The sequence below is a fragment of the Pan paniscus genome, chromosome 3, assembly GCF_029289425.2.
Source record: "Pan paniscus chromosome 3, NHGRI_mPanPan1-v2.0_pri, whole genome shotgun sequence".
Taxonomy (NCBI): Eukaryota; Metazoa; Chordata; class Mammalia; order Primates; family Hominidae; genus Pan; species Pan paniscus.
This window is the reverse complement of record NC_073252.2, coordinates 150052684-150196862: the sequence shown is the minus strand read 5'-3', so window position 1 is coordinate 150196862 and position 144179 is coordinate 150052684. Positions and strand designations below refer to the sequence as shown.

Sequence of the window (144179 nt, the reverse complement as noted above, 5' to 3'; positions counted from 1 at the left end):
TGGGGGGGAGAGGATAGTAGAGGGAGAGTTAAATCCTCATCTACCATAATTAGAAGTTATTAATGTCTAAAATGAAAAAATAAGGTGCACATATTATATAAAGATGGGACATATATATATGTATATATCAGAAGAGTTAGCTAAAAGTTAAAAATATTTGCCTCTATGGTTGGGGGGAAAGTGGAGGGTTATAGCATTTTTATATACTTTGAGTATTTGCATTACTTTGCTAGAAATATATTTTTTAAAGCAAGTTCCCCCAACACCCTCTGCAAAAAAAAAATCAGTATGGCAGATTTCAGAAATAGTGACCTTTCTTTACCCATGCCAGTAGAATCCATCAACAAGAATGATCTATCTAGTCAGTCTCATGTCACAAAGAGGGCCTGAGGGGTGCTCTTCCTGGAGGAGTTCTATAGCTAGATAGAGGCTAGGATGGAATCCATGTGTGGGCAAATTACCTCAGTTCTCTGGTCTCTTGTTTCATCTGTAAAACAGGCACAATAATAGTCCTAACCTCATCAGGCTGCTGAAGACTGAACAGATGATGTAGGTAATGTGCTTAGCATAGTCTCTGGCTCATGAGTTCTTAATAAAAAGTACTTGATAATATCACTGTTAGCAGCATTCATCAGTCTCAAGGTGGAAACCATCATATATTAAGATCTGGAACTAGCAGAATCCAGAGCTTTTGACTTCAGGTTCTGATTTGAGCATGTGCAGATGGATAAACTGAGCTGTAACCCCATGCATCTTATATCAAGAGGACCAGCCACTTGGCGATCCTCAAGGATATAAGTGCCCTCTCCCCTCCCCAACCTGTTTTCCCATCACCTCCTCCTAACTTTCATTGGGGTTTATTTCCAGATTCTCCCACCAGGTATCTTAAGTGTTTTCTCCACGTGGAAATGCTTTTCAGTAAAATGAAAATGACTGAACTTTTTATAAAGTGAAGTTCAGAGTATCCCTTCTGGGACTCTATTTTTTCCCTTGAAATTCTAGATCAAAATTTCAAAAAGGCCAGAGTGGGGTCCATAGAATAGCAGAAGCAATGAGTTGGAAGGACTTCTGTGCACCTCTATTAGTCCCACTGCATGGAATCCTTAGGATGAGTTCATAATTCCCATGATGACCAAAGGTCTTTCATACCTGGAAGTGTGCAGTGTGAATTGGTCTGGGTGTACATTGGTCCGCAGCCCAGCTGTGACAGGGTGTGCCATCACTGTGAGTTACTCCTGACTTTCCAAATCTGCCCAAGACAGTCAGAGACATTGCCCATGAAATCATCTGCCCTGGCTGCTCTCTCTAAAGGCCTAGAGCCAGTGAGAGCCTCAGAGGCCCACCCACAGGCATGGCAGTCAGCCTGGGGGGCTCCCTGTGTCAGCTCAGCTCTCCAGGCTAAGTCCTAAGGTCTAAATGACAGACTGCTGCCACCTGATCCTTCTGAACACATCCTGTTTTGCCAGAAAGCCCCCAAACCACAGACATTCCATGTCTCTGCACTTGGTGGTTTGTGGTGTTTGAATCCCATAGCCACGGGCTATTCATTTGTATATGTTTCACTGTGGCTTTCCGCTTGGTGACCTAGACTCTTACCCAGCAAGATTCCTTAAGGTTTCAAAGCAGCTAGAGAGACCACTAGCAAGTTTCTCTTTGTTAAGGGCTTTTTAACCATTCCTTCTTAACTGAAGTTGCCTGTTGGTTGAAGTGGGCAGCTTCTTAATTTTCTGAATTCGTCAGTGATGATTGCTAAGATGTCTCTGCAAATATTTTTAGGTATGTGTGAATAAATCAGGCCTAGTATCACTACCCTCAGTGAATTTTTTTTTTTAAATTAAAGCAGCCCTTAGAGGCTTAAGGTCTAATTTAATTGAATAACTAGGTGTCATAATGAGGGACTCCAATGAAAGAATGAAAGAATCTCTGAAGTGTTGATTGGCTGTTTCTGGAACTTGGCCCAAGTTCCTACTACAGATGTACCATCTCCACTTTTCTCAGAATTCAAGTTTCCTGGTTGGTGAGTACAATTCTTTAAAACTCATAGGAGAGGGATCCCGGTACTATATTCCTCAAAGCCTCCCCACCCCAGACTAATACACACACACACACACACACACACACACACACACGTTCTCCACCTGCAGGACCTGAGTCTACACAACCCCCCAGTGTTTCTGTTTATTTCTGCTCAGCTAAGGAGTCATTGCAATGGGGAAAATAAATTAGAACCAAATTAGACTGAGATTCAGAGTCCAGGAAGCATGGCTGCCTATGAAACATTACTGGTTGTTTTATGTATTCACTGCCTGGGGGGGTGAGGTTGGGGGAAAGCCAGATATGTGGCTAATCACTGCACAGAATGGAAATCTGGAAAGAGGTCCAAATCTGATAACATATATAGTATCTTCCCTCCAGTTGTGTCCACCTCGAAGAAAAAAAAATTACAGAATATTCTCAATCTGTTAAAAATATCTTACTTCACTCTTTTCCCTTGCTTACCCTGGAGAAATCCAAATTAGAAAACTTCCTATTTAAGATAATCAACAGAGGAGAACAACAGATCAACTTGGGCTAATATCAGTAGCAGGGAAGACCAATTAACAAATTCATGAATTGTGCTGTTTACACTTCTATTCCTAAGGTTAATTATGCGATCAAGTAATAGCTTTTGCCTTGATTAGAGGGCCCTTAGGAAATAAAAGTGTGTTTCCTCTTTACAAGTATGTTTGCATTTCAGTCCTGCAATGATAGCACAGGAACTGGGCTCAGCAAACATCGCCTGTGCACACAGCTGTAGTCAAAGCAGAAGGTCTTAATTTAAATAGCCTCAAGACTCAACGTGTAAACAGAAGCATCATCCATAAAAGTGCTAACAGGCACGTATACATTTTTCTCTCTCTCTGCTTTGGACTACTTATAGTGTCAATTCTTTGCAGAAGTTTATTTTCCCATTATTCCCTATTGTAAAGAATCAGTAAAATTAGCTCCTGGGGCTATAGGTATAGAAGAAAGAAACATCACCCACATTTCAGGGAGCATTCTCCACAAGGCTGTTCCAGCTTCCTGTTAATAATGGCAGCTCACATTTTTGAGGTGCTATCCCATGGCAAGGGACCTCACATGAATAAATTCTGTAATCCTCACAATAAGCCTATGAGGGAAATATTGTTATCATCCTCTCCTTTTCAGGCGAGAAAACAGAGGCACAGAAAGGTTATGTAAATCACCCAAGTCCATAGCAGCTAGCTAAGCCAGGGTTTGAACCCAGGCATTCTGGCTCCAGGGCTCCAGTGTGGACACATTTAACCACCATGTGCTGTTGCTCCTCTCTTTAGGGCCCTGACTTAAATGTGCAGTGTTAGAAAAAAGTGAATTATTTCACCCAAATGAAGAAGCAACACATTGTGCCATTTTAAATTCTCAAGTGAAGTGCAAAAGTTTCCTTGTCCGTTTACAATCCACTTCTGAGTAATCTGACCCAACGTCATCAGAGAGAAAATGGCTTCCTTGGGGAGTGCTGAAAGCATTAGAGAGATGTGACCAGAGATCTCCGTCACACTGATTCCTCCCTTGCCTTGCCAGGAGCACTGGGCCAGCCTACATTGGTTACTCAGCGCTTGTTGAGGTTGGGTTCTCCTATGGCAACACAGTGATGCCCAGCTGGACCCAAACCTTGATTGACAATGGTGGTAAATTAAGAGATGGCTTATTGGCTTTAACAAGGACTACCCACAGAATATTCTGGATTAAGAGCAATGAACCAATTCATTTCATGTCTTCCTTTTCACAAGAGCACCTACTGAAAAATGCAGGAGCGATGTGCAGGGGTTGTATTCTCAGGCTTTGGAATCAAATGGAACGGAATCAAATTCAGACTCTGCCGTTTACAGCTCGTTGACCTCAGGTACATTACTTCCTGTTTTTGCACATCGGTGGCCTCATCTGTAAGAGTACTACCTCAGACACCATAATGAAGAAGAACTCAGACTATCCAGGTACAGAGCTTCATTCTTACTACTCAGAGTGTGTTGCATTGTCCTGCGGCAGCAGCACCCTCACCAGAGAGCTGCTTGGAAATGCAGGCTCTTGGGTCCTGTTCCAGACCTGCTGAACCAGAATCTGTACATTCACCCTCCGGTGCTGATCTGAATGGTCCTTCATCTCAAATACTGAAATTTGAGAAGTCATGGCAAGTGAAGCACATAATGGCCGTTAATTGTAATGATATATATTGAAATTATCTGCCATCAAAGTAAGCTCAGCATCACCATTCCAGGAGTGAAGTGTTAAAGGAAAGAGACCTTGGAAATGAGAGGCAAGGTCCAGGTTGGAAACCCCCTCCCTGCTTCTCCAGCTCCTCAGTTTCTAAATTCTCAGAGATAAAGGGAAAACACCTGCAGAAAGTAACTAAGCCTTTTTGGAGAAACTCTTGGGAAGACCAAAGTCAGGGAAACAAACAGCTATACAATTCATGGTTTTTGCATCAGGCAATGATAGAAACCAGCAATTCATGCCTTGTACCTGAACTAGGAAAGCCTTTTCTTTTCTTTTCTTTTTTTAAAGCACAACCCAAGTCTCCTGCCAGATCATGGCTTTTAATTTAAGTGTACAGTTGCTGCTCAAAAGTGATTCACAAGCCTTTAAAGAGCCACTCTCCTTTAGAAGTCTGTTTAGAATGCAGAGGGTTTGAAGATTAGTGTTGGGAGTGAGAGCATTTGACTGCCTAAGTGTTCAATCTCCCAGGTACTTAGATATTTCTCAGCAAGAACTGATGTTCATTAAACTGTAAGCAAATTAGAGTTCAAGCCAAAGATATAAAGGAAGACATAATTAGTGTACGGGAGTCATCCACCATCGTAAGCCTTCTCTTAGGTGAGAAGTCTTCAGAATTAGTTCCCTGCACAAAAGAAAATTATACAGCTGCTTTATGCAGGCTGCCGATGCTATGTTTTATTGCACGCAATTTACAATGAAATGAAGCAGAAGTCTGCAAGACTGCATTAAAGCTTTAATTTTCCTTTTGGGTTTTACCTCCATTTTATCTTTAGAAGAACCCAGAATGGTTTGATAAATAGAGTATTTTGCCAGTCAATAAATTAAAAAGCTATTTTTACCAAGTGGACGCTGAATTGCTACTGCACATGACAGAAGCTTCCTGGGATTTCAGAGGGTGGGAGGGCACACCATTCTTCAGCAGAATTGATTTGTGGAAAAAATATTGCTCCCTGTTCCCCAAATCCAACTACCTGAAGAAATGTGGTTCTCAGTGACTTCTGACACACTCTGGTGGCTGTCTTATTACAGGGTCTGGGTTTCAGGCAAAACTTTTGGGAATCAGATAAAGGAACTGGACTCCCATAAGACAATAAATCTCATCAGACATATTGTAGACTGACCCTCCAGCCCCAACAGGAGCTTTGTAAGGAATGAAATACCAATGCTCCCCCATCCCACCCTGTAAACGATTATTTTCAACTGAGCTAGAAAACCTGAGAGAGCTGGTTTGAGTCTGTGGAACTGTCACGTGCCACATTCTGTGCCACCTCCAACTATCCATCCCCAGGATTTGCCAGTTAAAAGGCAGGATGGCTGGCGGCGGTGGCTCACACCTGTTATCTCAGCACCTTGGGAGGCTGAGGCAGGTGGATAACTTAAGTCCAGGAGCTCGAGACCAGCCTGGGCAACAAGATGAAACCCTGTCTGTACAAAAAATACAAAAAATTAGCCGGGCGTAGTGGCTTGCACCTGCAGTCCCAGCTACTCAAGGGGCCGAGATGGGAGGATCACTGAGCCCAGGAAGTGGAGGTTGCAGTGAGTCTTGATTGCCCCACTGCATTCCAGCCTGGGTGATAGAACGAGACCCTGTCTCAAAAAAATAAATAAAAAGAAAGGTGGGAGTGAACTTGGAAAGAGGTTGGGAAAGCCCTTCCTTGAATCTGGATCTGGAAGGTGGTTGTAGAGCTCCGCCTGGCATTTGCCCTAGGACTCCACTTCTCTCACTCTGCAGAGCAGGGGAAGGCCCCAGGGTCTGGTCTGAAGGGGGAGGTTTTGGAAGCCATCATTGGCTGAACAGACCCCTGAAAGAGTAGCTGCAGTATGGAGGCTCCTGGAGGGTCCAAGAGAGGAAACTGCAAGCTGGCTGGGAGTTGGGGCTCGGCAGGCTGACCACATTTAGGCTGCCCTCGGCCTGCAGCCTTGAGGTCCAACTTTATGGGAAAGGTGCTAGGCAGCTGACCTGGCTGGAAACACCGTTTTGAAACTAAAATGGTGTTCCATTTGCACCATCAGTAGTAATAATGGCCACCTCTCAGCAAGCCAGTTTTTGATACTACAGCAAGCCTGAGAAATGGGTGAGTTTTATCTCTAATTTACCAATGAGCAAAAGAGGCTGAATGTGTGTCTGTCATTTGACTCGTCAAACAGATGGTGGTGGAGATTGGAGATTGGCCTCTACCCGGGAAACTAAAGCTGGCCCTCCTCTTTGTCCAGTTCCAGGAAGTTCTGGAAGTTGGGGAATATGTAAGATACAAGAAGAAACTTGTGACATGATTTCTGAGGAAGGGAGTAGAATGTTCAGAGAAATGGGAGGAAATAGGGATTCAGGAAAGCAGGGGAAATTTTTAAAAGAAGGATCCCAAGAAGGAGGGTTAGGAATGGAAGGAAGCTCACGGTCATCTCGAGTTCTGGGCAGTGAGGAGTGAGGCTCTCTGTGTGCACTCCCACCTTATTTGAGTCAAGAACCTCAAAAACATTCCTGGAGCCTCATGTGTGGGAACTGTAGCCGAGAAGGAATCTGAAGGGACATAGCACAAACCACTCCAGAGTCACCTGAAGATGTGGAAATTCTTCCATCACATAACATGGTGCAGTGAGGTGACCACTGGCCTGGTGACAAAACTCCAGCTGCAGCCTGAGACCCACCCCATTCCCCTGCCCGGAGGATAGGTGGGGATGCTCCCAGGGGCCTCTCTCACAAAGAAGGAGGGAGCAGTCCCGCTGCCAGGCTCGGTCTACATGACTCCATGTTCCAAGGGGGATCTGGTGGTGCCCCCTGGTCTTTGGAATAGGGAGGAGATGGGGTACCCAAGTGGGAAGATGTGATGTAGGGCCCGGTCACACAACGTAGTTCTGTTGATTTTGCAACTATCATCCACCCAGTGGCCTTCTTTCTAAAAGCACCAGTAGGTGTATTTTGTTTATTCCTTTGTTTTGTAAGACATACATTTTAGTTAAAACTTAATTTTCTCACTCTCTAAGACACCTGGCACCAAGACTTTGGAATTACTTGTTGAAAAATTGATTGGGGGGCAGGGAACAGAGTAAAATAGAGAAAGAGAGAAAACTAAAAGAAAAATCATTTCTCCCAGCACTACAAATGAATCACTAAAAAAAAACCCTAACTCCCAAAGCAGCAGTATGTCTACTGTTTTGCCTGGGAACAGAATCACCTGGCACGCACGAGCTGTTTCCTGAGCTTGGTCTGTCAATGCATGGCCTCATCATTAATTAACATTTCCGAAAGGCCCTTCTTGCACGGCAGATGAGGGAGCTCAATTTGCTGTCCTGAGGACGGGCGGGGAGCTGACTCATAACATTTTGTAAAAGAAACTGGTCTTGCTGCCCTGGTGCAGGGACAGAGGCTATGGGAGTAAATGAAGCAGAATCAGAAGAATCAAGAGAAGCTGCAAACAGAGGCAAGGCCCTGCCAGGCCCGGACCCCTCCCTGTGGACCACGAGGAGGTGCTGAGGGGGAGCTGCAACCCAAGGGTTCCTCAAGAGGACTGTCAGGCTCTGTGGCAATGGAAACAGGCCAAGAGGGGCCTTGCATACAGAGACACCAAACGTTCTCAGATTTCCAGGACTGACCTGACTGCCTTCTATTCTTTTCAAGAAAAATGTATTGGCATTTCTGCTCTAACATCACATATACATTGCTAAAAACTCTGAGTTCTACAAAATGGCATGCTAAAAAATAATAGGGCTTATGGGAAAAATAGAGTTGGGGCAGTCCATAAAAACCAATGGAACTTGGTAACCAAAGCACTCGCAAACAACAATCACAACCTTAATAAAATATGAGCCTGGTTACATTTCTCCTGACGTTTCCACTGGGCATCATCAGCAGTGAATTCCTGGCAGCCTTAAAGCCTCTTGCTTCTTCCTGAACATAGGGTCTGGAGGGCATTCACTTCCACGAGAGAGAAGTTTCTTCAAAGTACAAAGTCTCAAAGTCTCATTCAGGGTGTAGGCTTCCTCATTAACGTTTTTAACTTTGGGGGATATATAATCAAGCTCCTGGATCTAATTCTAGTTTATAAGAAATATGGGAGATAGATGAACATCTTAAATCACACCATGAAGATACAATTAGCCAAATCCAGTGTAAACCTGATTTCACCACCTCAACTATAAAAATGCCTTTTTTAACAGTCAGCCAAGATTAAGCAATGACTTATCATAGGTGATATTTAGGAATTAGCGTTTATTTTGTGAGATGTGATAGTGACATTGCAGTTTTTATAGTTACATGTTTTAAAAATCTTTGTTAGAGATAAAAATAAAAACAGATGATGTGAATATACCAAAAAAATTTTAGCAGTTGTTAGACCTAAGGGACTGGAATGTGAGATTTCTTTATACTATTTTCTTTACTTTTATGTAAAATTGAAATGTTTTGTAATATTTTTAAAAAGGCTCTTATCTTGTACTGCCAGAAAGTAAGGAAGGTCTAAAAATAAATAAAAATGTTTAAAAAGCCAAACAAACACCCTCTCCCCACCAGTTGTGGGGTATGTCAACTGGAAGAGCTCCCAATGGCCAAAGCTGGAACAATTTGAGCAAAAAAATAATAATAATAAAATAAGATAGAATTATATTATAACTGAAAGTATAAAATAAATATCCTTAAGCTCATACTGACATAGACAAATGAGCGGAATGGGACAGAAGAGACAAATCTCCCAAACAGAAGAATTCCAAATAATTGATGTAGATACTCCATCTTGTAAGGTGGAGCCTGTCTCGCCACTCCTTAAGTGTGGGCTGCATACAGGGACTTCTGTCCAAAGGCTGGAGCATGGAAAAGATGGGGAAAATGAGTAACTCTGTAAGTGAAGAAGCCAGACAAACACTACCTCAGCCCAGTGATCAAAGTCAGCATCAACAGTGATAATTCATATTGATAATATGTGCCCCGGATATGTGATTAAAATGTCATTTTACCTCTGTGATCTTCGTCTGAAAATCCTTTAAGCCCAGTCTAATTATGAGAAAAGCATCAGACAAATCCCAACAGAGGGTTTCTACAAAACGCCTGACCAGTGCTCCCCAAAGCTGCCAAGGACATCAGAAACAAGGAAAGTCTGGGAAACTGGCACAGCCAAGAGGAGCCCAAGGAAACGTAATAACAGAATGTAATGTGGGGTCCTAGGACAGAAAAGAGATACTGATTTTTTTTAAGCCTAAGGAAATCTGCATAAAGTATAAACATTAGATAACAATAATGTATCAAGCCTGGGCAATATAGTGAGACCCCGTCTCTACAAAAAAAACATTTAAACATTAGCTGAGCATGGTGATGCATGTCTGTAATCCCAGCTACTTGGGAGGCTGAGGTAGGAGGATGGTTTGAGCCCGGGAGGTGGAGGTTCCAGTGAGCCGAGATCATGCCACTGCACTCCAGCCTGAGCAACAGAGCGAGACTCTGTCTCGAATAAATAATAATGTATCAATATTGGGTCATTAATTGTGTCTAATGTACTATACAAATGTCAGTTGTTACTAATAGCAGAAACTGGGTACAGGGTATGTGGGAACTATCTTCACAAATTTTCTGTAAATCTAAATTTACAGAAAAATTTTCTCGAAATCTAAAATTGTTCTAAACCATACTTTAACAAAAAAATAGGAGCAGATGGATTAGCAAGATATAATCGTCCCCGGACCCAATTATCTTTTGATTTTTAAAAATGTCCTGGAACACTATGGCAGTTAAAGGAATCCAGTCTGGTAGACCAGTGGAGCAGGCTGTGGCCAGCTGAGGCAGGATGGGGCTCAGGGACCCCCCGCCCTCCCACCTCATTCATTTTTATTAACTCCCAGCCCTTCCCACTTTTCTAACCTCTGCCCTTCTAGAAATGCCCTCAGATTACTTTCACATGCTTTTGCACCTGACTTCCTTGTTTGGTACTGTGTTTAATAACAGCTTTATTGAGATATAATTTAGGTACCCAAAAGTTTACCCTTTCAAATGTACAATTCAGTTGTTTTTAGTATATTTATAGACTTGCAAAACCATCACCACTGTCTAACTTTAGAACATTTTCGTTACCCAAAAAAGGAATCTCAAACTTGTTAGCAATCACTAACCCATGCCCCCAGCAACTACTAATATGTTTTCTGCCTCTATCACTTCGATGGTTTTGGACATTTCATATACATGGACTCATACAATGTGTGATCTTTTGTGACTGGCCTCTTTCACTTAATACAGTTTTCAAGGTCCATTCATGTCATTGCTTGTATCAGTATTCCATTCTTTTTTAAATTTTTAAAAAATATTTCTTTAAATTTTTTTTTTTTTTGAGACAGGGTCTCACTCTCACCGAGGCTGAAGTGCAGTGGCACAATCACAGGTAACTGCAGCCTCAACCTCCTTGGCTCAAGTGATCCTCCCACCTCAGGTGCCCTCCCCTCCACCGCAGTAGCTGGGACTACAGGCCCACCCTACCACACCCAGCTATTTTTGTTTGTTTGTTTTTGGTAGAGACATTCACTATGTTGCCCAGGCTAGTCTCAAGCTCCTGGACTCAAAACAATCCTCCTGCCTTGACCTCCCAAAGTGCTGAGATTATAGGCAGAAGCCACCAGGCTGGGCCCATTCCTTTTTTTTTTTTAATTGTTGAATACTTACATTGTATGTTTATGCCACATTTTATTTATTCATTCAATCGCTGATGGATATTTGGGTTGTTTTCACCTTTAGGCTACTATAAATAATGCTGCTATGAATATTCATGTATGAGTTTTGTGTAGACATATGTTTTCATTTCTCTTGGGTATATACCTAGGAGTGGAATTGCTGGGTCATATGATAACATTATATTTAACCTTTTGAGGAGCTGCTAAACTGTTCTTCAAAGGAGCTGCACAATTTTATAGTCCCATGAGGAATGTAGGAGGGTTCCAGTTTCTTCATATCCTCACCAACATATATTATTGTCTTCTTTTATTTTAGTACATCCTAGTGGATGTGAAGTCAGGTATCTCACTGTGATTTTCATTTGCATTTCCTCAGTGACTACTGATGTTGAGCACGTTTTCATATGCTTATTGGCTATTTGTCTATCTTCTTTATAGAAATATATATTCAAATCTTCTGCCTATTTTTAAATTATCTTTTTTATTGTTGAGCTGCAAGAGTTCTTTACATGTTACGTGGGAGAAATTCAAATATTTTCTCCCATACTCTGGGTGGCCTTTTCCCTTGTTTAATGGTGTCCTTTGAAGCACAAAAGTTTTTAAATTAGATAAGGTCCAATTTATCTTTGTTGTTGTTGTTGTTTTGTCTTGTTCCTTTTTGTTGTTGTATCTAAGAAACCCATGACCCTAGTTCTATGAAGATTTATACTTATGTTTTATTCTAAAAGAGTTCTATAGTTTTAGCTCTTACATTTAGGTGTGTGATTCACTTTGAGTTAATAATGGTATGAGGGTCCAACTTCATTCTTTTGCTTGTGGATATCCAGTAGTCCCGGCAGCATCTGTTGAAGAGGATGATTTTTTTCCCTTGTTGAATTACCTTGTCACCCTTGTTGACAATTAACTGATCATAAATGTAAGGGATTACTTCTACTTTCTTATTTTCTAATAGCTATTTTTTTTCTTATTACCAAAGAAATATTTGTTCATTGCAGAACTTTTGGAAAATATGACAAAGAACAAAGGAGAATATATTAAAACATGCTATAATCTCATCATCTGGAACAAACCAGGTTTTTGGAGCTATCATTTTGAAATATGTTTCCTGGTAAATAAAAAACCTGGGGCAGAGAGTGGAGGTGTTTTGATGGTCTGTATATCCTAACAGTGGCAAATGTGGTTCTGATGGGCAGCCAGAGTTGAGAACCACACTGAGAAAGGCTGTGGTGAGCCATGCAGGTGTGCTCAGGGGAGCTCCAGGGATGAAGGTTGTGCAAGCATCCTAGAGAGTGAGTTGACCCAGGACAGCATCTCAGCAGCCTAACAGTTGGGAGAGTCAGGGTGCCTGGGGTTGGCTGATTTCCTTGAGCTCCCCTGCCGTACCCTATGGCTCCTGCTCTGGGACCCACCACACCCAGGATTCAGCCTTCCTCCGTCTATGCCACTACTGCTTGTGCTTCTTTGTTTCAGTTTTTTCCTAATGTTTCTCTTTTTCTTACTCTCAAATTCACAGCCCTCCGAGAGTAGGTCTGATTGGGTCAGTGATTCACAATCTCCAACATGGAGCAACTTGGAGTCCTCAATACAGGTCACTGGAAGTGACCATATAATTTATCATTCAAATTGGGGCCCTTCTGAGAGTGAATGTAGGGGCTAATGGTGATGAAACTGGAGCAGCAGGGATAAAGTAGGACTGTCCCAGGCAGATTGGGATAAATGGTCACCCTATCTACAGGTCACTGATCTTCCTGAGGTTCATTCCAGCATTCTTCAGTGTGCTCTGTGTGAAATCCTACATATTCAGCCCCGCTCTTCCTACCTCTTTCTTGATCATGCATATTGTAAAAGTATAATAGGTATATATTAACATATTGAAGGCTCTGAGAAAGAAATAAGTGACTGTTTAACCTTTTTCATACTTATGTGACTATTGTGTCTTTTCTTTTTGTAATATGTGTTTCCTTTGCCCTGTGGATTCCTTCTCCCACCTCTCATAACCTTCAGTGCTAGCCAATTAGTGCATCCCCTGCCAATTAAGTGATTGGTTCAGGGATGGTCACATGATAGAATTTGGACAAATGAAGGCATTACTCCCAGAACTTGCGTAAAAGCTACCAAACCTTTTTTCTTTCCTTCTCTGGAAGATGTGAGGTAAAGATGGAATTACCACAGCCATTATGTGAAAATGAGCCTAAATATGCCATCAACTCCCAGGAGGGCAGAAGAGAAATCCTCTGCATCCTGCCTGATCCTAAGGGAATAAGTAAATGAGGGACAACTCCAGTGGCTTTCTAGCAGAGATTTAAAAACCCCTGTCAATGACCAACTCAGATATCATTCGTAAAGAAAGACAGGGGAGACAAATAACTTCCCAAAAGAAACCAGGTCCGTGGTGACATTGTGGAACTATTGGATGGTTTCCCAGCTGAATCCAGCCCTGCCTTTGGGTTATTAGCCAATTTAATACTGTTTGTTCCTAAGCCTGTTTGGTTTGGATTTTCTTTCATTTGCAATTAAAAAAAAAAAAAGCTACTTTGGGGAAAGCTGATTTTGTTCTATACTTCTTGAGCACAGACCAAGGTATTGGGGGAAGAGGCAGGTGTCACATGTCACAAAAGCAAGTGGCTATTGATGAATACTGAGGAGAGAGTTGTGGTCACAGCAGGCTGGGTGTACTCTTCAGTATTTTATTTGACAGTAAAGCACAAATACTTCGAACATCATCAAATCTACTTCTGCTACATGATTTATAATTACTGCATAGTATTCTATTGTATGTATTTATTATTCACTTAATCAACTGCCCTATTTTTGTTCTCTTTAGAACAAAATATAAATTTAATATTATTTAATATAAATGATGCTTTGATGAACATCTTGTGCATAACTAATTGTTCATGGACATCTCTGATTACTTCCTTATGACTGGTTAATCAAAGTGGAATTGCTAGGTCAACTGGTGTGACATGGTCTTAAAGCTCTATGTACCCATTGTTAAATTGCCCTCCAGGAATGTTGCATCAGTTTACACTCACAAGACAGGGCCAGGAGAGAATATATGCCAGGGGCTCCGTGTGGGATTATTCCAACACCTTTGCCAATTGATAGAAAATGAGATCTCCTTGTTTTAATGTGCTCTCTTATTATTATTAATTGGCCATCTTGGGTTTTTATAGGTTTTTTTCTCATCCAAGAATCTAAGAAGAGTCCATAAAGAAGGCTGACAACAAATGAATGGAGAAAACACAAGCCCCAAAGCCTGCAGCACAGCCAGGGACCCTCTGTGAGCTGAGTCTGTGAGTTAGGTAAGAGCATCTCCCAGAGATCTGGAGATAGGCCTGGGACTCAGAAGAGAAAAGGGCAGGCACAAAGGAAGGTGAGACTTTACAAGATCCATCAGCATCACATGTAGTAACTCCATACAGAGTCATGCAGAAGAAAGAAGAAGAGAGAGAGAGAGAGAGAGAGAGAAAGAAAGAAAAGAAAAAGAAACTCAGATCATTTTCAGAGGAGAAGATGCCAGCCAGGGCTTTTTGCAGCAAAGTCATTAAAACTCTTTGCTCCATTTCAAAGGTGTTCCTGGGGGAAGGTGAGGGCCTCACAGACTGGGGACAGGGGAGCACTGGGGGACAGAGGGTCCTTGCCTCTTGGGAGGCCACAAAGGGGCCACCTCTGATCCACAACACCCCTGCCTTTGCTAAACTTAAAACTTGGTGCCTTCCTCTATTTCTCTCTTGGGTTAAAGGCCATTTCTTATTTCTGAAGTAAAAGTAGAACTTTTGTCATTTTTTCTCAGAGCAACACATCCCCCAGGAACCAGCCAACACCCATTTTTCCTGGATTTCTCTGCCCTGGCACGCAGAACCTCTCCTTCTATTTGAACCTCTTGTTGTCATCACTGTTTGCCTGTGGGTTTGGTCTCCTGCGCACATACCATATCCCCAAGGCAATGGGACTGAAGACTGATTTTTTTTTTTTTTTTGAGATGGAGTCTCACTCTGTCGCCCAGGCTGGAGTGCAGTGGCGCAATCTCGGCTCACTGCAAGCTCCGCCTCCCGGGTTCACGCCATTCTCCTGCCTCAGCCTCCCGAGTAGCTGGGACTACAGGCGCCCGCTACCACGCCCGGCTAATTTTTTGTATTTTTAGTAGAGACGGGGCTGAAGACTGATTTTTAAAACACGTTTTGTTTTTTGTTTTTTTTTTCTGACTACAAAAGATATACAAGAGCAAAGAATAAATGAAGATTGTACATAATCCTACCGTCAGAGATAACTACTATTAACATGACCTCTACATATCTGATAGTTTTACTTGACATAGATAAATATGTAATCTTTTCAAAATGTAACTTCTAAAGGAATCTTCTTCCTGGGGCCTCCCCCTCCCTATCCTTGACCCATTTGCTCCAAATAAAATGCATGTCACAGACTAATGAGCTTATTGGAAAAAGAGAAAGCAACATGACTGCTTTAGAAATTCTCTGTGATACACATGAAGGAAATTACTACCTTAACATGCATTTCAAAGGTTTTCTTTTGTATAAATATGACCTGTCAGATGGCCCCTGCTTCCTAAGCTTCCAGGAGGTTATTGTGGAAGAGATTCTTTTCTCTTTTTGACAATCATAAATGGGAAATAATATTCAAGCTGGGTGGTCTCAGAGGCCAAGCAATTGGTGGGATAATGAGATACAAACAGGAACAGATAATAAGGCAGGGGAGGTACAAGTTCTCTCCTTGTGGGAAGCCAGCAGGGAGGTTTCCTGGGAGACTCAGGGTCCACCAACCTCCAGGACCCCAGAGCAAGTGTCTCTTGAAGACCCAGAACAAGCTTGCAGACCAGATGCAGCACTTGTTCTGGCACCTTCTTTGACACCAGCTGCCCCTGGCACTTGGGTGAGGGAGGTGCCTTCAAGATAGATGGGGCATCCCAAGTATAGAGGCTGATAAAGAACTGCTGTAGCCCAGGGCTGCCAACTTCCTGGCCCCATTTGTCTCAAAGCATCCTACTAACAGGCATTTCCTCCTTAGTAAGATGAGCTCTGCCATCTAACTCTGTCATTTGAGGCCCGAGAATCTTTTGGGTGAATCCTGGAACTACAGACTGGCTCATCTAATTTGATGAGATTTCTTTTAAAAATAATTAAAAAGTTACCCAGGCATGGTGGCTCACACCTGTGGTCCCAACTACTGGGGAGGCTGAGGCAGGAGGAGCACTTGAGGCTGGAAGTTCCAGGCTGCAGTGAGCTATGACTGTGCCACCTCACTCCAGCCTGGCCAACAGATCGAGACTCTGTCTCAAAAAAACAAAACAAAACAAAAGCATAAAGGTAGTTTTTACTTAAATACTTAACCCATCCTTTAGCCTTCTTTGGGAATACTTTAGACCAGTGATTCTCAAAGTATGGTCTCTGATTATCAGCAGCAACCTGTCAGAAATGCAAACTATGCCTTACCCCCAGACCTACTGAATCCAAAAATCAGAAAATGCTGGGTAGGCCCAGCAGTCTGCAATTCTGACTCACCTAAAATTTGAGAACCATTGTTTAGGGAAGGAAAAAGAAAAGAAATATGTGTGTGTGTGTGTGTGTGTGTGAGTCTATGCACACATTTATATACTGTATACACACACTCGTAGATGTGACTTAGGTGGCTGTGCAAACACAAGGCATTCTATTATAACAGAAATTCCTTTTGGGAAGACTTAGAGAAAGACTTTGCCAACACCTCTGTCCCCAAGGTCCCAAGTGCACAATCCGAACACCATGACAAGGGCAAGTGGCAGTTTCCATAGGTTTGTCTTTGGAAAATGAACTCCTTCTGCTGGCCCTTGCTTCTATTCCCCTTTCCCGGTTCCCCACCCTGCACTCTCCCCTTTCCATTTTCTTTTCTTGCCCCTGAATATTCCCTTCATGACTGAAAAATGCCTCCTTTCAGGGACCAGCTGTCTTCTCCATGAAGCCTGCCCTGATTCTCCCCAGGGGGAAGGCTGGCCCCCTTTTCCAAACTCCCACTACATTTTGTCCAAACGGTGTTGGAAGCCACTGGGACTCCCTAAGAACAATATCCAAGTTGAAGACACCTTTGCCACCCCCGCCAGTGGACATGGAAGGAGTGCCACACACACCCGCCCTGAATGCAGAAGCAGCAGGTAAGGATGCACAGCAAAGCAGATAGGGGAGGGCTTGAGGGAGGAGAAGGAAAAGTCACGGAAATGAATCAGCATCTAAATGGTGATGTGATGGACCAAGACAAATTGGCCCCTAGTTTCCAGTTTAAAGATGGATTATCACATTAATGTTAAATTCTACTTAAATGAGACTATTTCTTCACAGTGGGCATTCAATGAAATACCCCTGTGGAACAGAATATTAGGAGAAAAGAACAAAGGCTCAATAAAGATGGGAATAGCTAAAGGTAAAACCAACTGTATCCATAAAAAAATACATCTTTTAAGCTTTATTTCCCTGGTCTCAAAGACATCTCTATTTTTCTTTTTGCAACCAGTACCAATTGCTCCTTTGTGTGATTAACAATGAGCTCTTTAATTTTCTACCACTTGACCATGCTCCATTCAGCAAGGTTCATCCTTATTTCCCCAGCCTTCTCTGACAATTTCACCTTTCATGCCAGGAATGTAATTGCTGAAAGGCAACCTCTGAATCCTGGGAATTTGGAACAGCCTTCATTATTCTAGCCTCCGCCTCACCTCCCTGTTTTGTATCAATCCACTGAACTTGGTTCAATGCCAGAACATCCAAAGCATCTTACATAGACTGTTGGTGGGAGGTGAGACGTCAGACAACCAATTCCCTCCTCATTCTACAGACGTCAGAACTATCTCAGCCTCTTGCAGCTACCATTGATCCCTAGGTCTGTGAAAACAGCACATTCAAATTTTAGTGGTTGCCTCCACCGGAGCAAGTAGAGATTAGAATCAGCTGTGGTTCTAGATGCCCAGGCATCTAGATGGGAACACAGACCTGCGGTCCATGAGAGCAGAAGTGGGAAGCCAGACTGACTTGGGTGGGTTCCCCACCCTAGCATTTGAGGCATTGACTTGTAGCATCACCTCCCCAAGGCTCAGTGTCCCTCGCCTATAAAATGAGGGACTAAACGAGAAATCAAAAGACTACTTGGCAGAGTGTCTAGAATAGAGTAAGTGCTCAATAAAAGATATTAACTAATAATTATAATAGTAGTAGACTTCCATGTGGTGACTAGCCAGCCAAGCTGACATTCGGCCTGGGGTCCCTGGGACCTGTTGTTGTTGTTGCTGTTCTTTGTTTGATTTTTACCAGTCACTTCTCTCTAACCTGCTCCGATCAGGCAGAGCTGAAGCTGTGCATGAACACAGCTAGCCAGCTGAGGGGCCATCCCATCATCTCCTCCCAGTCCATTTCAGGAGGCTCGACTCTTCTGCTGTATCAGCTGTACATCACCTCATGTAGATCGCCCTGAGGGCCTGACTCCCTTGCTTGTAACAACTTGAGAACAGGACCGGTTTCATTTAGTCCTAAATCCTCCTTCTCAATAAATCTTTGCTGAATGAATGAATGAGTGAGCAAAAACTACCTCTGCTCCAGCGCCAGTTGTATCTCTATATCCAGTCTAATTCTTTGCTTGATCAACACTTGGTCTGACTTGTCACTGGTCCCTTGGGCTGCTAGTTCCTCCTGGGACAGGGGCTCCTCAGCTTTCCACCTGGACCCTTGTCAGGAACAGTGGAAGCCTAGGCAGAGAGGGCTGGGTCTTAGTAAGAGCAGAAGATCAATAAACTTCCTCTGCTAAGGAAAAAATTCCCATAATGGGATAAGGCTGCACCATTTAGGACAGTAACCCAGGGCCTTTCTTTTTCAAATCTAGCTTCGCACAGAAGCAATAACTTTTATTTGAACATCCTTTGATTTTAAACATTATCAATCAATATACATTTAAGAGCACCAGATATGTGTTTAGCATTTTACTACATGCTGAGGGTAAGAAAGAAGGGCTGTATTGTTCTGAATATAAAGTAGGTTTTCTTTAATATTATACAGTAAAACATGCATTTCTGCTATTTGCTTTACTGGTGATCCCAGCTTTTTTATGCATGAAGTCTGCATGCATAAAAAAGCTGGGATCACCAGTAAGGCAAATAGCAGCATGCAGACTTCATCTCCAGGAAGGGAGGAGGAGGGTCAAAGGATATTGGGGTGGGAGGATGTAATAACAGCACTTATTATTTCACTCATTGTTAGTAACATTTTCATAGCAATTCAAGTCAATAAACATACAATAGCGCTTTGGTAAGAAATAAACATATAGGTACAAATTAAATATAAAAAAACCTAAACTTAAACTGTCATCAATTAATGTTTAACTCTGGTGTCTTTTTCATTTTAAGAAAAATGTTTTCCTCTTTCCATGTTGATTGGGCCAAGATCCAGAACTTTCAACTTCCCACTGTGTTAGTTGATGCATGGAACAGAGAGGCTGGGAGGCTACTCACAGGATGGTTGGGAAGGTTGCAGATGGGAATTAAAAAACAAAAACAAAACAGGACTTCCCAAGCACAGCCATATAGCTGGGTCTTGCAGAGATTAGAATGGAGTCCCGGAAATGAAAGGATCCAGCACAGCTCTTGGGACTGGGCTCTCATTGCCCCCATTAGCAGGAGTTTGTTGATTCTCTGCCATTACTGAGACAGGCCTCATTCTGCCTCAGCCTCTGTTGTTCCTGCCTTTCCATTAGCCCCTCATCCTCTAGTCAAAGTATTGTTCCCACACCTCGTGGATTTTGTCTTCTGTTTACACAAAATTCATCTTCTCTCATGTGAGTTTTCTCTGCTTCTAGTTCTATTAGCCAACTCATGAATTTTCTCCACCCACCCTTCAGTTCAATCCTTAGAAAGAGAGAATACAATTTTAGCAGCTGGTCACCATTGTCTCTGTTGGAGATGAGTTTTGCTCCTTGCCTACTCAGAGGTCACAGGCAGACATATGGATCAGCTGTCCTCAGGCCAGTGCCCACTCAGCCACTAGGATGCAGGCAGAAGACAATACATCCACCTCATGCATCTCCCTAAGCACGGCACCATGATCCCCATGTTACCTATATTTGACCTTCTAGCAAAATTATATCAATCCACTGAAGTTAGTTCAGTGCAGCCTTTGTCCTGCTGCCGGGGACTGTGTGCTCCATCAGGGCAAGGCATGAGTCTTTTTTTAAATCACACCTGTAACCTCAGTACATAACACAAAGGTAGTTTTTTCTCAAAGTTATTGGAATATTTTTCTGAATGTTGAATGCCACTGGAATGTTTTCTCCCTGCACTTCTTTGCCTGGCTAAGTCCTACTCAGTCAAGGCTTGTTTCAAGAGATTAATTTCCGTGATGTCTCCATCATTCTAGATTATTTAATCATTCTCTGTAATCCTAAAGCATCCCATGTGTACATCAGTCACATCATTTGTGCTTTCTACTGTAGTTGTTTATTTAATCACTGTAGAGGACGATGGTCATTTCTAGCAGCCCTAAATCTCTTAAACAGCGTCTCCATATTCTTATAGTTTCCCATGGTTTACATCTCAAATTCCCATCACACCACACCTGCAGTTCCCAGCCTCTTGTGCTAGGATGCAGATATTGATTTATATTCTGCAAGTCAGATATGTTCATGCAGGACTTGGATTCATATCTAAGTTTCATGGGAAAAGAGGCAGGATACGGGCCTTCATTCTGCTGGCTTGGATGATGGCAGATGTGATGTGGTTATGAAGCCAACAGTAGTGGTGGTAGCTTCCTGATTCAGAGGTTCCTGTCTGTGGGAAAGACAACTTATCTTTTGGGCAAGCTATTTTGGTGGAGTCCTGGAAGCTCAGCATAGAGTCTGTTTCTTCCCAATGGTTTTTTGAGATATTTATAAACCTTAATTAATCCCTTTCAGTTTAAACTAGCTAGAGTGGATTATGTTGTCCACAATCCAGAACCTTGACCAATACTGGCTTCTTTCCTATCAGTCTGAACATGAAGGCAGGAATCGTGCCCTATTTGTCTTTGTATCTCTAGTACTTAGAACCATGTGTGGCACATAGTCGGTTCTCAATAAATGTTTATAGGTGGTATAGATCATAGTCATGTGCCAAGTGACAAAGTTTTGGTAAACAATGGACTGGATATATGAAGGTAGCCCCATAAGATTATAATGGACCTGAAAAATTCCTATTGCCTAGTGACATTGTAGCTGTTGTAACATCCTAGTGCAATGCAGTACCTTTTCAATGTTTGGATATATTTAAATACACAAATACCACTGTGTTACAATTGCCTACAGTATTCAGTACAGTGACATGCTGTACAAATTTATAGCCATGGAGGCTATCCCATATAGCCTAGGTGTGTAGTAGGCTCTACCATCTAGGTTTGCGTAAGTACGTTCTGTGATGTCCACACAATGATGACATTACCTATTGACACATTTCTCAGAGCTCATCCCTATCATTAAGTGATGCCTGGCTGTAGTGTGTTAGTCATGTATGTTTGCTGAACTATGTATAACTCCTAACTAGCTAGTAGTTTTGTTGAATACAAACTGTTCTTGTGAGAAATCTAAAATATGTTTCCTACACAATTATTATCCATTTTAGCAACTGTGCTGGGCACAGTGCACATCAAGTTTAATAAGATACAATCCTCATTCCTCCCTCAAACCAATGGGGGTGATGAATCATTTTACTATTTAAATATGATTTGTAACTCATCTTTGGAGTGGGAAAGAAAGCAAGATGGTATTTGGCCATCCTAAGACAAGGTTGACTGAATCCTAAAAACACTGTGGTATTTCAAAAATACTCCCCATTTAACCAGAGTCAACTCTTGATTATTGGTACTGATGGCGAAGAAAACAGCTTTGACCATCTTAAAGAAGCTAATCAGCCAGATAACATTTCTATGGAATTTTGGAACATTTTTTCTGAATGTGGCAGAATCTTATGTTCTGGGAATTTATTTCAAACAACATGATGAAGCAGAACTGGAAAGACTTGACTCGGGTGAATCTGGGAATCCATCCAGTTTCCCAAGCCTGCCCCTCTGTTCAAATCTTTCCGTTAACAGTCTTAATGCTGGGAATAGACTCTTCATCCATCGGATTAATGTAAAGCATCACCCAGAGCAGAGCTGCCCTTACTGAAATCTTTCTTAAAGTTGGAAATATCATTAAGTATTTCATTTCCACGGGGCTTCCCTGTTGGGACACAGGATTTATATAAAATCAGAGCAATATGCAGTTGAGGTAACAATGAAGGAAAGAGAAAAATAGCAAATTGAAAGCAGAAAAGATATAGCCTAACCTGCTGACAAACCTTGGACAGTTTTTATCTATTTTCTCTGTGCCTTGTAAAAAAAAAAATACTTTTCTTTAGCTCTCCTGGAATCCCAAGTTTCTTCAAATCATAGCCTTTCTTGGCATTCACTTCTTGCCAGGCACTGGGCTAAAAGCTTTCCCTGTGTTTCTCATTTAATCCTCACTCTAACCCTCTCTGGTGTGTATTGTAATCCCAGTGTTACAGACGAGAAAACCGCTCAGAGGCAGTAAGGAAGAAAATGAGCATAAGGCCATGTAGGCAAGGATTCAAACTCTAGTTTGAACTGTGTTCTCACTACTGTTACACAGCTGTCCACATTACCAAGAAACATACAAGTAACTTCCAGAAACTTCATCTTGTTCTTTTCAGTACTTTGAGGTACTCAAAATTTTTTGCACCCTTTCTCTACTTCAAAATTAAGCTCCTTCTGGCCAAGCATGGTGGCACACGCCTAACTCCAAGCACGTTAGAGGCTAAGGTGAGTGGATCATTTGAGCCCAGGAGTTAGAGACCAGCCTGGGCAACATGGTGAGACTCTGTCTCTACCAAAAAAAAAAAAAAAAAAAAAAAAAAAAGTAGGTTCCTTCTGATAGTTTTCAATGGCTAAGTCCCAAAGTGTAAAAGTCTACCCATTATATTTTTACTCCAATATCACTTTCCTAAGCTCATTCCTTAATAGAAAATCACATTCTGCCTCCCTATGGCTGGTCTTGTGCTGTCTGTGTGGCTTCTAGAACATGACCTTAGGAATCTGCAATAGTGGTATCTTGTGTGTATGTGCCTTTTTGTTTGCAAAAGGATCATGAATCTATTACCTATTACCTATTTGAAGTGTTTACCACAAAGCTATGAAATAGGTATTAGTATTGTATTTTACACATAAGTAAATAATGTGTATTTTACATATTAGTTTTGTATTTTACACATAAGAAAATCATGGTAAGCCATGCACGGTGATGACACAGCTGTCAGTGGCAGAGCTTTGGGCCCTGTACATGGATGCCACTGCTGCCGTGGCACCAGCAGCTCCATTCAAGAGAAGAGCCCTGCTGAAGTGATAGACTGTTGAAACAGGGCTCAGAAAGCTCAACCGTAATTTCCCACAAAAGCATACATCTTCAAAACAGGCCACAATTAAGTTTCCAGTGGCAGAAGTGTTCCTTACAGTGGGTTTCAAAGTCACAATAGCAGCCAAATGGTAGCTCTTTTGAGCACATGGAAGAACAAAGCATAATTTCACAATTTAGACCTCACTTTTTACATTTTTCAAGCAGCTTCCTGGGAGGATCTGGGCATTTTGGGGTGACCGGTACTAACACATTCTGGCCCTTTATGGCCTCCTTGAGCTGTGGGGACAGTCTTCACAGGCTGGGGGACACTTCTTCTCCCTCCTTGGCTAAATGCTCCATAACTTCCCACTCTCTGTAAATGGCAGATGACAAAACTCTCAAGGAAGCTTCTCATGGCTATATTTGTCTGTTATCAAGGGAAATTAAAATACCCGCATTTACATACTCTGGAGTTTGAGGCTTCATTTGCATATTTTATTGATCCCACACTCACATAGTTTTCTGTTCAATGGGGAAAATGCATCATTCTGTCGGCACTTACCTGCATAACCATGTGAACACTCAGGCCGGCTGGAAACCCCTGGGAGGAAAAATAACATTGCAAAACTCTGAGAATATTGTTCATTTTATAGCTTTCTCTACAGCCTTCATAGTTACTAGATTCAAAATTTGCCCAGTAAAATAAGTCTTACAATCATAAACATTCAGCAATGAAGAGTCCCTCTGCACAATTTTTTTTTTTTTTTTTTTTTTTCAGATCTGAAAATTCTCTCACAAGCGTGGGAAACCTATCCCAAGGCAAGGGCAAGGAAGAGAAAGTTTATTCTATTTTCTTGGGCTTATTGCCTGACTTTAATTTTAAGGTAGACAGTTACTGAACAGGGCTTAAGTGGCTAGGGAGAAAAAATATATATGCATGCACACACAGACCTCCCCCCACATACATATGTGTGTATGCCTCTCTATGTACTTATTTTCACTTAAACTGTTGGGAAGAGGAGAACTACCACTTTCCTTTGCTTACCCTGTCTAGAATTGGGAATTCCCTTCTTGAGTAAGTCAGGACTTGAAGACTCTTAGGAATAAGTGAGAGGAAACCCAATTCCGACTAGTTTAAGCAGGAATTTTTTAAAAAATGAGAATTCTTTAGTTCACTTAGCTGGAAAGTCCAAAAGGAGTGAAGCATCAGGCATGGCTGGATCCAGGGGATCATGCAATGTTATCAAGGTGTGGTGTTCTTCCTCCATTTCTTAGTGTTGATTGCATTTTTCAGCCAGATTTTCTTTATCTGCTGGTCTCCAGCATTCAAGGTTGTAATTTACCAGTTTGGCAGCACCAGTGGAAAGAGAGCATCTTTATCAATCGCTTCAGTGAAATGTCTTGGGTTGGTTCTTATGGGACCAGCTTAGTTCATGTGTCCATCTCTGAACCAGTGACTGTGGCCAGGAAGATGGAATGTGTTGCAAGGCCAAGTGTGAGCCAGGGGAGGTGCCCACCCTTAAAGCTCAGAATGTGGTCAACCCCACTTGCACACACGTCCTGAAAATGGGAGAGGGATGCTTTCCCAAAACAAAATACAAGTTCTGCCCCCAGAAGGGGGAGTTATGCTGGGTAGGCCAAACCTACAAATGTTCACTAAATTTACAACTCCTCAGGATAGATTTAAAGACATTTTTGTTTTTTCTGATCTAGTCCCATCGGTCTCCATGAACTCATTTTTCAAAGACAGGGATCTTAGTGAGAGGAGAGATATCAGTCTTACTTCCCCAGTTAAATAGTCCTAGTCCTTTACTTGGACTAGGTGGAGTAGATTGGATTATTATTAAAAAATATTTGCTGTGTGATAAAATTGCATAGAACTAAATGCACACATACACACAAAGGAGTGTGTGTAAAACCTGACATCTGAATTGGGTTGCTGGAATTTCCTGGTTGCGATATTGTTCTATCATCATGCAAGATGTTACCATTGGGGAAAACTGAGTGAAGGGTATGTAGGATCTCTTTGTATTATTTTTTACAGTGCAGGCAGTCTATAACTAACTCAAAAATAAAAGCCAAAAAGAAATGTGTTACTTTTTCCTGGGGAAAATTCATATTTCTCAACTTCATTAATCCATTTATGGAGACTTAGCCGTGTGACTTGCTTTAGCCAATAAAATGTGAGTCACAACCCTGCTAAGCAGAAGCCTTAGAGCGAGGTCGTGGTTCACCGTGCTCTGATTTCCCTCTGCCTTGATGATTGGCATCATTCCAGACAAGGTAGCTCAGTGGGTCAGCCTGGGTCATGAAGAAGAGCACAATTAGCCCTCGATGAACATGAGGTGTCAGCAAGAAAGCAATCTTTTTCACTATGAGCCTAGAGATGAGGGTTATTTTTTTCTGCAGCATAACCTAGCCCCGTGCTTCTCAGATTCTGTAGCTTGCTTAGAATCGTCTGGAAAGCGTGTTAAGGCACAGATTTCTGAGCCCTGCACCAGAGATTCTGATTCAGCACTTTTGAGGTAGGACCTGAGAATCTGCATTTCAAACAAGCTTCCGAGTTATACTGATTTGCCCATCTGAGGACCACAGTTTGAGTATCACTGACCTCCTTGACTGTTACACCTTTGATTCTCCAGTGAACCTTCCCTTGAACTTTCCAAGTTGTTCATGTCCCTGCTATCACAGAGTCCAGAACTGAGCCTAGAACAGTGCTTAGCACATGACACTCAATGAATTTGTTTAATAAATGGCCCAGTGCTCTTGACAGAACCTGATCTGCCAGTTCAAATGAAGCAATTATCTTTCTAGCCTTAAAATCCCAGTGAAATGATTGTGCTCTTTAAAAAGTATGTTTATTGTTTTCCTGATTAGAAAATACATAAATGTTTGTTATAGAAAATTTTATTTTCAAACACAAAGATAAAAACCAATCCATAATCCAACTACCCAAAGAAGGATACTATTAAAATTTTGGCCATATTTTTCATGTTTTTGGTATTTATAGTTATCATATGATACATAATTTTTGAGTTGCTTTATTAACAGTATGTTGTGCATATGTTCCCATGTCATAAAATAGCATTCTGCAGCTTCCTTTTTCATGGCTGCACAGTGTCAAGCTAAGAGGTAATGCATGTTGCCCAGAGTTTTGTGAGCTGCATACATCAGTAGCCCATGTTCAGTCCATGGTTCATTCAGATCTCTTGCTTCCCTTAACTTGTAACTGCTCTTATCCAATCATTTCCTATCTGTGTTTGTAGAGTTCACCCCAAGGATTTCACCAAGCACTAGTGTTCCTTGTTTTGCTTGTTTTTGATGCCTAAAGAGCCAACAAGTGACTAACAGACTGTTGTTCATGGATTGTCTAGAGTCAGCCTTCTAATAGCACCCAAAGGGCTCCTCATGCTGGTGCAACCCCGCTGCCACTGCTCCTGAGCCTATGTTCCCTTCTCTCCACCATGCACCTTCTGACATCATGACTCACTGGAGAACCAGGCCAGGATCCCAACCACCCCGTGTCTCAGTGGGCCTGGGCGGGAGCCCTGTGCTGCCAGGAGGAGCAGAGATAACATTGATTGTCCAGAAGCTCTACGATGGAGACAGGTTGTCATTGGAAGTCCAACAAGAGACAGAGGCAAGTGAGCTTTATGGAGCACCTACTGTGTGCCAGGCCCCATGCAACGGGCTTCTGTGGAGGCCTGCCCCTGCCATCTTCACAACCCTCAGGTGAGCCAGCTTTAGCTTTACATTTTATAGATGAAAAAACTGAGAGTTGATGAGACTAAGATACTATTTGTGAGACCAAAAGAAAGAGGAAAATCTCATTTAATCTCCAGGGTTTGTTAAATTAGGCAAAGACAAGAAGGAACTTTTATGTGAGGACAGACTGAAGTCCTGGCATTTTCCAGCTCAGAAAGTCTGAGAAAGGATATGCTCAAGAACTATCACATGAAGGAAGAGCTCCTGCTTGACCGTGAGCTGGGCCGTCAAATCCCACATCCTCATGGGGACTCGATGCAGCCTGGATAGCAGGGTGGTAAGACTCTCTGCTTCCTGAGCACAGGGTCTACCCTCCTCTTGTGAACTCTGTGTCCTTCACCAAGTCATTGAACCTCCATCTGCTTCCTCACCTGTTTAAGAAAGGATGATCGTAATAGGACCCACATCATAGGGTTTTGTTAAGGGCTAAAAGAAAAATATGTAAAGCACCTTGCCGAGTGCCTGGTACTACAGTAAGGATTTGATAAATATTAGCTGTTACAGTAATTAGGAGTCATATTTTATACCCTACAAGAGGCATTTGTAGATCAAAAGAAATCTCACATTACAGGGTGGGAAGTAAACTCACTAAACATAGCCCCAAGGGTGGCACAAACGGAAAATATAAATAGAATAAAAAAGGATTAGATCACGAATGGGTAACCTTTCCTCTACCATAAGCCAGTGACACACAGGGGCAAAAAGAAAATCCATTTCTGGCCCCATGTAACTCAAAGAAGCCATTATAGGCTGTGAAGGGAATTCAATTAGTCACTGGTTGCCATGCCAATGCAAACATCACCCTTCCACCTACTCTACCATCAACACATTTGAATAAGTAACAATGATAATAGCATGCACTAAAAATGCTATTTTTAAAAAAGTTACATGTACTTCTTTCGAAAGTCTGGTTTTCAGAAATAATTGCTATAGTCCAGATGAGAATTCACATGGAATCCCTAAAATGGGTTGAGTATCATCAGAGAAGAGACATCTGTAGATTATTAAGGGACTCTTAGGGTTTGGAGTTGATTTTCTTGTGGGGGAGTGGAAATTTTTTCAACATTCCAAGCTTGATGAAGCAACCCTTCATGGTGTCAGAAATTGAGTTCAGACAGTCCCTTGCTCAGCACTGCTCTCCTCACACCCTGAAGCCTGACCTGGATCCCTGGTTTCATTATGCCTTCTTCAAGCTTTGCTTGAGTATCTACAATTTGGCAATGTGTACCTAAAACTTAAAAAAATACTTTGATCTAAGAATTTACTTAAAAAAATACTTTGACCTCAGAATCAATCCTAAGAAAACCAATACTGATATACAGAATTTATAGGAGCAAAAATAAAAGTAAAGAACAGAAATAACCAAAATGTCCAAATTAAATTGTTATACATCCATATGCTAGAATATGATGAGCTATTAAAAATGAGGCTGTCATAAAAATGAATGAGATCATGTCCTTTGCAGGCACATGGATGGACCTGGAAGCCGTTATCCTCAGCAAACTAACGCAGGAACAGAAAACCAAACACGGCATCTTCTCACTTACAAGTGGGAGCTGAACAATGAGAATACATGGACACAGGGAGAGGAAAAACACACACTGGGGCCTGCAGGTGCAGGGGGAGGGAGAGCATCAGGAAAATTAGCTAATGCATGCTGGCTTAATACCTAAGTGATGGGTTAATAGGTACAGCAAACCACCATAGCACACGTCTACCTATGTAACAAACTTGCATATCCTACACATGTGTCATGGAACTTAAAATTAAATTAAAAAATAAGAGATGGAAAAAAATGAGGCTGTCAAAGAACATTTCATGATGTGGGAAAATATTGTATATTCTGTTAAGTGAAGCATGCAGATTACAGAACAGAGGATTTGGTAAAAATCCAAATTTGATGTATGCAATTTTATGCAAATATATGCATAGGAAAAACTAGTAGTGTGTTACTCTAAAATGTTAATAATGGTTATTTCTGGATGGTAGGATTACAGGTGGCTTTTGTTTTTCTTTTGTGCCTTTCCATATCTTCAAAAAACACTTCTTATGATGATTGTATATCTATTCTAGTAATAAGAAAAAAAGTCGATAAATGTGATTGAGAGAGAACGGAGGCCTCTGTGTCTGACCCGCCAGAGGGAAGGGCTTTGCGGAGGGCTGCACTTGGGCCTTCTGTGGCCAGGCCCGCTCTTTGCCCTGAGCACCAGCAGCTATGTCTGGGGGGTCAGCCAGGATGACTACATTCAAGTCTGAGGTGACCTGGGCTCTCAGAGGACTTGTGTGCTCCTGGAAGAAGCATTTCACACTCCCTGAGCTTGGCGCTGCCCACCCCACTATTAATAGTGTTTCAATGTCTCCAATGGGTCTGCACATTCTGGTCCTAGAGGTGACCTCAGATGCTGCCCAAATAGCCCGCTGGTTTTCTAATGGAGGCTTGAGGGGGAGGTCATTATTGGGCTTGTGGATGTCCTAGTTAAGCTTTTCTGACCAAATGAACTCCCATCATCACCTTGCCTTTCCTCTCACAACTCCCATCTCATCTTCCACCCCCAGGAACATCACAAGAAAGGGAATTAGAGAAGTTGTACCCCAAGGGGCACAATGCTGATCGTTGTGTAGGAGATGACTGTGTCAATGAAGAGAGTCCACCTCAGAGAAGGACATTTCCCCTTCTGCAGTATTTCTCCAAGTTCAGCCTTTCAACTATTTGCCCCAGACTTCCCGGCATGAAAATGCAGATCCCTGGGCCCCGCCCTAGGCCTAACAAAAGCAAAATCTCTGGGAGTGGACTCTAAAACTGGAGAGCCACTTCCCCACGAACTGGGAAAGGCAAAGAAAGACTGCCCATGTGTTTGGACTATGCAGCATGCAGAGGGTCACCTCTGAACTGAACCGCTCCACTTTAGTGCCCTCGAATCTAAACCAAACTCTGCCATTTGTTGAGTGTCTCCTGTGTGCTAGACACACCCCAATTGCTTTATAGTCTTTATCACAAATCAGCCTCATGATCATCACCCTCCCAGGAAGTTTTTAGCTACTTCAGGAAACTGAGAGTAAGGCATTTCCTTAGAACTCACGTAAGAGTCCTTTCAGATAAACTTGGTGACTGTCAATTATCTCCTGTTCCCTTTCTCCTCTGGCTTTCTCTCTTCTCTCCCTCCCACACCTAAATTTAATTGACTTTCCTTGACCCCGACAGATAAAAGGGGTCTCTGAGAAGAGACTCCCGAGGTGCCCCACGCTGCTGGCCCTGCAGGTCCTGTCTCCTAGGTGCCTTCGCTAAGTGTTTCTCTCAGAGCTCTCACAAGTCAGAGGTCCCATAGTGCATGGCACAGCATGGATTCAGCACAGGGTGGGCTTGCCCTCTACCTGGGCCCTGTGGGAGGGGAGCCCCCAGGCTGCCAAGGCTCTATCTTGCTGCCCGCTTTCAGAACTTACTCCCTCTTACCACCACAACTAACTAGGCTGCCTATGTCAGAGATGGCTGGTGCCCCCTCCCCAATTGACTGCCTAGCAAAGATGATATATTCTGAGCTCCCTTGAAGCTAGGCTTAGTCCTGTGGGTAAATTCTGGCCACAGGAATGGAAATGATGCATGCGATTTCAGGGCCATGCCTTTCTTCTCTTCTGCTCCTGTGGTGTGGATGTGGTGGTGAGCCCTGTGGACCATGGGGGCAAAGTCCGCATCCTAAGAATGACAGAACAACAAGATGGAAGGAGCCTAGAGCCCTGGCGACTTTGCAGAGGAGGGCTGCAGGCAGTGTAGACTTTGGCAGGAGAGAAACAAACGTGGATCTGGTTGAAGCCAACTGTGGATTTGGGGTCTCCTTGTTGGAATAAGTCACACTGATACCTGAACAAGTGCACTGAGCCTATTAAAACTCTCTCCCAGGAACCTGGAATTACTACTCTGGAGCTCACTGTGGGGGACCAAAAGTTGTTACCACAGTCAGAGACCTGGCCAGCCCAGATAGAAACCCGAGGAAGCAGGGGAAGCTCTTGGTGGAAAGATGAGTGTGAAGTGTGTGGTGAGAAAGATGCAGAGAAGGGACAGCAGGCAGAGGGTGGCTGTCACCATTTTCAATGCCATTCCGGCCCCAGCATGGTTCCTGTAGGGCCTAGATGTGTATCTTGCTGTTGCATGTCATAAATTGCCCTCTGTTCTTTATATTTGAGTTACTGTGACTGAGTTTTTCTTTCTGGCAACCAGGTAAGTTGCAATTAAAATAAAGTGCCCTTTATGACTATATTATATATTATATTACTATGTATTATTGTTATGTCACTATAAACTATATTATTATAGTTCTTTGGGTTTCAGATGTACATTTTTCTCTACATTTAATATTTCTGAAAATGGGATGATGCACTTTTTTTTTTTTGAAGACAGAGTCTCACTCTGTCACCCATGTGGGAGTGCGGTAGCATGATCACAGCTCACTGCAGCCTCCACCTCTTAGGGTCAAGCAATCCTCCTGTCTCAGCCTCCCAAGTAGCTGGGACTACAGGCACAAGTCAGCAATGCTCTGCTAAATTTTTAATTTTTTGTAGAGACAGGGTCTCATTATGTTGCCCACAGTGATCTTGAACTCCTGGCCTCCAGGGATCCTCCTACCTCGGCCTACCAAAGTGCTGGGATTACAGTTTGTGAGCCACCACACCCAACTGGATGCACTTTTTATCTCACTTGTTACCATTTATGTTTAATGTGGTAAATTTTTCCCCCGTCTCTCTCACAACTGTTAGTGAATTCAGGTTCTGTCTTAAGATCAACTTCCCCCATGGATATGGAAGCTCCCTGAGGGAAGGGTCACAACAGTGCTGGGCCCAGTAAATACGTAGTAGGATGAATGACCATCAGCCACAGGCATCATGGAATTAGGAAATTATCCACACATGGTGGGGCCCACCCCCTCACCATCGCCTATCCCACCTGCTCTGGGCATGGTGATGACGGTGGTGCTGGCCAAGGCAGCCCTGCCTGGCAGTGCATTGCTCCGGGCTCCATGACTCCAGTGAGAACAAGGCACCAAACCCTTTGGAAATGTGGACACTTGACTCATTTCAGAGTTTATGGTCAAGGGCACTTGCCTCATATTAGGTGCTGAACACAGGCCAGCCAACGTGCTGAGCTTTTTACAGGCTCCTTCTTCAACAAATGTGGATATGAAATAAATCAGATCCAGTAAAAGCTGACACGTCTGAGTGAGGGATGCGGGCTGAGATGGAGACAAGTACCCGTGCTAAAGATTGTTCTGGCAGGGGCTGAGCCTAGGGCTGGGGCTGCTACCCTGGTCCTGTGTGTCCTTCCCCAGCTTGGCTGCAGTTGGAGGCGATGCCCCAGGGGACACTGTCAAGGTCTGGGTGCAGTGGTGAGCATGGGCCTGGGGGGCTGTGTCCTTAGGGAGCTCCCAACTGTGAAGAAAAGCACCTGTCCTCAGCCTGTGCTCTCAGGCCTGAGAGCTCCAGGTCACCTAACCCTGCAAGGGAACTTCTAGTGACGCCAGATTTGGGCTGGCCTTAGGTGACCTGGGGAGGGGAAGGGGGACTGAACTGTTTTCCTGCCATATGCAGGATAATCAGAAGCCAGTGCAGGGCCTGCCCATACCCTCCGAAGAGACCCATCCTCCTGCCCAGGGCGTATCAGATGGGGGCTAGAAGAGGCCTTCTCAGGCTCACCCCCACGCTGGAGCTAAGGTGGCACTGACAGGGCCAGGGAAGGGCAGTCAGAGGGAAGGGAGGAGGCCCGGGGTGGGCAGCACAGAAGAAGCCTCAGGCATCAGCTGCACTGGCTTTTGCCTGGAAGTGGAGGATGAGTGGAGGCACTGGGATTTAGTCATCAGGAGGCCATGGGTGACCGTCAGGAAGGCATTTTTGGGGAGTGGCAAGGGGAGCCCAGATGCGGGGCTGGGAACTTTCCCTGGCAGGAGAAACATTTCCTCAAGAATTGGAAAGAGCTTTGGCCTGAGGAATTCTGGGACAAGCTGGTGTCACCCGAGTGGTGTCACCTGGAGACCCTCCCAAGCCCTGTCATGGGGAGGTTTGCAGCCTGCAGCAGGATTGGGGTGTTGGGGTTTCCCAAGCTGCCCTTAGAGCTGGCCAGGCAGGTTTGCAGAATAATTACAAGGGCCCGATGTGGAGAGTGTTTGCATATGATTTGCATATGATTTGCACATGAATAGCCTGAGCTTTCTGTTCCCAGGCAGTTTTCAAGTTAAATATTAATTGTTGCTGCCCTTAGGGTTTTCATTTCTTGATTCTGCCTTCTCTGTTTCTTCTCACCCACTTGCTGTCAGTGACTCAGATCTCTGCATGGCGGGGGAAGGGAGGGAGATGCCAGGGTGGGAGGCAGGGGCTGGGTGTACAAGGAAGGGAAAGAACGCAGAGGCGGAGCTGGCAGGTGTTGGGGAGATCAGATACCTACTCCATACAAAAGCAATAAGCATGCAAAGCAACAGACCAGCCAGCGCTGCTACAGAAACTTCCCGGAACTCTCCCAGCCCCAGGCAAGGTCCTGTCTTTCTTAGTGATGTGGAGAGCTGTGGTCTCTTGGCCCTACCCTAGGCCAGAAGGACAGTGCCATCTACTTCCTGTCAGCCTGCTTTCCAGGCTCACATGGTTCCATCTCCCCTGTCACCAGAGGTCCTGGCCACAGGCAGCATGTAGGTAGGGCAAGGACAAACTGTCCTGGCTAGAGCTGTGCAGTGCAGCAGTTAGCTCACAGGCTCTATGGCCAGCTGTGCCTGGATTTGGATCTTGGCTGTGTGTTCTAACTGTGAAGCTTTGGCAACTGACTTACCATTCAAGGGCCTCAGTTTCCTCTTCTGTAAAACAGAGCTACCAGTAGTGCCTGCCTCATGTTGGTGTTGTGGAGATGAAGCCAGCTAGTGTGTGTGAAGTACTTAGCCTTGGGCTTTCCTGGCATGTAGACTGTGCTCAATGCAACGGAGCTGTAGATAGTCCTATCCCAGGAGTGGGCTGCCTGGTCTCAGCTTTGCACAGTGCCAGGCGCCCCTCACCAGCATTTGATCATCCAGCTTCAGCTTGAACATTTCCTGAGGCAAAGGTTCTCTAGCTCTGTTCTCCTGAGGGTTGTTTGCGACACACACATTATAACTATGGTAAAGGGCCTTTGAGAAGGGAACTCAGAGCCTTTCCAGACAGCAACTTCTGTTCTTCACCGACTCTCATTAGGAGGAAGGACTTCCTTGGGCCGCCTCTGAGCTCCACCCTTGCCAATGGACTCAAATCTGTCCTCTGGGGTAGGAAAGCCTGAAACCCCCTCTTCTCTCTGAGAGCTTGTCAAAGATTTCAGGATGGCGCTCCTTTCCTGGGTCTCTTCTTCCCAAGCTGTTTAGACCAAACAACTTGCTCTATCCCCAAAACGTGATGGGTTCCTCAGAGTGCTCTTTGCTGAGCCACTGATAGGGAAGAGGATTCCCCCTTGAGGTTCTCTACCTTGGCCCTGGCTGGGTCCAGAGTCCTCCTGAGGGCGTGAATAACAGCTTAATGTTGATGACAGCTACCTCTTGTTGCGTGTGCTGGGCACTGTGCTAAGTGCTGAAATGCAGACTCTCTTTCCATCTTCACGCTCTGAGAGGAAGGGTTATGACCATTACCCCCATTTCCTAGCTGTGGGAACTGAGGCTTAGAGGGGCTAAGGAATTTTCCCCAGATAGCTCAACTGTTATGCTGGGAGACAAAGTGTGATCCAGACCACCGGCAGCTGCCTGCTGCGGGGCCACCTCTCTATGAGGATTTCCCCCCCAACCAGGTTGTCTTTTATTTTTCTTCTGTAGGAAGTGAATGGGCTTGACATATGAATCCTAGAATCTGCCTGTCTCGGTATCTGCACTGTGAGCACTATTTGGGTGTGTGCTTAATAATGCAGCCAGTAATGGTCTTTATTTCTTTTGGCTTTCCTTGTCAATATGATGCCTTGAATTTTTCCTGGGTCTCCTGTATCCGTAGGGATGCCCACGCCAATCTCTCTTTTCTACTGCAGTTACCTCACCCCACCACCCGCACCCCAGCCCCACTCCCAGGTGTCTCAGTGCCTCTGAGACAAGAGCACCATTTTCTCCTCACCCACAAGCTCCAAAACACATTTCTCCTCATTCCATATTATCCTCATGCAACCTGCCCACACCTGCTCTCCCTTAGGCCTGCCCTGGGCTGAGTACTTTCAGCAGCCCAGAGGCTGGGTCCCTGACTTCCCAGAGAAATGCAATTTCTGGATGGGCTCTCTGAGTTAGATGGTCTATGAGTTTCCCCATGACAAAGAACCAAGGCCCTACGAGAGATGATAGAGAGCCAGTTCTAATGGCCATGACCTTATCCAAATGTATTCAGCAGAAAAGTCCAGAAATCTCTCTGCAAAACTCAGCCTTGCACCAATATGCCTAGGGAGGGGAAATATGATTAGGAAATTGGTTAACAAAGTTGTGATTTTTTTTTCATATTCCCAAGGAAACAGCTCTAGAGGAGGGTTCTTGCACAGAACTTCAGGAGCCTGTGAAGCATTAAAAAACCTGGCCAGTTCTCACTGTATTGGGAATAGCAAATTAATGGCAGAGTATTGGAAATACCATGTGAATGACTGGATCTTTATTTTGTGAATCCAAGAGAGAGCACCTGGAAAGAGGAGAGGAGATCACTTCTATGTTTTCTTGTTTGCCTGGACAGGGCGTAGCTACTGGATAGCATGGTTGTTCACTGGAGAGGTTAGAAACTCAAAAAACACCCGTTCAAGTGCTGGCATTCCATCAAGAAGAATCCAGGAGCTGCCTGGGAATGGTGGTGACCTGTTCCAGTTCCATCTATCTCTTCTCCCGACCTTAACTTCCTCCCTGTGGTCATCAGTCTTTGAAAAACAAAGATGACGACCTACATCTCTAGTTTTCAAACTTAAAAGTATGGGCCCTTCTCTTCAAATGAAATATTTTATGAAAGTCTAAAGTATAAAACAAATCAAAGGGAAGCTGCTTTGGTGAAGACAATGTGTTCTCTGCCAGTGATTCTCTTAGAGCCCTAGGAAATCCGATGGGCAAGTTCAGGATCCACTTCTGACCTGATCTCTAGATGCCCATCCGCTCCAGGGGAACCAGAGGAGACTCTGGTCCTTGGAACTTGGACTCGGTAAGACCATTCGAGGCCCTGGAATGGTGGCTGCTGGGCTTTGTTGGTAGAATTCTTGAGCACCGCACTTGGTGGTCTCTTTTCCTTGCTTTTTTTTCTTACCTTTTCTCCTCTTTCCTGTTCTTTCTTTTCCTTCTCCTCCTGTCATTTGGAGACAGAGCACTGCCCCACTGGTGGTTTTCATTGTGGATCCTAAAAGCTGCTGCTGAGTCCCAATCTAGAAAGCTCCCCCAGGCCTATTGAGAGGACACAGAGAATTCTCCAGTGACACCCCCAGCCAGTGGCCCTTGCTAACTGAAGAAAGGTCATGATCGGGTCCACTGTTGGGAGCAAGTGGGGAGGGGTTGCCAAAATAGGCCATTATTTCGTGGATTTATAACCTCCTGCACCTGAGGTACAGTGTCAATGTTGCTGGGAGCGACGTCTTTTAATGTCCTGGGTCATTAAAACCCAATAATCTCTTTGAAATGGCTTAACTGCTTCCTGCAAGAGATAAAGTAAATAAAACTGCCATCTCTGTGTCCGCTGTCACTGTATTGATGCAGCATTTCTTTTCTTTTTTTAATAACTGCATTCATTTTATTTGAGGCCAATGCATTTATGCCATACTGGTGGTTTATAAATTTGGTAATTAAATCCTGTTATCTTGACACTAAGCACAGAATAAGAAGCAGTTGTGATGCTTCCGAGAGGAAAAACACTGTGAGGGGAGAAAAGAAGATTTGTTTTGCATTTTTAAAAAAATAATTTTCATGGAATCTTGTTTTAGTATTAGAATGTTGACAGATGCCTGACTAACAGAGAGATGCTTCTGTGGGGAAGGATCTAAGGAAATCTGTGAAATCACTCTTCATGTTGTTGTACATCGTAGCAGAATAGAAAGTTTGTGGGATGACATTTGTCATCCCACAAGAGATAGATGGAACTGGACATTTGTCATCCCACAAACATTGAATTTTATCTATGCTCTATGGCTTACTAGCTGTGTGACCTCAGGCAAGTCCCTTACCTCCTCTATCTGTCAGGGTGCTTTGGGCTGCAAATAAGAAAAATCTCCTAGGCCGGGCAGTATGGTTCATGCCTGTAATCCCACCACTTTGGGTGGCTGAGGCAGGCAGATTGTTGAGCCCAGGAGTTTGAGATCAGCCTGGACAACATGGTGAAACCCCGTCTCTACAAAAAATACAAACACTAGCTGGGTGTGGTGGCATGTGCCTGTAGTTTCAGCTGCTTAGGAGCCTGAGGCAAGAGGATCGCTTGAGCCCGAGAGGTGGAGGCTGCAGTGAACCATGATTGCAGCATTGCACTTCGGCCTGGATGACAGAGCAAGAACCTGACTCAAAAAAAAAAAAAAAAAAGAAAAGAAAAAAGAAAAAAGAAAGAAGTAAAGAAAAATAAAAATTTCAACTCAGAGTGATCAAATAATTAAAGACAATGTTTTATATGCTGTATTAAGAAGTTCTGATTTAAGGTAACTCCGGGATGTTGCAGCATGAGTGAGAATGATGGAGGATGTGCAATGCTAATTCTATCTGCAGTGGCTGCTTCTTCCCTAGTTTACCTAAGAGGTAAACACATCTCACCTAGGCAAGGTCTAACTTGTCTTGGAGATGACACAGTCTTAACTTGGATGAAGGAACAGTATTGCCCCTATTAGGAAAGCTTTGTTCTTGCCCTTTTCCTAACATTAGCCCCTGACATTATTGTGCTAAGAAGCATTTGGCTTTTCCTTGAATCTCCTATTGTGTTACATTACAAGAGTCACACATTGACAATCAAATGGCTCTCTCAATGGTACCCAGGAGGGATGGCACCCACTTGGATTATATTCTTTTGGATTCTCCTGATGAAAAAAGAAGGGGGAGGCTTCCAGCTTATTCATAACATGTGCTTTGCTTTTGGTTTGTGAGTGAATTATTCCATGAAAGGTATAAGGGTGAACAAGGGCCTGCTTACCACATTATGGAACACCAGAACTCGTGGGTAACACATGAGGTTTCACTGAGGTGCACTTAGGATAAATGGAAGGAAATGCCACATCATTCAGCAAAAAATAAACTTTTCAAATTCTTGCCCCAAGGGGCAGAAAAAATTAAAATTATAAATCACCTTCAAAAAGATTATGTTTGCATATAGTTATGATTTTTTTTAACCTGGAAAACCCAAAGGAATTAACTAAAAAGCAATTAGAATTAATAAAGTCATTTCATACAAAATCCAGGTAAAATAAAGCATTACAAAAGTCAATAATATCCCTGTATACTTGGATTATTCAGTTAGGAAAAATATAAGAGACAAACAAGCAAAAGTGTCAGGCCTGGCACTGCCTTTGTTCTCCTACCTATTACTCAGATGAAACTGGAGACACTGTGTCCTCAGAAAGGGCTTCCACCCACAGACTTCTTGGACTGCTGAGGGCCCCTCAGGGTATGTTTTCCAGAGAAGCCCATACTTAACTTGTTCGTTGGAATGACAAATTACTGCTTAAGTTTGTATCTTCCCTATTAACCTGAAGGCAAAGACAGAAGGCATATTTCTCATGACTACTAAATTCCTTGTTGAATGAATTAAATAATTAACAGAGCATTATCTAGAAAAACCTCTCTCTAGAGAAATGTGTGTGCCCTATATGAAGAAAAAGTACAGACTTTTTTTTTTTTTTTTTTTTTGAGACGGAGTCTTGCTCTGTCGCCCAGGCTGGAGTGCAGTGGCGCGATCTCAGCTCACTGCAAGCTCCGCCTCCCGGGTTCACGCCATTCTCCTGCGTCAGCCTCCCGAGTAGCTGGGACTACAGGCACCCGCCACTACGCCCGGCTGATTTTTTATATTTTTAGTAGAGACGGGGTTTCACTGTTTTAGCCAGGATGGTCTCGATCTCCTGACCTCGTGATCCGCCCGCCTCAGCCTCCCAAAGTGCTGGGATTACAGGCGTGAGCCACCGTGCTGGGCCAAAAATTACAGACTTTATAAGGGAAAAGAAAACCTGAGGAGGAGTGGCCAGGCACCTTGCCCTTAGATCAGACAACTGGGTGTTGAAAAGTTGTTCATTCTGCCCAGATTGATGTATAGACTTGATGCCATGGCAACTAAACTCCTTACAGAAATATTGGGGAAGATATTATAAAATGATTCTGGAAGGAAAAGACCATAAAATAAAATTCTGGGAAACTAAACTGTAAGCTTCCTATGGGTAGGGCATCTTTTTTCCCTTTAGCTCTAAGTAGGCTCTCACACACAGCTCTGTGTAGCATAGAAACCCCTGCCCATGCCTGCTGTCGCCAAGGGGCAGGCCCTCAAGGGTGGTAGAAAAAAACAAGCAGGAAGTCCCAGGGCAAACCAATCTCTGTTCTTACATTCCAGAAAGGAGTGAGAGCTCAATGTAGACAGGACCAGGTAAGTTCACGAATGCTGTTTTGGAGTTTGGCTCTCACATGGCTGCTGGGAAGGAACATACAGAGTCTGAGACCTGGACAGGAGGCAACTGGAGCCCGCAGAGTTCTGTGCAGGCCACTCGGTGCTCTCCCATGCCCTTCCCCTAAAGGGGGAAACTGGAGACACTGTGTCCTCAGAAAGGGCTTCCACCCACAGACTCCCTGGACTGCTGAGGGCCCCTCAGCACTTCTCTGACAGGGTCCTGGTTCCACTATTGTCTTGCCCCTGCTTATTATTATTTATTTATTTAGAGATGGAGTCTCACTCTGTTGCCAGGCTGGAGTGCAGTGGCGTGATCTCGGCTCAGTGCAACCTCAGCCTCCCAGGTTCAAGCAATTCTCCTGCCTCAGCTTCCCATGTAGCTGGGATTACAGGTGCACACCACCATGCCCGGCTAATTTTTGTATGTTTTTAAGTAGAGTCGGGGTTTCACCATGTAGCCAGGCTGGTCTCAAACTCCTGACCTTGTGATCCGCCCACTTCGGCCTCCCAAAGTGCTAGGATTACAGGTATGAGCCACTGCACCCAGCCCCCTGCGTATTATTTCCCTGATCATCGTCTCATTACAGAACATGCAGGGGCAACCTCTCCGGTAGGGGTGTTTCTGTGCCTCGGTTCTCTGGGATCTCTCCAGGAGGGGCTTGCTGACATCTGCAGCTCTTCCAGGCTTCTTGCCCAGCAGCATCTGTAAATCAAGCCCACTTCACTGTGACTGGGGACTCCCCATCTCCCTTCAGTGCATCTCACTCCTTTGGTTTAGCGGTGGTTTTCAGTACAACGAGTCAAGAAGAACAAAATCATAGGAAGCATTAGCAAATCAAGCATTTACATATCTCATACTTGAACCAAAACTCAAGCAATGACATTGTGCTCCTTCCCCTCAAACTTCATTAAATCAAATTCAACCTAACTGCCTATAAAAATACATCCATCATGTCACTTTACTTTGTCCCTGAAGTTGGGGCATGCATTGTAAGCTGTAATATTCCACTCTGTCCTTTCAAACATTTAAGCCTGCTAGAACTCTTTTAGTTATTAACTCCCTTAGTTACTCTGAAGCCCATCAGATAATTCCAGAGAATTTCCCACTGGACATGGAACCATAGATATTCCCACTGACTGCTGTTTTAGGTTTGATATTTTGGGTCAGGCCAGGAAAATAATTCACCCTTTCCCATTTTTGCATTCCGGTTTGAAATGGTTGATGACAACAGGAGACTGAGGTCAGGAGTTGCAGCAGAGCAAGAACCAGGTGGGGAATCTATGGCTCAGGAAGGAGAAGAGGGGAGTCCAGTGGCTTCTGAGGCAAAGGGGCCTAAGGCAGCCACTGAAACCAGGAGTGTGGATTCAGGAGGACAGTGCAGGGAGCAATGGGTGAGATACACCTGGGGAGTGGTCAGGAGCGGTTAGCCAGAGCTGGCATGTTGTCTGCTGCTACTTCGCATGCCCAACACAGGTAGGTTGCAGTGGGTCTGAAAAAGAAATAAACAAGAGCCTGGGGCTGAATTCCATGGAGCGTGGTTTTTCCTCCATCTGCACGTGGGAAGTTGAGCCTATGTGAGCTCCAGCCCTTGGGCTGAGAAGCCCATCCTCTCACCTTGTTCCTGCATCCTCCTTTCCCCAAGCTCTGGGGACTTCTGATACCCTTTGTGCTTAGCTTGAATGGACACCCCCCAACTGCTGCTTGCAGAGGACCATAGTCCCATTGTTCATGGAGAACCATCAGCATCTAGAAGTATTCACAGTGGGTTCTATATTGACTACCTTGGACATTGTGGGATCCTGAATTGTACTCCATGTAGGAGACTGCTGGTGTCTTCCTAAGAAAAAGCGATTTACCATCTGCCCTGGTTGGTTTCCGCCAGCCATTGCCCCGTGCCAGCCTCATCCTTGAGACCAGCTTGCCTCCTTTTCACCAGCGGAAGCTCTCGGACACTGCATGGCTGGGCTGTGCATTAGTCAATGACCAGGACTACTGAGAACAGGAGTTGGAGTCCTGGACTTGAGTTCCAGTGAAGCCATCTACTATCTGGGTGACTCTGAGCAAGGCATGTAGCCTCTCTGAGCTTGAGCTCTCCCATCTACAAAGATGGAACTTGTAATAACCTAACTCCCAGGGTTGCTGTGTGAGGATTAAATGAGGATTAAACAGAAGCCCATGTGAGAGCTCACTCAAATACCCGTGTGGAACAGACCTGGGGACATAGATCGGATTCTGCCTTCACACGCAGAGTCGCACTGTTCCCAGGCTCACCCTTGAGAGAGGAAACGACTGCATAACCATGCTGTATACACACCCACACACGGATTAAAAATATAGGCCAATATCTACTTGCCAAGGAAAGGACGAAGCTATTTTCATAAAAGAATATATTTAGACCTGACAGCATACCCCAGTATTCATTGAGCTGAACGGGCCTGGGTCTGACATCATAGCTTTCCCACCTTGGAAGGGCTTTGTGCTCAGCAGAGTTATGGTTTTGACAGGTGAGGGGAGGCAGCCTCCAGAAAGCCTTGTTAATTTCGGAGGTGAAATGGCAGGATTGACACTTACGGTGATTCCCCACAATAAGGCCATTGAAATAGTGTTTGTGCAGGGGGTGAATGGAAATGGGTTCTGATGTCTTCTGCACATGGTGTCAACAGCTCACATTAAATAACCATTTTGTGTCTGTCTCTCTGGGCTCATTTAGTAGCTTATTCTTCTCTAGTTATCAGGGCATGGCTCCTATTAATCTCAGGGAGAGAGAAAGGGAACTCGGCTTCCAAAGGGGAACTTTCCCCCTGGCATGAGCTTTATTTACATGGACTCCGTGTTGGCCAGAGAGTTTCCTAGGAATAAAAATTACTGGGAAGATGTTTGGGACATATTTTATTCCACATCCCTTGACCGTTTTTTGTTTTTTTGTTTTTTTGTTTTTAAGAGACAAGGTCTTGCTTTGTCACTCAGGCTAGAGTGCAGTGACTCAATCTCCACTGCTTGGTTCAAATGATCCTCCCACCTCAGCCTCCCAAATAGCTGGAACTATAGGCATGTGTTGCCACACCTGGCTAATTTTGAAATTTTTAGTAGGGACGGGGTCTCGCTATGTTTCCCAGACTGGTCTCAAACTCCTGGCTTCAAATGATCCTCCTTCCTTGCCCTCCCAAATCGCTGAGATTACTGGCATGAGCCACCATTCCTGGTCCTTCCCCCTGACTCTTAGTCTAACTGTGTCTAACACAGAATATTTGGAAGTGGACTTTATAAAAGGAGGATGGGAAAGCAGGAGTAGCCAAGAACCCATATCAAGCCTTTTTACAAGAAGAGGCAAACTTAACTGGATGTTTCTTGCAATGTGTTTTTTGTTTCTTCTATTTCTGGAAGGTGGTAAGTTTTCTACTTGATTTTAACCCTCTTGGCACTGATGGTTGGGCTGGATTAAGGACCACATTCAGAATTGAGCTCATTATCAGTTACTTGGCTTCTTTTCTTGTGAGTCAAGACTTGTCAGGAAGCTCAGAGATGTTGGACCAAGCCTATGGACTGTTGGGTCCACCCCCACTTTTCCATCATCTTTATTTACCTTTTAGGACCTCCAGTAGTAGCTTCATTCCCACCCATAGCACCTTCTCACTGCAGGGCCTTTAAGGAAAAATAGCATGCCGAGCTCAGGCTGTGGATAAAGAAGGGCAGAGCCCCCATCTTCAAAGTCATCATTCTCCAAACCTTTCTTGCAAAGCTCTGGGACCCACCCTCTAGAAGGATCTTGGATCTGCTCTCTTTTTCTTGCAGGAATTGAGGCAACGTTCTTGTAGGGGACATATCCTGAGACTTATCCGGGGCTTAGATTTGGTTGGAAGTGGGTGACCTGAAGCCACCGTTATGTTTTGGTGAGTGTGACTCAAATCTCTGTGCATATGGGTGTATGTCTTTATTTCCCTTAACTGAAAGCATTCACAAGCCATCCTGCTTTTTTTCTCCCTAGCTGCAAGCAATAAAAGTGAGGCACCCTTGCTTTTTAAAAACCTTTAAAGCCCTGCTCTGTCTACTGGATACTGCTAATTCCTGGGTCTCTGGATGAGTCTCACCTCTTTGTGGATCACTCAGAGCTTTGGTGCTTTGGGCTATAATCAGTCTTACTTTTCATCTTTCATCTCTTTTCTGCCGGTGACACATGGTGTTCCCTGCCAGTTTCCACTTCCTCTATCATCCATCTATCTCTATGTACCGGCCTATCTATATATATCTACCTGTCTGTCTATATATATCTCCATCTCTATGCTCACAGTTGACAAATGCTAGCGAGGCCCATAAGAAAGAGCCCCTCCAAGTTTAATCTATAGTAAATATGCTTCAGTGTCTACCTGAAATGACACATTATATTCTCCACCAGACCTCCTAAGGAGATTTTTATTAGATTTTCTAGCCTTCTGGGAAGAGATCAGGGAGAGGAGACAATGCCAGTTTCTGCAGAGCTTCTTCAGAGATGGTGGGTCCCTTTCTTTAAAAGGCTAAAACCTTCTTCAGTTTATTATTTATTGAACACTTTCTGGATGCTGGGCATCACACTGGGCACCAAAGGTGAAAAGCTCATAGCTCCTGACCTCCAGGGCAGCTAGTGGGTGAGGAATGAAACTGAAGACTTCGCAGGTTCCTGAACTTTGACTGTCTTGTTGCAAAATGGCCTAGGGAAAGAAGTCAGTAGAAGGCAGGCCACTTGGCATGAGTAATGCAATTGGGAGAAAAGAAAAAGTCTAGATGGGGATAGAGAAGGAAAAACAGACAAAATAGTGCTGGAAAATAGTAGCCATTTCTGGGCCATTCACTGTGCTCAGGGAATCTGTCTTTCTTGCTTATTGTTGTATTCCTAGGGTCTAGAACAGTGCCTGGAACATGTCTAGTGCCCAAATAATTATTTGTTGAATAAAATGATGAATCTCAGTGACTCACTTCCCTTTCCTTTCTGGCTAGGCCATTTGCTGAAAGGAATACCCTCATCCCCCCGCTCTGAGATAGGACAATGCCATTAGGCAGGTATATCTTGGGAATTTGCGCCATCTGTTTGGGGCCCCATGGAAAGGGTATACCAGATGGACCCCAGGTCTATTTTGGTCTTTACTTTGCATGTTTCTTGTTTTTTTGCATCCCATGCAGATGGATACTGTCAGGTTATTTATAGCAGAAGTTTGCACACAATAATAGAACAGTTGCTCTAATTCCAACGCCAATTGAATAACTTTGGTTTTGCATTCTTCAGAGGACCTGTAGCAAATCTAGTATTAAATAGCCGTGGTACCAAGGCTGTTCCCATATAGCATCAGCTGCTGCTGATTCTGATTGCCTTTCCCAAGACAATTCTCTCTCTTGTTTTGTTTGTTTGTTTGTTTTAGACCAAGTCTCACTCGGTCACCCAGGCTGGAGTGTGCAGTGGTGCGATCTCAGTTCACTGCAGCCTCTGCCTCCTGGGTTCAACTGATTCTCCTGCCTCAGTCCCCTGAGTAGCTGGGATTACAGGTGCCCACCACTGCACCTGGCTGATTTTTGTATTGTTAGTAGAGGCGGTGTTTCACCATGTTGGCCAGGCTTGTCTTGAACTCCTGGCCTCAAGTGATCCACTCGCCTCGGCCTCCCAAAGTGCTGGGATTACAGGTGTGAACCACCACACCTGGCCCTCTCTTTAACATGGGACACAGTGATTTTTGCTTGCATGCATTTCTTACAGGTTTTAGAAAAAGCCCACTAATAGATGAAAAAATTATAAATAAAATATAGTGCTGACAAATTTAATTCAATGGTATATTAAATAATTGATACACGTAGCCAAGAAGGCAAAGATGGTTCTTATGTACAAGGATGTGCATGATCTTAGGATTTATAATAGTAAATATTGAAAACAATCTATATGTTCAACAATAGGGGGCTGGTTTAGAAAATTATGGTACATTCATAGAATGTAATACCATTTAGCTATCAAAAAGTCTATTTCAGGGTAATATGTTGTAATATGAGAGAAAATGGTTATGATATACTAAATGAACACCTGCAGGTCATATTATACACAAACACACACACACGATATATGTATATCTCATATATATATATATATATATATATATATATATATATATATGATCTAATCTTATGAAACTATGAATTCCCAGGAAAAAAGAATGAGAGGGTATGGTGAGTAATTTCTCAATGGGCAGATCACGGGTGACTTTTATTTTCTCTTCCTACTTTTCTGTTTTTAACAGTATTTCTGCAATGAACAGTTATTACTTTTGTAGCCTGGAAAAAAAAATTCCGTAAGTGCTATTTTGAAGAACAGTGCCACTGGTTTCTTCCAGGGTTGGGGCTTTATATCTGAAGTTTGTATTAAAGACTAGCTCAGGACATTCACTATTAGGGACAACCAAAGGGAAAATATAAAGTGTGCAGTCATGGTCTTTAAAGCAGGCATTTAAAAGGTTGCTTTTTATCTAATCTCAAGAGGAAGAGATAAGTAGTGTCTTCTCTGCAGAGATTTGTTAATGCTGGTTTGTACATTATCCAGGCATCTCAGACTTGCCCTAAAGACCATCTATAAAGAACCAGCATGTGTAGATAGTACATGCATTTTCCATATCCATAAATTGTGCACGTTGTTTGAAGCCAGTCATCAGTCAATTTCCCCTGGAAACAAAGACCAACATGTGGAATAAACAGCAGAAAAGCTTTGGAGAGAGGAGGCTCTTGAGGAAGAGAACTTGTGCAACCTACTTTTGCTTGTATCTCGTGCTTTCCAGTGCCCTGTCTTGGAACTTAGTCCTGGATGAGGCATTCGTAGCAACCTCGTCACGCACAACCTCACGTGTAAATCTATCTTGGTTAAATATACGAGTTTTCTAAAGCCGGAGGGAGAAACAGTCTGACTCATCGCCACTGTTTTAACTTGAACAAACTATAATAGCTACACAGCGGGTTCCAATGATTAGCAGCAGTATTTATCTTTCCTAGTTTGCATCGACAGTGACACACTCACAGTTATCTGCCCAGATACAGCTTCTATAAAGCCAGCTGCGTCATGCACGTTATTTTTAACCGTAAGAAGAAGAGCCATAGCTAATGTAATCTATGATAGCTTTGTAATTAAAATGTCTTACATAATGAAGAAATCTAATAAATAAAGCACAGCAAGTATTATGTTGCAAAACAAACACATGCTTGGATAAAGGTTTTTGCCTTAAAATCTAGCTACTACTATATATCCTCAAAACTTGTCCCTGCCATTGAGAGATGAGTGACAGCCTTTGATATCCAGAAAATAAAATTAGGGAGATCCTTTCCAACATGGGACTTAGACAACTGATGGTGAGAAATACAGAACGTGATTTACTTGACAAGTAACTAGTAACCTGGGACAACCCCAAAAGATAAAAGGAAATGGACTAAAGAGTGAGCCTATCTTGATTCTGTGGTAGAGGTTGATAAATTTTTTTAAAATAATGACACATCAACGGCAAAAGCAAATATGCTCTGCTTAGCTCTTTAGAAGCAACCTCATCACCATTGCTAATTGTATCCTATCATTCTGTCACTGCAAATCTGAGGAAACTTTGGTGGCTGTTGTCCTTACATGTCCATTTGAAATTTGCTCCAGGGAAACCGAAGATGTTTTGTTTCCTCTTGTGTCTCTTATGCTATCATTGAAATAGCTGCTAGATGTGAAGACATATATATATATATCCTTTTAGTCCTATGAGACTTTCCACTTTCCAATGAAGAGAAAACCTTTCCCATCAAAAGAGAGAATGGGCCAGGCATGGTGGTGGCCCCTGTAGTCCCAGCTACTCATGAGGCTGAGGCAGGAAAATCACGGGAGTCCAGGAGGTCTGGGCTGTAGTGCGTTATGCAGATCAAGTGTCCACATTGAGTCAAGCATCAAACATGGTGACCTCCTGGGAGCAGGGCACCAGCATGTTGCCTAAGGAGGGGTGAACCAGTTAAGGTAAGAAACTGAGCAGGTCAAAACTCCTGTGCTGATCAGTGGTGGGATTGTGCCTATGAATAGCTACTACACTTCTGCCTGGGCAATATAGTAAGATTCCTCTCTGAGAGAGAGAGAGAGAGAGAGAGAGAGAGAGAATGGGAAATATAGTATTTGAGGTGGAAAGTCAAGTAGATAAGAAAATATCCAGGAATGCTCTGTATCACATTTTGGGTTGAAGAATTCCTATATCTGTTGTCCCTTTGAGCATGAGACTATTGTCAATGCCTTTGACTATTGGCAATGGGAAATGTATAGCCTGTGATGTCTCCATTGCAAGAGAATCTATGGGCTGCCCGGGACAGCTCTTGTAAATCAACAATTGGAAAATGGACTAGGTTAGCTCAGGATTTCCATTTTGGAGCTATTAGCGACTATTACAGCCTCCAACCATATGACTTCCACAATGCCAGATTAAACATTTATTGAATGAATATGTAAATCAATGAACTGTGTAATTGGAAAAATGAAGGAAAGCTTCGATGAGACCTGAGGCTACAAAATCCCTCTAAGTACCACTATCCACATTCTGTAAGTATTGACATGTAATATTATCATTAAAGTTCATAATGATTTCATTACAGTTGCATTATTATTTTATGTTAACATATGAATAACCTAGAGATATGCTTTTAATTTTAAGATAAATGTTTTTAAAAGTTTATCTTTCTATCATTTATTTTTAAGCTAATTGCATTTAGTTATAGAATATGGTCTGTGTATATACAGATTCTTTGAAATATGTTGAGACTTGTTTCTTGCCCTCTATTATGAGGTCAGTTTTACTCATATTTGCATGTTTCACTTATGTTCTACAATGAATTTCATACATATGGTTTTTGATTCTTCTTTTGGTTTTAGGGCTCTGTATGTGCCCATTAATCAAGCCGTGCTGTTAATTGTGTTGTCAAATCTTCTATATCTGTATTGATTTTTTGTCTGCTTGCTATATCAGTTTCACAGAGAAACTCCCACTATGTTTGTGGATTGGTCAGTTACTCCTTGTAATTCTACCAAATTTGATTTGTATATTTGATGCTATGTTACTAGTTTGGGCAAGAGTCAAGTGACCTCTTCCTAGTGAATTTAATATTTTTATCATTATTTAGTGACTTACTAATATTTAAAAAGCTTAAAGTTGATTTTATCTATATTAATATAACTATATATTATTTTGGGGGTTAATATTTCCATAATATGCTTTTTAAATAGGTGACTTTCAATCTTTCCACTTCTTATATTTTAGATGTCGCTTATAAATAGCGTATAGCTGGATGTTAAAAATAGAATTTGACAATCTCTAACTGTTAACTTTAATCCATTTACATTTATTGTGATTGTTCATGTATTTTAACTTATTTATACCATCTTGTGCTATTTACTTGACTTTTTAATACTTTTTTCTTTGTTTCTTGTCTTTTTGAGATTGAAATTTTTTTATATAATTATAGGGAAAAGTAATTTTCCCCATTACTTTTTGGAAAAGATAAACTCGATTTTCTTTTTTTTATTGGTTACCCTTTAAAGTTTAATTGTACTTAACAAAGCCTAAAGTTACTTAGTATCTCTACTCTTTTCATAAACTTTTAGCACATTTAAGTCTGACTACCCCTCCCATCTTATATGTTATTTTTGACTGCTTTAAAAAAAATCTCTAAAATTATGCATTGTTATTGTAACTTCCTACAAGTATTCATTTAGATTTAGCTGCATATTTGCCTATTCTTAGCTTACATTTCTTATTTTTTACTCCTCAACTTTATTAAGGTATAATTGACAAATACAAATTGTATATATTTAAGGTATGCAATGTGATGTTTTGATATATGTATAAATTGTGAAATGATTACCACAATCAAGCTAATTAACATTTTCCTCACCTCACATAGTTGCCTTTGTGTATGTGTGTGTGGGGAATACTTAAGATGAGTCTTAGCAAATTTCAAGTATATAATACATCCTTTTTAACTATGGTCACCATACAGTACATTAGGGCTCCAGAACTTTTTCGAGCTTTCTTGAAACTGCAGGTTTATCCTTTTGGTCACCTCTCCCCATTTCCCCCACCCTGTGGCCCCTGGTAACCATCCTTCTACTCTTTGTTTCTGTGATGTTGACTTTTTTAGATACCAAATATATGTGAGATTATACGATATTTATCTTTCTGTGTCTGGCTTAGCATTATGTCCTCCAGGTTCATCCATGTTGTCACAAATAGCAAGATTCTTTTCTTTTTTAAGGCTGAATAACATTCCTCTCTGTGTGTGTGTATCAATCACATCTTCTTTATCCATTTAGCTGGTGACAGACACATAGGTTTTTTTCCCATATTTTGGCTATTTTGAATAATATTGCCATAGACATGGGAGTGTAGCTATCCCAAGCAAAGCTGCTGAACTATATGGTAGTTATATATTTAATTTTTTGAGGAAGCTACATACTGTTTTCTGTAATGGCTGTACCAATATACATTATTACCAATGGTGTGGAAGGGTTTCTCCATATTGTCACAACAGCTGTTATCTTTTGATGTTTTAAAAGACATCCTAACAGGTGTGAGCTGATATCTCATGGTGGTATTTATTTGCATTTCCCTGATGATTAGTGATGTTAAGCTTCTTTTTATATATACCTGTTGGCCATTTGTATGTCTTCTTTAGAAAAGTGTCAATTCAGATCCTTTGTTCACTGTTAACCCAGTTATTTGTGTGTGTGTGTGTGTGTGTGTGTGTGTGTGTGTGTGTGTGTGTTTGGGGTTTTTTCTTTTCACTATTGAGTTGTATAGCTTCCTTATATATTTTGTATATTAACTTCTTTAATATATGGTTTACAAATATTTTCTTCTATTCCATAGATTGTGTTTTCAATTTGTCAATTGTTTTCTTTGTTGTGCAAAAACTTTTTAGTTTGGTGTAGTTCACTTCATTTATTTTTGCTTTTGTTGCCTATGCTTTTTTTGGTCATATCCAAAAATATCATTGCCAAGACAAATGCCATAAACATTTTTCCCTATATTTCATCCTGGGAGTTTTACAGTTTCAGATCTTACATTTAAGTCTTAGTCAATTTGGACTTTATTTGTATGTATGATGTAAGATAAGGATCCAACTATGGGTTTTTTTTTTGTTTTTTGTTTTGTTTTTGTTTTTGTTTTTTGTTTTTTTGCTATGTAGAAAGTTGGTTTTCCCAACACCACTTATTGAAGAGACCATCCTTTACCCATTGTGCATTATTGGTGCCTTTGTTGAAGATTAGTTGACTGTATATGGATGGGTTTATTTCTGGGCTTTCTGTTCTATTCCATTGGTCTATGTATCTGTTTTTATGCCAGTACCATACTGTTTTGATTACTATAACTTTGTAACATAATTTGGAATCAGGAAGTGTGATGCTTCCAGCTTTGTTCTTCTTGCTCAAGATTTTAACTATGTAGGGTTTTCTGTGGTTCCATACAAATTTTAGGATTGTTTTTTCTATTTCTGTGAAAAATGTCACTGGAATTTTAATAGGGACTGAATTGAATCTATAGATCAATTTGGGTAATATGGGCAATTTAATTTGACAATATTAATTTTTTCAATCCACGAACATGGATATTATTCCATTTACTATGTCTTCAATTTCTTTCATCAGTGTTTTATCATTTTCAGTGTACATGTCTTTAGCCTTCTTGGTTAAATTTATTTCTAAGTATTTTATTCTTTTTGATGCTTTGGCTTATTTTTCATCTTGCATCTTAGTTTTTCCCTCTGAGATAATTTTCCTTCTTCCAAAAGAATATTTTAAAAAATTCTCTTTATCATAGTTTGTTGGTGATAAACTCTTTCAGTTTTTGTATATCTGATGGAATTTGATATATCTTGGAGTGGAGTTGGCAGGATTTTCTGATGACTGGAACAGAGGAGGATAATGAGGGAAAGAGGGCAGCCAAGAGAGTGTATAACAGAGAACTAACCCACAACAGGCATATAAGAGTCATGGGTAACTCAATTATGAGTAATGAGAGGTAACGTGGCTAAGTATTACTCACCTACAGTCAGTGCTTGCCAACAGATGTGCAGGCTCAAGGATCAAATCCTGAGTCCTGAAGACCTTTATAAAAAATTCCAGGCATGTTCATTCATGCAGTAACTCTTACTTTGAACTTACTAAATGTACTATTCATTCATTTGTTTTTTATTTAATTTTTTTTATTTAAACATTTTAAACCATTGATTATGTGCTAGATATGTTAGGTGATGAGGATATGAGATTGAGCAAATCCTTATGTGGACTCTGCCCTTGGGGATCATACAGCCTGTGGGAGGGATAAATAGTAATCAAGTACTCAAACACACAAATGTAAATTTGTGACTGTGATAAGTGTGAAGAAAGACATCTGGTGCTCTGAGAACCTAGAAGGAAAGGTTTGACTGTTGGGGAGGTCCAGGTCCAGGTAGGCTTCTCTGAGGAAGAAAATTTTGAGCTGAGAGCTGAGGGATGAAGAAGAGTAAGACTAGGCAAAAAGTGGGGGAAAGAGCTTTCCAGGATGAGGATATGGCAGGTGCAAAGGCCCTGTGGCAGGGGGAGGGGCATGGGGAAGAGAGAAAAGGGCATCACTGTGGCTAGAGTAGACAGAGGAAGGAGAGGGGTGCAGGTGGAGTCTGGAATGATAAGATTGGGGCTGACTCAGCTCCTAATAGTCCATGGCAGGGGGATTTCCTTATCCGGGGAACAATGGGAATAACTGACAGGTTTTAGATGAAGGGTGGATCCAGGTCAGCTTTGCTGTGTTTTGGAGAGAAACAATACAAGCTTCCTAGCTTTTTCTCCTGCACTTGGCTGACTCAGAGGACTGTAGAGTGACTGACTTTTTCCAAACAGCAACTCTCCGCCTTTGTGGGAGTGAAGTCCGGGCATGTCCACTCAAGGAGCCCTGCTGGAGGTGCTCACAAAACCTTCAACACAGATGAAAACGAACGGTGGGAGGCCTTCTGGGACAGGCACTGGAACTGTGGGTTTCCTCCTCTGTGCTTTAAGCCAAACTCTCAGAAATGTGTTCTAAGTGCCTCCAGGAAGCAAAGGTATAATTAATTAAGAACAGCCGAAAAGGCCTCATAAACCTTTTGATCTCGTGCTGCTGGAGCCTCATCCTCCCAGGCAGGAATGAGAAGCTGCAGCAGGAGAGGGTGGGGCCGGGGCTGCTCAGCGCCTCTGCCTTCTGTGACCTTCTCTCCTGATGGGGCGTCCCCTCCACTCTATCCCCTCTGCCTCAGAGTCCTTGGAACCCTCAAGGGGGCCCAGGAGCCCCAGATGGGGCAAAGGAAGAGCAGTCAGTGAAATGCGGGAACAGGAAGGAAGGGCAGGCGGGGGCGGGCGGGGGGCGGGCGGGGGGCACCCTGTTGGGGGAGGGTCCGAGGAGATTTCCCGAGCTGGTTCTGGGCTTCACTCTGCATCTAACCAGCTGTGTGACCTCGGGCAGATGGCCTACCCTCTCTGCTGGCCTGTGTGTCCTCATCTGAAAATCAGAGATTTCCCAAGGGTGCCTACAGACCTGGGGATGTGGTTAGAGGTTGGGTGGCTGTGGGTAAAGATGGATTCAACTTCCTGGGGAGGATCAATCTTACTAGAAGATTTTTAGGAAACACTTATTTTTATATTAAAACAAATACTGACATTTTGACTCAGAATGCAAATTTTGCACTTAAAGAATATAATAAGCAATTTCAAAAAAATGGGTTAATGTTCTTTCCCCAACTGCTCAGGACACTTAAGTGGGAAGGTGGAACGCCACGGACTAGATGCACTCAAAGATGCCCTCCAGCTCCTTAGCATTGTGATTCTTTGGTTCTATAATGAAGATCAAGGAGAAGTAGGATTATGGAATTTGTGGACAATAAAAGGATTTAGGCAGCCCTTTTAGGTTTTAGGAAAGGATATTAATGTGGGTGGTGAGAAAATGGGGTTGGGGGGCATTCAGCTGTGCCCAGCATTCTCCCATGCTCTGCCTGTGAAACCTCCTGTTCCTCTCCCAGGAAAGCCCTTGTCCTTCCTGCCTACCTAGCTTGGCTTCTCCTTTGTGTCCCCTCCTAGGCAATGCTTTGTCACTTCCTTCTTCCTTCCTGCCCCAGCCTGCTAGAATGTTGACTTAGGCACTGCCTGCACTCCATCTTTCCATAGAATCCCGTGCATAGCTCAAATTTTGCACTCACTGATCTGTATTGTATTACTGTTTTCTTGCCTCATCGTGTTAATCTGCTTAATCCTTCATATTGTTCAGAGAATGTGAGCAATGTATTAGCATGGTGAACAAGCCCTTCATGACATTCCCTTGCCCACCTCCCCCACTTGGTGTCTCTGAACGCTGATGCTTGGTGTGGACTTTTGGCATGCCTGCTGACTCGCAGTTCCTCAAAAGTGGCATGCTGTCTCTAGTCTCTGTTCCCGTTTCCCAGAATGCTGTTTTCTGGAATACTGTTTTATCTTTGCTCACATGAAGAATTTCGCTTTATCTTTCAAGGCTCAGCTCAGTTGCCACCCCTGGGAGAAGCCTTTCCTGGCCTCTCATGCTTTCTTCATGTAGACTTCATGCTCCTCAGGAACACCTCGACATCAGCACCTGCCTCCCTTCTAAGGTCATATGTCTGTATGTCTTCCGAGGAGCTCATGGAAAACCATGAGTATGGGCCCTGTACATAGCACAGTGTAAGCCCACACCTGTGAATAGCAGCTGCATGAATAAATGCATAGATGAGAGAAAAGAAGAGGGGGAATTAAAATCACACTACACTTCCACAAATGCCCCCTCCCCCTCCACACTAGCACAAGCACAGAGGTGTCATTCTGGGTTCTCAAGGAGGTAAATAAAGCCCCACGTAGGCATGCACTAATTCATTTCATCATTCAGTCATCTTTTACTCACTGAATGGAACACCTACTACCCATTTATTAACTTATTCAAAACTACTTGCACTGTTGTAGCTGCTGAGAATTCAGCCTGAAAAAAACAGGCAAAGCCTCTGTCTTTAAGAACCTTATATTCTAGTGGGAAGAAACAGACAACAAAGGAAATATTTACTGCGTCAAATTTTGATCTATGTTTTGTGAAGGAAGAAAGAGCAAGGCCAGTGGTCAGATCGTGTAGTGCATTTTAGGTCATTGTAATGTGTTACTCTGCATGAGCAGAGGGGTGACTGACTTGATCTCATTTATAGTTTAAAAGGCTCACTGTGTCTGCTGTGTTGAGCACAGCTTCTGAGGGGGAAGCGGTGGAAGCAGGAGACCCGCAGGGAGGTGGCTTCCTCCGGAGGAGAGGGGATGGCATCTCACATCGGGGTGCTGGCAGTGAAGCCAGTGGAAAGTGGTAAGATTCTCAATATATTTGGAGGAACAGCCAACAGTCTTTGCTAATGGAGAGGATATAGGGTATATGAGAGAAAAAAAGACAAAGACGACTCCAAGGATTTTGTCCTGGATAACAGGGAGGATGCAGTGTCCATTCACTGACAGGGGCAGGACTCTGGGAGGGGCAGATCAGTGGGGAAGACCAGGAGTTGAGCTTGGACTATTCAGTTTGAGGTGCTCATTAGCCATGTACATGATAGTATGGAATAGGCAGTTGGAGATATAAGTATGGAGGTTAGTGGAAGAGGTCCAAGCTGGGGATGAGAGTCTGGTGTCACTTACATGCTGGTGTGTGAGAAGGCCTTGAGACTGCTGGAAGCCACCTAGGGAGTGGTGACACAGAAGAGAAGCCACGTCCTGAGCCTTATGGCACTCCAATGGCAGGATGATGGGGAAGTAAGGAGGAACCAGCAAAGAAGACTGAGAAGCAGCAGCCAGTGATGTCGCAGAAGAAGAGAGGTCATAAGCAGGGACTGGAAAGAAGAGAAATGCCAGGATGAAGTAGGAGGGGCCCTGACAGGTATCAATAAATAAAAAGTAAAAGTAAAAGGTAAAATCACGGGGACTTGAAGTTTATGACAACTTTCTAGGAAGCTTTTCTATTTGTTTTAGGCCTATTTAGTACAATTAGCAGAGACAGCTGAGATTTTTAAAAATTTATTTTTACTCATAGAGGAAAAGAGGAAGAGAGGAATATAAAATTTATTTTTACTACTATTTATTTTACTATTTGACCATTTTTACTGCTATTTTCACTCACTCAAATATGGTTCCCCAAATAAAGTCTTTGCAGCAAAAAGAAAACTCACTTCAAAAGTATCATTCCAGGAATGTCAAATTGCCCAGAAAACCATCAGTTTGTGTATGCTGGCCAGAGGAGATCAAAGACGATCTAACAGAAGCTCCAGGGATGGTAAACAACTACCTTCAAGATTTTTTAAATGACTAAACACTGTCCAGATTTGTTATAGAAAGTGTTTGAGGTTGTGCTAGGGCCTAGCTCTCCAGAGTTCACCTCTTCTCTCTGAAGCTTCCTCCTGCTCTGGGTGGGTGAGACTTCCTGCTGGAAGTTGCCTGGGTTCTGGCCACAGACCAAAGCCTTTCTCTAAGATTGAGTCAAGTGGCACTTCCTGTCAATACTCAATCTGTCTGCAAACTGCACGCAATGTCAATGCTCAATTCGAGCTCATCTAGACCAGCACTGTCCAATACATATCATGTTGTGTATCCTGTCCAAATATACAGCTAGTGGCAAATGCAAGCCACATATGTAATTTAAAATTTCCAGTAGCCACATTTTAAAAAGTAAAAGATGATACAGGGTACAGGAGGGAGAAATTAGAATTATTTTTATTATTATTGCTTCTCGGCCTTTTGGCTAAGATCAATTGTAGAATTATTTTTATTAGAAGGTACTCACACCACCTGTGAAGTGATATAGTGCTATTTGAAAATGGATTTGGATTAGTTGTAAATGTATATTGCAAATTCTAGGCAACCATTAAAAAAAGTAAAAAATAAAAAGGTAAAAAGGAAAAAGTAAAAAGAACCACTAAAAAAGGAGAGAAAATGGAATCATATAAAATGTTCAACTTAAATGAAAAAAAGGCAGAAAAGATTGGAAGGCAAAAATAAGAAAAAAAAAACTAAGGGCAACAAATAGAAAACAGTAACAAATATGGAACATATTAACCCAACTATATCAATAATCACTTTGAATGTCAACCATCTAAATAAACCAATTAAAGGACAGAGATGGTCAGAGTCAATCAAAAAACAAGACCCAACAATATATTGTCTACAAAAAGCCCACTTTAAATATAAAGACAAATCAGTTAAAAATAAATGGATGGAGAAAAATATATCATGTTACCACTAATCAAAAGAGCATAAATAGCTATGCTCATTTCAGACAGAGCACACTTCAAAGTAAGAAAAGTTATCAGGGATAAAGAAGGGCAATGATAAAGAGGCCAACTCTCCAGGAAGATAAAATAATCTTTAATGTATATGTAACAGAGTGTCAAGCTACCTGAAGCAAAAACAGAGAGTGACAAGGAGGTATTGCTGACTCCACTACCATAATTGGAGACTTCAATATCCCTCTATCGGAAATGGACAGATCGATATAGTTTAACTCAGCAACACCATCAATCAATTGAATATAATTGGCATGTATCTATCTCATCAAACAATAGCAGAATGCACATTCTTCTCAAGTTCACATGGAACATTCACCACGATAAACCACATTCTGGGCTGTAAAACACACCTTAACAAATCAATAGAGAATAGAAATCACGTAATATCTGCTCACAGACCACAATGAAATTAAACTAGATATTAGAAAGATAGCTGAAAAATTCCAAAATATATGAAGATTAATCAACACACTTCTAAAGAATATGAGTTAAATCTCAAGAGAAATTGTAAAATATTTTGAACTAAATGAAAATAAAAACACAACTTATCAAAATTTGTGGGATACAGCAAAAGCAATGCTTAGAGGGAAATGTGTAACATTGAATGCATATATTAGAAAACAAGAAAGATCTAAAATCAATCATCTAAGTTTCCACTTTCAGAAACCAGAAAAAGAAGAGAAAATTAAATTTGAAGTAAGCAGAAAAAAAATCAAACAAACAAGAATTAGACCAGAAATCAATGAAATTTAAATCAACAGAGAAAAATCAAGAAAACCAGTTGCTGATTTTTGAAAAGATGAATAAAATCAGTAAACCTCTAGCCAGGCTAACTGAGGAAAAAAAGAGAAAGGACACAAATTGCTAGTATCAGAAATGAAAGAGGGGACACTTAAAGGATAATAAAGAAATATATGAACAACTCTATGCACATGATTTGATAATCTAGATGAAATGTACCAATTCCTTGAAAGGAACAAACTGCCAAAACTCACATAAGAAGAAATTGCCAATCTGAATAGGCCTATATCTATTAAAAAGATTGAATTAATAATTAATAATAGAATAGAAAGCACCAGGCCCAGATGGGTTAACTGGTGAATTCTACCAAACATTTAAGAACTTAATGCTAAACGACGAGTTAATGGGTGCAGCACACCAACATGGCACATGTATACATATGTAACAAACCTGCACGTTGTGCACATGTACCCTAAAACTTAAAGTATAATAATAATAAAATTAAAAAAGAAAGAAAAAAAGAAAAAAAAAAGAAAGACATTATACCAATTCTTCACAATATCTTTCAGAAAATAGAAGTAGAGGGAATACTTTCTAACTGATTCTATGAAGCCAGAATCACCCTAACACTGAGAAAGACACGACACAGAAAGAAAATTACAGATCAATATCTCTCATGAACATAGATGCAAAAATCCCCACAAAATATTAGCATATCAAATCCAATAATGTATAAAAAGAATTATACATCACAACCAAGTGGGATTCGTCCCAGGAATGTAAGGCTGGTCCAACACTGGAAAATCAATCACTATAATCCATCACATCAACAGGTTGAAAAATAGAAAGCACATAATCATCTTAGTAGATGCAGAAAAAGCATATGACAAAATCCAACATCCATTCATGATGAAAATTCTCAGTAAACGGGGAATAGAGAGGGACTTCCTCTACTTGATAAATAGTAGATTTAAAAGATAGTCTTTTTCACAAATGGTGTTGGAACAACAGGACATTCACATTTAAAAAACTGAATCCAAGCACACACCTAAAACCCTTCACAAAAATTAATACAAAATGGATCACAGGTCTAAATGTAAAGTACAAAACTATAAAACTCCTAGAAGAAGATAAAATAGGAAAAAACCTAGATGACCTTGTGCATGGCAATTACTTTTTTGATACAATATAACACTAAAAGTAAGATTCATGAAACAAATAATTCATAAGCTGGACTGTATTAAAATGAAAAACCTCTGTGAAAAACTTCATTGTGAAACACAATACCAAGAGAATGAGAAGACAAGCTACATACTGGGGGAAAACATTTGCAAAAAATATTATCTGATAAAGGACTGTTGCCCAAAATATACAAATTATATTAAAACTTAACAACAAGAAAACAAACAATGCTGTTAAACCATTGACTAAAGACTTTAACAGACACCTCACCAAAGAAGATATACAGATGGCAAATAAGCTTATAAAAAGATGATCCACACCATGTGTCATCAGGGAATTGCAAATTAAAGCAACAGTGAGGTAGCTAATAGGTAGCCTATTAGAATGGCCAAAATCCAGAACACTGACAACACCAAAGGCCCGTGAGAATATGGAGCAACAGGAACTCTCATTCCTTGCTGATGGGAATGCAAAATGGTACAGCCTCTTTGGAAGATAGTTTGGCAGTTTCTTATAAAACTAAACATGCTCTCATAATACCATTCAGCAATCATGTTCCTTGGGATTTACCTAAAAAAGTTGAAAACTTGTGTTCACACAAAAACCTGCACACAGATGTTTGTAGCAGCTTTATTTATTGCCCAAACATGGAAGGAACCAAGATAGGCTTTGATAGGGAATGGATAAATAAACTGTAGTACATCCATAAATGGAACATTATTCAGCACTAATAAGAAACGAGTTATCAAGGAGCCAGCATGGTGGTTTGCACCTGTAATCCTAGTTACTTGGGAGGCTGAGGCAGGTGGATCGCTGGAGCCCGGAGTCTGAGGATGCAGTGAGTTGTGATCATGCCATTGCACTCCAGGCTGGGTGACAGAGCAAGACCCCGTCTCTAAAACAAAAAAGAAGTTATCAAGCCATCAAAAGGCATGGAGGAACCTTAGATGATGCATATTACTCGGTGAAAGAAGTCAATCTGAAAAGTCTACATACTGAATGAGTCCAACTATATGGTATTCTGAAAAAGGCAAAAAACTGTGAAGACAGTAAAAAGATCAGTGGTAGCCAGGGGTTGAGAGAGGGAGAGGGATGGATAAGCAGAGCACAGAGGATTTTTAGGGTGAGGAAATTACTCTGAATGATAATGGTGGATGCATGACATTATTAGTTTGTCCAAACTCATGAACAAGTTTCACAAGAGTGAACCCTAGGTAAAATACAGACCCTGGGTGATTATGCCGTGGGAATGTAAGTTCATTAATTGTATCAAATATACATCGTGATAGGGGACTTTGTTAATGTAGGAGCCTATGCACGTGTAGGGCGGTGGGTATATGAGAATCTCTATACCTTCCTCCTAGTTTTGCTGGGAACTGAAAACTGCTCTAAAAATAATCTAAAAAAGTAAAAGCAGTTAAAATTAATTTTGATTTAATTTAAATGTATTTAATGCAATATAGCCAAAATATTCTAATTTGAACATATAATCAAAATTTTAAAAATTGGGGCTTTTTTTTCGTCTTTGTTTTTGTTTTTAGAGACACTTGCTCAGTCTCCCAGGCTGGAGTGCAGTGGTGTGATCATAGCTCGCTACAGCCTCAAACTCCTGGGCTCAAGCAATCCTCCTGCCTTGGCCTCCCAAAGCACTGGTATTATAGGTGTGACCCATCATACTATCTTTCAAACCCGGGGTATATTTCACACTTGCAGCTCATCTAAATTCAGATAGCCAGATTTTAAGTGCTCAATATTTACATGTGGGTAGTGGCTACTACACTGGATAGTGCAGAAACACATCTGAGTACTAGAGGGGAATACATGAATTGGCCAAGATCATTTAGCTTGTCAGTACTAGAACCACATCTCTTGGCTCCCAGTCCAAAGAATTTCTCACACGTTCTGCTGTTTAAAAGTAATCCCCATTTAGCTGTTTCTTGGCACCTTAATTTTCATACCTTGTCATAAAAAGCCCCTTCTAATCACAATTTTTTAATACCTTTTCTTATATTTTGCTTAGTGATTCTGTGTGCATCAGAATCCCTAGGGGGACATATTAATAAAGCAAATTCTCTGATCCCTACCTTCAGCCCCTGCAGAAATTCTCATTCAATATGCCTGTGGTAGGACTATACAACCTGTCTTTTTTAACAGTTGTTGTTGGTACAGTACCATTAGTTCATGGGCCCATTTGGAGAAACAGCCTTCTAGCTTCTTAGTTGTTATACAGTCCTGTGGTTTTTATTAAGGGAGATCTTACAAAGATTGCCACAGGGCATTCGGGAAGTTTTTTTTTTGACAGAGTCTTGCTCTGTTGCCCAGGCTGGAGTGCAGTGGTAAAATCTCGGCTCACTGCAATCTCCGCCTCCTAGGTTCACACCATTCTCCTGCCTCAGCCTCCCTAGTAGCTGGGACTACAGGACCACGCCCAGCTAATTTTTTTGTATTTTTAGTGGAGACAGGGTTTCACTGTGTTGGCCAGGATGGTCTCAATCTCCTGACCTCATGATCTACCCGCCTTGACCTCCCAAAGTGCTGGGATTACAGGTGTGAGCCACTGCGCCTGGCCGGGAAGTCTTATTTCAAAAGCAGCTTCATCTTTCTTTCTTATATTTCTTGAGGGTGTAGAATCCTCCCAGCTCTGGATACTCTTCCAAGTTGGAATATTTTCTTTATTGTATTTTCTGGAGCATAAGATCCTTGAGGGAAGGATGGGAATCGCTAGTTTCCCATTTTTCACTTGGGCCTAGTACAGAGTGCTAGGAGTAAATGCTTGTTGAATGAATGAGTAATGAATGATGAATGAACAAATGCTGTAGGAGCTCTTTTATCAAAGGTGTAAAGCAACAAAGGCAAAATTCTTAGATTCTCCTAGCTTTGTTTATCCCTTTCCCTTTTGAATTTAATTGCTTTGGGTCTTAGTGACTTAATATCAGGGGGGTCAGAATAAAGAGCAGAAATGACAAGATTGTTAGGAGAGTGTTTTTAACAATAAGGGTATAGTAAATGTGTCGATAAGTTAGAAGTTGCTTTTCTGGGCCAGGCGCAGTGGCTCATGCCTGTAATCCCAGCACTTTGGGAGGCCGAGGAGGGTGGATCACGAGGCTGTAGATTGAGACCATCCTGGTCAACATGGTGAAATCCCGTCTCTACTGAAAATACAAAAATTATCTGGGCATGGTGGTGTGCTCCTGTAGTCCCAGCTACTCAGGAGGCTGAGGCAGGAGAATTGCTTGAACCTGGGAGGCGGAGGTTGCAGTGAGCCAAGATCGCGCCACTGCACTCCAGTCTGGGAGACAGAGTGACACTCCATCTCAAAAAAAAAAAAAAAGAAGAAGAAGACGTTGCTTTTCTGGGTGATGCCTTGAAGAAGGAGGGGGCGATCTCCTCTGTGTGGAGCAAAATGGGTCTTAGTCTAAATCCTAAAATAACTCTGGCACCTGGAGATGATAGAAAATAATTTATCTTTATGATCTGATCTTTATGGGATTGGTTTTCTTCATAGAGAGAAAAATGTGGAAAGACTGAGGCTAAACTGGTGGAATTTAACCTTTTATTGAATGCTTAAAACTATCTATAGGATATTGTTTTAAAAGATTAAAGTATCCAATTATTGTAATTGATTTATCTTACTAACTTCCATTACACCATCACCACCATCACCCCCTTACCACTACCATCCATCACTGTCTCTATAACCATCTTCCTCTTCCTCCTCTTCACTCTTTGTTAGTGTCGTTTTCTGGCCCAAGCCAGAATAGGGATAGGGTAGATCCTCCAAGACCTGTCTGTAAGCTCTGTGTAGCTAGGTGGGGTGGGCTGGAGTCAAAAGAGGCAAGCATACCTAGGAAAGCTGAATATAATAGGCTGTACATACTTAAGACTTTATTTTATTTTTGTTAATAAAAGAAAGTGATGGTTAATGGTTGTTTTACATCGACTCTTCAAATATCTATAAAATCAGTTGATGTTCCTTATGGTTAACAGCACAGACTGCCCCATAAAAATACCTGATTATATCAGAAGATAATACTGAATTATTAAGTCCTTTCCTTTTCCTCTTTATAAGATCTTACACACCTCCACTTTTCTCACAATACTGCTTTAAGTTACCCTCTTTGTACAGGCTCTAGCTTGGAGGGAATTCTTTGTCTCTAGCCATGTTGGGTCTCGGAGGACTTGACAAAGCCCACGGAGGAGCCTGAACTGGGCAGGTTTCCTCCAGCCGAAGGGGCGTGGGGCCGGTTCCATGGCTCTCCCTGAGCCTCCGGCCTGGAACAGGTCACTCTTCCTGCTACTTATGACCATCATGGCCTTTGTAGGCGACACTGAACATCTACACGGGATTCCAGCTGCACTTTCTCCTCTGGAGAATGGAGGAAGGCAGTTGCTACTGGAGCCCCAATCTCAAAGCATCCCAGAGGTGCCCACCATAGGCCCTGGCCTCTGCAATCCCATCCGGGGCTGGGGGCAATCAGAACAGGATCTGGCACACAATAAGGTTCAATAAATACTGTTGACTAAATGAATGGATCTGTCAAACTGACCACTTGCCAACCGCCTTCACCTGCACTGATTGATTTGTATATGTAAATTCATACATTATGTTTATATGTTGTTCTGTATTTAAATTTGGTTTCTTTTTTCTTCTTTTGGTTTCTTTCGACCTTCACTTCTTTATTCTCCTTCCCCTGAAAGCGCTGGTCCTGATGCCTGGTCACAGCTCTCTGTGATGTGAGCTGTGCGGGGTGACGGCCCAGGCACATGAGGGGTCCGGAAGGCCCTCTCTTAGAAGCCTCCCCAGCATACCTGGGGCTGGGGGAGTCGAAGTGACCTCTTCTCCTCCGCATTAGCTCGGGAGCACCCCGGACACATTCAGGGGGGTCACTGCCAACGGGAACTCCACTTTTGGGGGATGTGGGGTGACATGGGCCCCTTGGCTTGCTCTTCCACATTCAGATGGAAAGGGAGAATTGGGCCTCCGGAAGCTGGGGCGGCAGCTGGAGGTCAGGCCAAGGCATTGGCGCCCCTCTCTGGCGGAGGGAGCTGGATTCCACACTGCGTCTGCTGCGGCCCCAGGGAGATCAGGTGCTGCCTCTGCAGAGAGGCTCTGGCTCCGGGAATGCGGGCGGGAGAGAGGCTGCCAGGCTGAGTAATTTCTACTGACAAGCTCGCTGGCTGGGTCCCGGGGCCGCTGCATCCTGGCTGGCAGATGAATGACTTGTTCCTGTGTCCTGAGCTTGGGAGGCGCTGTCTTTGTTGAAGGTTATATTTGGGAGAAGGGCTGCTTGATGAACCAAAGAGGAGGCTGTAAAGAGGACACATCTGTGGCCGCCTCCCTGAGGCTCTGACGTTCAGAGGAGGAGGGCCAGCTTTTCCCACCCCCATAGCCTGCAGGAAGCTGGCCTGGCTGCACTGGTGGCCTCGGCCCGGGGACCCTGAGAGCTAGAGGCCTGTTTGGGTCCTGGTGACACACACTACATTGCCCAGCTCTATCCTGTGTGGGGTGCCGAGTCCCTTTGAGGAAGGCTGTGTGTCTGGTGAGACCCCAACTAGTTACATCAGTGGGAATGCAGCAGAACCCAGAGGAAACATGCTTTTTGTTTTTGTTTTTTTAATTAGTTAATTATTATTTTTTGGGTAGAGATGGGGTCTCACTATGTTGCCCACACAGGCTAGTATTGAACTCTTGGCCTCAAGTGATCGTCCCACCTCAGCCTCCTGAAGTGCTGGGATTACAGGTGTGAGCCACCATGCCCAGCCAAAGCAAGCTTCTTGATGAGCATGTGTGGTGGGCACATGGAGGACAAATTGAAAGAAGCCACATTTCTTCCTTCCTTCCACACTCCCTAGTTCTTATCTCATTCACAAGATCAGAGAAGCTCCGCATCGTCAGCAGTGCGCAGTGAGCTGACCCGGCAGCGGGGAAAACAAAGAGGTGAGGGTACAATGGCAAGTTGCTCCTGAATGCTGTGCTCTTCACATTCTGTACCCAGCTGTCCCCTCCGGCTGGGAGGCACCTTCCACCTGCTCAGTGCAGAACCTTCTTGTAGTCCCAGGAAACTTTGCCAAGCTTCGAGCAGTTGTGAGCACCCAGCTGTGCTTTCAGCAAGGCACTTCCTGCAGGTGCCGCTTCTGGTGTGCACCCCTTCTTTCTCTGGGTATCTTTAACTGCCTTCCACCTCCGGAAAAGGATCGAACACCATCTTTCAGAAATGATTGCATCTTACAGATGAAAGACAGGAATGTACCTGGTTTGTCTCTCCCTGATGGTATGTCCTCTTTCTGTAATAGTGTAGGCAATGAAAGACCTTTGTTCCTTCCAGACTTGTCAGGATGTTTTTCTCAGTCTCCATCCCATTGTCATCAGGACAATGATGTGGGGTTGCTTTCAACTGTGAAGCACCTCCATCTATGAAATTATTTCATGGCAGAGTGTTGGTATCCGCAGATTTAATGTTCTCACTTTCACAGTTATGTTCTTCCCCACCCCCAATCCTAAGTCCACTGCATGTAGAGTTTGCAGAGGTACAAAATTGAACTTCACTCAGGCGCTGATGTGGATGAACGTCCCTCTGGCTAGTGAGGGAGCCAGCCTTGCTTCCCAGCATCCACATCTTAAGTCTGCATTGTTGTTGTCTACTGGCCATTGGGTTTTCGAGGGAGATTATGAATTTGGGGGTTCCTAAGAGTCTTACAATATACAAGTTTACTATATGATCTTTTAGCTTCTGCAAAAAGCATGGAAAGGTGAAATAAGCAACCAACAAGGATAGCCTTCTACTGACAACCATTTGAGACACTGAATTCTGAAATATAAAAATGCTTGGAGTCTTGGGACCCTTGTCATGGGCTTGTATCATGGGTGTGAATGTCCTAATGAGATTTTTCTGGTCCTTCCTGTGATGATTTTGGATGAAGTCCCAGATCCAAATTCTATTAAGTATACATCATAGCAAATTAGGCTGTGGGGAGGATCTGGTGGGTTGACTTGCAAATCTGTGCAAAGTGATAGGCACTTTAGGCAGGAGGCAAAGGGAGGGGTGAAGTCCCAAGAATGAGCAGTAAGATCATCCTACGTGATCAGCTCAGACTTTGGCTCCAGAAAGTATTTCTTTCCTTCTCTCCCACTGCTCTGTTTCTGACACATAAATACAATCTTGGAGAGTCTTAATAGACAAAATACCTTTAGGCAAAGTTTGCTTTATTGACATTATTTGGATGTTCTTAGTGAATAGCTGAGTATTGATCTGATGAGCTGCCAGTTACAGAAGTTGAGGCTCACCCTTTTTTTATTTTCTGGGTAACGAAAACCATTTGTGATATCTACAAACTACATTAACCTTGCCTAGATGAGACAGGTTTTCTTTTTGGGTTTTGCCTTTAAGTAAGTTCAAGCTCAACCCAAAAACAATTTAAGCCATTCATTCATTAAAAAATAGTTTATCAAGTAGGTTAGGCACTATGGAAATAAAAAGATATGAAGGTATAAAACCATGATTAAAGTCCACTAGGGTTCTGTTGAAAAGATCATGTGTCCAAGGATCTATAATGGAAAACAGAAGTATTTAGGTAATTTAATGAAAAGCCATTCAAAATGGACATTTGCTAGTATGCAGAAAAATTAAACTTTTCTCCTTTTCTGTCAGCTCCTTGGTCTCACCCACGAGCACTTAAGATGAGGTGAGGCAAGATGAAATTGCACTTCAGTTTCTCTGTGAAGGACTGGTTTGAAGTTAAGGATTTTTTGTTTTTACTGCTGCTCCTGGTATAAACCATTCATGGGCTGCATTTCACCTGCCCCTTTCTACTTACTTGCCCCTCACAATCCTCTTCATCTTTTTCATTGAGAGGGAGAGGGTAAAGGAGGGGAGAAGAAGAAAGAGAAGGAGAGGGAACGTCAGCTGCAACCAGGACTGAGCCTGGGGCTGGCATCAGATCCGGTGCTAGAGCATCAGACTGGATCAGGGCAGCCTGCAGCTGGAACTGCTGGGCAAGGAGCTGACAGGGCATGGTATGGGCAGAGAGGAGCAGGGCTGGGTGAGTTCTGAAGGGTGTGGAGTCAAGATTTGAAAGGGGTGAGAGGAGAAAGAGAAAGATAGACAAGGCAAGGAAATGGAGGGGCCTCTGTTTCTGTCCCTTGCTGCTGGTCCTTACACAACCTGCCTTCTCTACCTGGGCCCCTTCTCCCTTTGTATTGCTAGAGCCGACTGCTTCTTTTTCCAAGACTCCTTTTTGACACCCAAATACCCCTCTTATGGCCCCAGACATCAATGCTTCCCCTCCTTGTGGTCCTCGCCACACAATATGCAGTCACCTCTTTCTTGTGGGTACCATGCCCAGGCCTGCAAGCTGCCCGAGGGAAGGGGCCCTGTCCATCGCATTTGCCATGCAATTGCAAATACAATGTTCAGCTCAGGCTATGTGTTCATGAATATCTGATGGGAGAATGTCAAATAAATGTCAGGCCCTGATGTATGTTGCTGGAAAAGGAAATGCATCAGCCCTTTCCCAGAGAAAATAAATTCCTATGATAAGACTTCTGCCCCATAATCCTTCATATATCACCAAGGCGAGCCAGCCACTTCCCATCCACTCCTATTTCTTCACTGACCTGGTACTGTCCTGGGCAACTGCACACGGCCTTTCTAAATGCACTTAGTGGATTGCTCCTTCCCAGTTTGCCATCTGGAGCCTTCATATTGTTAACAGAACATTCTTCAGACATTCTTCAAACTCCCAGCATCAAGCACCTCTGTTCCAGCACGTGACTTCCTGTAACGGGTCCTGCCAACTTCTCACTAGTCTATTAAAAATAAAAGCACACCCAGAATGGCTCCCACATCCCCTCTCCAGTGACCTCAACCCCATGACTAGGGAAACTGTGACTCAACCTCAGGAAAAAACACTGCTAGTGTCACTAGCAGAAACTAAGGATCCTCCTGGGCTGGCGCTGGGGATATTAATAAATCCAGTAGATTGGATCATTTACCCCACCCGCTCTCTTTTCTTTAGGGAATTTGAATGTTCGAGTGCTTTAAAGTGGAGATAAAACGACCCATGATTCATGTTTCTGTCTTTCTGAAGAGTTTCCTTGTATAAGCTCCGACAACCTCTGCAGTTACTTGAAGGTTAATACTATTCTTTCCCAAAAAGGAGGAAACCATTTCCCTTTTCTATTCATTGCTTTCCTCCTACACCTGAAAGGAGAGGTGAATTCTTTTCCCCTTTTCATTCTTAACAAGAGAATCTCTTTCGTACTCTCACTTGTCTGGAGATTTGAGCATTAAAAAAAAAAATTGGTATAATTCTTCAGCTAATCCTTCAAGAAGACACTGCGTGTATTTTTCCCCCTCTCTTTTGGTTTTTTTTATTGGCTATTAGGCTAGCAAATTTTGGATTTGAGCAGTTCAGATCCTAGGCTAGCAGCATCCTGAGCTGATTGTGCAAAGCTCATTCACGAGAAAATGCCCTGAACTGCCTGGTCTCAGCACAGTTTTAAAAAAAACTCTGGTTCTGTTTTCTTAACTAGCCTCCAGCAGCTCTGAAATGGCAAGCACTAGCCAGCATTCATTCCCCTTGGAATTAAGGCAAAATCACTCACAACCTTGAGTACTTCCAGGACACCTGAGGGAGACTCAAGTTCTGGTACCTAGGAGTCAGGTAAAGTCCAGGAAGTGTGGTGTTCTTATTCACAGCAGACTTTCAGAGCACTGAAGGGCTTGGGGGCTTCAGGGTATTTTGTCTGTGACTTCCCAGCGGGACCCAGGACAAATGGCCATGCTCTGTAAACTACTGGCTCTGTGCTGCTGGTGGAGATACGGGATCCAGGACCCCAAATGTCTTATGAAGCCCAAGGCAAACTGAAGAGAAATTCCAGCTCCCAGAACTATCTATAGGAAAAGGCCTTGAGTTTTCAATTAAAATCTTTCTTTGAAGATTTTTGACTTGCATTAATTTCCAGAAAAAAGTTCACTCGCTTTCCAAAGCAGTTTCCCTCCAAAGGGTGGTTTGCTCTCTGAAGGGGAGTTTTAATACTGATGTCTGTCATTTATCTCTTATATCTTTCCTGAGAAGACATACTGTAAAAAAGCCATTAGGAAGCACGTCATATAATAGTTCCATCACCCTTAAAACATCTCCTGAGAAGCAGGGAAGGGGGCCTCTGAGAATGTATTCTCCTCCACCACTTCCCCTGTTTTAGAAACAGAGTAATAGAAACCCACATGTGTCCAGCGACGATGTGTGATGTCCAGTGTCAGGGCTGCCTCCTCCATTTGACAGTCTTTCTTCTCAAGATGATGCTTCTCTGCTCCCAAGAACCTAACTTGTGATTTTTCTTTGGTTTAAATAATTCTCACAGACCTCATTTCTATTTATATCACAAAGAGTCCCCCCACCCCCAACCCATACGTCTGGTTTTTGATTTAAAAATGTAATATAGTAACTTGGTTAAAAAAAAAAAAAGCCTAATACTATGAATTAACTTACAGTAAAAAAATTTCTAATTCCAAGGCCCCCAACCCCCTTGTTTCTCAGAGACCACCACACTTTCTTTAGTGTCCTCCCAGAAATATACTGTTTATAAGCATGCAAATGCATGTGTATGTACACACACACATACACACACACGAGTTTAAATTTCAAAGATTATTTTTCTAATAGAGAAATATAAAAAACCTTCAGAATTATATTAAATAAATTCTATAATTTCTAATGCTGGTCTGGCATGGGCAATGATAAATTCTATTACCAGTTCTCCATAGGAAAAGCGTTCTTTGTATTTTCATATATTCTATATATGAATATGTTCTATATTCATATGTATACATATACATCTATATCCTTTTGCTTTTATATAAATGTTAGTATATTATACACTCTCCTTGCTTTTCTAAAACTTTGTTTTATTTCTAGGAGATTATTTCTCAATACATACAAATAAGCCTATCTTATTCTTTTATTAATTGTTACATGGCATTCTTTATTTTCTAATTGTTGGACAATTTAGGTTTTTCCATTCTCTTGCTATTGTAATACTACAATAAATATCCCCATGTAAATTGTCCAACATGTGTAAATATAAGCATGGAATAAATTTATAGAAGTGGACTTGTTGGGTCAAAGTGTATGTTTATTTAAAAATTTGATATACACTGACAAATTTTACTCCCCAGAGAAGTTGTTGCACATGAAACTTCACCAGTTATATGAGTGTTTCCTTACTAACATGGTATATTATCTAACTTTTTTATTTTTATCAACTTGATAGGTTAAAAGTTGTAGCTCATTATTGTTTTAACTTGGTTATTTAATTTTAAATGAGATTGAGTATCTTATCTGTGTTGGAAAGTCATTTGCATTTCTTTCTTTGTCAGTTACCTTTTCATGATCTTTGCCCATTTTTCTATGAATTGTTGGCTTTTTTTCTTATTGATTCATAAGAGCTCTTTATATATTAAGGAAATAGACCAGTGATTCATGCTAGCTAAAGCTCCATTTTTCTTTACTTCTAATAACCAGTCACTGCTCTCATATGTCCTTTTCCTTATTCTGTCTCCCACCCTGTCTCTCCTATGACTTCCTTGTATAATTAATTTGTCTCATTTATAGGGAAAGGAAAGAAAGATGAGAGTCAGTCTTGCAAGGAAGGACACTTTTGAATGGCCAGTAAGTATACATTTTACAAGATGCATATTAAGAAAACCTGAAGCCATTATCTGCCAACTATAGGAGTATCAAAAGACTGTTCTTCCTCTTGGTTGGTTCATGGCCACTTGGCAACCTTGTATCTTGCTCATTAAGTATAAATAACACTCACATTGAACACATTTTATAAACTTATATTTATGCCCCCTTCATTTTTTTTTCTCTTCTCTCACTCCTACTTCCAATTTTCTCTCAAATCGTGGTCATCACTTGTCCGGTGCAAGTAATATCTCTAGACTCTTAACTCATCATCTATCGAAGCAGGGTGATCCACATGCCGAGATTCTGATGGAGAGAAAGCCTCAGCTCTTGCTTGGGACTAGTCCTAGCCTTTTGTAGTAAAGTCCTTAGGCCACTCTTTCCTCTGACTGATTCAAGGATGTGGGGACCCCAGGGAAGTGTAGCTCCTCTCTCTATGGGTTCCTGTTGAGAACTCATCTTTCCAAATCATGGAAAAACCAATTCGACTTCAGCTAACATGGTAATGATTTGTGGGGAGCAGCAGAAATTCCCCTGTAATTATGTGTGAATTGATGTGTGATTTCCTAATGAGCTTAAGTGAAGAAATCATCATTTTGTGATAAATGCTTTATATCTTAAAATGCCAGCAACACATATCTAATAAATTCAATCAAACCACTCTCATTCATATAACATTTGCAATTATTATTTAACATGCTGGCTTTCTTTGCTGCTTTACTGCTTTGGGTAATTGCAGAGTCTGAAAGTTCCCTTTTTGTAAATAAAGCCACAGAAACTCATTATGTTGGAGTTTTTCTTAAAGCAATCATAAATGAGTTCATTTTGAAATGCATTTGCATGCTGTGCAGGCCAAGACCCCCTTATCAGAAAATGTTGTAGCCATTGAATGAGTTTGCTAAATCAGGGACATTTGTTCCCAGAATGAATCAGGTCACTCTGAGACTGCAGCTTGGGCACCTAACCATGTCCAAACAAGTTGGGAAAAATATTTCAATGATTAAAAGATGGGCCCTTTTTACTGAAGATATGATGAGGGCCAGTGGAGTCAAGTGACATGACCAGAGGTCGCAAGGCAGCAGTGATAGAATCCAGCACAGAGGACAACATAACATATTGATTAAGGAATCAGTTCAAGATTCAGATTCTAGATGTGCTACTTCATAGCTGTGTGACCTCAGACAAATTACTCAGCCTCTCTAAGCCTCAGTTTACTCATCTGTCAAGTAGAGAGAGACCTATTGTTGGGAGGATTAAATGTGGCGGCCTATGTAAGAGCTCTAGGAACACTGCCTATCATATCACAAATGTTTGGCAAACAATTGCTAGTCATATAATTATTGATAGCTTCAACACTGATAAATATCAGCAGTAACTAAACTTACCCCTTCACCCTAAGCATTTTCCCTAGTGGCCAAGATGGTAATCGGTTCTGTTTGTGTCTTCTAAGGAGCTGAGAGGGTGGCAGAAGTTGAAAATAGTTTTATTCCTGGGGCCTAAGGTTATTTCCTGGTAAGTTGCACTGAGTAGGCTGCCAAATCCTAAATCTCCTTCACTTGAGATGAGTTAGAATTTGGGGTTTGGTAAATGGAGGCCCAAACTGGTTTTGAGACTCCTATAAAAATTAGTAGCAGTCAGCTCAAAGCTGGCAGGATATATTAGAAATCTACACAGTACTAGACTTCCTGGGGCCCCTTCTAAGAGACTCTGCCCCATCCACAGGCCCTGCTCAAGGGGCAGTTACAGGCAGCCATGTTTTGTGCTATGTGACTCAGCTCACCTCCTCCCTAGGCCACAGCTGATAGGACATGCATAGGCCTTTGACCAGGGGCAGTCCTTAGGCTTTGCAATGACATGGAAGACAGGCTGGACCAATTGTATTTCTTCACTTAGTAACTGAAACTAAACACCACCATGGTGGAACTGCAAAGGGATGAGATAGAACTGGATCTGAAGGGGCTCTCATGATCCTTGTGCAAGTTAAGACTGGACAGAAGCCAAGGGAAAGAAGAGGAAGGTCAGGGGAGTGAGGAAGAGAGCCTCCATGTGGAGAAAACAGGGTCAGTTGGAGAGAAACCAAGGATCTTGTTAATTCTGGGTGCAGTTCTGGTTCAGATGGTTTTCCAACTCCACACACAGTCTTTCCATACTTTGACAGACCCCCTGTGCCTTGAGGCAACTTGACTTGAGTATGGGCTCTTCCTGTGTCCTCATAAGAGACCACTTCAAGCCTCAAGCCCAGCATGGGCTGCTGGAAGACAGCAGGAGTAGAATAAATAGATAGGTAAGATAAAGGTCAAGACTCTTCTGTGGCAGCAGCAATATGGAGCATTGTTAATTATTCTGCAAGGAATTTGTTTATCCATTATTTTCCAGACAACAGTGCAGACCTTGTAAACTGTAATAGAATGTTTGGTTTCTGATCATAAATGAATTTTAAAAATGTAAATTCTCAAGGTATTTAATTCTAATAGAATTCAAAGAACTTAAACTTCCATTCAAATAGAGAAATCTATTGTCCTTTTAGACAATTGGCTTTTTCATAGGTCCATCCAAGGACATTAAAGAAAACATATCTGAATGTTTCTTTGTTGGAGCCTGCCTCGATTTCACAGTGGCTCGTATTTTTTCCTAATAAACATCCCCTCTTTTCCATTTTTCCCCTGCCACCACAATACTACATTCTCTTCCACCTGATCTATTTTTAAAAAATAAATTTTATTATGCATATTTAAGGTATTCAACATGATATCATGGGATACATATAGAGAGTAAAATGGTTACTATAGTGAAGCAGGTAACCATATTTATCATCTCACATAGTTACTCATTGTGTGTGTGTGTGTGTGTGTTTGTGGCAAGAGCAGCTAAAATCTACTCATTTGGCAAAAATCACAAATACAATACAATATTATTACCTTTAGTGCTCATGTTGAACATCAGATCTCTGGGCTTGTTCATCCTATGTCTCTGCTACTTTGTGTCCTTTGACCTACTGAAGTATGCAGGTGGTCTCCCTAAGCTATGTATGTGGTAGGTGCTCATTAAGTGCTTGTTGCATGCTTCTGCTGTAGGCAGACAACCAAAACTCCTCAAAGCCATTTCTTCACAAAAGGAAACAAAACTTGAAAAAAAGTGTCTTATCATGGAAAATTTCCAACATATACAAAAGTAGAGAAAGTGGAACAATGAATTCACACATATCCATAACAGATCCAAGCATGATCAACTCAGGACCACTCTTGTTTCACATTATTTCTCTTGCCTCCTCTTCTTTCATGTGGATTTGGAAGCTAATCTAAGATATCACAATATTACACAAATATTGTTGTGTGTATTTCTAAAATAAAAGAATTATTTTAAAATATAACCAAAGTACTATCTTTACAATGAAATGAAATTAATAACAATTACTTAATATTACTAACTATCCGGTGTTCCAAATTTCCCCAATTGTCTTATCAATATTTTTCTTTTTTTGAGACAAGGTCTTGTTCTGTTGCCCAGGCTGAAGGACAGTGCTGTGATCATAGCTTGCTGCAGCCTTAACCTTCTGGACACAAGTGATCCTCCTACCTCAGTCTCACAGGTAGCTGCGACCACAAGCACACACCACCATGCCTGGCTAATTTTTTTATTTTTTGTAGAAACAGGGTCTCACTATGTTGCCCCCGCTAGCCTCAAACTCTGGAACTCAAGAGATCCCCACACCTTGGCTGCCCGAAGTATTGGGATTACAGGTATGAGCCACTGCACCCAGCCCAGTGATTTTTATAGTTCATTTTTTGGAAGCCTATTTCAAATAAGCCCAACACCTTATAAAGGCTGATATGTTGCTTAACTGTTTTAATTTTTAAGAATGTCTCGGTCGGGCGCGGTGGCTCGCGCCTGTAATCCCAGCACTTTTGGGAGGCCGAGGCGGGCGGATCACGAGGTCAGGAGATCGAGACCATCCTGGCTAACATGGTGAAACCCCGTCTGTACTAAAAATACAAAAAATTAGCCGGGTGTGGTGGCGGGGTAGTCCCAGCTACTCAGGAGGCTGAGGCAGGAGAATGGTGTGAACCCGAGAGGCGGAGCTTGCAGTGAGCCGAGATCGCACCACTGCATTCCAGTCTGGGTGACAGAGCGAGACTATCTCAAAAAAAAAAAAAAAAGAATGTCTCCTTTTTTTCTTCCTCCTCCTCTTTCATTCTCTCCCTCTTTTCCTTGCAGTTTAGTCTTTGATCTAAACTTTATTTCATCTTCAAAGTATTCCACAGTCAAGATTTTGCTGACTACATCTTTATGATGTACTTAAAATGTAATTTTATCCATTGTATTTTTTTTTAAATTGGTTTTTCGATCTAGAATGAAGTCTCAATAAGATTCAGGTTCAACATTTTGGCAACACTTTAAAGATGACATTGTGCACCTCCCACAAGAGGCACATAATGACTTTTTGTCTCCCTTTTTGCAATGTCAGCGGCCACTGATGATCATTCCTAATTCTATTATTCCCTCTTCATTTATTAACACATATTTTCTAAATTCAAACATTTCATCAGTGGTCTAGTTATCCTGAAATGTTGAGATGTAATTCATGTAGGAAAGGCAAGATAAATGCTTGGTTCAAAGTTGTTTGCTGGTTCCCTAGTTGTTTGTTGATCCATTAAATGTGATCAATGAGTTTCTTTCTCAAGTATTATTCTGGATTCAGGGATTTAAACATATTTGGTGTGTTTCAATCCACTGCAGTTTTTTTTCCATACTGATGGCCATATTATTCCACTTTTGTCTCTGGGGAGCCTCTGCAAGTTGGCTCCTGGGTTCTTTTGACCTGGCTCCAGTGGTCTTTGATGTCTTGCGTGCTGTCTGATATAACAAGATGCCCCAGGCTCATCTTGTACAGTTCCTACCCGAGACCTGGAATTAGCTTTTTCTCTTGGAGAAATCAGTTATTCCCCCTGGTTCCTTTTAGTGGAAATGGCATTTAAAGACCACAATCTGGACGCTAGGAATATTCAGTGGTACAGGGTTGGTTTTTATTTCTGGGCTTTTTCAGAGTAAATATGCATTTTTACAATCTATTTTTTAATTTTTAAAAAGAGGTTTTTTTTTTTTTTTTTAAAGAGCAGTTTTATGTTCTCAGAAAAATTGAGCAGAAGGGACAGAGATTGGTAAGAGTATGTTTAGCTTTGTTAGAAACTGCCAAACTGTCTTCCAAAGTGGCTGTACCATTTTGCATTCCCACCAGCAGGGAATGCAAAGATCCTGTTGAGAATTTCTGTTGCACCATATTTTTACCAGCCTTTGGTATTGTCAGTGTTAGGATTTTGGCCATTCTAATGAGTGCGTAGTAGTATCTCATTGTTGCTTTAATTTTCAGTTCCCTGATGATGTATGATGGGGAACATCTTTCCATATGCTTATTTGCCATCTGTGTATCTTCTTTAGTGAGGTGTCTGTTAAGGTCTTTGGTCCGTTGTTTAATGGGGTTGTTTGTTATCATCGAGTTTTAAGAGTTCTTTGTATATTTTAAATAATAGTCCTTTATCAAATATGTTTTTTGCACATATTTTCCCCAGTCTGTAGCTTATATTTTAAAGATAAAATATACTTTGAGTTCTTGCTGATACTTCTAATTCAAATTCAGGACTACAGAGTATTTAGTTAATCAATCGTATATTTTAAATTCATTGCAAATTTTTTTTTAGTTTGCCACTCATTTTCTTTCTTTTTTACTTTGCTCACGTGGCTTCTCACCATACAAAAGTGTTTTGTTATTTTAAATTGATAAGTAATGATCTATCCATCTGTTCCTTATTTCATCTGAATTTTGAGTCATAGTTAGGATGGGTTTTCCCATTCCCATGTTATAAGAGAATTCATCCATATTTTATTTTAATATGTATATGGTTTCATTTTTATTTACCTTTAAATTTCTGACCCATTTGAAATTTATCTTACTGTGACTGGGTGAAGAAAAAATTCAACTTTATATTTTCTATATGGCCTTTCAGTTAACCCAACATCACTTACTAAAAAGTCCAACTCCTCCTTCTTGATATGCGATAGCACCTTATCATATATATATACAGTTCCACATGTAACTGGGCCTATTTCTGTCCGTTGTGCCTTCTGTCCAGTCATGTGCCAATACCACAGTGTTTGAATTATGGATGCTTCAAACTATGCTCTTCTTTTTCAGAGTTTTCCAGGTTATTCTTGCTAAAACAAAACTTTTGAGTGAGGACTGATCTTCATCTCCTACTGGGGAGAGGTCTTATGCCTACCTTCTGAGATGGACCCTCGCTGAGTTGGTCACTGGGGTTGAGAGGAGACATGAATGGTCTTTCTTCCCCTCAAGACAGAAGTTGGCAAATGATGGCCCATGGCCTCATCTATTTGTAAATAAAGTTTTATTGAAACATAGCTATGTTTTGGCATTTACATAATGTCCATGGCTGTTTTTGCACTCTGATGGGGGAGTTAAGTAGTCAAGATAAAGACTGTATGACTAGGAAAACCTACAATGTTGAAATACTCTCTCTGGCCCTTTACAGAAAAAGTTTACCGACTCCTGCCTTAAGAGAACACACTGGTATCCTAATGAGTCTAGAGATAATGCTAACCCCAAAACGGGACCAGTGACATAATTTGTTGGGCATGGCACACAATTCAAAAATCAGGAAAGAAGTGCTGTTAAAGGTGCTAAAATATAAAGCTTTTTCCTACCTTCTGTGGTTTCTCTCTTCATTTGTCATGTTGTTTTTTATTTGCTTTTTAATGTCATTCTAAGTAAAGAAAAATTAAAATTCAAATTATTAGCATGAATTTTACCTTTCATCTTTACATTGTATAATACCTCTTTTAAATGCAAATATGAGCATTTGACTTGTATGCAGAATCACTGGATTTACTCGATTCATAGTTCTTGGCTTGTCCCTGGAGGTGCCTTCAGCTAGCCAGAACAAACAAACACAAGCCGGAGTCTGCAAGGTTGGAAGGAAGAAGAGAGGCTCCCCGAGTGGTGGAGTGGGCCTGGACCAACACTCGCCCAGGCACAGGGTTACTTGCAGGGAGAGTGCACACCCTCAAGGAAGGCCCGGGCTCTCCCTCACAATTCAGGGCACATGGGGCTTAATGTCTGTCCCATTCCTTCTTCCCACCAGCTGCTGCACCAACCAGCCATTTCCAGGTCAAGGGCAGGAAAGTCCCGCAGAGTCAGCCTCACAAGCACAAATGACCTCCAAGAATATTGCAACCTCTGTACCAGGACAGCTATGTGCCCGGATCAGGGGTAGGCCAGAGACTTGCCCCCACTGAGGCACCCCTGGCAAAGTGTAGAGCTGCCAGCCTGCTGGGGGCCAAGGGCAGCCCTGGGTCTTTGGGCTATGGAAGGAGATGGGTACTGAGAACTATCCCAGGGTGTCAGCAGGAGGCTGGACCATGTGTCAGCCAAAGACCCCAATGTATGCTCCATTGTCCCATTGGATTTCACTTACAAAACACGAATTCAAAATAAAGTGATTAAGAATTTCAAGATGGTGACCACAACCACAGAGGCCTAATCCCAAATGTGGGGCCACGTGCAACTGCACTGCTTGTGCCCCCTTAAAGCTGGTCCTGACCTCAAGCAATACAGTGATGCTGGGAATGTCTGTCAACACAACTGGAAAGGAAATACGTGGGGTGTATAGGTATTTTGGGGAGCCTGTATATGTGTGGTGCTTCTCAGTGTCACCTTAGAGGGGCTGTCCATTTGTTTAAATCCTACTTTTTTTTTTTTTTTGGAGACGTAATCTCACTCTGTTGCCCAGGCTGGAGTGCAATGGCATGATCTCGACTCACTGCAACCTCTGCCTCCTGGGTTCAAGCGATTCTACTGCCTCAGCCTCCGAAGTAGCTGGGATTACAAGCGCACACCACCACAGTGGCTAACTTTTGTATTTTTTAGTAGAGATGGAGTTTCACCATGTTGGCCAGGCTGGTCTTGAACTCCTGACCTCAAGTGATCCACCGGCCTTGGCCTCCCAAAGTGCTGGGATTACAGATGTGAGCCACCAAGCCTGGCCAAAATCATACAATTTTAATTGTCTTTTTAACCAATTTTTAAAAATTATAAAATAAAAGTAACATAGACTTTATCATGGTGACCATTTTGAACAGTTCAGCAGCATTAAGTACATCTACATTAGGGTGCAACCATCACCTCTGTCCCTCCCCAGAACCCTTTCATCTTGCAAAACTGTACCCATTAAACAGTAACTCATCATTTCCTCCTCTCTCCAGCCCTGATGATCACTGCATTTTCTGTCTCAATGAATTTGACTACTCTAGGTACCTCATTTAAGTGAAATTGCCCAGTATTTGTCCTTTGCAATCAGTTTATTTCACTTCACATACTGTCCCCAAGGTTCATTCATGTTGTAGCCTGTGCCACAGTTTATTTCCTTTTTAGGGACGAATAACAGTGCATTGTATATGTACATTACATTCTGTTTATCCATTTATTCATTGATGCGTACTTGGGTTGCTTCCATGTTTTGGCTAGTGTGAATAATGCTGCTATGATCACAGATGTACAATTTATTGTCTTTTAAAACTTAGCTTCTGTCACTGAGTGTTACAATGATGCTGCAGCTACTCTGTGGGGACCTGGAGCCTCAGAGACATGCCCAGATTTCATACTCAATGCTCCACTGAGGATTTGGGTTCCAGCCTGCATAGATTGGCAGCAGAAGGAAAATGTTTCGGAAAGAGACACCACTGAGCATTATTTTTCTTTGTTTCTGCAAAACAACTTTGGTTTATTTTCTCCTATTTGAGTCTTTGTTTTTACCTATGCAAATGTGATTCATCTTTCAGCACTGGAGAAGGGCCCTAAATAACATAATTACTTCACCAATCATCTACTTGGCTACTGGAAATCATCTTTTTAGTGAGGTCGACCGTCGTTGCTTGAGCTCTATACAGACTTCAAATGATGAGCACGCTTCTTTTCTTAACATGCTAATTTGCCTCTGAAGCCAGTGTTATTTTAAAAGGGGGGTTTAATTGGATATTAAATCTGCAATTGAAAGATTAAATTATGAAATAAACAAACATATCAATCTAATAGGTCTTTGGAAAAAAATCAGGAATTCCACTCTAGTTTTTAAATGCAAATGCATTCCAATATATATATTTAATTCTCTGCCCATTTTGCTGTGCTTTGTAGCTCTCAGCCTGAATTCTTTCCTGGGTTGCTTCCAAAGGAAATCATCTCAGGAGGCTGAGTAAGCTCAGGATTCTGTGAGCACTGGCCCCAAAATAACCTTTTGCTTAAAGACTTTACCTGTATAAATGAAATTCAAGAAATGTTGAGAAACCATTTTGAAATGAATAATACTGAAGCAATTCCAAGGGGTATAATTTGGGATGCATCAAAGGTGGTGGTAAGAGAATACATTTACCTCACTGTAAGTTTAAAGGAAATCAAAGATCAAAACAGATACATTCTCGAGAAGGAAATTAAGAAATGAGAAGTACATCATAGCTATAAAAAAATCCCAAATGATTCTTCAGAAAATTATTTCAAGGCAAAGTAATACCTTTTTTAATAGAAAAGTACATGAAACCCCCTCTCCTCAAGTTTATAAAGCAGGCTTCCTGGGAATAGGAAATAAAGATGAGTAGCTTTTCAACTCTACATTTTAAAAAGGTACAAGAAAACAAAGATTTTTTTTTAACCCCTAAAATAAGTACCTATCTGGGAGAATGGGAATACCACCATGATATGAGGGTCTCTTTAGATACAAGTGCTCTGGGCTGAGAGAAATGAAAGCAATATTCATTAGCACCAACACAACTCTGCAATCAGCCATGCTAGGCTGAATTAGACACATCCACAGTGCAAGAGTGCTCCTGGGGTAACCAAGATGGGGGCAAGGAGGAAAGCAGGTGATGGCACGTACTTGCCGCCATCTCTACCTCTTAGGAAAGCCTTGAAAATGTAATATTATGGCTGGGTGCAGTGGCTCATGCCTGTAATCCCAGCACATTGGGAGGCCAAGGTGGGCAGATCACTTGAGGTCAGGAGTTCAAGACCAGCCTGGCCAACATGGTGAAACCCCATCCCAACCAAAAATACAAAATATAATAGCTGGGTGTGGTGGCGTGCGCCTGTAATCCCAGCTACTTGGGGGGCTGAGGCAGGAGAATTGCTTGAACCTGGGAGGTGGAGTTTGCAGTGAGCCAAGATGGCACCATTGCACTCCAGCCTGGGTGACAGAGCAAGACTCCATTTCAAAAAAAAAAAAAAAAAAAAAAGAAATAGTTTCTGTTAAAGTGATATAACGTTTTTGATTTGTCTCAAAAATAACATAGAACATGGCCAAGTGGGTAGGGACTCAGGTGAAACAAGACTGTCCAGGTGTTGATAACTGTTGAAGCCGGTAATGGGTACAGAGGAGCTCATATACCAGTGTCTATTTTGTATATGATTGAAATTTTCCATAACAAAAAGTTTATTTTAAAAGAAAAAAGCCATCTTTACTTAGGAATCCTCTACCCATTTCCACAGGCAGAAGAGTCTCACACTTTCTTTCCCAGAACAGGCCCCATGCTAGTTCTATGTGGAGCTATAGCCCTTCTGGGTTCCCAGTTCTGGCCACACCAACACTGACTGAGGACAATCACCCACTGACACAGCAGCCTGCTCCAGGAGATCAGGAGGCGGTACAGGAGCCAGGTTTGCTGCAGGGGGAAGGAGACAGGGTAGGGTCCTCGTGATGGGACTTGAAGAATCTCAAAGAGCCCACACTGGATTCCATTCAGCAATCATCTGGCTTAGAGGCCAACATTCTTTTTGTTGAGTTTGACTTACAGCAAGACTCTTTCCCCTTTCTTTTTCTTCTTTTTTTTTCCTTTGTATCAGGATGCAAATGTATCTCTCTTCACTCCCTATAAATGGCTAGTCCTTCAAGGCAGGGGTCCCTAACCGTTTTTGCACCAGTGTCTGGTTTTGTGGAAGACAATTTTTCCACGAACCAGAGGTGGAGAGGTTGGTTTTGAGATGAAACTGTTCCACCTCAGATCATGAGGCATTAGATTCTCAAAAGGAGCACGCAACCTAGATCCCTCGCATGCACAGTTCACAATAGGGTTGGTGCTCCTATGGGAATCTGATGCCACTGCTGATCTGACAGGAGGCGGAGCTCAGACGGTAATGCTTGCTTGCCTGTGGCTCACCTCCTGCTGTGTGGCCCAGTTCCTGCTTTAAGGAAGAAGGGAAAAGGAAAAGAAAACCATTGCCTAAATGCTTATTGACTAAGCGTTAAACAAAGAGCCAGGCACTTTACATATGATAGTTGATGTAATCCTGTCAGATGAGGCAATTTTAAAAAATCCCATTTTTAAAAAGAGGCAACTGAGATGGTGACATTAATTATTAAATTGAAATTCAAATTATTAGCATGAATTTTATTTTTCATCTTTACAATGTGTAATACCTCTTTTAAATACAAATATGAGCATTTGATTTGTATGCAGAATCACTGGATTTACTCAATTCATATTTTGTGGCTTGTCCCGGGAGGTGCTTGCAGCTAGCTAGAAGAAACAAACACAAGCCAGAGTCAGCAAGGTTGGAAGGAGGAAGAGTACCTTTGGTTGCAGACTAAAATAGCAAACCAAACTCAAACCGTTTCAAACAACAGGAGAAACTTTTTGGCTAAGGTAACTCCAACAGTGCTGCAGGTGGCAGCGACAGTTTTTCCAGGGCTGTGGTTCCTGTGTCCCTGTGAGTCTCCAGACTGCCTTCCTCCGCGCACTGGCTTCATCCACAGGCTGGCTTCCCTCAGAGCAAAAAGGCTGCCGCAGCCTCAGCCTATCCCCATCGAGGCAAGAAAGAGCTTCTTCTCTTGATTCAGCACAACAAGCCAAGTCCTGCAGTTCATTTGGATTAGACTAATCAATTATTATGGACAGGGAGAGCCATGTGATAAGCAGCTCAGTCCCATCTCTTGAACACAGCAAAGAAAAAGGATGAGATTATATTGCATGGTTATGCCAATTAAGGCCCACCCTTGGGGCTGGGACTTTGGTTAATTTTCCCGAAACCACAAGACTGCTGCAAAGTTAAATAATTGCTATAAAGCAGAGAACTACATTCATCAGAGTTCCACAGAAAAATAGTTGGAGAGAATTAGCTTTCCCAGGGGTCTTTGTGCTTGTCCATTCACAAGAAAGGAGCTCTCGGAGAAACAAAACAAAGCTGCCCCTCGTCCACCGATCCTGGTGTGACCCAGCTTGGCGTCTGAGCAGAGGAAAAGTGTTGGTGGCCATTTCTGGTATGGGGAAAAAGCAAAAGGGAAGATGGTGCTGAAACAGCCAAGTGGATAACTTTTGCCTTCAATATACAAGAGATATTGAGAGAGGCTGTGATAGGGAGAGAAGCTTTTTTTTTTTTTTTTTTTTTTTTTTTTAAGACAGAGTCTTAATCTGTCACCCAGGCTGGAGTGCAGTGGCACAATCTCAGCTCATTGCAACTTCCACCTCCTGGGTTCAAGCGATTCTCCCACCTCAGCCTCCCAAGTAGCTGGGATTACAGGCACCCACCATCATGCCCGCCATACAGGCACCTGCCATCATGCACCCATACAGGCATACATGCCTGCCATGCATGCACCCATACATGCACCCATATACCCATACATGCACCCATATACCCATACATGCACCCATGCATACATGCACCCATACATACATGCAGCAGGCATACATGCACCCATACACCCATACATGCCCACCATACAGGCACCCACCATCATGCCCAGCTAATTTTTGTATTTTTTAGTAGAGATGGGGTTTCACCATGTTGGCCAGGCTGGTCTTGAACTCCTGACCTCAGGTGATCCACCCGCCTTGGCCTTCCAAAATGCTGGGATTACAGGCATTAGTCACTGCACCTGGCTGCTTTATTTTGTTTTCAATGGTGTTTGCTGTGCATTGATCATTCTCTCTTTCTTTTAATATTTGCTAGAGAAATGGAGTAAAGAAGTGAAGCATTAGTAATTAATTTAAATTGTTGGATTGTGTTTCTCCAAACATGCTACTGGGCTGAGAATGGACCATGTAGGGCTCTGGGATTTATTCAGGTTACCTAGCAAATTGAAGCAAGATATCATCAAGAACCAAAAAGGAATAATATGGACAAAGTGTGTTCTGGCTGTGTAGAAGCTGAGGGCTGCTGGAAGCGGGAAAGTCCTGGTGGAGGAAGTGGAATCTGATATCCAGCAGTGCAGAAGGTTTGGCTGGTGAAACTGAGGGGAAGGTGTGAAATTGGCAAAGAAAAAGTTGGGAATCTGCAGAGAGAGAGTAATAGCACACAGTGGGGAGGAAGCACAGCCTGGAGGCAGGAAGGACAGGGTCCAAGCATTGGGCAGCCAGGGAGAAAGGGAAGGCCATCAGGAGGGGAGCTGGGGAGATTGCCAAAATTCACCCTTTATTAGGAGAGCTTAGATGTAAAATATGGCCCTTGACACTATTGAATATATCATAGCAGTTAGATGGAATCAACTCAATGTGCATATTGTACATGGATAGAACTCAAACACATGGTGGTGAGCAAAACAAGAAAGAACCAGAAGAAAGTCTGTAGCACACTATCATTGATGTAATTTAGAAACCTCTACACCCATCAAGCTAAACTTTACAAGGACACAGACAACCAAGGATACCGTGTGCATCAAATTCCTTAGAGAGGGCACCTGCAGGGAGGAGCAGGTGCACACAGGGGCTAGAATGGAAGAGGAGAAAAACAAGGACCTCCCCCAAACAAGAGAGGGAACTGGCATGGAGAGGTGATGGTGAAGTGGCAGGAATTAGGGGATAAGGTTACCTCAACTTCCTAAATCTACATTCAAAAAGGAAAAAGCGCAAAAGACAGTCTTGGTTGACCACACAAGACCAACAGGAGAAGAGCTGTGGGCGCCAGTGGCAGCTCCTCCCATCTCCCCTGCTTTTGATGCTGCGAAAGGGAATAGCAGGTAACTCCACATCCAGGAGCTGCCACAGCAGGGCACGGGATCAGGGATGGCCTGTGGGGTAGCGGAAAGAGCACAGGAGTTCCCTGGCCTGCCACCATCTGGCTGGTGACCGGTCAACTCCCTTCCCTGTTCTGGATCCAAACTGCTTATCTATAAAATAGAGGGTTTGCACTGCAGGTCCTCTATAGACCCTTCCAAATCTAAAATCCCTACCCTTCCTCCTGACCTAGGAGAAAATACCAGCAACCTAAGGAAAGTTCAGCGCTAGTCACCTCCCAATTCTGGGCCATCCCAGAGGGTAGAGTCAGGCTCCACGATTTGATTTCATGGCCGGTGAATATAAAGCAAATCCATCAATGACCCCTCAATACGCTGATATGAGAATTACAAATCAATCTTCATAGAGGTTATATTGTGTTTATAATGTGCTTTGCACACGTTTGTATGACTCATGAAACCCTAAACGTTTGTTTTTCTCTAAAAGAAGGAGTTATATTCAGTGACTGAAATGAACCATGCCAGTGTGTGTGTGTGTGTGTGTATGTGTATGTGTGTGTGTGTGTGTGTTTGGTGTTGGAAATGGGTGTAAATGCTGTTATTTTCCTTTCAGTAATAAACTGATTTCCACATCTAGGCAGGAGCACTCAAGGAATCAATGCTGTTGACCACTGCCACAATTGTCATGTTTTAAGCCATTTCTCGTTTTATTCATGCTCTCGTGTATCTCCTGTGTTTGACAAGCTCTTTCTCTGGGTAACAAAGGACCATTTCTAGTTCCCTAGAACTGCTTATTTTGTCCCCTATTGTTTATTACAATGCAGGTGTGGACTATTTGTGAATTTGCCTAAGTAACAGAATTGAAGGTAGAGTAGTTGTAGACTCAAAATTTATTTATGAAGCATTAATATGGAACCTGAGCCTGGAAAGGTGGCGGGTGAGGGATTTCTGTGGGAGCCGGGAATGTTCTTCCTCTGGATTAGGGTGTTGGTTACACAGGGTATGTTCAGTTTGGGAAGACCCATCAAGCAGTACATTTATGTGTTTTTCTGCATATATATTATATTTCAATTATATATATATTTAATAAAAGTATTGAAGTCACCAGTAGCTCATATTCTTGTGGGGATATCTAGGGATTAACAATCATTAATGGACTTGGATACTAGTAGTCAAATTTCATCTCAGGCTCATAGAAGTTTAAACATGGAAGGGATCTTAGAAATAATTCAGTTTAATTTTTAATTTACAGCTGAGGAAACACAGGCCCAGAGGGAAAGTGGCTTGCCCAATCCCACACAGCAAGGCAGAGATGGATCCCTCCAGCTCTCTCCTCCCAGCTAGGGCTTAGCGACAACACAGCTACAGGTGAGATGGTGCAACCAAAGAGAGCTGAGCTGTTGGAGACAAATATTGTGCTTATTCAGATATTCTCTGGTGGTTTCAGTCTAAACTGAGGAATTATTTGTGCTGAAGGTCACCTACCATCCTATAGTAATCTGTGGCAAAATTACTGGAATCTACATCTGAAAGTCCTTCTGCGGGTTCTTACTTCTAAGTCAAAGATTATCTGAATTAAGGCTGGATATGTGTTTGTGAAGGGAGAAGGTAATAATTTACCAGCGATTGATGGGTGCTGTTTACATATAGAAGCATTTTTTTTTGAGTTTGGAGCTAAGGTAATTTGCTTTTAGATATGCAGAATAAGGCAAGGCCATTTCTGTTTCCTGCCTTTCTCCTCCCAGGGGCATGAGATGCTCAGAGGCCTGGTCCTCTGGCTGGTGGAGCCTTGGAGGCAGTAGTGAAGATCCCTGGAAGAGGGAGGCCATGAAGAGGGATGCAGATACCTGGCAAGCCCACCTCCCTTCTGTGCCACCTGCCAGCCTTCTCTGACATTCCCAAACCAGGGACCAACACCGCCAATCAGGGAGGATTTACACGCATTTAATTATGTAAGTCTCATTAGTTTACGCAGAGGGAACTCGTACGATGAACACACTCTGGCAAGTCGGTTATTTAGCACCTCTCCCTACCTGCTCCACCTGGAAGAGGCCCATGAAATAAATGCCCTGAGTCGTTTGGGCAGTAAACTAGAAACTCAGAATCCATAACTCAGGTTGCCACTGTCAGTGTAGGAAATGCTGTATTGGCAATTTCAAACAAATAAACTGGTTTTGGGGGAGGGAGTGGGGTGCTGAGAAGGGAAGGGGAGGGAGGGACAGACACAGGGAAGGGGAAACAGAAAGAGGATGAGAAAGCATGCCCTAAACAAGGAGGCTGCCACAGAAGTTTGTGCTTCAGGCCAGAACAAAAGGCAGAGGCCTTTAGCAAGGCAAGTGCTGAAGTCCACAGGCAAGGAAAAGAAAAGACTTTAAGCAAGGATTAAAAGAGGCAGAGAAACTCATAACCTGTGTTTGTTGTACCAGAAAGAAAAGCTTATACATATAGTTTATTAGTTTCCACCATTGTCATCGCCTCTGGCAGCATGTACAGTAGGAAATACCAGAAGGGAGGAAAAAAAGCAAAACAAAACTTAAACTTGATTCCCCTCCTGCTAACCCTGTCCTGTCAAGCAAGGCGAGATAAGGGGAACAGTTCACCTTGTCCTCCTGAAGATCAGGCCATCAGGATAGGGTGGCCTAGGGATCACCATGAAAAGCAGCTGAGTTGTTGTTGCTGTTACAACTCAAAACCCCTTTTAGAAGCTGGGGCCCCAGCCAGGCTTTAGAAGTCCACAATGGACATTGTTTCAGGAATCCCCCACCCTGCAGAAAAGGGACTTTATTTTTGTTCCATCGCAGCAGAGCTCTAGCTAATGTCCAGCCTCAGGCCCTTTCCCGCACAGCTGCCCCTGGCAGGACGCTCGCCGGTTTAGCCCAGCCTGTCTGCCCCTCCACCTTTTGCCTTCTCTAATTCTCCCCAGATCTCTCTCTCCTCTTTTTTTTTTTTAATAGTAAAAAAAAAAAGCTGGAGAAGCTACTTGAAGTCTGGGGTTTGGACAGGAGGTGAGATCACTCTCCCAGAGGCACCATGGGGCAGAAGTGGAGAGCCAGGCACTGTCCCCAGCTGGCCTATCCTGGCCACTTCCTTCCCAGGCCCATGTGTGTCACTGGGCTCCTCAGAGTTGGTGTGACCCTGGGTTCCATGGGAAGGGTCTGCTTCTCCAGCCCAGGCCTCTTTCTGATCCGTAGGCAACGGCTGTGGTCTGGGCAGGCTGCTTTCTCCTAACCTGCCTTAGGGTTTCTTTCAGCTTAAAACAAAAACAGGGTGCTCCATGCACACCATTTCTAGATTCCATTATATTTAGCAAGCACAAGGCCCTGAGTCTGCTGAGAAGGGCTGAGTGACTTTTATTAGTGATTCATGAACTGGGCAGCATCCAGTCTACAAAACAGACTGGAGCTCCACTGGGTGAGGCAGAAGAGTGGGTTTCTGTAAGGCAACTTGAGCAGGAACAGGGAGATAGCCTACTGCAAAAAGCAGATTGGTTAACATCAGGTCACTTCAGGTTACTCTCCTTGTGTGGGTTAAAGCAGACGGGGCTCCCTTATCACAAGCTCAGTTGACTGGGCCCCTTTTGATGGGTTGCTGTGAATCTCTTGTTTCTTGGTAAACGGCCCTATTTGGGTGTTAGGCTACTGTCTCTCCTGATTTCTCAGAAGGCCAGATCTTAAAGGTAAACAGCTTAGGTTTCAGTTTGGTGACATGGGCCTTAGCATGAGTGACTTCACTTTAGATTGGTTTGTCAGGGTTTAGTGCAGGAGCTCAGTCCAAATCAATGGTCTTCCATAAATTTTATCTCACTGAGAGTGTTTGTGACGTATGTGTTATGTATGAGCACAGTCCAAAGCCAAACACAGGTTGGGTCATTCATTCAATAAATGTTTACTAAGCTTCTATTTTGTGCCAGGCACTGCTCTGAAACTTACAGACCAGCAGTGAACAAAACAGATAATTTCTGACTTCATGGAGTTTACATCCTAGTTGGAGAGACAGAAAAAATACTAAATAATTCTTTAAACATTAAGGTAATCCTTCTACTAAGGAAAATAAAGCTGGGAGACAGGACCAGAGTACGTGGTGGGAAGAATACAATATTAAACAGAGTGGTCAGGAAAGGCCTCACTGACTGCGAAATTGCTTGGGGATAGGCTGCTGTTTTGAAATCTTTCTACCTCTGCTTCTTCTTTGCCAAGTGTACAAATGATGAGGATAAAGTCAGTAGCCCAAAGCCTTGCCGTCAGCAATCTGTATCTCCAATATAAGTTAACAATTCCTCTTAAATACCCAAATCACAAAAGTCCAGGCCCCACCTGTCAAATCAGCAGGAAGTTTAGACTTCTCTTGGGTTTTTCTCCCAAAAGATTCCTGAGAATCATGGAATGAGTTAGGCTTGTCCATTAATCAGTCCCCTTTTTTGCTACCATCCAGAGAACCAGTTCAAGTCTCTGGAGGCTGGATGTCCAGCCCTCACCCTGGCACAGTGGGCTGTGGGCTCTGCGGTCCAGTTGCTAGTCAGGAGACGTCCTGGTGGCCCCTGATTCATGTTCACGTTCACATCACTGTTCCTGCGGTTCTCTACACATTCACCTTGGTATTAGCTCTCCTTGCCCCTGGTCCAGCATACCTCTTCAGCTTCCAAGTATGGGTCACCTTCCTTATGTAAATTTCCTCTTGGGACTGTATTTTCTTTTAAATAAAAATTGGCCTTGTCCGAGAACTTACTTCATCAGATATAGTCATGTACCTTTGAATGTCTCCTCCTAACTCTGTAAATTTGTGAATGACGTGGGGGGCACAGCCCAGCTCTGTCTGGTGGCACTGGGGATCCAAACGCAGATGAAGCAGCTTGGGAAGTGGCGATACCTTGCTGCTCCCCCAGCGGGGCCAACACAAAGTGCTGTCAGCTACATGGACACCAGTTTGTGTTTGTGTTGTGGCTGTGAAAGGAAGCCATGGCATTGCTTTCCACAAATTCTTACTAAAAAACGGTTTTGTTAATATTTGAAATATTTAAACACAAAAGTACCTACCATTCAGATTTAACAAATTGTTAGCATTTTACCATTTTGCTTAAGACCTTATATTTTTAAAGCAACAGAAACTTGGTATCCTGTGCGCTCTGATTCTATGCAGTTAGTGAGCTTGGATAGTGACGGTTCAGACAGGAAGCTTAGAGAGCAATGCGCACCATTTTATCAGAATCTACGTAGGTCTTGAGTTTCAGGTCGTAAGATTTCAGAGAGTGAGGAGATACCATTTCCTCCAAACAATTCTCTTTCAAAAAAAATCACTGGCCTCTATTCAGTTCCTGAGTAGAGAAAAGAGTTCAAATAGTAAGAATTATAGGTGTTACAGATATAGTTGGGGCCTTTTGTGTGTTCCTCTCAATTTCATTCTCTGCTCCCTCTCCCGTGGCTGCCATTGTCCTGAAGCTGGTAGGTATCATTTCCGTCCATGTTTCCGACTTTACTATATGTGGATATTTTAATAAACAATACATAGTCTTTTGGTAGGGGTTTAAATATTACTTTAACAGTATTATACTATATGCATCATTCTGCAGTATGTTACTTTGTACTTTAGGTTTGCCTGCTGTTGCATGGATACAGTTTTCTTTTTTAAATTCCTATTTCTTCTTGTAGAATTAAATCTTTTATTTGTTTTAATTTAATTTTATTTTTTTGAGACGGAGTCTTGCTCTGTCGCCAGACTGGAGTGCAGTGGCATGATCTTGGCTCACTGCAACCTCCGCCTCCCGGTTTCAAGTGATTCTTCTGCCTCAGCCTCCCGAGTAGCTGGGACTACAGGCGTGTACTGCCACACCCAGCTAATTTTTATATTTTTAGTAGTGACAGGGTTTCACCATGTTGACCAGGATGGTCTCGATCTCTTGACCTTGTGATCCCACCCGCCTCGGCCTCCCAAAGTGCTGGGATTACAGGCATGAGCCACTGTGCCCAGCCAGAATTAAATCTTTTATTGAGGGAACATAAAGGTAGCTCTCTGAGTTTTTGCATCTCTTAAAATGTCTCTATTATGCTTTCACTCAAATGATGAAGTAGATGAGTACAGAATTGTAGATTGACAGTTTGTTTCTTGCAACACTGAAAATATTGCTTTCCTGCCATCATGCATTTCTTGATGTTGATGAGAAGCCTGCTGCCATTTCAATTGTCATTACTCTGTAAGTGACCTGCCTTTTTTGTCTGTTAGCTTTTAAGCTTTGCAGCTTCACAACAATGTGACTAGGTGTGGATTTAATTATTTTGCTTGACATATAAAGTGTGCATTTTCATGCCGAGAACTCATGTCTTTCTCAATTCTGGAAAATTCTTGAATATTCTTAAATATAATTTTTCTGCCATTTTTTTTCTATTTTCTTCTGGACTTCCTGTTAATTATTAATCAGAACTTCTCAGTCTATTCTTGGTAGGCTCTGATTATCTAGTGCTGTACCACAAACCACACCAAAATGTGACTTGAAACAATAATTTATTGTTATTTCTCATGGTTCCATGGGGTGATTGGACTTGGCTGAGTTGTTCTCACTTGGGACCTCTTGTGCAGTTGAGGCCAGATGCCAGCTGGAGCAAAGTCATCCAGAAACTTGACTGGGTTAGACATCCAAGATGACTCACTGGCCCCATGGCTCATGGGCCCAAAATGTCTGACAGTTGATAATCCCATGGGTGGGAGCTCACCTGGGACCATCCATTGGCACACCTACCTGTTGGCTTTCCATGGGTCTTAGTCAGCTCCCCATGTGGCTCAGACTTCTCACAGTATGATTACTGGCTTCTGAGAGGGAGTGTTTCAAGCACCCCGGGCAGAATCTGTCAAGAATTTTTAAGACCTAGCCACAGAAGCCCTAAATATCACCCCTACCACATTCTCTTGGTCAAAAACATCATAAGGCCAGCCCAGATTCCAGAGGAGGGGAGACACTGCCTCTTGACAGGAGAGTAGCCTGTGTGTATGGGGAGAGATGGAATCAATGGTGGCCATCTTTGCAGGAAAGTTACCACACTGTGCCTCTGAAGTCTCCCCTTACTCAGTATTTCTTTGTTGCTGTGTTGTATTCTGCATGAATTCTTCAGTGCTATCTTTCAACTTACTAATTATCATCGTGACTGCATCCAAGCTAGGTTTTATTGCATCTACTGATTTTGTATATTTTATGATACTTCTTGTTTCTGTTGTTTCTAACTAGTTCTTTTTCCTATCCACCTTTTCTTGTTATAGAGTCACCTGTTTTGCTTAATTATGTCTTATTCATTTTTCTATATTTTATTTTTTAATTTATGTTTTTGAACATGCTAACCATAACTATTTCAAATTAATTAATATTCACCAATTTGAGAGGTATTTGTGTGCTAAGATTAGTAAGATTTGCTGATGTTTGGATATGTTGAGAGAGTAGGAGTGTGAAGAATAAAACTCCAAGTTATATGCCTTATTTGGATGAAGTTAGAGACCATGGAAGAAGACCAAGCTTGCAGGAGAAGGTTATAAGTTCCTTCTGAAGCCCTATTAAGGCAGTTGGACAGACCATGATCATAAATGTTAATTTTGACTATGGACTAGGAGAAATATAAATACTCTACAAAGATAGGCTCCAGTTATTGATCCGAGGATAATTCAATAGCTATAATCTCAAGATCTACCTTCATTTATTTATGAACTTATTTAATTCTTCCATATGCAAGTGCATCAATATGCTGTTAGCAACTTTGATAGTCCTTACTTTAAAGTTGCCATTATTTACTTCTAAACATTTTCCTATTTCATCCACTATCATGGACCCAAATCTCTGCTTCAGAAGTATTCTCAGAAATGAAAGTGAGGGAAATGACAGAGAAAGTGAGGGCAGAGATGAATATCAGATCCAAAATTCATCTCTGCCAATTGCTCTATATGTTAGGAGGAAACAACTTCTAGTGCCTTGTTACTTCTTTCTTTCTTTTTTGGAGTGCCTCCATTTATACCTCTGAGTTTCTCTTCCCCTTCACTTTGTCATTTACCTGCCTTGCTTGTTCTGGCCCAGACTGGGAGTCAGAAGAGTTGACTCTGAGCACAGTGAGGTCCAACTTCTGGTGGGATGACAGAGGGGAGGGGAATCCTGCACGTGGGGGGGGGTGAGCCATGCTCCCCTGGATGACTGACACAGCTGGAAGGCAGTTCTCCCCAAGATGTACTGCCAGGGGAGCATGTTTGAGAATGATTGCAGGAGATATTAACATACTTCTTCCCAGACTTATAGGCTAATGATTTTATAATTGAGACCCAGAAGTCTCATCTTTAGTTAATGAAGTGATAGGATGCCTCTTCAAAAGCACTTGGTAAATATTCATTGATGAATGAATGAAGAAACAGACCTAGATAAATTAAGTAATGACAGCACAACAATAGCAGCAAACCCAAAGAGTGGTGACTCTGTGTGCTCTCAGCGCCCGCTGACTAAGGTGTTTTATGCATTTGGAATTCATTACTCCTCACAGTAACTTTATAAAGTGGGTACTTTCTTAACTCCATTTTCAGATGGAAACCTGAGACATGAGCGGTTTCACAGCCAGCAAGTGGCAGAGCTAGGACTCAACACCCTACAGTCTGGCTCTAGCATTTTGGCACTACTATACAACCCTCTCTGCCTAAGTAACCTGTCCAGGTTCCTGCATGGAGATTACTTACAACCAGGTTTGTCTGACATCAGACTATGTGCTTTCAGCCACCATTCTCTACTATTTCCCTGAAGGATCATTGCCTATCAAGGAAGTTTCTTGTGAGGGCACCCTCCAGCTTCAGACTGCTTTATTTAGCTAGTCGATGAATCTTACAAAAGAAAATACAGAGTTAAGAAATCTTAAAACTAACTGCTGGTTGTCATGCAGGGCAAAAAAAAAAAAAAAAGAGAGAGAGATATTTGTTTGACTAAATTTTCTACTCATCCATCTTTCTGGGAAACCAACTAAAGTTATTCTCCAAAAGTCACAACACAAATCTTTAGCAAAATGAGGACTTGCAAAGAGGCAGACCTCAGTATTTATTGTCAAAACAGATGATGGAGGCCACCTACTCCAACCTGCTCATTTCACAGGCGAGAAAGCCAGGCACAGAGAGATTCAGTGTGTCTTATTCTAAGTTATGCACCTGATGAGTGGCGGAACCAAGACTAGAAGCAGATCTCTTGACTCTCTGCTTAACAAACTCTGCGTTATTCCTGTTCAGCCTCAGGTTTCTCTCTGTGCCCTGAGCAGTTAGCATTTCATCCATTCATTATTCAGTCACTTATTCATTCACCCCCCACCCCTCATATATTTACTGAGTGCTTTCTCTGTGCCAAGCTCTATTCTCCGTGCTGGTCTTTGAGTGGGATATAGGAAAGATATAATTTCTGCATCCATGGTGTTTACAATCGACTGAGGGAGACAGTCCCCAGATAAACAAATTAAGAAATAAAAAGAAAATGTCTGGGAGTGAAAACGGCCATGATGAAAGCACGTGTGAAAGAAAGGGGCCTACTGGAGCCCAGGGGACATGAAAGGTCTTGTGGGAGTTGCATTTAAGCCACTTATTGAGTGGTGACAGCGAGGAAGAGCATCCCAGGGCCAAGGCTGGTGGAGGAGCACATGCTAGGAGTGTCTGAAAAGCAGGAAAAAAGGACCATGTGAAGGAGGGAGAGGGGGCTGGGATGCTGAATTTTATGAGTGGACTTGACACAGAATGCCCAGATTAAACACTATTTCTAGGCATATTTTTGAGGTTGTTTCAAGATGAAATTAGCATTTGAATCTGTGGATTCCGTAAAGTAGATCTAGCTCGGTGTGGGTGAGCATCAGCCAATTCCTTGAGGGCCTGAACAGAACAAAAGGCAGAGGGAGGAGAAATTTGCCCCTTTGCTTCCTGCCGTGTACTTGAGCTGGGACATCAGTCTTCTCCTGCCCTTGGACTGGGATTTACACCCTCAGCCTCTGGTTCTCAGGCCTTCAGACTTGGACTGGAATTATACTGTCGGTCTCCTCTCCAGTTTGCAGACAGCAGATCATGGGACTTGATCTGCTCAGCCTCAATAATCACGTGAGCCAATTCCTCATAATAAATGTGTGTGTGTGTGTGTGTGTGTGTGTGTGTGTGTATTTATATACACATACCTCCTATTGGTTCTGTTTCTCTGGAGAACCCTAATACAGAGGTGACCTATTTTGTAGAGCGTGACAGTCCGATCAAAAAGGCTTGTCAAGCCATTAAGAAAGATGATTACAATGCTATATAGCAAGCTGGAAATTGATCACAGTATAATGTGGGAGAAAAAAAGCAGGATATAATTATATGGAAGTCATGACTACAACTCTATGAAAATATTGAAAGGAAAATGATTCGGATGGTCACATAGAATTGGAGGATTATGGATAACGTGGTTTCTTTTTTCCCCATTTCTTTAGTGTTTCCAATTTTTCTCTGTGCTTCATTGCTTAAATTAAGAACTGAAATGGATAAAAATAAACTGTAGCTGATGCTTTAAAAAAAATAACTAGGCTCCAGAGTGTTCTAGATTAGTCTTGAGATACATTTTTCTTAACTTAAATATTTTAAAGTAATATATACATATAGATTTTAAAAATCAAATAGTAGACCCTACCCCTTCCCAACTCCAAGTTACATTCTCCTGAAGCAACCACTTTCAAGTCTTTTGGCTGTTTTTTTTTTTCTTCTTATAGTAATTCTTTTTTTTTTTTGAGACAGAATCTCGCTCTATTCCAGGCTGGAGTGCAGTGGCACAATCTCAACTCACTGCAAGCTCCGCCTCCTGGGTTCACGCCATTCTCCTGCCCCAGCCTCCTGAGTAGCTGGGACTACAGGCACACGCCACCACGCTCAGCTAATTTTTTATATTTTTAGTAGAGACGGGATTTCACCGTGTTAGCCAGGATGGTCTCGATCTCCTGACCTCGTGATATGCCCGCCTCAGCCTTCCAAAGTACTGGGATACAGGTGTGAGCCACTGCACCCGGCCTTCGTACAGTAATTCTTAAATTTTTAAATAACATGCCTCTATTTCTACTGCTTGATTTCCCAACATCCTAGGAATTCTTTTTATTTCTCTACAACTTTAGACTCTACTTTTTCTTAGTTCCCATCTTGGTTTACTTTATTGACTTACTGTTTTACTGGGACATAACTTTTTTAGGAAGAATGCTTGCAAAATAAACTCGCATGTTTGAATAAGCCTTCATTCTATTCTCATATTTGATTGAGAATTTGACTAGGTGTATAACTATAGGTGAGAAATACTTTTTTGTTTAGTTTTTTGAAAGCATCACTCCACTGTCTGTGAGGTTTCACTGTGGCTGTTGAAAGTTTAATAACATTCTCATTTCTAAATTTTTATATATGACCTATTCCCCCTACTCCCTACACCATCTGTTTTAAGTAAGTTCTTCTCTTTATCCCTGCTATATTGGAATTTCACTCAATGTGACTTGTTGTGGATCTTTTTATTATTCATTTTACTTGATACTCAAGGGTCCTTTTCCAACTGAAAACATGTACCCTTAAATATGGGGAATTTGTGTTTAATAATTTTGCTTGGTTTTCTGTTTTCTCCTTTTGGAGTCCCTATTACTTGTATGTTGGACCTCTTGATAGATGTCATATTTTCTTTTCATTTCTCTGTAATTTTCTATCTTTTAAATTCTATTTCCTGAAAGAGTTCTTCTACTTTTATCATCCAGTTCCTTCTATTGAATTTTTAGATGTCTGCTCTGATGTTTCTAATTTTAAAAAACTGTTTCTCTTTCTCCGGATGTTCCATTTTATAACATTTAATTCTTGCTTCATAGATGCAATGTTATCCCCTATCTTTCAATATTAATTATAGTTTGTTACCATTGTAGTTTTCCTCAGTACTTGCCTTGATTCTATTCCCTCCTACTTTCTTTCCCGCCTCCCCCAACAAATTTTTTGTTTTGATGTATGGCCTTCATATTGGGGGCTTTCATCAAATGTCTGTTAACACATGGCCATCTCTTTGCATTTCAGACTGGGACACAAAAGAGATGACCAGAAACTGGGTAGGAGAGGGATAAGGCTTATGGAGAGGAGACTTTCTTCACAATAGGACAAATAGTGGGGACTTGCTGGTTGCATTAGGGAACCCCCAGAAATAAGGGTTCTTAGATTTGGGGGAATGGGGTCAGTCATCAGTCTTTTTCTCCAGAGACAAAATTTCTAATCTGCTTTCTGGGAGTTAGGGTTGGAGTGGTAATAATAATAATAAATATGTGCAGGAATGGGAGAGAGGCTGTCACCGAATCCAGTGTGCTTTCAGTTATGTTTGGTGTTAAGGTTAGACCTCTTTCAACTCAATTTCTCCTGAGACAAAACTTACAGTCTTTGGAATAGAGGAGGACCAGCCGTCTTGCTTAGTATATAGAGGGAAAGAATCCAGGCTCAATTACTCCTTATACAGACTTTTAACCAGTCTTCTAGTTTTCAGCCCCACCCCTCATCCCAGTCTTCTGGTGTATGTGGTGCTTCCAACCTCTAAGGCTTTCCAGGGTCTTATAAAGAGATAATAGAGAAAATTGAGGAAATATAAATGTTATTGGACTAGTGAAAACTATCAATCTACTGATCTGGGAAACAACCCATCTTAGATGAAATTCAGACATTTAAAGAAATTCAGACATTATAGCAGACATTTAAAACCTTAATAGAAAGGATTGGAGATAAACATTGAAGAACTCTTTCAGGAAACAGAATTAAAAAGATAAAAAATTGCAGAGAAAAGATAAGAAAATGTGATATCAATCAAGAAGTCCAATATACAAATAATAGGGGTTCTGAAAGGAGAAAACAGAAAACAGGGAGGGGCAAAATCATTAACCTCTAAGATTACACTGTCATAGACTAACTTGTTGTTGGATCTTTTTATAGGAGCTTAGCAAAGTTCATAAAGCTGAAGCCTAACTCAGCACTTATGCCAATACTTTAATTTGTTACAGTATGTAAATTTTAAGACATTAAAAAGAGTACACCTGCTGTATCTACATGTTAAAAGCCTAATGATAAAATGAATACTAATGAATATACCTTCAAATAAAGAAAAGTAGCACATTACTAATATTAGTGAATTTCATCTAAGATGGATTATTTCCTGGATCAGTAGATGGATACTTTTCATTTGTTCAAGAACATTTACACCTCTTCCATTTTCTTCATTATCTCTGTGTAAGGCTCTATCACACCTTCTCACTTTGGCTTCCAGTTTTCTTAACCTCTCCCTCATATTTCCCACCTTGTCTCTTTATATTTGCTGAATGTATTTTGACAAGGATCTCAGTATATTTGGGCAATAGAGCTTGCCACAAAGTCTAGTCTGTCATACTCCTGGAAATGAAAGTTCCAGGTCTCATCCAGCTTGTCATGTTTAATTGGCATCAGTAGCCTACTCTCATCTCCTTTTCTTTTTCTTTTTTTTAATGTATGTGATTGTAAACGTCTTCAATTCCTTTTCTATCATTTCAGAGGGGTTCCAGGAGAAATATGTGATAAACACTATATGGTTTGGCTGTGTTTCCACCCAAATCTCATCTTGAATTGTAGCTCCCATAATCCCCATGTGATGTGGGAGGGACCTGGTGGGAAGTAATTGAATCATGGGGGTGGTTTTTCCTATGCTGTTCTCATGATAGTGAATAAGTTTCATGAGATTTGATAGTTTCATAAAGGGCAGTTCTCCTGCTCATGCTGTCTTGCCTGCTGCCATGTAAGACGTGTCTTTGCTCCTCCTTTGCCTTCTGCCATGATTGTGAGGACTCCCCAGCCATGTGAAACTATGAGTCCAGTAAACCTCTTTTTGTTTATAAATTACCCAGCCTCATGTATATCTTTATTAGCAGCATGAGAACAGACTAATACAAACACTGTTGTTCAATCTGAAATGTATAAGTGGAAGTTGGTTAGGTGTCTTTTAAAATTGTGCAGCATTGCATTGGGGGGTCTAATATCTCCAAACAAGTAAACTTGTATAGAAGTCTACTGAAATAATCATTTGATATACTTTTGCCTAAGTGAAATTATTGGGACAAATCCCTAAGTGGCATTGCAAGCATTTCCCTTTGGCATCCTAGGTAGGGAACCATCTCGTGGATACAAGGATTCTTTCTGAGACTTATCCAGATGGAAATCTTCACTTCAAAAATAAATCTTTGTATTTCATAACAAAACCTTTAGGAAAAATACATTAGTCATCTTTATTAAAAAACTGAAGAACTTAATTTGATTTAGAGACAAGGAAAGACCAAAATGCTCATGTTAAACCCATTCCTTTCCTTGTCCATGAAGAAAGATTAAGTCTTCAAATGGCCACTTCTTAGTCTGAGTGACTAGAAAATCACTCTATCAGTGAGTGCATAATGATGGCTGGGTAATCACTGGTTAATGAAAAAACTTATTGATTTCACGACTTCTTTGAACTGAACGTCTCTCTGTAAGCCTAAATCTTGGATATGTGAAGTATGAAAGTATTTCGTGACAGGATATTAGTATGGACCAGCTTTATATTTAGACCCAAGCCCTGAACTGCCCCGACACCCCCTATTTCCTTTGTGAGCTAAGAATCTTCCCACAGAGGCCAGTCTGGGTCATCTCTTTCCTGTGATCAGGTAGGGTCCTTCCTGACAAGGCCCTGCCCCCTCCTGGCCTTGACTACCCCTGGGCAGTGGCCCCTGGGGTGGACCTGCTCTCCTGCTCTGACAAGCAGTCATCTGTCTTAGAGCACAGGCTCTAATTACCCCTGCCATTAGCCTGCTTGGCAGGACTGCAGATGTTATTAATGGCGGTGAAATTATCCAATGCCTTTCAAAACTCCAGAGCCACTCGATGTTTGTCCCTGTGACCTCTCACAGCATTTCATTTCTTTGTTCACTTTGCTGCTGTATTGAACCTTAACCTTGAGTGTGAGATAAAAAACAAGGAGGAGAATGTCACTCTCTCCAACGTTCCTTTATTCCCTTCCTCAGCCCCTCACCCCCTACTTATTTGGGGATGTAACCCAGCATCATCCTCACTGCCATGCTGTTTGTCAGCAGGGAGCTCTTGACGGTGTGGATGTGCCATTCTTTCCCGCCTCTACCCATCTCATAGATCTTTTCTCACAAATTATAAAATAACTTGTTGCTCTTTATTAGAAAATCAATATTTTCATGTCTGGGAAAATTAGAAAAATGCAGATAAGCAGAAAGAAGAAAAATAAATCCATACTCTCACCTTCCAGAGATAAAAAATGTTAACATTTTATAGTATATCTTAACAGACATTTTCTATAGGAAGATATGAGATGATACTGTTATAATAATAATCACCATAACTAACATCTATTGGCGCTGTTCAGATTGCTTTGGCATGTATTAATTGATTCACTAAATTGTCTCAAAAACCCTATGAAGTAGGTTTAATTCCTTCCTTCCTTCCTTGCCTCCCTCCCTCCCTCCTTTCCTTCCTCCCTCCCTCCCTCCTTTCTTTCCTTCCTCCCTCCCTCCTTTCTTTCCTTCCTCCCTCCCTCCTTTCTGTCCTTCCTCCCTCCCTCCTTTCCTTCCTTCCTTCCTTCCTTCCCTTCCCTTCCCTTCCCCTTCCTTCCTTCCTTCTCTTTCTTTCTTTCTTTCTTTCTTTCTTTCTTTCTTCTTTCTTTCTTTCTTTTTCTTTCTCTCTCTCTCTCTCTTTCTTTCTCTCTCTCTCTCTCTTTCTTTCTTCCTTTCTTTCTTCTTTCCGACAGAGTTTTGCTCTTGTTGCCCAGGCTGGAGTGCAATGGCACAATTTTGGTTCACTGCAACCTCCACCTCCTGGGCGCAAGCGATTCTCCTGCCTCAGCCTCCTGAGGGATTACAGGCACCCACCACCACGCCCAGCTAAATTTTTGTTATTTTTAGTAGAGATGGGGTTTTGCCATGTTGGCCAGGCTGCTCTCAAACTCCTGACCTCAGGTGATCCACCTGTCTCAGCCTCCAAAAGTGCTGGGATTACAGGCGTGAGCCACTGCACTTGGCCGAAGTAGGTTTAATTTCTATTGCCATTTTGCAGGTAAGGAAACTGAAGCAGGGAGAGATTACAAATATTGCCGAAAGCCTCGTAGCTATTGAAGTGGAAGAAGTGGGAGCTGAACCCAAGTTGTCTGCCTCTAGGCTCTGAATTCTTCAATAATATATTATCATCTAACCTGCTTTTTCAATTTCACAAAGTCTAAATATCTTTCTTTGTTACTCTTAATCCACCACATGATTTCAAATAATTATGAAGACTTAGTAGAATATCAAAATATGAATATGTTGAAATTTCTTCAACCAAACTTTAGGACAGTTTTCTTTTTCTTGTATTTACTCTTATTTTATTTTTTGCTATGATAAACAACACCTAAAATTTTTTTTAATGAGATAATTCCTTCAGGAATTTGGCTATAGGGAAAGCAAAAATAAATAGACAATGTAAACAATGTTCAGTTTATTTCACACTTGCAAATGAAAGCTTCATGTACTCCTTTGTTCAATTCATTATTTCTAAGAGATATTTGTCTACTTTTAAAAATGTTAATAATTATTGAATATTTTCTATGTGTCAGCCACACCTTATTTGTGCTGGTTAATTGCTGATATTTACTCACAAGTAATTCAGGCTCAAAATGAGATTCTGGTAAAGTCAGAGAGGAGGAAAGGAGAAGACTTTCTGGATGTCTCTGCCCCTGTAACATCCTGCCTTTTTCCTAGGTATTCCCAACTGAGCATCGGTTTTTTCATTTCCTTTTCCTTCCCTCCCTCCCTCCTTCCCTCCTTCCTCCCTCTCTGTTTCTTTCTTTCCTGAGCCTGAATATTCTGTCTTTTCCCTTAGCTGGAAACAGCTCAACTGTTGACTATCCAGAAACCCTAATGTAGCTTTAATCTAATTCCTGTTCTGGAAGGACATTTTTGGCATACCATTTTGTCTCATCTGAGTGATAGACTAGGTCTATATTTGGCCAGTTAATCCACCACAGCAGAGTCTCTTTGGAATTTTTAGCTGATTGTCAGCCGGTCTATGTAAAATGTATTTGAATTGACCTCTGGCTGATAGGATAGACTAAATATCTTCATAACTTCATAATAGGTCCATTCTTCCATGATTCAGAGTACAAAGCCAGGGCCCAGGCAAGTCACTGATTGAATAATATGTAGACAGAGACCTTGTTTATTAACTCATTTTTCTACTCCATGTAATGATGCCTAGCACACAGGGAGCATTAGACATGTATTTGTAAAGTTGAAGAGGAACTCCCAGGAGATCTGGGTTCTAGTTTCAGTTCCACTACAGATTAGTAAAACTAGTTAGTAGCTGTTGGGGTTAGGCTTATTATTAACCACTTTGCCCCTCAAGTGCTGCATACACATTACCCGCTTAGGAACTCTTGGCAATCCAATGAAATAACTCCTGAAGCTCTGTGATTTCCACAGAAGAATTGTGTTCTAGGTTCTTAAGGTATTAACTTTCAAGAAAGAGTAAAAAAATATTGACACTCTTTCTTATTTTGAAAGCTATGGAATTTAATTCCAGGATATTGCGCACGGCAAACAGGTGACCTCTTAGATGTTTCAGCTTCCCCCGCCCCATTTTGACATAGATTGCAGATGAAATTTTCATGTAGGATCCCTTCCCATGAGTGACCTAATATGGGAATTACGGGCTATGACAAGGATGAGAGAGGCTGTGGGATTCTGTACCATTCCTAGTCCGCTAATATAACCCTACCCTTCTCTCTCACTTAAGAAAACACATTAGTTAAGACATATTTCAAAACTACCACAATAAAACTGTGGGGTAGTGGTGCAGGAATAGACAAACTAACCAAAAAATGGAATATGCACCTGGACACCCAATCATGTATCCATGGGAAACTGGTATATAATAGAGCCATTTCCCAAATCCGTGGGAGGAAGCTGGATCACTTAGTGAATAGTGTTGGGATAAATGACTCACTATGGAAAAAACCAAAGCTGGATGCCTACCTCTCCATATAGACAAAAATAAATTTCAAATGGACTAAGGACGCAAGTATGACGGGAAAAGACACAATTCTTACAGAAGAGTCTATAGGCATCTATCTTTGTGGCTTTGTAGTTTTCTGCACATTTCTTAATCAATACCCAAACAACATAAACCATAAGGGGAAAATTGATGGGTCTGACTATCTGAAAAATTAAAGATTTCGGTTCAAAACAGTTAACCTGCCTCCAATGGCATGGAGAAAGATGTTCACAGTGTCTAAAATCGATAAGGAATTGATGACCCAAGGAACTCCTGCAGATTGGCAAAAAAAGGATTGGAAACTCACATAAGAGCTACACAGGCAAAGGATATGGGCAGTTTGTAGAAGGAGAAACCCAAATTGCTATTAAGCATGTGAAGAGATACCCACTTCACTGGTAATCAGAGAAATGCAAATTTAAATTATAACACGATCCACTTTAAAATAATTAGATTGACAGAAATTGGAAACCTTATTAATATCAAGTGCTGAAAGGGATGTGGGGAAAAGAGAGCCCTCTGACACTGCTGGTGGGAGTGTAATATCCTATGCTTCGGCAATCCCACTCCTAGTGCAGCCCCCAGAGACAGACATGCACAGATCTGTGAGGGGACATCTCCGTGGGTGGTCCTTGCAGCACCATCTATGCGTGTGTGTGTATGTGTGTGTGTGTGTGTGTGTGGTAGAGTCAACCAAGGTGTTCATCCCTAGGGCAATGGAGGAAGCAACTGTGCTGGATGCAAGGCAGTCAGCATTAATGATTAGATTTCAATATAACAGCAAGGAGATATTCCAAAAAACAGAGCTGGATGAAAAAAGTAACAGAGAGAATGAGATTTATAGCCCATTGCCTTTTGTAAATTAGATATTAAACATGCACACACAAAGTAATACTATATATTATTCAAGGATGTCCGTATAGCTACATAAAGATAGGAGTAAGGGGATCTGGAGGAGGGGGAATGAGAGTGGGATGAGCGAGTTGGAGGGAAAACAACAACGGCACTTTTGAAGGGCATTTGATGAATCCATGAGTGTACCATGCACTAAAGAGTAGAATTAATTCAACTCTGTGGATCTGTGGTCCAAAAGACAGGAAAAAGAAAGTAAAATTAAATTGGAATGTGGGTGAATGAGAGGTATCCTCATGGTAATAACCCTGAAATATTGCTTATAGTCTGTGTAATAAATCATTGATAAATTTCAATTCTCCATTATTTGTAATAGTTTACTTGCAACACTTCCCAGCTGTCAGGACCCCTGGGGCTGAGAGCCCTAATGGGAGCTGTTTGTGTTCATAGTTCTTTGCCTGACATAATGCTACAGAGGTGAACTTAGCCACAGAAACTAAAAGAGGCAGCCTCAATATTCAAGGAGCAATTGGGAGAAAGACTTGGAAAGGGTTTGCAATTACTGTTCCATAAAGACCTAGTCTGAATACCTCTTTATCCATATTTTATTTCCTCCATCTAATATTTAAAGTCTTCCCGTTATATTTGTTGAATGAAAAGCAGAAATCTAAATAGCTCTAACATTATTTCCCTAATTCCCACAGCCTGCACTGCTCAGATGTCAGTCTCTAAATTCCTAACACAAATGAACAGAAGACAAAATCATTTGCAGGATTCTGAAATGAAGTTTTTCAGCGGAACACAGAGAAACAGTTAAATTTTGCAAAGCTGTGAAACTGGAGAGGGGGCTGTCCTCCAAATCTACCAACCAGAGACCTGGAAGGAATTACTTGCATGAGATTCATTTCTCTCTGTCTTTCTCTTTCTCCCCTCTCCCCGCCTATCTGCACCAAACTCACCTGTCAATTTCATCAGCGATACTTGAATGGATTTTCTAACCTGCCCTACTCCAAATTGATCAGTTAATTAAGTTGATCTCTACAAGACTGTTAAAGAAGCAGGTCTTTTTCCTTTCATGTTATGCAGTTCCAAGTAAACTCCCTTTACTCTGGTATCCTTATCAGAGGCACACATCACAGGAAGTGGAGCATTCCTTATGAATATCTTAATCTGCACACAAATAGATTTTTTTCAATGTGAATTTGGATTTCTAAAAGCACACTTACTGCAAGTACATTTTGCAGCCTCTTGTTTCCAGATCAGAATTGAGTGATTTTCTATTATTTATTTATTTATTATTTGTCACTTTAAAATATGCAATTCTTGGGATCATGCAGAATTGCTGTATATTTGCTTTGAAGATTAGAATAAAACTGGTAGATAATGTGGATGTCTCTTGTGATCAATGGCTGTGAGGCAATGTGTGTGGCTTTGGCCGCCGAGTCTCTAAGTGAGGTCACTCCTCGGATCTGAATGTGTGTGCGCATTGTTGATAACTGGAATTAGTTTAGGAGGAAGTGAGACCAGTGTCCTGGGTACTAACGCCCTCTGAGGGGTTTCCAACCACTTGCAGGCCATTATCTCATTAGTTCTCAAAATACCCCAGTGAGGAGGAAAGGAAGGAAGACCCTAATGGAGTAATGAAATGGTAGAAAGCACTTTGCTAATGTAGCCATCACTTCCTCCTCACCTGCCCCTAATCCCTAAGCCCGGATGCAGAAACTGAGGCAGAGGGAGCTGAAATTGCTGACCCGAGACCCCTGGAGAGTCAGCAGCAAAAGGAAGACCGGGATGCTGCTCCTCAGCATGCTGATGGAACTTTTTTTTTTTTTAAAGAAATGCTTAAATAAGGGCTAAATCGCTCACTTAAGATAACAGCAACCTTTTATTTCTAAACCAACACGGGGTGTGGATAGCTGGGAAGTCAAAAATGTGCTGAGAAGAGGGGTAGGCACTGGGCCAAGATAAAGCTGTCGACAGGCTCTCAGAAGTGGCCACTTCGGGGTGCAGCTGGGCTCTTCTGCCGATTCAGTACTTTGCTGATAAGTACAGTTCGATTTGGTTCACATCTTTATAGACACACACACGACACATATTAAACTGACCTCGTCTGCTGTAACTCCTCAGGTGTTTCACCAAGGCCTTTGAGGCTATTTTCTTTAAGAAAAGTCTTGATAAAGACTTTCGTTTTCAAAGAAGATGGTTTGGTTTAAGTTTCTTCCCTGCTTTGAAATGATGAGCCTACATCTCCTTGGAAAGTGCTTTGAGAGTCATCTAACAGGACACTTCTATTTGTTTTCTTTTTTTATTCAAGGGCTTTATCGTACGGCTCGCAGTGACCATCAGTACACCATGCGGGCCCTGGGCTCCTCTCCGAGGTCCCCTGGGTTCCTCTGCTCTGTTTTCATGGTCTTTAAGCTTCCTCCTCTAGGATCTAGGAAATCTTTTTTCTTTGGGGAAGTGGGGACTAAGGTAGAAATGGCTGGTAAGACATAGGTCAAGGGAATAAATCTTTCATTGTGGAATTGCAGGCATGTGGGATAATTTGTGAGAAGAGGGAGTTTTATGACACTCCACCAGGCAGCCTACTTGGAAAGGTCAACCCTACCAGGAAAAAGATAGCATCACTCTTGAAAAACCCAGATGCTATTGTTTCCCCTGAGAGTCAGCCTACTCAACACTTCTTAAAAGTCGAGAATGTGAATGAATACATGGGATTCATTCATTCGTTCATTCATTTATTCAACAGACACCAACAATGAATAAGTAATAGCCCCTTATATCAGGGAACTCACAGACATATAGACAAATTATTGAAGGTCAGGGTAGTCATAAGAAGGATAATAGAGGGAGATTTAGAAAGCCAGGATTTCTGGCATAAAAGTGGAAGTATTCAATGAATTTACAGACAATCAAAATTCAAGAAGACATTTATAGGCCCTAGGTCCTAGGTGAAACTGGCAGGGAAATATTTAACGGAGATAAATATATGATCCAGCGAAGGTATAAAAAGACCAATGGATAATACTTAATGGAGATAAATACAGGATCCAGCATAGGTGTAAAAATACCCATGGGATAATAACAAGATTGGAGATACCGCCATATGATGTGGTTGGCAAGGACATAGACTGGTGGGTCAAGTCCAATCATGGCCCCGCCATTACTTCTTCCATGACTGTGGAAAATTTTCTTCACCTCTCTGTGCTTCAGTGTCCTCATCTATAAAATGGAAGCAATAATAGGTCCTACCCAAAAGCATTGTTGGAGGGATTAAGTGAAATGATACCTTTCAAGTTCTTAGGAAATTGCCTGGCAAAAACATCAGCACTCAGTAAGATCTAACAAGGATTATTATTACTCACAAAGGGTTCTTTTAGAAAAGAAAAAAGAAAGATCCCAGACTTTTAATTTATAGCTTGCCCAGCTGCAGTCAGCAGTTCTCTGATAAGCTCATTGGGTTGTACGCTGGTCTCCCAAAAGGGCAGGAGGCAGCATGCAACTCACTACTTTATACACCGTATTCTGTCCAAAAGAAAAAGGTGTCATCCTGGGGTTTTCTATAGGCAAGAAGAGAAAATCTGAATACGGTTGGACACCTACTTAAGCCATTAGGGAGGCAAATATCAATAGGGCCAGAGACAAAACAGGCCCACTGTGCACTTCTGTGGTATGTGACCCTACAAGAGAGAACCTTTCCTGATAGTGAAAAGCTCTCAAAAATGAACTCAGTCTCTGCAACCACGACAGTCTCCGAGAAGGGAGGAAATTTGGAAGTATTTAAAGAAGCCAAAGTAGCTGTGATGGACTTAATGAGCTCAGGTTTCACAAAGACTTTTGCAGAGAAAAAACACACAACCAAGAATGATTACAAGAGGTATATCGGGAAGGTGAAAGTCTAAAATGAGCTGAGGCATGCAAAAAACTTCTAAAGACAACAAAAAGGACTTAATGAGGTTCCAGACAAGAAGCTCAGGGAAGACAGTGGCAGATCTAGAGCTTGGAATTGATGGTGAAACTGTAGCTGGGCAGTCTGGAGAGGGCAGAACTCTGCAAGACTTCCTTTTGTCTGTTTTCTCCAACAGGGAGAATGGTAGAACAGAATGCAAAGAAAGAATGAGCACTGGCCAGTGACATGGAAGCCAGTGAGCTTTGTTCTTTTTGAGACAGAGTCTCACCCAGGCTGGAGTGCAGTGGTGCGATCTTGGCTCACTGCAACCTCTGCCTCCTGGATTCAAGCAATTCTCCTGCCTCAGCCCGCCGAGTGGCTGCGATTACATGCACATGCCACCATGCCTGGCTAGTTTTTGTATTTTTAGTAGAAGATAGGGTTTCACCATGTTGGCCATGCTGGTCTCAAACTCCTGACCTTGTGATCCGCTCACCTCAGCCTCCCAAAGTGCTGGGATTACAGGCATGAGCCACCGTGCCCAGCCCGCCAGTGAGCTTTTAAGAAGCATGTGGCTGCTCTTAATGAGTTCAGATCTCTGGAATAAATTAATGATGTTGCAAGGTACTGAGGCAATTCGCAAATCAGATTCTCAGTCATTGCTTCTTGAAATTTAAAGAATCTTAGGGAAATGAAGATGTGCTGGGGAAAAAAAATGCCCATGAGCACATCTCACCATTTTTCGAGATGGAAAACCAGTTCATTTTACAGGCTACAGATAGTTAAGCATGTTGTCCAGCTTGCACAGGAATTGATCTTGGAAGGGTTAATTGTTGAGCACTTTGTGGAGAATGTGGGGACCATGAGCACATGGCACAGGCTGACAAGGAACAGGTCGCACCAGGCTGATCTCAATTCTTCTCTTCTTCCTCTTTCTTTTTCGTTGGTGCTCTTGGGACCAGAGTCCTGAGAGGACAACTGAACTGTGTGTTTGGATTCCTTCCTTCCCTTCCTTCCTTCCTTCTCCTTTGTTTTTCTTTCTTTTCTTCTTTTTTATTTATTTCTTTTCTTTCTTGCTTGACAGGGTCTTGCTCTGTTGCCCAGGCTGGAGTTCAGTGACATGATTACAGCTCACCGTGCCTTAAACTTCTGGGCCCAAGCAGTCCTCCAAACTCAGCCTCCCAAGAAGCTGATATTACAGGTATGCGTCACCATGCTTGGCTAATTTTTCTCTACTTGTAGAGACAGGGTCTCCTTATGTTGCCCAGGCCGGTCTTGAACTCTTGGGCTCAAGTGATCCTCCTGACTCAGCCTCCCAGGGGTTACAGGCATGAGCCATCGCGCCCAGCCTTGTGTTTGGATTTCAACAAAGCATTTGATAGTTCTCTCAGGATGTTGTTGAAGGTAAGAAAAATAAAAATAGGATGGTTCCCAAGTAATTAAAAAACTTGGGAACTGCTTGAGTGGCTGTACTTAATGGTTGTGATCATGGAAACTCTCAGCCCACAGGGGCGTTTCTAGTGGTGAAAAAAGCTTTTTTTCCCCCTGGTCCAGTCACATATTTTGCTGTTGTTGCTGTTCATGATTACTACTTATTACATGCCCACTACGTGTCAGACGAGATGTGATATATACGTATATAATATCATTTAATTGAATTTTTATAAAACTGTGGGATAGATATTATGTTATAGAAAGGTTAAATAACTTTCCTGAAGGTACACTGAGATGAAGGCAGAGACTGGGGATTTGAGCCCTAGAACCCAAAGTCATTGCTCTTTCCTTTATACCAAAGGCTCAAAAGCTGAATTGGCGGGAGGAGTGGTGAACAAGGGAAATGAGATCATCAGGACCCAAAATGATATCATCAGGGGCATACACTGAATCCAAACAAGAAAATTTAACTTCCTGCCCCACGGTGTTCCCGTGTAAGTACAGGATGGAATAGACATGGTTTATTATGTGAACAAGACTTAGTTGACAGGAATCTGAATCTAAGACAATAGTGTTCTGTGGCAGCCAAAAAACAAAACAAAACAAAAACTCCAACTAATTAGATTTTAGTCCACCTTGAGAGCATAGCACAGCTACAATGAGATTTGGACAAAGAAAACAGAAAAAGGTCTATGTCTGCTGTTTGGGGCCATTAGTGTAATGTTGATGGATTAAAGAGAGAAGGCAGAATTCCTCACCCCAATTTTTTGTCTGTCTTTATTTTCAGAAAAACACTAGGACTACAAAATGTACACCAACTGCTGGTGAGAGAGAAATGTGGGGTTAGAGAATGCTGTTAGCTGCTATTTCCCAGAACTACTCTTCGATAGGGCTGTAGAGAGAGTTCCAGGGGAAAGCAACCAACAACCACATCATATGCAAACAAGGGAAGGAGCCAGGGGTTTTGGGCTGGGAGGAGAAGGCTTTAGAGGCCATCTCAACTGGTCTTCTCACACTGAAAGTTCCATCAAAAGTACAAGTCTGCTAATTCTCCAGAACACTGGCTTTCAAAGCTGCTTGGCTGTTACCTACAGTAAGAATTATATGTCATATCTCAATGTAGAATATGTGTAAACACCCATATGTAACTGAAATAAGCATTCCAGAAAATATTATTGACCCTACTGTGTTCAGTTTACTTTGATATTTTCTGTTCTATTCTATTCTATTCTATTCTATTCTATTCTATTCTATTCTATTCTCTTTCTTTTTTTTTTTGAGATGGAGTCTCACTCTGTCCCCCAGGCTGGAGTGCCACGGCCTGATCTTGACTCACTGTAAGCCTGCCTCCTGGGTTCACGCCATTCTCCCGCCTCAGCCTCCCGAGTAGCTGGGACTACAGGCACCTGCCACCACACCCAGCTAATTTTTTGGTATTTTTAGTAGAGATGGGGTTTCTCTGTGTTAGCCAGGATGGTCTCAATCTCCTGACCTTGTGATCCGCCTGCCTTGGCCTCCCAAAGTGCTGGGATTACAGGCGTGAGCCACCGTGCCTGGTCCTCTATTCTATTCTTTCTATCCTATTCTATTCTTTTTCATTGAAAAAAAATGCCCATCAAGACCCATTCAATTCATTTTCTGACTTATTAATGGGTTGCAACTCATAGTTTAAAGATTGTTGCCCTAAGGCCTAGAGCTAGAACCCACGGATGGAAGCTATGAGTGCCAGCTATTGCTTCAGGTTCACAAAGAACTTCTATCAAGCAGAGGGGGCAAAAGATGGGATAGTTTTCCTCAGGAAGCAGTGAGTTATTACTTCTTGCAGTATTCCAGCATAGGCAGAATGAAGGCATGATGAGAGCAGTGCAGGAAGGAGTCACATGTCAAATGGGGACTGAATTAAATAATCCACATGGTCCTTTCCATTCCTGAGACATGACGGTAGTATTAGTGGGATTGGCTGCTAAGAGGTTTCTGCCCTTTTAGGCTATGCTGTCAAAAGCACAGTGTACACCTCTTCAGAGGTGAAAGCGGAGTTTATTTATTTATTTATTTATTTTAGAGACAGGGTCTTGATATGTTTCACAGGCTGGACTTGAAATTCTGGGCTCAAGCAATCCTCTTGCCTCAGCCTAGAGGGACTGCAGGCATGCGCCACTGTACCTGGCTGGAGACATATTTTTGAAGTCATTCATTTATTTGTTTATCCAACAAACGTTCATGGCATATCTAGCACAAGCCAAACACCAGGCTAGGCTGTGGGGACATAATATTGACACAGCCCATGTCTACTGAAGCTTACTATTTGGTGAGGAAAAGACAATCATTCAACACATACTTTTTGGTGCCAACTATCTGCCGGCCACTGCTTTCGAAGCTGGGCTTCTATCAGGGCTTCCATGCAAAATCCACAAAATCCCTGCTCTCATGGAGTCTGCAGATTATATACAACAAGCACACAAATAATCAGTTCTGATTGTGGTAAGGACAGAGCACCTGGAGAGGGTAGCAGCCTAGTGCAAGAGTCAGGGAAGTGTTCCTGAGGAAGTGGCATTGAGACACCCGCCTGAAAGGTGAGCACTTCGGGGAGAGTGGGCTGGAAAGCAGGAAGGAACCTTTTCAGGCAGAGGGAAAAGCCAGCATCTGAGGACTGGAAGGAAAGTGAAGCTGGCTGGGGTTAGAAGGGGAGGGAAGGAATGGACCCCACAGGATCAGGAAGTGGGATTTGATCCTCAGAGCAAGGGGAAGCCGTTAGAGGAATACACAGAGATAGAGAGAGATCTATGGATACAGAGAGGATGGATTTAAGAGATATGCAGGAGGCAGCATCAGCATGACCTGGTGAAGGAGGTGAGCTGGGGGAGGGGATAAGGATGTCCCCCTCTCTGTGTGTTCTGCCTTGAGCAGCTGATGGTAATGGTGATGGGGGCTGAGGAGAGAGAAGCAGTCCAGTTCAAGGAGATGCGGAGCAGAGGGGAAGGAGTGATGGGGTGGGGGGATGGGGGGAAGATGAGGTCAGTCTGGGACATCTTTGCTCATGCAGCTTCCTTAAAATGCAGTCTCCTTAAAATATCACCATCCCACTTGTCTGCTGGGAAAACACCTGTCTGTCCTCTAACACTCCAAGAGGCACGAAGCCTTTCTCAGCCCCACTCCTTACCAGACAGAAGCGGTCATGTCCCAGTTTTTATCCCTATTCTCTCCTTACCAGGTTCTGTTGCTGCCTCCACAGCACATCATTGTATTTATTTGTTTGCCTGTAACAGTAACGATGCCCATTGAGCATTTACTGTGGCCAGGCACGGTTCCACACCCTTTACACATATTGCCTCATTTAATCCTTCCAACAGCCCTCTAAGGTCCATACTATGACTATCCCCATTTCACAGATAAGGGAAACTGAGGCATAGGCAGTTTAGATAACTTGCCTAGTGAACATGGCACTGCTAGTAAGGGTGGAGCTGGGATTCAAGTCCAGGTCGTCTGACTCCAGGGTGTGGGATCTTTACCACTGTGTGCATCCTTTGTTTTCTACCAGATCGTAGACCCTTGAAGTTAGAAACCACTAAATATTGTTAATACTACCTTTTTTTTTTTTTACATCCCCAGTCCCCTGCATGACACTTGGACCTTAATAGGCCCTTAAAAAGTTGTTAGGATGGGTAAATGACATAACATTATTAACACATTTGAAGAGGGATTAGGATTGCCTATAGAACTCTAAAATTAGGGGTTGTTCTGTAAATGGACAGATAGTAAATATTTTAGGCTATGCAGGCCATATGGTCTCCGTTACAACTACTCAACCCTGCTGCTGTAATGCAAAAATAGACAGACAATATGAGAAGAAATAGATGTGGCCGTGTTTCAATAAAACTTTATAGATACTAAAATCTGAATTTTTTTTTAAGACAGGCTCTTGCTCTGTTGCCCAGGCTGGAGTGCAGTGGTGCCATCTCAGCTCACTGCAGCCTCTGCCTCCTGGGTTCAGGCAATTCTCCTGCCTCAGCCTCCTGAGTTCCTGGGATCACAGGCCTGTGCCACCATGACTAGCTAATTTTTATATTTTTAGTAGAGATGAGGTTGTGCCATGTTGGCCAGGCTGGTCTCGAACTCTTAGCCTCAAATGATCCACCCGCCTCGGCCTCCCAAAATACTGGGATTACAGGCATGAGCCACCGAGCCTGGCTGAAATTTGAATTTTATATAGTTTTCATGGCATGAAATATTCTTTTTAAAATGTAAAATGTTTTCACATTATAAAAATGTAAAACTATTCTAGAATATAAAAACCATTCTTAGTTTATAGACTGTATAAAAACAGCCTTCAGAGTGGATTTGGTCCATGGGACGTCGTTTGCAGACCCCTGCTCTAGATAGCAGGCCTGAAGCCTGTGAGTGGAAGTGGCTTTTGGTTGCCAGAAGCATCAGCTGGAGAGAGAGGCCCATCAGTAGGAAGGGCTGCCGGGTGCCCTGGGAAGCTGCTTTCACCAGAGATTTCAAAGCCAGTGGGCCCGGGAAATATCTGGGGTGATGCAGAGGGGATTCCTGCTGGAGGGGTGGGGACAGGGGTGAGATACAAGGTGACCTTGAGGTAAAGTCTTTTCCTCTACTTTATAAGATTCCATGTGGCAGCTTCCTGGGCTTTAGAATAAAACCATAAGAGCTGAACTGATTGGAGGGAAGGTCGTTCAGAATTAGTAAAAAGTCTGAGTTATAAAACGGTTTATAAGAAATGATGCTTCATTGCATTCAAGGACATTCAGCAATCAAACGAACACTTAACAAAGGGCTGTCAATAACCCATTTGAATTGCACTTTGTATTTTTCAAAGTGCTTTCCAGTACATTATCTCCACTGATCCACCCAGGCACCCTAGGAGACAGGCAACCCCATTTACAGGTGAGGTCAGGATGTACCCCGCCTGGGACAGCTCAGAACCAGGTCTGTGCTGCTCCCTGCAGCCCCCATCGACCTGCTGAGGGCTAGATAAAAATGAACTTTATATTTTATTTCAAGGGGATGTTACAGAGCTTAAAGAATCTCATTTATATTTGTATGAAGAATAAACATTCCTGACTGAAGCTTATTTTTAATCCCTGAGAATCTGCTAGAAACATGGCCACATACCCAGATTAGCATGTTGAATTTGAGAAACCATATTAATTTAAATAGAGCAAGAGTTCACTGAAAACTGACAAGCTAGAATACTGGTTTTCACCCTGCTCCCTCCCAGCAGGATGGAAAAGGAGTTTCTGCTGTGTTACTTCACATGGGCAGGGGAATTTGGCATAAAGGTAAATGCCAGTCCTTCCTAAGTCTGAAGGATCAGAAATACATTTTGAATTAGAAAGGTTTCTCAGAGTCTAAAACTCATCCTGGTAAATTTGTAGTTTAGAGAAATCAGAGAGAGAGACTCTGACACAGGAGGAAATCAAATCCAATTGCCTTGAGGTGGTTTCCTTCCTCCGAATTGGAGAAAGTGTGACTTGGGGAAACATGAGACACAGCCAGCCAGTGTGCCCTGGTGATGTGGGGGAGAAACCTCCCCCTCCCCAACTTGGGACTCAGCATTTCCCTGCCAAATTGGGCTTTGGCACAGCTATGGACGCCTTGGCAAACTTTTTCGTTTCCCAAGAGCAACTTCCTGGTTCTTAATTAGGCCTTTTATTCCTAGATGTCTATATTTAACTGTGCTCCGTAAATGCTAACCCCTTTTGGATACTGCCAAGAACTTCAGGGAGGAGGCAGTGGAGTCTAGACGGGGCAATTATTCAGATAACTAAGCCCCCAGATCTTATTCTTAAAGACCCTACAAGGAAATCTTCAGTTATGGAGTGATGCCTTCCTGAATTAATTAAGTAACTACTCCACACCTTCTCTCATTTTGCCCAGGGAGACAGAGAGCAAACACTTAACCCATGGGAGGATACGGGCCAGCGCTGTAAGGGTTTCCCCCACGAACTTGGCGGGAAAGAGGATGGAGGGGAAACAATGGACTGAAAAAGAGGCCTAGAGAAAGGCCCTCGACTGTGCACAAGGAAACTGCAAGACTGTTCATTCTGCCCGTTTGTAAAAAAGAACTGAAAACAACCGAAATGCTCTCACAGGAGAAATGGATCAATAAATTGTGGTACATTCCTACAGTGGAATACAATTTAGCAGTGAGAAAGTGAACGAGTTACTTACATCGATGAGGATGAATCTTAAAAACATATTGCTGAGCTTAAGGAAGCAAGTTTCACAGGATACCTGTAATATGAAAACATTCGTAAAAATATAGCGTAAGGATTTAAAAATTCATGGCAATTAAAAAAACTCAACATATCATCTTCTTTTTCTTTTTAAAGGAAAGAAAGAAAATGCATGCTCAGGCCATACCCTAAGTTCAGGGGAATGGTTACCTCTTAGGAGGGAAGCAAGGGAGTGAATCTGAGGAGGCCTGACTGTGTTGGGCTAACTGTAATGTTTAATTTTTTAACTGTAATGTTTAATTTTTACTCATGCTATTGTCAGAGATCCTTTTAGTATACCTGAAATAGTTCATTAAAAAGTGAAAGGGGGATAGAGGAGAGCTGGGTTGCTGTTTTTTCCATGGGATCAGTTGACCCTTTCAGGGAAGCAAGAATGTTTATGGGACAGCATTGATGGACAGTTCAAAAAACAAGACTCCAGAACCAGTTCTGCATCTCTCAGGATCCAAGTGATCATCAGTGAGCCATTCCCTTTCCTGGGTCTCAGGTCGCTGGTCTGTAATGGCAGGGCTTCCCGGCTCTTTCCTGGAGTCCAGCTGCCTTTGTTTCTGGAAGTCGTCCTAGGAAGGCAGCCTTGCTGGGGAGTTGGCCCCTGCTGTTGGCAGCACCGTGGTGATGGTGAGTTAGCCAAGCAGCAGACCCTACCGCTCACAGGGCAGCATGGGGGAGGGAGACTTATAATTACTGAGCTGGGTTAAAAATTTGCTTATGTGACCCTTGGAGCCTTGCAAAATGAGCGTGGGAAATAATTACATGGATCAAGAGAGGTTCTTATCTTAAAACTTTCATTATGGAAAACTTTGAACATACATAAAATTAGATACTATTACTCCTATTTTAAAAAATATCCTTCATCCTACCATGATCAAGTGGGCTTCATCCCTGGGATGCAAGGCTGGTTCAATATACGCAAATCAATAAATGTAATCCAGCATATAAACAGAGCCAAAGACAAAAACCACATGATTATCTCAATAGATGCAGAAAAAGCCTTTGACAAAATTCAACGACCCTTCATGCTAAAAACTCTCAATAAATTAGGTATTGAAGGGACGTATTTCAAAATAATAAGAGCTATCTATGACAAACCCACAGCCAATATCATACTGAATGGGCAAAAACTGGAAGCATTCCCTTTGAAAACTGGCACAAGACAGGGATGCCCTCTCTCACCACTCCTATTCAACATAGTGTTGGAAGTTCTGGCCAGGGCAATCAGGCAGGAGAAGGAAATAAAGTGTATTCAATTAGGAAAAGAGGAAGTCAAATTGTCCCTGTTTGCAGACGACATGATTGTTTATCTAGAAAACCCCATCGTCTCAGCCCAAAATCTCCTTAAGCTGATAAGCAACTTCAGCAAAGTCTCAGGATACAAAATCAATGTACAAAAATCACAAGCATTCTTATACACCAACAACAGACAAACAGAGAGCCAAATCATGAGTGAACTCCCATTCACAATTGCTTCAAAGAGAATAAAATACCTAGGAATCCAACTTACAAGGGATGTGAAGGACCTCTTCAAGGAGAACTACAAACCACTGCTCAAGGAAATAAAAGAGGATACAAACAAATGGAAGAACATTCCATGCTCATGGGTAGGAAGAATCAATATCGTGAAAATGGCCATACTGCCCAAGGTAATTTACAGATTCAATGCCATCCCCATCAAGCTACCAATGACTTTCTTCACAGAATTGGAAAAAACTACTTTAAAGTTCATATGGAACCAAAAAAGAGCCCGCATCGCCAAGTCAATCCTAAGCCAAAAGAACAAAGCTGGAGGCATCACACTACCTGACTTCAAACTATACTACAAGGCTACAGTAACCAAAACAGCATGTTACTGGTACCAAAACAGAGATATAGATCAATGGAACAGAACAGAGCCCTCAGAAATAACGCTGCATACCTACAACTATCTGATCTTTGACAAACCTGAGAAAAACAAGCAATGGGGAAAGGATTCCCTATTTAATAAATGGTGCTGGGAAAACTGGCTAGCCATACGTAGAAAGCTGAAACTGGATCCCTTCCTTACACCTTATACAAAAATCAATTCAAGATGGATTAAAGATTTAAACGTTAGACCTAAAACCATAAAAACCCTAGAAGAAAACCTAGGCATTACCATTCAGGACATAGGCATGGGCAAGGACTTCATGTCCAAAACACCAAAAGCAATGGCAACAAAAGCCAAAATTGACAAATGGGATCTAATTAAACTAAAGAGCTTCTGCACAGCAAAAGAAACTACCATCAGAGTGAACAGGCAACCTACAACATGGGAGAAAATTTTCACAACCTACTCATCTGACAAAGGGCTAATATCCAGAATCTACAATGAACTCAAACAAATTTACAAGAAAAAAACAAACAACCCCATCAAAAAGTGGGCAAAGGACATGAACAGACACTTCTCAAAAGAAGACATTTATGCAGCCAAAAAACACATGAAAAAATGCTCATCATCACTGGCCATCAGAGAAATGCAAATCAAAACCACTATGAGATATCATCTCACACCAGTTACAATGGCAATCATTAAAAAGTCAGGAGACAACAGGTGCTGGAGAGGATGTGGAGAAATAGGAACACTTTTACACTGTTGGTGGGACTGTAAACTAGTTCAACCCTTGTGGAAGTCAGTGTGGCGATTCCTCAGGGATCTAGAACTAGAAATACCATTTGACCCAGCCATTCCATTACTGGGTATATACCCAAATGACTATAAATCATGCTGCTATAAAGACACATGCACACGTATGTTTATTGCGGCATTATTCACAATAGCAAAGACTTGGAAGGAACCCAAATGTCCAACAATGATAGACTGGATTAAGAAAATGTGGCACATATACACCATGGAATACTATGCAGCCATAAAAAATGATGAGTTCATGTCCTTTGTAGGGACATGGATGAAATTGGAAATCATCATTCTCAGTAAACTATCGCAAGAACAAAAAACCAAACACCGCATATTCTCACTCATAGGTGGGAATTGAACAATGAGATCACATGGACACAGGAAGGGGAATATCACACTCTGGGGACTGTGGTGGGGTGGGGGGAGGGGGGAGGGATAGCATTGGGAGATACACCTAATGCTAGATGACGAGTTGGTGGGTGCAGCACACCAGCATGGCACATGTATACATATGTAACTAACCTGCACAATGTGCACACGTACCCTAAAACTTAAAGTATATAAAAAAAAAAAAACCTGAATGATAAATAAACTTTGTCATTGTAAGCCAAAAAAAAAAAAAAAATCCTTCATCCAGCTCCAACAGCCATTAACCCTTGGTCAGTTGTGCCCCATCTATTTGCCAATTCACTCCCCCGATTTCTCTTATTTTGAAGCAAGTGTCAGACAAAAGACCATATTTTAGTCAAGGGTTCTCTGGAGAAACAGAACTGTCTCTCTCTCTCTCTCTCTCTCTATCTGGATTTATTTTGAGGAATTGGATTATGCCAGTTGTAGAGGCCAGTAATTTGGGTAAGAGTTTTCATTGCTGTCTTGAGTCTGAATTCCGCAGGTTGGAAACTGGGGTGGAGTTTCTATGTTGCAGTCTTAAGGCAGAATTGCTTCTTCTAGAAACCACAGCCTTTGGTCTTAAGGCCTTGAACTGATTGGATGAGGCCTGTCTACATTATGAAGGGTATATACTTTAGTCAAAGTCTACTTAGTTAAATGTTCATCTGTATTAGTCTGTTTTCATGCTGCTGATAAGGCTGTACCTGAGACTGGGAATATAAAGAGGTTTAATTGGACTTACAGTTCTACATGGCTGGGGAGGCCTCAGAGTTATGGCAGGAGGGGAAAGGCATTTCTAACATGGCGGTGGCGAGAGAAAATAAGAAAGAAGCAAAAGTGGAAGCCCCTGATAAGCCCATGAGATCTCATGAGACTTATTTACTACCACAAAGACAGTATGGGGAAAATTGCCCCCATGATTTAAATTATCTTCCACCAGGTCCCTCCAACAACACATGGGAATTATGGGAATACAATTCAAAATGAGATTTAAGTGGGGCCACAGAGCCAAACCACATCATAATCATATCTAAAAAAATATCTTCACAGCAACATGTAGACTGGTGTTTGACTAAACAACTGGGCACCACGGCCTTGCCAAGTTGACACATAAAATTAACCATCACAGCCATGTTATTAGTAAATATTTCAGTATGTGTATCTAAATAGGACTCTTTTTTAAAAACAACTATAATATTATCACACTTACAAAATTAACAATTATACTTAATATCACCAGATGTCAAATTAAACTAATGCTGAACTCCAATTTGTCTCATAAATGTCATAACTTTCATTTAATAATTTGTTTAATGTTATTTAGGTTCCAACTAAGGTCCATAGCTTGTGATTAAATTTGTGTTCTATACCTCTTAATCTGCAGGTTCTCCTAACATTCCTCTTGCTTGAAATTGATTTTTAAAAATATTATTTGTCCTATAGAAGCACTCACAGTCTAGGTTTTGCATGGGAAAAACTCAGAAAAAAATGGGGAAAAAATGCTTGTTGCATTCCCTTAGTGTCATTTATCAAGTTCCTCTGTCCTCTGTGTTTTCTCTAAACTGATAGTTAAATTTAGAGGCTCCCCAGGCATTTAAGAGATACTTATTTGCATGATTTTAAAGGCCCACTGAAGGATTCCTTATTATCCCATCCTGCAAACAAACAAACAAAAGCAATATGCCTCCCTTACTAGATTGCTGAGGACTAAAATTGCTCTGCTAGAATAATTTTGTTTTAATCCCCAGTTCACATGCAAATAGTCCTAGAAAAGGAAAAATTTATTAGATATTCTTGAATATAAATGTTTTGTAGGGGAGAAGAAATCATATCTTTTCCTCAACAATTGCAAATCTCATGGCTGACACCCCTATAATAATAGGCAGAGTAACAAGAGAAAAGCATAACAAGTTTATTTAACTAAAGTTTTACATGACAGGAAGCCTTTGGAAATGAAGACTCAAAGACCCAGGGAAAACTGTGTATTTTTTATGCTAAGTCTGTGGAAAGAAGTAGATAGTTGTGGGGAAATAGGTGATTGGACAAAAAGGGTGTGATCTGACAGTAATGAGCAGCAGGTAGAGCTCAGTAGGGCCTGTTTGTTGTGATTCTTTTTTGTGTCTCTGTAAGACATCCGTTTTCCTGGGAACAGGACAGAACACCTATTGTGTGAGGGTCTTATGACCTACATTCAGGAGGGGTAGGACAGAGAATTCTTCTATGGACAGCTGTCCCACAGAAAGGCAGGAGAAGGTCAGAGAGTGACCTCCAAGGTGCTATATATTGGGGTAGCATGTCCTGCACCCTGTCGGCCTCTATGAAATTCCTTTCTGAGTCCCTCTCTGAAAGTGGTGGAAGAGAGATAAATGGTGGCAAGGGAGAAGAGTGCATGGGCAGTGGGTGGCTGCTTCGTGGGAAGAGAGAGATAGGGTCACTACAGAAAGAACAGAGTCAGTTGAGATGGAACTCATCCTGAAAGCCCCGGTAGCCACGGAGCATCTGCTAGGCTCTGGACACTGTATTCGGTGATTTCAAGCAATTATTTCATTGCAATCTTATAACGACCCTGGGAAGTGAGTATAATTTGCAGCCATTTTAAAGATTAAAACACTGAGGTTCAACCAGGCCTGGTAACTGGTTAACGGACATGTGGTTGGTAAGTGGCAGCTCCAAGGTTCCCCTCCACATCTCTCGCTCCTGTGTTCCTTCTCTTTCCATTAACCCATGGCTACTATGCTAATCCACCTCCCTCTATTACTCCCAGCTTTGGTGGGGCTTGACCCGAAGACTCTACCACATGGGTGGTTTCCAGACTCCAGGCTAGCCTGTTCCTGATCACATTCTGGGCTTATACCCAGAATCAGACCATCTCAGGGATTTGCCCAGTGGCCTCTGAGTAATGTCTTTTTTGTTTTCTTTTTAAATTTTTCCTTGCCCTTTTCTGGGGAAGAAGATGGTAATACTATGTCTGGAAATTCAGTCTGCTGATTAGACAGAAAAAATGCTTCTGACTTCTTTGGTGCTACCATGAGTCAGTAGCATTTTAAAAAGAAATTTTATTCATTTATTGCACAGATGAAAATGGAAGACTAACAGAAATTTAAAAAAACAAACAAAAAACAAAGAACTAAAGAAGAACGAGCCATCTCCCAGAAATTCCACCATCCCAACAAAATCGGCTGTTTCCATTATTTGGTGTCCTCATCAGCCTCTTGCTGGACACCTATGCAATCGCTCCGGTTCCATTCGGTTCGTCTCGGCGCCTACGGAACAGTCCGAGGAAGCTGGGAGAGACGCAGATCTTTCTCTGCCCTCCTCGGATTCACAGCCATTTTGAAGTTGCTCAATTGGAAGCATTAACCTGCAAGACTGCATCCTGGGAGCCAAGGAGAGGGGCCAGCAGAGCCTTATTAACTTATACTTTCATCATTTTCTTCTGCTGGTCTTTTTGAGAGCACAGCCATGAACCTTGGTAGGGTAGGTCTTTCTTTTAACACCAGAAGGGGAGGATCAAAACTAGCAAAGGTAATTGAGAAAGAAGGAGAAAGAAACCAACTGTAATGTATAAGCAGTTCTGATCTTTCTTAGTATGGAGATCATACGCAGCTGCAATCCTTTCTCCTTCCTACCCCTGGGTGACTCAAACCTCATTATTTAGAAAAATGTATTTTGTAGGCAATTTCAACAGCTAGGACAAGTTCTAAGACAAAGGAAGTATGTGAAACTAGTTGAACCGTGGACGATTGTGCCCTGTTTATTCGTATCTGTTCAATGCATGCCTGAGTTGGGCCACTGCTTACCTTAAGCAGTCTTGTCAGTGTTTAGAGAGTTAAGTTATATGAAGCATAATCGCTTGCTTTTGCCTGCTAAGAGGAAGGTGAAGTGCATTTACTATCGTTATCTGTTTGCAATAAAACCTTTGAGACATTCTTAAAGAAAAATGCAACATGAGAAAAAGTTAAGTTCTTTAGAAAGAAGTCATTTGTCTTTAGCCAAATTCATCTGGGTACGATATGGGTTGCTACAGACATAAAACTGTCTGGAGTCTGGCTTCAGGGCTTAGAATTATAAAATATTCATGGCATATAATTTTGCATAATTTGTTTAGCTACCAAGACATAATTTAGTTATTTGGTGCATGAATCCTTCAGAAGGTCTAAAGAAGAGAAAAACGGACTTTAAGAAGCTAAATCCAGTTTGATGCAAGATGAACAAATCCTATAGGGCCCTGTGTACTCAAAACACACAAACATATGGTGGTAAACACAGACATCTATCTGCATATAACTAATTCTTCCTACTCATCCTCTGCACTGTTTTACCGGGGCACTTTATGTATATTAGTTACCTAGTTTTGCTTTGCATGTGATTACATATAAGCCCAAAGGAAAAAGCTAGAGAAAGAGCCTTCGATTTCAGCAAGATGCATTTAGATTATAAAACTCCTTGATGGTAAGGTCGTTGAGATAACAAACATGATAATTTATTTATTCAAAGCACAGCAATAGCTTATTTCCGTGTCCAGTACTGTGCCCAGGACTAATGGGTATATGTTAAAAGTGGTTCCTGGCCAGGCATGGTGCCTCACGCCTGTAATTGCAAAGTCCGAGGCGGGTGGATCACTTGAGGTCAGGAGTTCGCGACCAGCCTGGCCAACATAGTGAAACCCTGTCTCTACTAAAAATACAAAAATTAGCTGGGTGTGGTGATGCGTGCCTATAATCCCAGCTACTCAGGAGGCTGAGGCACGAGAATCACTTGAACCTGGGAGGCAGAGGTTGCAGTGAGCCGAGATTGCGCCACTGCACTCCAGCCTGGGCGACAGAGCAAGACTCCGTCTTAAAAAAAAAAAAAATAAATAAATGAAAATGGTTCTTATCCTGGGGGAGCTTACAGTCCAGTTGAGACAGGATGAATAAACAGAAACAGCTAAATAACAAGCTTGAAGGCATTATTTAAGCAAGTACAAGCCAGCATGGCAGAGCCCTCAAACCAAAACACAGAGGAAATGCAAATAAGGGAAGGTGATTACTCTCCCCACCCTCACTGCCACTGCGCAGGTCAAGCTCCTGTCCTCCGTCTCTGCATCACAGCGACACTCGACGACCTGTCTCCACAGCTGCAGTCTTGTCCCTCCTAACCCATTCTCCATATTAAAACAGTAGAGGATCTCTCTCAAAGCATATCTCACTATAGCGTTTACTTCTTAAAATCCTTAAAATTCAATGGCTTCCCATTGGCCTTAAGAAAAAGCCCAACCCCTTAGCCTGGTATTAATGCAAAGTCCACCCCTGAGTGCCAGGCAGCTTGATGGTTTCCTCTGCAAGCGCCCTTGCTTCTCTCAACCTCTCCATTGATCTCTCCACCTGAAACGTTCTCACCTCCTTGTTCGCTTACCTCCAGTTCTTCAGTGTCACCTTCAGCTTCCTCCCTTCTGGGAAGTTCTCTAACTCTCTGAGACTAGGCTGGTATTCCCCATGTGGGCCTCATTGCTCCAGAAATTTTCTTAGCCAGTACTCAGAGAGCATTCTCAGTGTCTGTAATTGGGAATCAACACAGTGAAGCTCTGAGTCAGACCTTCTGGATCTAAACCCAAGACCCACCACTGACTGGTTTTGTGACCTTCCGGTAAATTACTTACCATCCTTGTCACCATTTTCTCATCCATTAAATGGGAATAATGATGGAACCTACAGCACAGGACTGTTTTGAGGAATGCATGAGATTTTATATTAGAAGTACTTAGACTACAGCATGGCACATACTCGGTCGTCAGTAATGTTAGCTGCCATTAGGATAAAGTTTGCTGGTTAAAATAATCAGAAAAAATTATTTTAATCAGAACATTAAACCCATAGACATATAAATGCAATGTGTGTATGTGTGTGTGTGTATGTATATATATATATATATATACTCACACACACTCTCACACACACACTCACACACACACACAAAATAAAGTATGTGGTATAATAATGCTAACTATCACTGTGATAATTACTGGTTAGTATCCTCCCAATGCTAAGAACTGCTAGCTCCCCAACCTTCCCCAGGTCATGGCCCCACAGCACATGTTGAGATTTGACAACACACTGGGGATAAACTGAACGAGCTGCTGCAGCCAGTCCCCAGGGCTGGTGGGTCACTCCCCAGCTTTGCCTGTCACCCTCCACAGCACACTGGCTGGGAGATCTGTTCTCAACTGGGGAAGGGCAGTGGCTGGGCCTAGCTTAGGGTTGTGTCTCCAGCCCCGGCAAGCACAGCACTTGGTGTGGAGACAATGCTCTGGAACTATTTTGAGAATGAATAAATGAATGAGTGAACAACTGACATGTGTCAGCTTTCTAACAGGAATAGAATTTTAGACAGAGGATAGGAGGAAATGCAGGCTTGCCTTTGCCAGGGGTGAGTGGGGAAGCCAGTCCTGCCTGAGGGAACAGCAGGAAGGGGCCAGGGGCCCAGTGAGCACAGGGGCAGGGACAGGCACCTGCTTCTCTCATTGTGCACCTTTTGTGTGGTTTGGATTGTTTCCTGTGTGTGCATGTCACTCAAACCCTGCACACAGAATGCCTGGCTGGAGGGGACAGCTGGCCATCAGAGCATTAAAAGCAGGGCAGTAAAAATAGAGATGGGGAAAAGCATAAAGGAAGAACAGTAAAAACAAGAATTCCACATGTAAGCAAAATAGATTTGATTGCAAAATGACTTCCATAAAACCATAGTTTCATATGAATTTTAAAACTAACCTTTTACCGATTATAACAGTAATACATATTCATTGCAGAGAATTTAAGATATGCAGAAAAGCAGACAAAAAATAAAAATCACCCATAATCCCACCACCCAAAATAACCACACTGATGTAGTTTTGCGTCTAGTTTTTTGCTTGTGCACATGTACATTATCGAATATACAATTTTACATCTTTATCCTTTGATTGTCAGGGATAGCCTAGTCCCAGCCCTTGTCCTATATTTAGTTTTATGGCCTGGGGGTCTGGGATTCCAGACAGGTCATTACAACAGGGACCAGAGATGGGGGAGAGGAAGGGAACTGTCCACTCCTTGCTATATGCCTTTAAAGGCGGGAGACTTGCATCTCCGTTCTGGGGCTATCTGAGGGCTGACTATAAGCCAGAAGCCGCCGATCACTGTGAGCCTCAGAACTATTTCTAGGCAGCCACTGGCTGGCTGCCTGCTGCTGATCCCAGGATGACACGACTTCTACTGCCTGGGCTCACTGGACTCAGGTTGCTTTGGCTGTGTCCCTCAGGTCTGGCTTTCTGGCCACTGGGCTCAACAGTTCAACTTGAATTCAGTACAAGTACAGTATGGGTGGGCTGGTGGACCCTCCTCAAGATTCTGGTGAACCAGGACCTGAACTGAACCACTTGTGAGGTGCATTTGGTGTGTGTGTGGTGTGTGTGTGTGTGTGTGAAAGAGAGAGTGTGTGTTTATCACTGTGTGTGTGTACAAGTGCACATGGAGACTCAGTTTTAGTTCTTGACCGTCTCTGGCCTACAGCCTGGGGTGAATGGAAAGTATCTGCCCTCCCCTGTTCCTGCACAGGCTTCCTGTACAGAAGATCTGATAGAAATGAGACCAGGATTCCAAGCCCAAGACCAGGGTTCACAAAGGTGACTTGATTTCAGAAACGAGAGCACCCAGGTGTCACAACTGGGCCCTAAAGTCTATCTTGGCTCAGCAGCTCTGCTGCTTAACTTCTCATCCCAGAGTGTTGAGTTCCAGCTCCCCAAATCCCACTTGTCTGAGGTCATCATTAGTCCTAGAGCCTGGGCCAGGACTCAGCTCAGGGTGGGAGCCTCAGCGAGAGTCAAGTGATTGCAGGATGATTGAAAGGACAAAGGGTTCTGGGACAGAGAGGAAGGCTGTTCTTAGCAAGAAGAGGTTTTAGAAATTATAATCCATTTTCCCACTCAGTGCAAGAATCCCTTCTGTAAATCTCCTGGCAGAAGATCATGTAGTATATACTTGGAGACCCAGTGACAAGGGGCACATGCACTCATTCACCATTGGAGCTCTCGGAATGATAGGAAAGTCTTCCACATTTAGCTGAAATGCACTTCTTGGGAGCATCATCCTGGCAGTAGCCCAGAGCAGACCCATGCTGGTGCCCTATGGACAGCTGTGCAGATAGTGCAACAAGCTGCCATCTTCTTTTAGGCCAAGAGCAAGTTTTCCATCTGCTGCTGAGTGGCCACCTGGCAGAGAGATGGAAGCAGAGTAGTGAGGCCACGATAGATCTGACTCACAGTCTCCTCTTGCTGGGAGCCCAGGGATGGTGTGTTGCCAACTCTGGCTACAGTGGAGTTGAGGGGTTTGCTTTATGGAAAGCAGAGGCAGATGTGGGATAAAGCCTTGACTTAGGAGCCAGGCAGGCCCAGAGAGACCGAACACATTCACCCCCCTGGGCTCTCTGCAGCTCTAATGATTAGGCTCCTGCAAAAACCAGGAGTGACTTCCTTCTCTGAGTCAGGTCTAGTAGTTGGTTCTTTTTCTAATAAGCCATAATTAAGGAATTTCAGGACCTGGAGGTCTGTACGGACCAGGCTTTCTGCCTCTTTATTCTCTAAAGGGGCAGATATCTAAATGGTGAAATTATCTGGAGATTCTTGCTTCTGCCTTCTGCTTATGAGTTAATCTTTTTTTTTAGAAGTCTCAGCAAATTTTAACCACTCTCTATTTTGGGGGAAGGTAAACGCACAGGTTTTGGTCATAGTGGGACATCAGCTTCAAGGCATCTGAACCTCATTTCACCTTTAAGGCAAAAATAACTGTGAGATGTGGCATTCAGTTAAAACCCATTACCTCAATTAAAGGTTTTCTGGGCCGATCGCTTTCTGTGGTTTTGTACCAACATTAAACAGCAAACGATTTAGAACTGCAATTTCTCATATCAACTTCAAAAGCACTATATATGCCATTTATTGTAATAACATAAAATTTAGCCTTCAGCGATAGGTGCCTACAAATTTTGATGTGACTTCCGAACAATCGTTAAAAGTTTCAGTTGGTTATTTCCATCACCTTCCATCATCTCCCAAGAAAGAATTAAAACATGCAGTGTCAAGGGAGTTTCAGGACCACACAGAGTAATTTCACTAAAGACCTCCTGGAACTCTACCAAAATCTGACTGTGCATGGGATCATGTTAGAAACCATCATGCCAGCATAAGAAAAGATAATTCTCAGCTAAGAGGAGAAAGAGGCAATGATATTAAAGCTTGGGTGGGTTCATTTTAATGAGAAGAGCCATCAGGAAGACTTGTAGGCCTTTAATAAAAATGCAAAATGCCCAACTTGGCAGTTAAGGAAGATCTACTTGAAGAACTATCGGGGGTTAGAGGCAGAAAGATCATTTGGGAGTTGTACTAGTTAAGGTACAGATGAAGCAGTTATAACAAAGAAATCCCAACAGACAATGGCTTACGTAACATAGATGCAGTGTTTTATATCTTGTTTGGTGTGATGGTTGTAAAACTGTAAGGTGTATACCTGTCAAAGAGCAGTGAAGGGGACATCAAGCTCTGCGCAGTTTTTGAGTGTTAATTATGCCTCAATTAAAAAAACCGCACACACGGGCATTTCTTTCTTTCTCACATACTAGTTCAAAGATGGTGGGTAGGTAGCAGTTCTGTCTTGTGACTGGTCAGCTCTGCTGTCCTTAACATGTAACTCCATTGCTGCTGCTTAATAAAGGAGTGAAGGAGGAGGAAGTCCAGGGCAAGTGGCTTGTCTTTAGGTTGAGGCTAACTTGGAATTGGACGCATCCTTCCATTCATGTACCACAGGCCCAGAGTGAATCACAAAGCCACAGAGAAGATTGAGAAATACAGACTCAAGCTGAGAAGCCACGTGGCCAGCCGACACTCCAGAGGGCCTGGGTCTCCTAGGGGAGGGACTCATGGAAGAATGAGGCTGGAGAGGGTAGGGAGGTCTCCACCCTCTGGGGTGATCCTAGCAGCCCACCATCCATGACAGCCACGGAAGAGAGAGGCCGACCCGCAGAGTTATTCAGGGACAGAATGGACACAGTCGTGTTACTGTTTGCACCTAGGGACAGAGTTAAAGTGAATTACAAGGTTGGAGCATGGTGGCTTGGGAAATGGTGAGATCATGAAGGAAAGGGGGAAATCAGGAGGGACAGCTGGTGTGCTGGGGTGGGGCAGAGGGAAGAGATGGCCAAGGAAGACTCAGAGATTCTATCCTACGAGATGTTTAATAATAGAGGAGGCAGCTGTCCCTGCTGTTGAGGGTGTGGCTTTGTCTGAAACCAGGGAGCTAAAAGGAACAGTTTGTCTTAAACAGAAGATTGAATGTTTTGAAGGTAAAACGAAGCAGGAGTTGGTGTCTGAGAGGCAATGGCTGGAATCTCTCTTACCATCCACATTTCAGACAAGATTCTCCCATCTCCACTCTCTCCACTGGCCAGTGACATCTGCAGTGCCCACCGTGGGCTATCGCCACCTCCTCTTTACCACAACCCACACTTTCCCCATTTCTAGATCTGAGCTGCTCAACCTGTTACTGCCTTTTATCCTGTATTTGAAAACAAGGTACCATGCAGAATGACAGATCAGGAACATGGGTTCAACTCTTAGGCACTGCAGTGAGTTGAGGGAGTTTGGGGTGGGGAGAGCTGAGGGGTCCCAGTGTTTGCCAAAGTCATCAGAGGAAAACACACATCAAATGAGTGTCGCTTTCTGTGCATAGGCAACAATCCCTCTGTGGTTTCAGCTGGGGGAAGTAAGCTGCTTCCTTGTGGAGATTAGAAGCTCCTTAAAGGTAGTGGCCACGCCTCCTACTTCCGTGCTTCCCCAGCTGTTCCTAATGGTGCTGGAGAGGTAGGTATTTGTTAAATTAATAACCACCTGGACCTAATGCAGTGTCAAGGGGTTACATATGGATTCCTCCAGCAAAGGGTCACTTTCTTTAACCAACTCCTTAAACCTCCCCATATATACCCACTGCTAGATGCAGGACTTCTTTCTCTAAGTCAAGAATCCATAAGGTTTCTGCCAAGTATAGGAAAGTATGATGCAGCAAGGTATGGGACCTTGTACAAGTCTTTTAATTTTTCTGGCCTCAGTTTTCTTATCTGAAAATGACAGTAGGGACTGGATTAGGTGACATCTAACAACATTTTGCAGCACTGGTATTCTAGATTCTCTCTTAGATCAAGCTGCTTGTTTTCCAGGTATTTTTGAGACATTTGAGTTTGCAACTTCCCTCCTCCACCTTTTTTCTTTTTCTTTTTTTGGAAGTAGAGTGTCTTAGTCCATTCAGGCTGCTATAACAAAATACCATAAAGGGGGTGGCTTATAAACAACAGAAGTTTATTTCTCAGTTCTAGAGACTGGTAAGTTCAAGATCAAGGCACCAGCAGATTTGGTGTTTGGCAAAAGCCTGATTTCTGGTTCATAGACGGTTCCCTCTTGCTGTGTCCTCACATAGTAAAAGTGGCCAACAAGCTCCCTTGGGCCTCTTTATAAGGATACTAATCCCATTCCTGGGGACTGCCCTCATGACCTAATCACCTTCCCAAACCCTTCCTCCTAATACCGTCACCTTGGGGGTTAGGATTCCAACACAGGAATTTGGGAGGGACACAAACATTCATATACAACATAGAATATTCTCTACAGCGTGTTTTCTGGTCTTAGGTGAAAGCCATTCACATGATTCTGGTTGTGTGGGGATATGAGTACAGGTATGAAGGCAAATGATCAAATAGATAGCTATTGTATTGTATGCAGTATTCAATTGCTGCATAATAATTGCCACAAAGATAGTGTCTTGCAACAACACAAATTTATTGTCTCCCAGTTGTTGTGGGTTAGGAGTCCAGGACAGACTAGCTGGGCCCTCTGCTCAGGGTCTCACCAGACTGAAGTCCAGATGTTGGCTGGAGCTGTGATCTCATTTGCTATGTCCTGAATGTTTGTGGCCCCCCAGTTTCGTACATTGAAACTTAATGTGGTCATATTAAGAGGTGGGGCCTTTGGGAGGTACTTAGATCAGGAGGGCTCTGCCCTCATGAATGGGATTAGTGCCCTTATACAAGCCCCAAAGGAACTTTTTGGCCCCTTCCACCCTGTAAGGATGCATAGAAGGCGCCTTCTTTGAAGTGGAGAGTGAGCCCTAACCAGACGCTGAATCTGCTGGTGACTTGGTCTTGGACTTCACAGCTTCCACGGCTGTAAGCAATAAATTTCTGTTGTTTACAGATTACCCAGTCTAAGATGTTAAAATTTATGGGAGGCTATTGTTTCAGACTGAACTCCTGCACTAGGACCCAGTGGACCAGACAAAAGCAGAATGGAGGCACTCATGTTAAGTGCCACATAGTCAAACTTAAACTTCAAAAAATAGGGGAAATCCCCAAGCAGGCAAGTTATAAAAAAGAAAAAAAAAAAAGGGATTCACAGCAACCAATCAAAAGGGACTGAGTCAAGCTGAGCCAGCATGATAAGGAAGTTCTGTCTACTTCAACCCACACAAGAAAGGTAACTTTGAAATGACCAATGTGCTCCTTGTCCTTTCTTTTTGCTTTCCTCAGCATTTTGCTGCCTGTAAAGCCCACTCCCTCTGCTCAGCTCAGCGGAGCTCCTTTTATTTCATAGACAGGATGTTGCCCAATTCATGAATCACTAATAAAAGCCAATTAGATCTTTAAAACTCAATTTGCTGAAATTTTGTTCTTTGACAATGGCATTTTGTTACAGCAGCAGGAATGGACTGAGACATCATCGGAAGCTTGGCTCCTCCTCTAAATTCACTCAGGTGGTTGGCGGGATTCAGTTCCCTGTGATTAGAAGACTGTGGGCCAGGCCTGGTGGCTCACGCCTGTAATCCCAGCACTTTGGGAGGCCGAGGCGGGCAGATCACGAGGTTAGGAGATCGAGACCATCCTGGCTATCATGGTGAAACCCCATCTCTACTAAAACTACAAAAAGAAATTAGCTGAGCATGGTGGCAGGTGCCCTATAGTCCCAGCTACTAGGGAGGCTGAGGCAGGAGAATGGCATGAGCCCAGGAGGCGGAGTTTGCAGTGAGTCGAGATCACACCACTGCACTCCAGCCTGAGTGACAGAGACAAACTCCATCTCAAAAAAAAAAAAAGGAAAAAAGAAGACTGTGGTCTCCATTTACTTGCTGGATCTCTGCTGGGATCACACTCCTGGGGTTTGGCCTCAGGTCCTAGCCTTTGTCCCTTTCATAGCATGGCAGGTCACTTCTTCAAGGCCAGCAGGAGAGCATCTGCAGCTGCTTCTGGTCTCCTTTAAGGGCTTACCTGCTTAGGTCAGGCTCACCTGGAATCATCTTCCTTTTAATAACCTCAAAGTCAACTGATTACAGACCTTGATTACATCTTCAGAATCCCTTTGCCATATATCAGAGAGGGATATTCCATTGCATTCATGGGTCACAGCCACACTCAAGGGAAGGAGATTCTACATGGTGTGTATACCAGGTAGAGGGGATTTGGGGAGCCAGGGCTTCCCAAAGGCAGCCAGAGCTGCCTTCCTGATCCACTAACAGGGGAGGCCTAGATGATTCCAAGATGTCCTGGCCAAGGTCCTTTGCTGACAGAGAAGGAAATTCACCAAAACTAGTTTGAGGAAAGAGATAAATTAAATGGAGGGACAGAGGTGATTTCATAGTCTCTGCCCACGACAGCTATGAAAGCAGGGGCCATAGTCTCAACGTCTACAAAGCTAGACAGGCATGATGACTCAGTAAAGACCCCAGAGTTGGCCAGGCACAGTGGCTCATGCCTGTAGTCCCAGCACTTTGGGAGGCCGAGCTGGGCGGATCATGAGGTCAGGAGTTTGAGACCAGCCTGGCCAACATGGTGAAAACCCATCTCTACTAAAAATACAAAAAATTAGCCGGGCATGTTGGCGGGTGCCTGTAATTCCAGCTGCTCAGGAGGCTGAGGCGGAGAATTGTTTGAGCCCGGGAAGTGGAGGTTGCAGTGAATTGAGATCACGCCACTGTACCCCGGGCTGGGCAATAGGGCAAGACTCTGTCTTAAAAAACAAACAGGCTCCAGAGTCTAGTCAGTAGGGAGTAATGAGGTCTGTGGTGAATTGGGTAGGACCTGACTTCCCTAGCAGGGACAACCTCGACTTAGTGCCATAGTGTGGCCAAGCTTCGGAATTGCCAAGACAATCCAGAAGTCCGGATTTTCATGTGAAAACTCCTGAGTTTTAAAGTTGGACAACCATTTAAAAAATGATTTTAAATTTTCAAAATAAAATTGAGAACAGAGGATTTGGGAGGCATTAAAACCGCTCTGAATGATACTCTGATAGATATATGTCACTAGACATGTGTCCAAACCCATGGAATGTATAGCACGAAGAATGAACCCAGTGTAAACTATGGACTTTGGGTGATAATGATGTGTCAATTTAGGTTCATCTGTTGTAACAAATGTACCACTCCAGTGGGGGTAGTAGAGGCTGGGGGGGTGGGGGAGGTGCTGATAAGGGGGGAGGCTTTGCATGTGTGGGTGCAGGGGGTATATGGGGACTCTCTGCACCTTTACTAGGTCTTGCTGTGAACCTAAAACTGTTCTAAAAATAGTCTGTTATAGTTAGAATTTAAATTTTTTAAAATCATTTAAAACCCCACAGTTGTGGGTCAGAGATGACCTATTGACCACCAGTGCGTGATTTCTGTGTTAGAGAAAGCCATATCCAGTTGAAGGAAGCAACACACTTGACCTAGCCAGGGAGAAATCCAACTCTAAGGACAAAATAGCTTCAGGAAGAATGTGATCTCATGTCAGCCAGGGCCCTGTATGTGGCAACACATCTTGGGCACCAGAAGCTGGATTTGTAAGTCAGATCCCTGAGGTGAAGTGAGGCCGACTGAGGGAGAGAAGGCGGGAGGCGTGAGTCCCACTGGGATCACTGGGCTAAAACAGTGTTTACTATGAAAGAAGGCTCTCGGCCTTGTAATGTGGTTTCATGAACAGAGTGGCACATCACCTCACACTTGGAATGCAACACCTTCAATGGTTTGCTAGAAAATTGCTCCCCAAATTATACTTCTGCAAAGAGTCCATGATAATAATACACAAGGGCAGAGAAAAATGGATTACAATTGGATACATTGAATAATGTAATGTTTCAACAATACCAGAAAGAATGTCCTATTATTAAAATACCACAGCGGTTTTTAAAAGCAGCATTAAAATCACCATGAGCAGGCATTAAGATCTGAGAATAACAAATATTGAGTTTTTCTCTGACCTATGGTAGGGCAAAAATCCCTCAATCTGCTTAAACTTTCAGAGAATATCCAGGCATTTACAGGAAAGGATAACTAGGGTGAAAAAGAAATTGCTCTGACTCTCATTCAATATGGGAGTGGCAAAATTATGGAGGTTTTAATATCTCTTTAAGCAAACCACACAGGTATAGTGAAGCGGGGAGCTGTGCAATTATCCAGGGAATGTGATTAACACTGAAAGCCCAGTCTAGAGAATTCAGGCGCTAAAATGCGTACCTTTTCTGGAATTGTCAGGCTGTGAGGGTAAACTGAAGGTGCTTTCAGTTCCCTGAATGATGGTCATTTCCTGTTGTAGCCCCAACTGGTATCCAGGTGTGTTATGAATTACAGAAAGTTTAACTTGAGTGCTGTCTCTGAACCTCACGTGGTCTCTTCCTCCCATGGACCCCCTCACTCCAGATCCCTTCTCTCTGGCTTCCAATTTCTCCCTGGGCCTTAGGCTACCTTACTTTCTTGTAAGTCTACCTGTATCTTATGCTTATTTAAGGTGTCAGCTAATCAATTTGCTGTCTTCTTGATCCACTAACAGGGGAGGCCTAGATGATTCCAAGATGTCCTGGCCAAGGTCCTTTGCTGACAGAGAAGGAAACTCACCAAAACTAGTTTGAGGAAGAGAGAAATTAAATGGCGGGACAGAGGTGATTTCATAGTCTCTGTGAGCAAAAGCATAGGCAGGCCTCATGGGACCCTGGAACCAGAACAGAAATACCTGCAAATGAAGTTTCACTCTCATTCTCTTACCAGGGGCCATTCCTGCATTGCATCCGCAGACGTTGCTGCTAGTCTGCAAGAAATTTGTGGGGTTCTAACCTCTGCCTCACCATGTGTCTGCTTCAGTTTCTTCTTTCTGCCAAGGTGGAAAGTGGCCATCCCACTTGTACCTTTGCAGGACCCAACGCTGACAATTGAGAGACTCTGGGTCAACTCCAAGCTGGAATGAGAAAGAGCTGAGTTGACCTATCCTCAAGCCCAACCAGAATCCTTCCATTCAGGTTTTCCTTCCCTGTTAATCTCTCTCTTATTCATTAATCTTTTCATTGCTTCAGTATGGTAACCCAAACTGGTGGAAAGGGGACAGAAAATGGCACAATCAGAAACTGAAGCCACAAAGACCTAACATCCCATGGATGAGATTATCCATCTGCTGGAGAGATGACTTGAAGTGTACACCAGATGAGCTTAGAGGGCCTCTCCAGACCCGTCGCAAAGACGCCATCTGAATGCAATTTAAGATAAATAGTAATCATGGAAACACTATCATATTAATAACAGAAATAAATGCAGTCCATGGGCTCTACGTTTGTGGATTCAACCAACTGAGAATTGAAAATATCCAGAAAAGAAAAATGGATGGTTCTGTCTGGACCGAACATGTACAGACTTTTTTTTTTTCTTGTCATGATTCCCTAAACAGTACAGTATAACAACTATTTACATAGTATTTACATTGTATTAGGTATTATATATAAGTAGCCTAGAGATGATTTAACATATATGGGAGGATGTGCGTAGGTTATATGCAAATACTACCCTACTTTATATCAGGACTTGAGCATCCATGGATTTTTGTATCTGCAGGGGGTCCTGGAACCAATCCCCAATCGATACTGAGTGATGACTGTAGTTGCTCTGCTTGGGATATTAAAAATAAAAATAACAAATGAATTGAAGAGTTACCATTTCTCTCTGGCCCTGTCCAATGGAGCTGGGTACCTTGCCCAGCTCCAGGGGTCTGCTGGCTCATTTGGTAGGTGCCACTTTATTAGAGCAGAGGATTGTTATAGCTTGATGACACCAACCATTAAAAATCTTCCCACGCCCTGCTCTATGACCTTGCCTTGAATTAGTAATTCAGTTTTTCAAAAATACTTTTCATTTTAGAAAAAAATTTGCTCAGCAGCTGCCAGCGAGTCTCATGAGTTTGATTAGCCTGAACCAATCATCCAGAACTTCAATGAATTCACAGAATTGAGCTCCTGAACCCTCAGATCTGAAGACCTTGGTGACCTTGTCAAGGTGCCAGCCAACCAGCTCCTTCCTGACTTGAATTATGCCAAAGAAAAGTCTTTGTAGTGTAGCCTAAGAAAAGCACAATAAGAAGTCCTATAACAAGGAAGAGGGTCACTCATCCTGGGGCCTTTCTTCCTCCACAGCTATCAGCAAGTTCAATGGAGAGAATTCCGAGCCGGGTGGGGAGGGGGGGCAAGACAGCAGAGACACAGGGAGCAGGTGGGCCTCTCAGAACTCTGTAAGTCACCCCATAAAGGCAGCTGCTTCCTCTGCCTGTAACAGTGGCAGGTCTTGCCCGAAGGTGTATTTCAGGAAGACAGGGGATGAGCTGAACTATGCCTTCTCCAGAGCAGGCTAGACGTGTGGGTGAGTGCTGACTACTGGGTTTCCTCTACTTCCACTGCTTCTGTCTTAGTCTGCTGGGGCTGCCATACCAAAATACCATAGACTGAGTGACTTCAACAACAGAAATTCATTTCCTCACAGTTCTGTGGGCTGGGAAGTCCAAGTTCAAGGTGCCAGCAGATTCAATTCCTGGTGAGGACCCTCTTCTGGGCTTGTAGACAGCTTTCTTCTCAGTGTGTCTTCACAGTGGAGGAAGAGTGTGCTAGCTCTGTGGTGTCTCTTCTCATAACGGCACTGATCCCCTCAGACCAGGGTCCTGTCCACATGACCTAAGGACCTCCCAAACCCATTTCCAAACACCATCACACTGGGGGCTAGGGCTTCAATATCTGACTTCAGGGGTATCCCAGGGTGGGGCACACAAACATTCAGTCAACACATTCCCTTCCTCCTCCTCCTTATTACTGGCTCCTATGCAGGGACAAGAGTCCATTGCTGGGGCCCCAGGAGCTGGGGAGGAGCAGAGCTGGGCGAATTGCCAAGTGAAGGCCCCGAGTCCTTTTAGAGAAGATGCACTGGGAAAGAAGGGTGGTTCATGTGGCTTGACTGGGGGGAGTTGGTCCCTGTTTTCTTATGAACATGCCTAAAATGAAGGTGCTACAGCTCAGGGACCAGTCTAAGATGGTGCAAAGGGGTGTGTGGAGAAGTGGCTTCAGCTGATTTGACCATGCACAATCTTAGGTCTCTGTTGGTAGATGATAATGGATCTGAGGTCCCTGTTGGTAGATGATAATGGATCTGAGGTCCCTGTTGGTAGATGATAATGGATCTGAGGGGGTGGGGTTCACAGTATGCACAGCCTCACTGCATTTATCACCAACTGGGTGTAAAACAGACCATACAACTTTTTTTCTGAGAACTAAATGACATTTGAAGAATTGTCCCCTTAAGTGCTTCGACCTACACTACACCTTTGATGATAATTCATTTGAATGGATGTGACAATCACCTGGAAGCAGGATGCTATCATTTCCATCACTGGCTCAGACAACCCCTCAATGGCAGTCACGGGCTATTTAGGTACCCCGCCTTGGGTGTCACCTCCAGGATTACGGCCACAGATCTCACTGGATTTTTATACCCTTTTCACACAAGGGTGAGGAATGACTCTCAAATATTTTGACCAATCAGCATGCTTCTCTGGCTTTGGCACTCAGGCCTTTCTCTCTGATTGGATTTAACATTCAGCCTTGGGTTTTACATAGTTGCTGCTACATTTGAGAGTCTCTTACTGCCCAGCCCAGTTCCTTAACATTCAAACTAGCCTAGCCAATTGTGCCAATTTTCCCTGCCCTGAAGTGAGGTGAAGAGATGCCTTGGGCAGGGCACTGTGGCTCATGCCTGTCATCCCAGTGCTTTGAGAGGCAAGGCGAGATGATCGCTTGAGGTCAGGGGTTAGAGGCCAGCCTGGGCAACAGAGCAAGACCCCATCTTTACCGAAAAACAAATTAGCTGGGTGTGGTGGTGCAAACCTGTACTCCAAGCTACTCAGGAGGCTGAGGTGGGAGGATGGCTTGGGCCCAGAAGTTTGAGCCTGCAGTGAGTCATAATTGCATCACTGTGCTCCAGCCTAGGTGACAGAGAGAGAGCAAGACCCTGTCTCTAAAGGCTAAAAAAAGAAAGAGAAAGGAAAGAAGGAAAGACAAAGAAAGAAAGAAAGAAAAAAGAAAAGAAAGAAAAAAGGAAAAGAAAAGAAAGGCAGGCATTGGATCATGATCAAACAGATGTAAGAGGCAAGAGTAACATGAACATGATTTTGAATGTGGGACTTGAATCCTGATAGACCTGTGCTCAAATTCCGGCTCCACACTACTTGCTATGTGACTTAGGACAAGGCACTTTTCTGAGGCTGTTTTCTCAATTCTCCAATTGTATGAAGATGAACAGTAATTTTGCAAAATTCTGACACATAGAAATAGACACTGACTATTATTATTGTTGTACTCAATAGGTGAGCAAAATGTAGTGGTGGGGACCCCGTGACTGGGCAGGCACACAGTCATTTTTAGGAAAACTGGTCATCTGGAAGCCAGATCTCAGCTCTTGGACTAAGTTCAGATGGGATGTCAGTCTCAGAAAGAGGGGTGTGCAGAGCCAGAGCAGAAGACCCTATTTTGTGATGAAAAATGATAAACTGGGCAGGCAGCTAGTAAGAATCTAAGAAATATTAGACATAGGCAGAAATCCATTTAAAAACTGGGACTCCAGGGCTCTGGGTCTCAGCACAGCAGAAGCCCAGTGACTTACATGGAAGGCACTGCCAGGCCCTGCTGGTAGCAAAGGTGAACCTGAACCCTGCAGTGTGCATTTACCCTTTATGATCAGGATTGATCCTGGGGAGCAAGAATGTGGAGGAGCTTGAGATGAATTCTAACCAGATTCTCTTAGTATGAAAAGCCTGAAGGGTGGGGTGGGTTGTGTCTGAGTTGAATTTCCCTTGGCCAAATGCTGAGCAAACACCCTTGGCTCTGTCCCTGAGAAAAAATTCTAACTAAAATCCAAATTGCTTGTTTATTAGCAAATGTGAATAATGTACAAATTAAACCACCTGCTCCTGGTGAATTAATTTAGGTTATACTGCAGCTGGGATGGAGTGGCTGATGGTTAGTTAACACAATCATGCAAATTAACACACGCCTGACTTCTAGGCAGATCCCCACCGTCCACAGTAGGGGCCCTAAGGGAAATCAGGCAACAGACCTTAAAGAAAGCAATAATCTCCGCTTTATCTGTTCTGACAGTTTTCAGCTACTTTCTACAAGAGTCTTTTGGGGAGAATATTCAGTATCTTTTTTCCTAGCCCAATGATGCAGGAAGCAGTATATAAAATGTGGAGACTGGGTGCGGTGGCTCACGCCTGTAATCCCAGTACTTTGGGAGGCCAAGGTGGGCAGCTCACCTGAGGTCAGGAGTTTGAGACCAGCCTGATCAACATGGTGAAACCCCATCTCTACTAAAAATACAAAATTAGCCGGGTGTGGTGGCACATGCCTGTAATTCCAGCTACTCAGGAGGGTGAGGCAGGAGAATCATTTGAACCCAGGAGGCAGAAGTTGCAGTGAGCTGAGATCGTGCCATTGCACTCCAGCCTGGGCAACAAGAGCGAAAACTCTATCTCAAAAAAAAAAAAAAAAAGTGGAAAGAATGGTTTAACAGTGGGTTTCTGGGACCTGGGTCCCTCATGTGAGCTGGTGATGTTATTCTTGTGTGTCTCACTTTTCTCTTCGGGCTCCTGGGACTTTCCTCTAAGTGACTGGAATCATACTCGATCCATTGGGTTATTTAAGATTGCTAAGGAAAGACTGACCCAGACCTACAAGAGTCTTTTGGGGAGAATATTCAGTACCTTTTTTCTTAGCCCGGTGATGCAGGAAGCAGAATATAAAATGTGGAAAGGGCTGGGCATGTAATTACAAGTGTAATTTATATTACAATTATATTACACTTGTAATCCCAGCACTTTGGGAGGCTGAGGCAGGTGGATCACCTGAGGTCAGGAGTTCGAGACCAGCCTGGCCAACACGGCTAAACCCCCGTCTCTACTAAAAATACAAAAAAATTTAGCCGGGCATGGTGGCAGGCACCCGTAATCCCAGCTAGTCGGGAGACTGAGGCAGGGAGAATTGCTTAAGCCCAGGTGGCGGAGGTTGCAGTGAGCTGAGAGCACACCACTGCCCTCCAGCCTGGGTGACAGAGTTAGACCCTGTCTCAAAATAAATAAATAAAATAAAATAAAATAAAATGTGGAAAGAATAGTTTAACTGTGGGTTTCTGGGACCCAGGTCCCTCATGTGAGCTGGTGATGTTATTCTTGTGTGTGTCACTTTTCTCTTTGGGCTCCTGGGACTTCCCTCTAAGTGAGAATCATACTTGATCTGTTGGGCTATTTAAGATTGTTAAGGAAAGACTGACCCAGATCTCTTTTGGTGATGGGCCTTACTTCTAGGACACAAGGGAAAGGGGCAGCATTAGGACATCTGTCTTCATTAGCCACAGACACTCTGGGTCTCGGCACAGTCAGGACTGGTGAATGGAGAACCCGAGTCATTTGCCTGAGCCCATACGCATGTTCACATGTGCCAGGCGAGACATCTGATGGGGTCAGCTTGTCACTCTGCAATATAGAGCACCTCTATTGGGGTGAGTTGGTGCCAAGCCACCTCAGAGGTGGTTGGTCACTCTGGTGAGCAGCTTGCATTGGTTGGGGCACTAGTCCTGGGTATCATCAGTTGTGGCCCAGGTGGCATGAATGGTCCACTAAATAAAAGTATTAATACAAAGCTGGAGACAGAGAATGCTGTGCTTTAGGAAAGTGTTCCTCTAAAGGGGGTTGAGGGTGTGGCAGGTCCTTACCACACCATGGATTCTGCTCTAGAATACTCCCGTGTAGGGTAGGTGAGCTTTGGGCAAGACACATAATTGCAAACTCCAGATGGCCTAGGCAGGTGGAAAGGATGGCAGGGGATGCAGAGAAGGAAGTTCATCTCAGCTGTTACCACCTTTGCCTTTTTGTTCCTACCTCTGGGTTCTGGAGGCCCCCTCCTCATTCTAAATCCCTGAGCCCTGGCCCCACCTCATTCATAAGGAGGTTGGTGACCAGTTGAGGCAGGAGCACACTTGGGGACCATTTTCATAGTGGGCAAGCCCTGGACTCTGCAGGTTGCCATTGCAGTCTCACCCTGTGTGTCCTGGTAGGAATATCCATCCACCTTTGCAGGCTTGTCTCAGGCAGGAGAAGCACCACTATCAACAGCACCAATGAAGGGAAGGCCAGGAGGGCAACTTTATAGAGAAGCACCTTTTTAACATTCTTTTGTGAGGAGTTGGCTATAGCTTGTGATAAGTCCTGGTGGAAGGAGTAGAGCATCTGGAGACATTGGGAAAGACTGCTGGAAGCCCAGGTTTAAATTTTTGTTTGGCTCTCTCTTGACTGGCTGTGAAAGTATTGGAAAATCACTTTACTCTTTTCTCTTTTTCTTCTCTTCTCTTTTTTGTTTCTTTTCTTTCTTTCTTTTTTTTTTTTTTTTGAGACAATGTCTTACTCTGTCGCCCAGGCTGGAATGCAGTGGCACTATCTCGGTTCACTGCAACCTCCACCTCCCAGGTTCAAGTGATCCTCCTGCCTCAGCCTCCCAAGTAGTTGGAATTAGAGACACACACCACCACGCCTGGCTAATTTTTGTATTTTTAGTGGAGACAGGGTTTTAGCATGTTGGCCAGGCTGGTCCCGAACTCTTGACCTCAAGTGATCCACCCGCCTCAGCCTCCCAAAGTGCTAGGATTATCAGAGTGAGCTACTGTGCCCGGCCCACTTTACCTTTCTGATACTTAGTTTCCCCATCTTTAAAACAGGAATAATAACCTAATCTTTAAAAAATGTGGTAAACATGAAATGAAAATTTGTCAGGAAAGCATTTTGTAATCCTAAAATGCCATCCTCATGTTTTGTTTCCATTTGTTACTTTAATCATGTTGCTTTTGCTCAATATGGCAGAAAGGTTTTTTTTTTTAATGCAATATTGCAATGCCTCCAGGAAAAATAGGAAAAAAGATAAAGGCTAGAATATCTATTACAGGTACAAGCTAACATATCAAGATAACTATCTGGATAATATTAATCCCTTCTCTTAACTAGATATTTGAATCTCCATTTGGTAGTTAATTCCCCCAGGAATCCCATCAAACAGAAAATAATCGAATTAGAACTTCATTTTGTTTTAAAGTTTGCATCACATTCTCTGTGGGTTGTTGCATGTTACAGTGAACATATGGGAGGTTGCATGTAGCATTAGTTAATTTTTGTTAAACACCTTGAAGAGAAGCAACTATGTGAACAGTTGCTAAATCCATATATCATACATGTGTATGACTCTACTCAATGTGTATAAATAAACAAACCGATCTAATTTAGAGTTGACATATAAAAATTGGTAAGGGATGTCACAGCCTAACATCAGTGGAGGCAACATGATTTTTTAAACACTCTTTTAAAACGTTCTGCCCTTTCTCATGGGTAATTTGTCTGTCACGTCCTGATGTTCCAGTTGTCCCATTGGCTCTGTAAGCGGCATCAAAGGCTGAATTTCCCTGCAGGCGAAGGCACGGAACAATAATCCTCTGTGCAAACAGCTGCTTTGTTATGCTTGAGGTAAAAATTGTGATGATGGCAATGTAAACTCAAAAAATCTCCAGCTTGATTTGAAAAATCTTGACAGGCTGTGTTGCAGAGGTCTCTGGTTTGCTGTATGGAGAATCTGCATGCTGGGTCTCTCAGTTTGTTGGGGCTGCCATAATAAAGTGCCACAAGCTGGGTGGTTTGAACCACAGAATTTTTTTTCTCACAGTTCTGGCAAATAGCTGTCCAAGGTCTGAGTGTCAGCAAGGTTGGTTTCTTCTAAGGCCTCTCCTTGGCTTATAGAAGGCTGTTGTATTAGTCAATTCTCATGCTGCTAATAAAGACATACCCAAGACTGGGTAATTTATAAAGGAAAGAGGTTTAATGGACTTACAGTTCCACGTGGCTGGGGAGGCCTTACAATCATGGCGGGAGGCAAATGAGAAGCAAAGTCACATCTTACATGGCAGCAGGCAGAAGAGCTTGTGCAGGCGAGCTCCTATTTATAAAGCCATCAGACCTCATGAGATTGATTCACTACAATGAGAACGGCATGGGGGAAACTGCCCCCATGATTCAATTATCTCCATCTGGCCTGCCCTTGCCATGTGGGGATTATTACAATTCAAAGTGAGATCTGGGTGAGGACACAGCCAAACCATATCAGCTATCATGTCCCTGTGTCTTCACATGGTCTTTTCTCTGTGTATATCTGCATCCTAATCTTCTCTTCTTAAAAAGGTACTAGTCATGTTAGATTAGGGGCCACCATAATGGCCCCAATTTACTGTAATTACCTCTTTACAGATCCTGTCTCCAAATACAGTCCCATTTTGAGGTACTGGAGGGTAGGTCTTCAATATGTGTATTTGAGGTGAGGGATACGCAATTCCACCCATCGCAGTGGGGGAATTTGTTCTTGGTCCAGGGTATCTATTCAGCCTGATAAAAACTTTTTTTCCCCCAGTTTCCCAAATACTTGCTTTGTCCTATAGCTTATATTTTTAAATTTCCAAAACCACTTCCAAATTTTTTCTGGGGCTGGTTCTGATAGGATGGAAGAGGGTTTCTCTGTCATCTAAAGACTGTAAAGAAGTTATGTTTGGCCTCAGTGCAAGCTGGTGAAAGAAGATCTGAAAAACGAGGACACCTGGGAGTTGATGGGAAATGACTTCAACCTGAACTGAACTCTCAGGCCCCTATAATCACTACCAAGTCCCTACAGCTGAATGGCTACTTGAATGGCTACCCAGCAACATCCAACAGAACATTGTGCAATAGTGGGAATGTTCTATATCCGTGCTGTCCAATACAGTAGCCACTCACCACATGTGACTACTAAGCACTGCAAATGTGATTAGTGCACCTGAAGAACTGAATTTTAAATTTTACCTGATTTTAAGTAATCTAAATCTAAATGGCTACATGTGGATAGTTGCTGCCATATTGGGCAGCATAGTCCTAGACCACAGATAAATAAGAGAAGCTCTGATATTTGTGAGATGCAGTAGGATTGGTGCACCATACCACTCTCCCACCTACCACACACACTCCACATGCTCTGCTATCAATTTGAACTGGCCTTCGGAGAAGGAAGCTATCGCGAAGGTTGGCTTGGGGATTCACTCCCTGACGCTAGCTTCAAGTTGGGGGCCCCATAAAAGTGAGCCTGGTTTATTGCTTTGCATACAAAAGTATCCAAGAGACTAGATGAGCACAGATAGGAATGTTCCTTAGCCACAGTGGAACAGTTTCTTACTAAGAAATATAACTCTCTGGAAATATTATACTGGCAGATCAATTGAAAGCAATTTGTGTCCACTGTGACTTCCTTTGCAAATGCTGCTCTGAGAACTCCAGCTAAGGGGCTCGGTCAGAATAGCGCTTTGGTCAAAATAGGAAGTATCCATAATGCCTGCTATTTTATAGCATGGGCTAGTCATATCCCATACTGTAAGCAGTTCAAATGTTTGGAAAATTAAGTTGCTTTTGCTCACTCTTATCATGCCTCTGACTCTGCAGAGCATAGGTAAGTACCAATTTGGAGCCCTACCATTTTTATTTGTTATTTCACCGAGGTAAGCAGGGTGGGAGCTGCCCAAGACAATGAAGGCAGTCATTACCCTTCATTGGGCTAAGTATATAATTTCCCCAGTGATGCGCTGGGTAATAACAAAAACTTATGTGAGGTACATGTAGTGTTATATTCCCTGGG

At 42.5% G+C, this 144179-nt stretch overlaps 1 long non-coding RNA gene across 1 annotated transcript; it reads left to right on the top strand.

Annotated features, from left to right (window-relative positions):
* Nucleotides 1–47434: 47434 nt before the first annotated feature.
* Nucleotides 47435–104877, top strand: LOC134730213 (uncharacterized). The gene is made up of 4 exons (XR_010111877.1): nucleotides 47435–47624; nucleotides 85841–85956; nucleotides 86334–86540; nucleotides 104196–104877. It is a non-coding gene; the product is annotated as an uncharacterized LOC134730213 (long non-coding RNA).
* The last annotated feature ends 39302 nt before the right edge of the window (nucleotides 104878–144179 follow it).